Source organism: Pelodiscus sinensis, chromosome 2 (assembly GCF_052426305.1).
Source record: "Pelodiscus sinensis isolate ZL-2025 chromosome 2, ASM5242630v1, whole genome shotgun sequence".
NCBI lineage: Eukaryota > Metazoa > Chordata > Testudines > Trionychidae > Pelodiscus > Pelodiscus sinensis.
Genome location: NC_143053.1, coordinates 24,040,568 through 24,184,746, shown reverse-complemented (window position 1 = coordinate 24,184,746; position 144,179 = coordinate 24,040,568). Strand labels below are relative to the sequence as shown.

Sequence of the window (144,179 nt, the reverse complement as noted above, 5' to 3'; positions counted from 1 at the left end):
AGATGTTTAGCCCCTTTCCCAGTCATCAACTGCCTTAAACAAGTATCCTGTTCAGATGTGACCCTGCACAAGAGCAATGTCATTGTTGATTTAGCTTCTTGTTCATGTTACTATGTTTGATAGGTATTTTTATGATCTGAAGACTAGATATTTTCTCTAGAGACACTAACCAAAAATAAAGGACGAAAAAGGAGACTCCCCAAAAAGAAAGTTGAAACAAAAAACAGGACTATGTAGCACTTTAAAGACTAACAAGATGGTTTATTAGGTGATGAGCTTTCGTGGGCCAGACCCACTTCCTCAGATCAAATAGTGGAAGAAAATTGGCACAACCATATATACCAAAGGATACAATTAAAAAAATGAACAGGACAAATCAAATTTCAGAACAGAAGGGAGATGGGGGGGGGAGGTAAATGTCTGTGAGCTAATGATATTAGAGGTGATATTTGGGGAAGCTATCTTTGTAATGGGTAAGATAATTAATGACTTTGTTTAGCCCGAGGTGTAAAGTGTTGAATTTAAGTATGAATGACAGTTCGGAGGATTCTCTTTCAAGTCTGGTGTGAAAAGGTCTTTGTTTGTGTGCATATATGGAACATAATGCCAGACAGCTGGGTCCTCTCTCACCAGCAGCACCAAGAGCATTAAGGTTTTGGTGAGCTAGATAGTTTCTCCTGGCACACAAACTGCAGCCCTACCTCTGCCATGTATTCCCTACGTTCCCCCCATGCCCAGATTTCTCTCAGCCTGTAGTGAATACAAAACCTAGTGGGGTGACAGCCCTGTAGCTATTACAACGCACCCTCTTGTGCCAACACCTCTCCCCCACCCCATCTCAGTGCGGATTGCAACAGGGAAGGGAGATAATTCCTTGGGGAAGGAAGAACGCTGAGCAGGAGCAGCAATGAGGGGGCGGGGGGACTAACTTCTCTCGGGGAGACAGAGTCTTATCAGGAGATGAGAGACAGCAGATAACCTGGAGCGCCTGGGAAATCGCTGGGATCATGGCAGCCAGCAGCGAGTGGTCAAACTGCTCCAACACCACCACGCTCCCCCGTAGGTATGCAGGTATGTGGCTGAGCGGCTCACACACAGAGCAGCTCGACCCCCCGCCCCCAGGAGGCAAAGGAGCCTCCCGGCAGCACGGAGACCAGCTGGCACCACTCGTCACAGCCTCCTGAGCGGTTGGGGCTGGGACACTCTCCAGGCAGAGCCGGGGGACAGACCTCGCTCCATACTGGTGGAGCAGGGCCCCCGGCTCTGAGTATTTCTGGAGCACGGGCACCATGAGCCCATACAACTCGCCGCCTATGGTGACGTGCCCCTCTTAGACAGCTGGTCCGGCTGTGGAGGACAAAAGGGAAAAGTCATCAGTCATGCATGCTCACACTTTCCCTTCTCAGCAGTCAGTGCCTGTCCTAGGGTCAGGGGATGCTCATGTGCTCTCAGCAAGGAGTGGTGTGGCCTGGCCAGCAGCCACAGCCTCCCTGGAGCCCAGAAGGTGTGCAGGCCACCATCCTGCCCCCCCCCCCGAATACACACCTCATGGCCAAGCAGCACAGACGAGTGTCAGGCCACAGTTGGGATTCCCACAGGTTGCTGAGAGGCCTGGAGCTGCATAGGTGTCCCAGGGTCCCCAACCCATGCCTGCACCTGGCATCGCTGTCTGCAGGAGCAGGTGGTGCCTCGCACCCATGTGGGTGCGGGGGTAGGATGGCCCTCCCTGTGGTCAACCATGTGTGGGCCCCCCACAGGCTGTGGTCAGCATGACGTCACAGCACTGCACCATCCACTTTGCTCCCGCCTCCCCTGCCCTGGGTGTTTGGACCCTCACAGCACTCACCTGATGTTCCCTCCCCGGTGTCCAAAGTTGCCTGGGAGGCCTCCTGTGTCTGGGTGTCCAGCTCCAGGGTGGGGGTCACTGTGCTCCTGCTCTCCTCCTCCTCCTCATCTTGGAGCTGCTGGCCCTCAGGGATGTCATCCTGGCGCTGCAGCCGCTGCTGCACAGGGGTCTCCATCCCAGATTCCATTACCCTTCTCTGGAGACAGGGTTCTCCTCCCCCCAGGATCCAGTCTAGGTCCTCATAATGTGCACAATAGCGGGCTGCTTCCCCAGAGCAGGAACTTGCACTGCTAACTTGTGTGTGTATTTCATGCACATTTCAATGTGTGGCACTCATTCTGAGAATACGCATACAGACACCAAATTCCAGCCTGGGTTATAACTTATTTGGAACATGAGTAGATTCAGTGCTAAGGCTAATGCTATTAATTCCTCACTTTTACAAGACAAAGGCAGGTATGATGTAAGTTTCTCCTGCTCTAGTCCTGCTATTACAGCCTGTTGCTGATTTTTAGCATCTCCTGGGTTCTTCCAGCCCTAGGGTTCATTTGAAGTAGAAATTGCTACACATACCAACTGCTTGGGTAGCTTTGTGGTGTTAATAAATGAAGACTAGAGTGGGGACCACTGAGTTCATTTCTACAGCAGTTTGAACTCCTCACTCCAGAGATGCAAAGTTCAGTCCATTAAATTAGTGTGATTCCAGGCCCTAACATGCTCCTGCCGCAGCTCCTTGACCTTTGCTCTGACTTGGTCTAGTGTGCGGGAGTGGTGGGCTTTCTTTGCAAGGCCATCAGCTCTTCAGGCATAAATGTCATCATTTGTCCTCCTGGACTGCAGGGCCTGCAGAGACTCCTCCTCGTACCAGAGCTCCAAGAGGGCTTTGATCTCTGGCCCAGACCATGAGGGTGCCTGGCATTTGGTGCCCCTGGCTTGGTGTGGGGATGTGTCCCTGGAAGGGGCAGGGGGGTCTCGGGGGGCTTGTGCCTGGGACATGGCTCTGAATGGTCCTACCAGCAAGAGCCGAGCAGTCAGGGTCCTGCTTGGAGTTGGCTTGCTGCCACAATGCTACTCCTGGTGCCTGTGCCTTTAAAAGATGGCTACAGGCAGAAACAATAGAGGTGAAAGGTCTGGCAAGGAGTGTCCACCAGGGCTTCTTCCTGGAGGCCTTTATTTTCTAAAAAAAAATTTCCCCGCGTTCACGCATACCTTTTTTTGACAGATCTTTATCGAAAATAGTGTTATTCCTCATAAAACAAGGTTTACTGCCATCGACAAAGCCACCGCATTCTTTTGATTTACTGTTGACAGAACGCGGCAGCAGTCTAGACGCAAGTAAAGATTTTTCGAAAAAAGGCCACTTTTTTCGAAAAATCCCTGTAGTCTAGACACACCCTAAGAGAGGTCAAGAACAGGAGACTGGACAGATTTTCCCCCGGCACACAAAGAAACTGATGGTCAGAAACTGTATTTGGATCTCTTGAGCCACAAAGACCATCTTTCCTCTCTTATCTTCTATCTTTTCATCCTTTTTTCCTTCCAAACGATTCCAGCTCCAAGAGGAAGTAAACGAATATTCTTTCCATATATAGCACCATAGAAGGATCAGGTGCTTTAAAGACAAACCAGACCACAAGATCCTTGGCTCAGAGAGTTTACAGTCTCAATCTCAAAGAAAACAATGATGGAGGACGATGTGCCAGAGGCAACAAAGAACAAAGAGGAAAGGAGAACTGCCCTTGGGAGTACTAGCCATGGGATAGCAGTATCACATTTTCCGCATTTTCCGCATGGTTTGAGGTACACAAACTGTAATTTTAATGATTTTCACCTCTCATCCACAAGTGGTCTCTGCAGGACCAGATTCAGAAAGCGGCTTGGGGGGGCTGCAACCCAGGGTCCTGGTCTAAGGGAGACCCTGCAAAAAGCTCTCCAGACAGCCCAAAATGCAATTTTTTTGTGGGGCCCTTTTACCTCAAGGCCCTGAGCTGCAGCCACCAAAGACCTGTGCATTACCAGGCCCTGCCTGGCTGAGGAGGGAGGGGAGGCTTCCCTGTGCTGCTGTTCCTCCTCTCCCAACCAGTCCTGCACCTGGGCTGCACTTTCACTGCAAGCTCTGGGAAGCTCTGTTCCAATACCGGTACTACTCTACAGTGCTTGCAGGAGAGCTCAGGACAGGGTGGGCTATGTGGAGTCACCTGTTTTCCCCACACACATACCAAAGGGGAATTGCCCTGGGGAAACACCCTGTACCCCAATGCCTTGCCCCAGCCCTGAGCTCCCTACTGCATCCTAACTCCCTCCCAGATGAGACCTTTTACCCTAGCCCTGAGCCCCCTCCCACAACCTAGTTCTCTTCCAGACCTCACACCCCATCCCAACCTCCAGCTCTGATCTCCCTCCCACACTCCAAACCCTTTGACCCTAGCCTGGGGCCCCCTCCTGCAATCCAAACCCATCATCTCCAGTCCCCCGAGCCCACACAGACACTCAGAGGCCTCACATCCTCTCACATCCATTCTCCTGCCTCATCCCACAGCTTTCTTCCACACTCTGAACCCCTCAGTTTGCTCCCACCCCAGAACCTAGGTGCTCTCTCAGATTCTCATAGCTCCCAGAAGAGTCAGTCCAGCCTGGGGGGGAAGAAGGGCACATGTAACTACACAGCACGGACTAGTTAACAGCAAGCTGCATTCCGATTGTGAGGTGAAGCTACATGTGGCAGTGAAAGGCTCTGGCAATGGAAAAGCTGCAGATAGCTTTGCTTGGGCACACAGCAAGGGCGGACTGGCCCGGCGAGACACCAGGAATTTCCCGGTGGGCCGTCCTCCGAAGGGCCGTCCGGAGGCTGCTGGAGGAGGAGGGGGATTGTGATGGGATACCGCAGTCCCACACTTTAAATTCCCTGGCGCCACACGCTGACCATGTACAGGGCACAGTGGGGCTGAGGGAGCGCATGCGCGGCATGCTCAAACGCCGCGCAACTGGTGAGAGGGGAGACGCCCGGGTGTGACATGACTTCACGGCCCGGAATGTTAAAAGCGCTCAGCCCAGAGTTGCACCTCATGGCCTAGCTCAAGGCCCAGATCCCCAGAAGCAGCTGGGGCCCAATTCACAGACTCCAGCCCCGCAAACTGGAAAGCAGAAGGTAGATGGGGAGGGGGGGAAATAGGAGAAAGGGGTGGGAGAGGAAGGGGCTTGTGCTGAGGGGAAGGGGGCAGGTCAGGAGAAGAAAGAGGAAGGCACCAAGGGACAGGGTGGAGGAGAGACAAATGCCAGGGGGCCAAGTGGAGACAATGAGGAAAAGGGCAGGAGGGGAAGTGTCAGTGGGAGGGAGGACAGGGTGATGCTGGGAGAGGAGAGGGTAAGGGCATTGGGGGCTGGAGGGGGAGGTGATGGGATAAGGCTTGAAAGAAGGGGTGGGCATGACGAAGGCGAGGATGGAGCCAGTCATGTGTGAGGGCACAGGGGCATGAAGGTGGTGAGGGGGTGGGCATCAGGGAAAAAGAGGGCAAACAGGACAGGGGCAGTGAGGGAAGAGGGAGGCACCAGGATGGTGCAGGAGTAAGGGAAGGTGCAGGTGCCAGAGGATTCTGGGGGTGAAGCAGAAGGGCAGACATCTGCAGGGGAGGGACCAGCGCCAGAGGAGAGAGGCAGGGCAGGTGTGTAGAGGGAGGTTTTAGGAGAGGGTATGAGGAGGGGTAGCTCACATGATCAGAGTGGAGCTACTGGTGGGGTGGGCACAGGGGGGATAGAAGGGCTAGTGGAGGGGGGCAGGTCGCAGGACGACTAAGGACAGTGAGAAGAGCAGGAGTCAGGACAGCAGAGGAGGGTGAGGAGTGGGCGGACAGCAGGCACCAAGGGAGCTGATGGAGCAAGGGGAGAAGACATGGCAGCAGAGGGAAAAGGTAGAGGTTTATAAGATATTTATTAGTAACTTGGGCGCCACAGTGGCACTTCCAAACAAGCCACATGAACTCAGTACTCGTGCACAACACAAAATTCATTCTGCTCATGGGAGGAAAGTCTTAGAGGGAACAATTCCCGCAGCCTTTCTGCCCCTGAGTTAATGTCACACACATTGGGTTAATGCAACTGCAGGATAGTTGCATGAGGGGGGTTTGGTGGAGGCCAAACTAATCCCTATTGGTTGGAGGATGGTGGGAAAAGCCCTTAGAGGGGTCACATGACACCTTTTACTTCTGGTCATGTGTCCATCTTGCCCCGAGAGTGTTACTGCCAGAGGCCTGGCTAATGGGAGTCAGGGAGTGTGGTTAATGGGGGTCAAAAATAATTTTTAAGAAAATTATTTGATGTGAAAAAGTGAGCCGTTCTCAACCCATTTCCCAGGCCTATTTTGATTGCCAGTTCACCCCTGACACATAGAGAGTCTTGAAAGGTCTATAACCTAAGGTTCTGGTGTGTCTTTACTCTGCTCACCTAAGCAGTCTTTGCACTGCTTTTTATACACATGCTGGGGGGGGGGGGGGGATTCAGTGAATGTACTCTATCTGCAGCCCTAACTGTAGGCATAGCCTAAGAATCTGTCTTAGACTAAGCCATTATAACATTTGTGGCCAAAGCATCTAAATGAGAGTGTGAGGATAGGGATTGTATTCAACTTTGATCCCGATGCATTCTAAGTTTCTGTCCCCCATCTGTAAAAGGAGATTATCATATTTCCCCGCCTTAAAGGGAGACGTTTAGGCTAATTAACTTGTCAATCACTTTGCAGTCTTCAGCTCCAAAATGTTATAGAGGGGCAAAGTAGTATTATTAACCTCCATAGTACTATTTACCTGATTAACATATTTGAATATAAAGATGTTTTCACTGTTTACCACTAGATGGAGCCAATTGAATATGTATCAGAAAAGAATATTAAAACTTCTTTGACTTTTTGTGAAACACAAGTCTGAGCCTCATACATAAGGAGGTTGGTATAGCCCGTGCTCATGAGTTTAGTAGGAAATATAAACCTTTTCACTGCTTTTCATTCTTATGGATGTCCCATTCTCCAGAGAGATTTTTGTCAAGTCCTAGTGCACATTGTGTAGCTTTATAATAAACTCTAAAATCTGGGAGGAAAAGGAGATCAGATATTTGAAACCATGCACCAGCTTCTATAGCTGTACAGCTTGTGGAATGACAAAAACAGTCTATCCTGCATATAAATCAAATGGCAAATGCACCTCCCTACTTACCTAAAAACTAGCTTAAAGAGTAAAATACTGCTACATATTGTTTGCTTGTGTTGTATATTGAATCCAAAATGTATACATGCAGTCAAAACCAGAGCTATCCTCGCTAAAACTGTGTGCTATTCCAGAATAAAAAACTTCATTTCCCAAACTGGTTACAATGATCAAGTGACAACGTACCTGTTGGACATAATTTACAAAGCCCAACAATGTAAAAGCAAAGACTATCCTAACTGCCTACACAACTCAGTTGGAGCCTGCACAGGCCAGGAAGACAAAGGCTAATCTGTCTATGCCACACCCTGCTTTCGCTGGCGTATAGCATGCATGCTCAGGTAGCTCCTCTCCCCTGCACGAGGTTAAGTAGTAGTATAGACAGTGAGGCATGGCCTGGCTAGTAGAGTACAGACACACCTAGGGGTGTGGATAGTACCCGAGAATGTACCCTTCACAGCTGTTTACTTGCCCAAGCTGTGCCTCCCCATCTGCACTGTGACTGTGTAGTGTCACACTGCCTTGCAGCTGCTGCAGGAAAAGACTCTCAAAGAAGGGGGGGCTCAGCAGGGAGGCAGCTGGGGAAGATTCTGCCAGCTTCCCCCTGCTCGTCTTTCCCTGCCAGAGGGAGAGACTCCTGCAGCAGCAGGGCCGGATTTACATCTTATGTGTGCCTAGGCCCAACATCTTCAGCCCCCTGCTGCATTCCCCCATATAGCTGACCTTCATGTTTTCCATTAAAAAGGAAATAAAAAGAAATATAAACACAGCTTAATCAAATACACAAGTCCCACATGCAAAACACCAGAAACCTTCCATCGAGCCTGGTTTCCCAGCCTGAGGTGGGTGCAGCCCACCTGTCCCAGGTAAAGACCGAGGTGGGGATGGTGCATTTCACTACAGCAAGCGGTTCTTCCGTCCCTCCTACAGTTCAGCATGGCAACTGGTCTCAAGCTCCTCCAGTGCAAGAGAAAGGGGCACCAGCCACTCCCCTTCCTCTCCCACCCCAGTATAAGGTAGAGGCAGTGAAGTCACTGAGGTTAGGAAAGGGCTGGGATACCCCTACCACCTTCAGCAGCCTCCCCACCTCACCGTAGCTTGCAGCACCCTCAGTCAGGCTGACACAGACACTCACCCTGCTCCATCCCCACAAGTTGGGTGGCCACCAACCCATGTCAGGATCCCAGCCACATGCAAGTTATGTATTAACTTTAGCACACTTGTAACATTTAGGTGCCCTAGAACACCAGCGCCCCTAGGCACATGTCTTCTATGCCAGACTGGAAATCTGGCCCTGGGAAAATGGGAATGACTCTGACAGGGTGAGAGTGGCAGGAAAGTCTGAGCCTTCCCTCACCTCATGAAAGTTTCAGCAATGTGGACCCATGGAAGCTTTCCTTGTTGCCTTCCCCTTGCCAGAGCCATTCATTGATACACATAGTTACTGTAGATGCTGTCTACTTTTCAGTGCAATATGTAGCTACCTGTACCCTACACGTGTACAGTGTTAGACACAGTCAAAGGGTGGGAAGGGAAACAAAGATACAGAATGTTGAATAACTTGCCAAAGGTCACAGGGCAGAGCCAGAACAGAAACTAGATCTCCCATGTCCGGCTCCAGTGCCCTAGCCACTAGGTCGCACCATTTCTCATTCTGCATCTTACTGGCATTTAGATTCGTGTTTGATTACTTCAGTGACAACTTCAGCACCTGGAACTTTAGCAAGCACCAGAGCAGTTAAGGTACAAATTATCAAGTCAACTGAAACTAGGTTTTGGGAAGCCATACTTAGGGACACATATAAACCAGACTATTCCCTTCTGTATGACAAAAACCTGCCAAACACTGTCATTCAATAGCAAGACCACATAACAGGCCACCTTTGAAAGCCCTAATGAATAACTTCTAAAGGGCCCTTTATAAGAATAATCTTAAACAGCCACAAGATACTAGCCAAGAGCTTAATAAAATACACAAGCCCCACATACAAAAAAAAAAAAAAGGGAAAAAGAAAAAACAAACAGAAACCAGGAGCAGCTCCAACCATAACAAGATGGGCCTTGTAAAAGGGAATTTACAGCAAAGCTCTCAATAACATGCCTATGGGAGGCCAAAGGTCTGCTCCCACCCCAGCTTACAGAGCACATAGAAACCAAATTAAGCTGTGGTTATCTGATACATCCAGAGAGATCCATTTAGTCCCAAGTCAGCGCACACTGACTGGGAGTCAGAAAGTCTGAGCTCTGTACCAAGCCTTGCCACAGACTTGATCACTCAGTCGTTCTTTGCCTCAGTTTCCCCTTTGTAATGAGAAAACCACAGCATCATCTTAACTCACAGCACTGCTGCATAACTTAAATGCTGTACCTGTTTGTAAAATACTCTTGCTAAAATAGGGTGGATGGCACCAGAGAAGTGAAAAGCAATAGGCTTAGCTAGATTTTTCCATAACTTTGTTTTCTTGTTTGATGGGGCTTCTTGAAAATGAATGACTTTCCAGAAAAGTGCCACTCAGGGGTTTGTGAATTACATTACTGCAAATTGCAATGCAATATGCATGGGAAACAGTGTATGAGAAGATGCCTGATGTTTGTGTTTTCTGCTTAGTACTCTGTGAGCCATGCGTTGTTACAGCAGCAACTGGAGGCACAAGGAAAGGGCAGCCCAGCTGGCACCAGAAATCATGGCAATGGGGAACTGGAGCAACTATATAAACTTTGTAATTGGTTACAACGGTAGCTTACATAAGAACGGCCATACAGTGTAAGGTCTATCTAACCCAGTATCCTGTCTTCCCACAGTGGCCAGTGCCAGGTGCCCCAGAGGGAATGACAGAACAGATATCATCAAGTGATCCACATCCCATCGCCCATTCCCAGCTTCTAGCAAACAGAGGCCAAGGTCACCAACCCTGCTTAGCTTGGATAACAGCCATTGATAGACCTATCCCCCATGAACTTCTCTAGTTATTTTTTGAACCCTGTTATAGTCATGATCTTCCCAACCTTCTCTGGCACAAAGTTTCACAGGCTGACTGTGTGTTGTATGAAGAATTGACAAAAAAACAACACCACTTCTTAAATGTGCCAAGAAGGAACACATTCCTGACACCTAGCAATACAAATAACACATTTATATACATAGCAGAGTCTTCTCTCAGTCAACAGCTTTCTCTGGCTCCAAAGAATTTGGGCTCTAGGGTAGTGCCCAGAATGACAATGTAGTACCAACAGGTTTCCATATCACAGCACTCAATCCTGGGAGGCATGAGAGAGGTTAAATATATCAAGTGTAAATATTTTAAGTGATCTCACTGTACAGATATTTTTAGGGGACTCCCTTGACATTCAATGAGAATAACATCCCCTCCCTTATTTTAGTGCATGATAGGTCTGTATTATTGACCAAGTGACTCAAGACTTTGGATGTGCCAGAAAACCAAGAATAGCAAATGAACAGACGTTCTTACAAAGATGTTATATTGAGCTAACCATCCAAGTACAGAGCAGCCCGTTCCACCCTGGAGCTTTTCATGTGGGTTTGTGGTTCCAGCTTGTGATTGTCTTGCTCATGCCTCCCATACAGTATATTTTCCTTCAACACATCTTGAGACTTGTTTACCTATGAGCTTTGTGCCATGGCCAGTAATGACAATTAAGACATAATTATATATCACAGTGAGGAACCATTAGTAAAATACTCTGTTGATGGTTAATAAAATACATTAATTCTCTGATAAAATAAGATCTTTGGGCTTCTTCTTTTTTCCAGATACTTTAGCTAGTTATGGCTCTGAGCTTCTCCAAAGTTCAGGGCTGTTGTGGATCCACGGTGTTCACTCAGGTCCATTTCTCCTGCTACCACAAAGAAGTTAGAACAGTGGGACCCAGAGAGCTTTATCCACAAATAACTTAATTGAATAGTGTCCTATTCACGTCTTTTATATCTCTTGGGAGAGCCTTCATTTCTCAGATTACACTTTCAAATCCATCCAGCTATTAAATATCATAGGGTATGTCTACACTACAAAGTTAATTCGAACTAACAGCCATTAGTTCGAATTAACTTTCATAGGCGCTACACAGGCAAACCGCTAGTTCGAACTTAATTCGAACTAGGTAAACCTCATTCTACGAGGAGTAATGCCTAGTTCGAATTAAGTAGTTCGAATTAAGGGCTGTGTAGCCACTTAATTCGAACTAGTGGGAGGCTAGTCCTTCCCAGCTTGCCCTGGTGGCCACTCTGGGCACCACCAGGGAAACTCGTCTGCCCCCCTCCCGGCCCAGGAGCCCTTAAAGGGGCACGGGCTGGCTACGGTGCCCGTGCCAGGTGCAAGCCTGCCAGCACCCAGCCAGCAGACCCTGCACCTGGCACGGAATGAGCCAGCCACCCGCTGCCACCCAGCCTTCCGCCTCTTCCCGGGACCAGGCTGGCAGCTCCCAGGAGACTGCCCGGGGCCGCAAGGCTGAAACCTTTCTGTTTCAGAAGGTTGAAAAAGCTACCAGAGGAGAAGCTGTTCTGGATTTGGTTTTAACAAATAGGGAGGAACTAGTTGAGAACTTGAAAGTGGAAGACAGTATAGGGGACAGTGATCATTAAATAATAGAGTTCATGATCTTAAGGAAAGGTAGAAGGGAGATCAGCACAATTGAGGTAATGGATTTCAGGAAGGCAGATTTTGATAAGCTCAGAGAACTTGTAGGTAAGGTCCCATGGGAAGCAAGACTGAAGGGAAAAACAACTGAGGAGAGTTGGAAGTATTTCAAAGGGACGTTGTTAAGGGCCCAAAAGCAAACAATTCCGCTGTGTAGGAAAGACAGAAAATATGGCAAAAGACCAGCTTGGCTTAACAAGGAGATCTTGCATGATCTCAAAATAAAAAAGGAGTCATATAAAAAATGGAAACTAGGACAAATAACAAAGGATGAATTTAGGCAAGCAACACGGGAATGCAGGGGCAAGATTAGAAAGGCAAAGGCACAAAATGAGATCAAACTAGCTACAGGCATAAAGGGAAACAAGAAGACCTTTTATAAATACATTAAAAGCAAGAGGAAGACCAAGGACAGGGTAGGCCCACTGCTTAGTGAGGAGGGAGAAGCAGTAACAGGAAACTTGGAAATGGCGGAGATGCTCAATGACTTCTTTGTTTCGGTCTTCACCGAGAAGTCTGGAGGTGTGCCTAACGTAGTGAATACAAGCAGAGAGAGGGTAAGTTTAGAAGATAGGATACACAAAGAACAAGTTAAAAATCACGTAGGAAAGTTAGATGTCAGCAAGTCACCAGGTCCTGATGAAATGCATCCCAGGATACTCAAGGAGCTGATAGAGGAGGTATCTGAGCCTTTAGCTATGATTTTTGAAAAATCATGGCAGACAGGGGAGATTCCAGAAGACTGGAAAAGGGCAAATATTGTGCCCATCTATAAAAAGGGGAATAAGAACAACCCAGGAAACTACAGACCGGTCAGTTTAACGTCTGTCCCAGGGAAGATAATGGAGCAGGTAATTAAGGAAATCATATGCAAACACTTGGAAGGTAATAAAGTGATAGGGAATAGCCAGCATGGGTTTGTGAAGAACAAGTCATGCCAAACTAATCTGATAGCTTTCTTTGATAAGATAACGAGCCTTGTGGATAAGGGAGAAGCGGTGGATGTCATATACCTAGACTTTAGTAAGGCATTTGATACGGTCTCGCATGATATTCTTATTGATAAACTAGGCAAATATAACTTAGATAGGGCCACGATAAGGTGGGTGTATAATTGGCTGGATAACCATAGTCAGAGAGTTGTTGTTAACGGTTCTAAATCCTGCTGGAAAGGGATAACAAGTGGAGTTCCTCAAGGGTCTGTTTTGGGACCCGTACTGTTTAATATCTTCATCAATGATGTAAATATTGGGATAGAGAGTACGCTTATTAAGTTTGCAGATGATACCAAACTGGGTGGGGTTGCAACTTCTTTGGAGGATAGGGACATAATTAAAAATGACCTTAGCAAGTTAGAGAAATGGTCAGAGGTAAACAGGATGAGGTTTAATAAAGAGAAATGCAAAGTGCTCCACTTAGGAAGGAACAATCAGTTCCATACATACAAGATGGGAAGCGACTGTCTAGGAAGGAGCATGGCGGAAAGGGATCTAGGGGTCATAGTGGACCACAAGTTGAATATGTGTCAACAGTGTGACGCTGTTGCAAAAAAGCAAATATGATTCTAGGTTGTATCAACAGGTGTGTTGTAAGCAAAACTCGTGAAGTCATTCTGCCGCTCTACTCTGCACTAGTTAGGCCTCAGCTGGAGTACTGTGTCCAGTTCTGGGCGCCACATTTCAAGAAAGATGTGGAGAAATTGGAAAGGGTACAGAGAAGAGCGACAAGAATGATTAAAGGTTTAGAGAACATGACCTATGAAGCCAGGCTTCATGAACTGGGCTTGTTTAGTTTGGAAAAAAGAAGATTAAGGGGGGACATGATAGCGGTTTTCAAATATCTAAAAGGGTGTCACAAGGAGGAAGGCGAAAATTTGTTCCTCTTGGTTTCTGAGGACAGGACAAGGAGTAATGGGCTTAAAGTGCAGCAGGGGAGGTTTAGATTGGACATTAGGAAAAAATTCCTAACTGTCAGGGTGGTCAAATATTGGAATAAATTGCCAAGGGAGGTGGTGGAATCTCCCTCTCTGGAGATATTTAAGAACAGGTTAGATAGACATCTGTCAGGGATGGTGTAGACGGAGCTTGGTCCTGCCTTGAGGGCGGGGGGGCTGGACTCGATGACCTCTTGAGGTCCCTTCCAGTCCTATTATTCTATTAGTCTATGATTCTATGAAGAGGCAGGTGCCCGCCTGGTCTAGTGTGGAGATCGTGGACCTCATCCAGGTGTGGGGGGAAGCCTCCAACGTCCACGACCTCCGCACTAGGCACAGGAAAGTGGCCGACTAGGGCAGGATAGCTGCCAGCCTGGCCACCCAGGAACAGGTTGGCATGAAAATCAAGGTGGTCGAGTGAGACCCCGACCCTGAGCCCTGAGCTTAGAACATAAAAACATAAGAATGGCCGTACTGGGTGAGACCAAAGGTCCATCTAGCCCAGTAGCCTGTCTGCCAACAGCGGCCAACACTAGGTACCCTGGAGGGAATGGACCGAAGACAATGACCAAGCCATTTGTCTCGTGCCATCCATCTCCAGCCTGCCACAAACAGAGGCCAGGGACACCATTTCTACCCCCTGGCTAATACCACTCCACGGACCCAACCTCCATGACTTGATCTAACTTCTCTTTAAACTCTGTTCTAGTTCTAGCCTTCACAGCCTCCTGCAGCAAGGAGTTCCACAGGTTAACTATTTTCTTTGTGAAGAACGACTTTCTGTTATTAGTTTGAAGCCTGCTACCCATTCATTTCATTGGTGTCCTCTAGTCCTTCTATTATCTGAACTAATGAAGAACTTTTATTTATTCACCCTCTCCACACCACTCATGCTTTTATAGACCTCTATCATATCCCCCCTCAGTCTCCTCTTTTCTAAGCTGAAAAGTCCCAGTCTCTTTAGCCTCTCTTCATATGGGAAGTGTTCCAAACCTCTGATCATTTTAGTTGCCCTTTTCGGAACTCTTTCCAAAGCCAAAATATCTTTTCTGGGGTGAGGAGATCACATCTGTACACAGTACTGAAGATATGGTGTACCATAGTTTGATACTTCCCCTTCTCCTTGTTCCCCTGGCTTCCCCCTTCTAGCTCCCTCCTCCCAGGTTTCCCCCTCCCCTCTCCCACCCTCTCTCTTCCCCTCTCCCACCTCCTTTTCCCAGTATCCCCAGAGGTTAATCCCTCCCATCCCCAGTTTTGTTAAATAAAGAGAGTTTCTATTTTTGAACACACATGTCCTTTATTTTGTACATCAGGAAGGGGGGCTAGGGAGGGGTAAGTGGAAGGAGGTGAGGGAGGAATGGGGTACGAGCCTCCGATGGGGAGGACTGGGGTGGCTCTGCGGGCTCCTCGGGGTGGAATCTCTCCTGCAGCCCCCTGTTTGACCCCCTCCTCCCCTGATGGCAGCCTGTGGCAAGTGCAGCCGGGCTGATGGCCGAGTGCTGTGATGTGCCAAGTGTGGGCATTCAAGGCACTTCAAGCCAGGACTGCTTTGCTGTCCCTCATCGAGTTAGACAAGCGAGCTGGGAACCCCTGAGAACTGTCTGTCTGGGGTGGGGGTCGGGTCCCTTTAAGCACAGCCCTCGGCTAGCCTGAGACAGCAGCTCCACGCTCTAAGTCCTAATCTGATGCCCTGCTGGCACTGCTTCCGGCCATCCTTAACCTCGGTTCAGGATCCACTCAATGTGGACATGCTAGTTCGAATTAGCAAAATGCTAATTCGAACTAGTTTTTAGGTCTAGCTGCACTAGTTTGAATTAGCTTAGTTCGAATTAACTAATTCGAATTAAGTTAGTTTGAATTAGTGCTGTAGTGTAGACATACCCATAGTCTTTTTAAGCCTGCTGTAATACAATGTGCAGCCCACGCATCCGCTTAATATGCAACAATTCCATTACCCAATTCAAAAATCTGACAGGCAATTAAATGCAGGCAATAAATAAATTAGTTAAATTTTAGTTTTTGTGGTATTGAAAATGTATTTGAAAATGTATTTGGTTATATTTAATTATATCTTTAATATTGATGTATGAATGTGCTTGGTGGGGTGGTGCACAGGGCATACAGTAGTCATATGGTGCTTTTGATTAAAGGTGGTTGCAAAAATGACTCCTGAGTCAGTGAATACCATTGGGTTAAGCAATAAAGATATTTATATGAAATTTAATGCTTTGATGCTTCCTAAGTTGGGCTTAGGAGTGCTTTTCTTTAATTCTTGTCCTTTAGGAAGTGATAGCTCTGTTACCAACATGGACACAAAACAATGTAGTGACTTGTCCCAGGGTTATGTACTGAATCAGTGGCAAAGCTAGAAAGAGAGTTTGCAAGTCCTTTTTTCTAAGTCCTTTTCTCTACACACCAAGCTCTACTCTTTTTACGATCACTGCAGTGCAAAGGACACTCTCTCACACATGCCTACATGGAAGAGGGAAGGAGCAAGAAAAAGGCAACAGAAAAATATCTGGAAAAAAGATTACAGAACAGAAGTCACTATACATCACTTATTAAATGTTATTTGTTAAAGACCGACTACAGTATTTGCCCCAAGTCAAGCACATGGAGAGAAATTCATTCCTTACACAACTCTAACAGAGTCAATAAATTGAGTTCTTTGAGGGATGATCTTGGCCCACTAAATTAAATTCATTTTTATGTGATTGTAGCAGAATCTTGCATTATTATGCTCTCTTTCTGTCCTTTTTTGAATATTACAACATTTCCAAAGGACACCAGAAAGCAAGAAGAGCTCTAACGAATATTGACAAGAGACGGAGGAGTCATAGAGGTTTATTTTTACACTCACTAATCTTCCTTGAATTATGTAAATTTCCTTGACTTACACAAACACTCTGAAAAGCAAACGTTTTCTATCCTCAGTGAACTATTGATGTTAACACTTGTCTTTGCCCATAATATGTGACATGCTGCCCTCTTACCATTGCTGCCCTCTGTGACATGCTGCCCTCTTACCATTAGTACAGAAGTTCATTCTCCATACTGGAGAAAGGAATTTAAATAAATGTGACTGTGCAGAAACACATAAAAAGGCTGCACTTTTCTAAGGTGAGGAAATGAACAAAATTATACATTGCACTGGAAAATTTAGCATTTTCACTTTAGGACTATAACAGAGTACACCCCCTACTACCCTATAGACTATTATAATTACTTTTGTGCAAGGTATGCTTTATAAGGTATCATTTGAAAATTCATAATTTGCTGGTCAGTATTGTCCTGATAAAATATGTATGGAAACATTGTATGTGACATTATAAGATTTCCTGACATGGTGTTATTAACATATGTTTCAAACCCAAAAGCCCGGCTTGAGCAGAAGTTGGCAAACAAGTCTGTATTAAATAAATGTGTGCTTGCCCAGCAAACCTCTCGTGGCAGCCAGGTGCTGCACCCAAGCAGGAGTTCCAACCAGCAGCTGGCTCCTTCAGCGGAGAGGGAAAAGATGGGGTGCTACTTGGACCTTGGCCAACTGCCCAGTCATTCAGAGGCAGCCCAGCTTAGGGAGGGAGAGCTGCCAGGCAGCCAGACAGTGCCCCAGGCTCTCACAGCATGGAGAGCCAGGGGCCCAAGCAGTGGCCACCAGTTTCCTACCCGCCAGCTGCTGGCAGGAGGTGATGGTTTTCAAACAATGAGGTGCATTTTCCCCTCTGTGCTAACTGGAAAGCAGGTATGGGGGGTATATGACGCCCGCATGCTCCCCCATGCATCTCTTGCCCCAGGCACTAATATAACTGCTTACAGATCTGAACATAAAACTCTCCCCCTCACTGGTTTTCGCTTCCCATTAATTTATTTCTGAAGTTCTGACAATCCTTCATTTGCTTTCAACTCAGACGGGTGCTAGGAAGCCCACTGGGAATGAGACAAAGCTCAGTTTACATGTAAAGAAACAGAAGGCTAAACATCCCCCATCTGACAGAACCTCCATCTTTCACCCACATTGGTAACCAGACCTTGATACTGACCTTCTAAACATGTTTTCAGTATAAGTACATAATACGTTTCACACTGATTCCGATGCCCGGTATGACATCGGCTTTCATTTGAGACCTCACATGGCATTCTGTGGTGAACTAGAATGTATATGTTAAAGCCAAGAGAGTTCTGGAACCCTTCTGCACCCCCGTTGCCAGTGAGCATTAAAAGGTTCTTAGGTCACACAGTCTCAGGATAAGTGTGGCCTTATTGTTGGAGGAACTGAGTGCCCAGTATTCAGTGGAAGCTACGAGTTCCTTGGCTCTTCAGCATCTCAGAAAAAAATTAGGCTTCTTTTACTTGGGTGCTTCGGTATAGCAATTTACTTTTTTGTCTTTCACTGTGGCTTTGCAGAGTGCAGAGAGTCTGTAGCCATCCTCTCTCTCCCCAACAGAGTAGCACATTCAACCTAGCATTCATATTATTAAATCCTTTTAGAATTTGTGTATATATTTTTGGAGCTGTCAGGCAATTAAAAATTAATCATGCTTGGAGTTTCTTCTGCTGAAATATGGATAACTGAAATGTGAATATAAACTGATTTTACCAGAGAACTGATTCTTACACAATTTTCTGCATTTAATTGCCCACAAGAGATTAAAAAAATGGGCTTTCACTGCTAGTAGCAATAGTTCCCGAATGCATCTTTCTTAACTCATCTACTGGCAACTTCTGGAGAAGAGGAAGTAGAAGGGGTCAGAATATGCAAACATTTTAAAAAAATATTTATGTGAAAAATAAATATTCCTTCCTCCCTATCATGATATTTCAAATGTTTTCATCCTCTCTCCTCAGAAGTGCCTCAATTCCACTCTCTCTTTCCAGGGATGGGACCCCACATGCTTCCCTCCATATATTTTTGAGGAAAAAATCGATTTGGGACAATCAAAAAATTATTTTCAATACATTTCAAATGTTTAATTTGGACTTCACCTTTTTTATTTTATAATTTATAATATCATCTGTATATAAGATTCCAAGATTGTCATGGTCTCCTTGTCACTCTGAAACCTATAAAGTCTCTTGAATCAGGATAAAGCAATGGAAACATCTATAAGCATGTTTGAGAGTTCTTTTTGGTTAGAACAACATCAGATTCAGTCACCACTGTGTTTTAAGGTCTATTACTGTCCAATTTTTAAGTTCAGCCATTTTTTCACTTTATGAATGATGTTCGGCTGGTATGCAGCTACAGTCAGACGTGTACCAAGGGTAGTTTAATTTTTGTCAAGGTCCACATTTCTTGGTCAAAGTCACTCAATCAAAGTCCAGATTCCAGAGAAAATACCAGTTGTACCTCCCTAAACCAACTCTCTGGTTCAGCAACATCTGTGGTCTGGCAGGATCACAAATGTTGCTTGGCCACAGAACCCAGGGATAGAGAGGTCTGGTGGCAAGTCTGGAAGTGCAGTATGGGGGCCCATGGTAGGAGGGGTTTGATGGGGTAGTGGGGAGCTCCAACCCTGACCCCAGTGGCAGCAGGTCTGGCAGTGCAGTGAGAAGCTTTGGGCCTGGCCCCAGCAGCAGTGGGGAGTTTTGGCCCCAGCCACACAGCAGGAAGCCCCGGCCCCAGCTTTGGTGGTACAGCGGAGAGCTCCAGCCCCTGGGGAGCCCCATCTGGGCTGGAAGCGGAGAAGCTGGTTCCAGAGCCCAGCAGCAGTACAGCCAGGGCCAGAACCAGAGCCTGGGGGCAGCAAAGTCAGGCACAGGCCAGAAGCAGTCGGAAGTAGGGAGGAGTGAGGAGCTGGGAAGACAATGACAAGGACCTCCCCTGGTCTGGCAAATCCCCTTATTTGGGACCGGTCAGGTACCAAGGATGCTGGACCAGGGAGGTCCAACCTGTAATAAAAAATAATAATGATAAATAAAAAGATTTTGGAGTCTGTTCAAAAGCATCTAGCAGTCCAGATTTGATGTGTGATCAACCTCTTGACTACTCCCTGATCTATATGAGAGGTTCTCAGCCTGGTGGACACCCCCCTTAGGGCAGCAGAGAATGTGTTCTGGGGCCTGAGAAGATTTAGAGGGAAAATTTTACTGTGCACATTCAGAGCTGGGTAGCTATAGAGTGGCAGCTGCTGGCCAGGTGCCCAGCTCTGAAAGCAGCACCAGAGTCAACAGCAATGGAGAAGTAAAGGTTGTATGTTATGGTATTGACACGCTGACTTCATGCTGCTGCTGCTGCTGGTGACGCTGCCTTCAGAGCTGAAGGCAGCGTTGGTTGCTGGCCGGGCGGCTGGTGGGTGTAGTGGAGGGGATTGTAAGTGTTACAACACATACAAGAGATGTGAGTGATCAAGTAAGTATGTGAAACACTGATTTATACCATGCCATGTTCTAGATCATTGTGATATAAGAGGTGATGCATACAATGACTATCATGCCTCTACAACTAATTTCCCTCATACAACCAAGGAAATTGTTGCGTGCAGACTGCCCGGATGGTGGTTTATTTGGCATGGTGCTAGTATAAAATACAAATCAGAATGCATGATCATGTCAAAATGTTTGTTTCAATTTTTGTAAGAATTAACATATGTCCAAGGAATGTTTTTATTTTGATTAAATGGTATTTTCTAAGGGACATATTGTTCTGTTGGAAAAATTTAGACCAGCTCCAATGTTTTGTATTACACACAGCAGCATTTGAAGACAACCAAAAACTTCACAAATTGTATACTCACAGCTCATGGGGCCCAGGGGGAGAGACCTCTCCTGAAGCCCCAGTCCAGCCCCAGCATGGACCTGCCATGGCTGTGGGAGAGGCATCCCTCCTCTGGCTCCCACCCCGCCTGCACCAGACCTGCTGTGGGGGAAGAGGGAAGAGGCACTACTGCTCCCTCAGCTCAGGTGCTGCTGCAGCTCAGGAGAGCTGGGGTGGGAGTCATCTCTTCATGCAGTAACCACAGGGCAGCCTGCATCCCAAACACATCATTCCCAGCCGCACTTCAAAGCTGTCTCCCCACATATCATCCCTCAGTCCCCCAGTGTTCATCATTATAGAAGTGATGTAGCACAACATTCATTCTGCATGTGGGTGGAGTGGGGTGGAAAAATATTAGAGGGAACACTGAGCATAACAGAAATAGTGGTCTTCAGAGATAAGGGTGGAAACCTAGGTAAGACATGGCATAGGAAACCGATAGGGAAACATTTTGGCCAAAAGCATTGGGGCAAATGTTTATTATACTCAGGGCCGCCCCGAAGGGAGGCATGAGGTTTAAGGCAACCCTTCTCCCCAGTGCTCCAAGCCCAGGGTAACACCCCACGCACAAGGCTCCACCCCACCCTTGCTCCACTCCTTCCTAAGCCCCACCCCATCCCACTCCCTCCCTTGAGAGCACACAGGATTATGGGGGCCTGTTCTCTAATTTTTATTTTTATTACCTTATTTATCTTGCATACATATTAATCTATAATCTCTCTCTGTGTCACACACACACACACTGCTCCCAGTCTTCTGCTAACTGTGATTTCAGAGAGTTTTATTTATTAGAGCAGCTTCAATATGTTTTGGATAAATTATTTTAATAAATATAGATTAGGGCTAGCCACACAGGATGAAAATTTTGGGGTGTAACTTTTTTGTTTGACTAACTAGGATTTCTTTTTTTGCTGTGTTTTGTTTGTTTGCTTTTGTTTTGTTATTTTGTTTCAGTCACCAAACCTGAATGGTCCAGCCATAAATGAAGTTGAAGATTTCATGCTTTACTGTTTGGGTATTTTACCATACAGAGATAATATACAAATAGTTACAAAAATTTTACACTAACATTCTAAATCTCATCTGAATCTTAGGCTGAGACCAAGTACAGAAAATTTCGTCTCCAAAGCAGAATTTACCCACAAAGTTGTGAGTCAAAACAAGAGATAAAAAAGGCCAGCAGGCAACTGTTACTACAATAAACTCTACTATACAATAATGTTTATAAAATCCAAATTCAGCATTGCAATGTAGGACAAATGGCTTTAGTAGTAATGCTACTGTGGACACTGTGGACATTTTACACTAGCAGACAAACTTTCACCATACAATAGAAAAAAAAATCTAAACCTCAGGGATTACTAATGATTGGTAAACAAAGGACAGCTAGTATTTCTTTGTAAGAACAAACAGCAATGCTTGAGATTTGTTGTGTCAACTCAAGAACTGATATTGATCAATTACTTCCTAGAGGAGGACAGTGCAAAATTACACACACCATTCAATTTAGATTAATAGAATCTTATGAAAAACAAACAAACAAACAAAAACCTCATGATGTTTTAAAAGGCTCTTTTATCCATTTGCTGGTTGTAAAGAGACTTACCTGATCTGACTACTTTGGTGATTCAGCAAAGTATCTCTACATCTCACAAAATCCTTGAGGTTGATAATTGATGTATTTCAAACTATAATTGTTGTGTGTGAGAAATTATAAATATCTTTAGCTTAAGTAGGTCTATTCTTAGATCTATAGACTGCACACAAATGTTCAAGGACAGTTAAGTTTGAAGTCACAGTAGCAATTTGTTTATTACCTAGAGGGGACCAGACGACAATCAAAATTTCAAATCAGTGTAACATTTGAAATGACCTGTAACAAAAGTAGTTTCACTAATTTTCTTCAAACTCCACAGAAACATGTTTCTTGGCTTTCATAATAAATGAAGCAAACTTCAAGCCATTCTGAAAATACATGGCTTGTTCTGACCACTGCTCCACAATATCAAGCATCCCTTATCAAATACTAAAATTCTCTATTTTATCAGAATGGGAAGATACTATTTATGAAAAGCCCTGTAGCTGACAGACTGAGAAATGCTGATGTTCAACTGGGGACTAATCATTCCATGTTTATTCTCTATTTTTCAGATCCACTCACAACTCCATAATTATTACGTATTACATTTCCTTCTGTACATTTTTCTTTTTCTTTTCTACTTTCAGTAAATATGAGGTTTTACCACCAGACCACCTGACAATTAGAAAAGAACAAAAGCAAATCACAGAGCATATTAAAAGCCCAAACTAATAATGCAATTACTTTTCCAACATTCAGAAAATAGGTATAGAAATGCAAAAGACAAATAATATATGTATATTTTGTAGCTGTCAGAAATAAAACCTATTTATAAAGATCAAAGGTTGTTTTCAACAGTATCTCACCATTTCTGGAAAATCAATCATATTATTTTTAGTACAGGTTAGCAACTGTGAGCAATGATTGAATTATTTGCCAAGAACATGGTTAGACAGAGAGACTTGGAAAACTGGAAACTCTGATTTCTTTCCAGAGGAAAAGTATATCATAGCCACAGCTGGCATTACTACATAGAGGGCCTTGGGCTTCTAATACATTGGAGAAACAGCACATGTTTTAATGTAGAGTAGCCTATTATTATCAGGTTAACAGGAATTATTCCTTAACAGAGATTATCCAGGTCTATCTGAGTTTTCAACACACTGAGCTGCCTCTGAAATCCTGAAATAAATGAGAAAATATTTATATACAGCTGGTAAAGCACAGTGCATACACATTTTAAGGCTACCTGCCTAATAACAATTAACATCTCTGAACTGGTGAAACTTTTTGGTGAACAGCACCATCATAATGTATTTTTGGTCAACTCAAATTTATTCTCAGATTTGACACAAACTTACTGAAAAGTTTCCACAAAATCCTTTCTGGGCAGGAGGAGAGCGGCAGATAGGGGGTCGAAGGAGTGGAAGGGACAAAATTAGGTGTCATTCACAAACCACCCACTAGAGGAAGTGGTGTTGCCACCACTGCCCGCCTGCCTGATGCACAACAGGAGCTGAACTTCAATTTCCCACACTGTATTTCAAATACCTGCTGTACATCAGGTAGAGAAAGAGGCTGGGGAATTGAACTCAGATGTCTCGCATCAATCGGCGTGTCCTACTCACTGGACTATGGAACATTCTATCTGAATTTTCTCAATCTCTTCTGTAGAAACTGATCCACTTTTATATCAAAGCCTTGAGAGAGAAAGCAAAAAAGAACATGAGAGGCATATCTGGTCATACTAGCGATTCATCTAGGCCAGTGTCCAGTCTTTCAACAGTGGCCGGTGCCAGATGCCCCAGAGAGAATGATCAGAACAGGTAATCATCAAGTGATCCGTATCTTGTTGCCCATTCCCAGCTGCTAGCAAACAGAAAATAGGGACACCATCCCTACCTAGCCTGACCAATAGCTGTATGATTTCCCTTTAGAGAAACAATGTAAACTCTTCCCACCAAATCGTGTGCATCTAGGTATCTGATAATTCTGATCTTTACAATAATTTCAGCTAGTTTGCCCACTACTGAAGTCAGGCTTACCAGCACGTAATTGCTAGAATCGCCTTTAGAGCCCTTTAAAAATTGGTGTTACATCAGCTATCATCCAGGTTACAAACTACAGTTGGTAATTCTGCAATTTCATATTTGAATTCCTTCAGAAATCTTGGGTGCATATTATCTGTCCCTGGTGACACATTACTATTTAGCTTATCATTTTTTCCCAGAACTTACTCTGCCACCTAAAATCTGGGATGTTCCTTAGATTCATCATATAAAATGAACGGCTCAAGTTTGGGAATCTCCCCAACACTGGTGATTAATGCATTTCATTGGCACAGAAGTGATTCTCATCCATGCATGTGCTCCAATGTCTGTTTAATTATTTATCTGCAGTGTAACCTGGAAATTACATTGATGGATTTACTAGATATAGACAGATTAGATAATCAGGACGAATCCATGACTTGCCAGTTTGGGGACCAATCCTGTTGTTCCTTCCAGGGCCATCCCAAGGTGGGCACAGGGTTGAGGGCAACCCCTGCCCACCACAGGCTCCCCCCTCCCCCATCTCTTCCCTAAGCCCCAACCTTGCTCCGCCCTCACCCCGCTCCCTTGCTCCCTCCCCCCGCTCAGGGATTATGGATGACCTAGCACAGGGTGGCAGGAGTGGTGCCCCCCCCCTGCACTCACCGTGGGTATGGGAACCAGAGCAGCCTGGAAGCCTGTTCTACTCCACCCTGCCTCACCACTCTCCCCGACCGCTGCACCCCACTTCTCTGCAGCGGTGAGAAGCAAAGAACGCTGGGGCTGGGGTGCTCTGCTTCCCACTCCTGCTGAGAAGCCAAGTGCTGTGGTCTGGGAGAGGGTGGTAGGGTGATGAGTGTGGGGGGGGGGGTTCCCCAACTGCTGCCCCGCATCAAGCCCCTGGCCCCAGGTGTTGTATATTGGGTTGTAGATATAGATCTTGTTGTTATGGTAACTGAGTAGGTCACTGGGGTCAGCCCAGCTAGTCTGGGCTTGTTCTAGTGAGTTCTGTGCTATGCAATAAAATGGACACTTGAACCTACTCCAGCTCTCTGGGGTCAGCCCAGACTAGCTGGGCTGACCCCAGTGACCTACTCAGTTACCATAACAACAAGATCTATATCTACAACCCAATATACAACACCAGGTAATCAGTTGGGGCAGCCTGGGTGGGGCCCCCAAAAGCATAGGGCCTGGAGTGGCTGCCCAGAACCATCCTATGGATGGGACCGTTCTGGTTCCCTCAATTCTGTGGTTTCTGAATTGCTTGTCAATGCTTCTCTACAGAGCAAAGGACAAGAGCAATTCCTAGCAGAGGATCAGGGTTTGAGGAACAGTGTAAAACAAGAGTGGAAGGAAAGCCAAGAGTATAGTCCTTTCAGAAAAGAAATATTGCTGTTCACATTAGTGCCTACCTAGATATGCACAGAAGAAAAGATTTTTCTTTTAAAGGTCCCCTATTCTAACTCCTTCTACTAAGTACTGTACAGGCTCTTATTCAAGTTCTTTTGCTTCTCCAAGAACACCTCTTGGAAAATTGAGGAAAACAAGAACTGATATTTTAAAAAGATGAAAAGCAAGCAGAAAAATAGATGTTGGTACAAAAGGGGTTGGTTAGGTTGGAGCCAGATATTTTAATTGGGACCAACTGGATGAAAATGAGCAAGGGAAAAATGTGGGTGCACATCAGGAAAAAAATCCTGACAATGAAAGTTTTTAGCATATGGAATGAGACTGCCAATGGAAGTGGTGAGAAGCCCATCACTTGTTTCCTTTAAAACTAAGAACATATTGTAGCAAATGTTAGCTAAGGAAGGGACAAGATGACCTAATTAGTAATTTTCCCTCAATTTCTGAGTAATTTCAGACTATAAAATAGACTGAAACTGTATGATGCCAAACCCACTTCTCTTTCCTGTGTTTTGTTGGAGTCTTCCAGAATAATAGCTTATATTCTAAATGTATAAGCATGCTTATGCAAAAAATATAACCTTATAGAATCATAAAATCATTGAATACTAGAAATGGAAAGGACCTCTAGAGATCATCAAGACCAGTCCCCTGCCCTCACAGCAGGACCAAGCACCATCTAAAGCGTCCCTGATAGATGTCTATCAAACCTGCTTTAAATATCTCCAGTGACGGAGATTCCACAACCTCTCTAGGCAACTTATTCCAGTGTTTAACCACCCTGATAGTTAGGAAGTTTTTCCTAATGTCCAACCTAAACTTGCCTTACTGCAATTTAAGCCAATTGCTTCTTGTCCTATCATCTGAAGCCAAGGATAATTTTTCTCCCTCCCCTTGTAATACCCTTTTAAATACGTGAGAACCACTATCATGTCCCCTCTCAGTCTTCTCTTTTCTAAACTAAACAAGCCCAATTCTTTCAATCTTCCCTCATAGGTCATGTTTTCTAGACCTTTAGTCATTTTGTTGCTCTTCTTTGCACCTACTCCAATTTCTTCACATCTTTCTTGAAATGTGGTGTCCAGAACTCCAACTAAGGTCTAATCAGTGCAGAGTAGAGTGGAAGAATGACTTCTAGTGTCTTGCTTACAACAATCCTGTTAAAGCATCCCAGAATCATGTTTGCTTTTTTTCCAACAGTGTTTCACTGTTAACTCATATTTAGCGTATGGTTCGCTATGACCCCTAGATCTCTTTTTGCACTACTCCTTCCTAGACAACTGTTTCCCATTCTGTACATGTGAATCTGATTGTTCCTGTGGAGTACTTTGCATTTGACCTTATTAAACTTCATACTATTTACCTCAGACCATTTCTCCAGTTTCTCCAGATCATTTTGAATTATGAGCAGGGCTCAACAAATGCACTCGCCCGTTCGCCTGTGGCAAGTAGATTTTTCCAGCTGGCGAGTGCAGGGGCAGGGCGGGATGCTAGGACGCCAAATTAAAAAACATAGCAAGAGACCTAAAAAAGAATCACCGTGGCTTAACCACCATGTAAAAGAAGCAGTGAGGGACAAAAAGGTATCTTTTAAGAAGTAGAAGTCCAATCCTAGTGAGATAAATAGAAAAGAACATAAACACTGTCAAATCAAGTGTAAACAGGTAATAAGAAAAGCAAAAAAAGATTTTGAGGAACAGCTAGCCAAAAACTCAAAAAGAAATAACAAAATGTTTTTTAAGTACATTAGAAGCAGGAAGCCTGCTAAAAAACCTGTGGGTCCCCTAGATGATCGAGCTATAAAAGGAGCAATCAAGGACAATAAAGCCATTGCGGAGAAACTAAATGATTTCGTTGCTTCAGTCTTCACGGCTGAGGACGTTGGGGAGATTCCTGAATCTGCACCGTCCTTTGTGGGTGATCAATCTGAGGAACTGTCCGGATTGAAGTGTCATTAGAGGAGGTTTTGGAACAAATAGAAAAACTTAATGTTAACAATCTCCGGGACTGGATGGCATTCATCCAAGGGTTCTAACAGAACTCAAATGGGAAATTGCTGAGCTATTATCTGTGGTTTGTAACCTATCCTTTAAATCGGCTTCCGTACCTAATGACTGGAAGGTAGCCAACGTGACATCAATATTTAAAAAGGGCTCTAGAGGCGATCCTGGCAATTACAGACCGGTAAGTCTAACTTCAGTACCGGACAAATTAGTCGAAACAATAGTAAAGAATAAAATTGTGAAGCATGTAGAAGAACATAATTTGTTGGACAAAAGTCAACATGGTTTCTGTAAAGGGAAATCCTGTCTTACTAATCTGTTAGGGTATGTCTACACTACCCTCCTAGTTCGAACTAGGAGGGTAATGTATGCATACCGCACTTGCTAATGAAGCCCGGGATTTGAATTTCCCGGGCTTCATTAGCATAAGCGGGGAGCCGCCATTTTTAAATCCCCGCTGCTTCGAACCCCGTGTAGCACGGCTACACGGGGCTCGAACTAGGTAGTTCGGACTAGGGTGCCTATTCCGAACTACCGGTACACCTCGTTTCATGAGGAGTAACGGTAGTTCGGAATAGGACCCTAGTCCGAACTACCTAGTTTGAGCCCTGTGTAGCCGCGCTACACGGGGTTCGAAGCAGCGGGGATTTAAAAATGGCGGCTCCCCGCTTATGCTAATGAAGCCCGGGAAATTCAAATCCCGGGCTTCATTAGCAAGTGCGGTATGCATACATTACCCCGCTAGTTCGAACTAGCGGGGTAGTGTAGACATACCCTCCGAGTTCTTTGAAGGGGTTAACAAATATGCGGACAAGGGGGATCCAGTAGATATAGTATACTTGGATTTTCAGAAAGCCTTTGACAAGGTCCCTCACCAAAGGCTCTTGTGTAAATTACATGGCCATGGGATAAGAGGGAAGGTCCTTTCTTGGATTGAGAACTGGTTAAAAGACAGGAAACAAAGGGTAGGAATAAATGGTAAATTTTCAGATTGGAGACGGTAACTAGTGGTGTACCCCAAGGGTCAGTCCTGGGACCAATCCTTTTCAACTTATTCATAAATGATCTGGAGAAAGGGGTAAGCAGTGAGGTAGTAAAGTTTGCAGATGATACCAAACTGTTTAGGATAGTCAAGACAGAAGCAGACTGTGAGGGACTCCAAGAAGATCTCACCAAACTGAGTGATTGGGGAACAAAATGGCAAATGAAATTTAATGTGGATAAGTGTAAAGTAATGCACATCGGGAAAAATAACCCCAACTGTACGTACAGTATGATGGGGGCTAATTTGGCTACGACAAATCAGGAAAGAGATCTTGGAGTTATCGTGGACAGTTCTCTGAAAACTTCCACACAGAGTGCAGCGTCGGTCAAAAAGGCAAACAGGATGCTAGGAATTATTAGGAAAGGGATAGAAAATAAGACCCAGAATATCTTACTGCCCCTGTATAAAACTATGGTACGCCCACATCTTGAATACTGTGTACAGATGTGGTTTCCTCACCTCAAAAAAGATATTTTGGCCTTGGAAAGGGTTCAGAAAAGGGCAACTAAAATGATTAGGGGTTTGGAACGGGTCCCATATGAGGAGAGGTTAAAGCGACTGGGACTTTTCAGTTTAGAAAAGAGGAGACTGAGGGGGGATATGATTGAGGTCTATAAAATCATGAGTGGTGTGGAGAGGGCTGATAAAGAAAAGTTATTTATTAGTTCCCATAATAGAAGAACTAGCGGACACCAAATGAAATTAATGGGTAGCAGGTTTAAAACTAATAAAAGTTCTTCACACAGCGTGTAGTCAACCTGTGGAACTCCTTGCCAGAGGAGGCTGTGAAGGCTAGGACTATAATAGAGTTTAAAGAGAAACTAGATAATTTCATGGAGGTTAGGTCCATAAAAGGCTATTAGCCAGGGGATAAAATGGTGTCCTTGGCCTCTGTTTGTCAGAGGCTGGAGAGGGATGGCAGGAGACAAATCGCTTGATCATTGTCTTTGGTCCACCCTCTCTGGGGCACCTGGTGTTGGCCACTGTCGGTAGACAGGATACTGGGCTAGATGGACCTTTGGTCTGACCCAGTATGGCCGTTCTTATGTTCTTATGGCATGAGCTGTCCCCGCTGATTTTAAAGGGCTGCAGCAGCTCGGCTCTGGCCGCGTGTCCCTGGGAGCTGGCTGTGGCGTGTGGCACAGCCAGGACCCGCCCCGCTGGCTCCAGTTTTGCCACAGCCCCAGCCCCCCTTTGTCTTCGCGCTGCCCGTTCCCCACACCTCCCCTGCACCCCAGACCTACTTCTCTCCCTCTTCCCTTTTTTGTCTGGAGAGTAGGGTTTTCCATAATTTGTCGACCCCTGATTATGACCCTATCCTCCAAAGCACTCGCAACCCCTCCCAGTTTGGTATCATCTGCAAACTTAATAAACATACTCTCCACTGCATGATCTAAATCGTTGATGAAGATATTGAAAAAAACCAGTCCCAAAACAGATTCCTGCAGAAGCCCACTTGTTATACCCGTCCACCATGATTGTGAACCATTAATAACTACTCTCTGAGAACTATTATCCAGTCAGTTATGCACCTTATAGTAGCCACATTTATAGTAGGTTGTATTTGCCTAGTTTATTGATGAAAGGTCATGTGAGACCATATCAAATGCTTTACTAAAGTCTAGGTATACCTTGTCTACAGCTGTTATGAATAAGAAACAGGTCATATCTTTTATTTTGCATCATTTGTTTTCTTGACCACTGTTAAGTCATCAAAATGCTCTGAATCTGTTTGAAGAAAAGTATCTTTTACCTTTCATTGAACAGGTGTATTGCAATGGCAGTGCACTTGTTTCTGGTGGTAGCAGCAGTGGTATCTTGATGGTCAAATTTTCGAACAGATTAAGTTAGGTGCCTAAATCCATATTTAGAAGTATTTAAATACATGCTTAAGTGTAAATACATGCTCATGTCCCATCTAAATCAGTAGCACTGTAAAGTTAAGCATATGCTTAAAAGCTTTGTTGACAAGGGAGAGGACTGTTGAACTGGGGCCTACGTGGCCAGATTTTCAGAGTTGCTAAGTAACAAACAAACTGAAGTTCATTGAAGCCAGGGGGAGCTACCGATGTTCAGCAACTCTGGCAAGATGTCTACCTTTAAGCACCCAACTTTTAAAGATATGACTTTAGTGTTGACAAGGTGTTGGGTTTTTTCCCCACTGTTGTGTTGTCTAGACCTCCACTGAGCATAGTTAGGCTGTATGTAGACTACAGGCTTCTTGCGCAAGAAGATTTTTTTAGGAAGCTGAAAAAACTTCTTGCCAAAGAGCGCGTCCGCATTGCAAAAGCATGTCGAAAAAGCAATGCACTTTTTCAAAAGATAGTGTCCAACATGCCCAGACGCTCTCTCACTTGTAAGCTGTGATTACTGTGGACGGAGTGGCCACTAGGGCACCTGTGCTTTTTCTTCTTCCCTCTTCTTTCAAAAAAACTCTCTCTTCCTCATCCACACATGCCTTTTTGTGAAATAGCTCTTTCACAAAAAGGCATTCTTCATTGTAGAATGAGGATTACCAATAACACAAAAACCCCTCTGTTCTTTCGATTTACTTGTGAAAGAATGTAATTGCAGTGTGAACGTTCCTTAAGTTTTGTTGGAAAAATGGCTATTTTTCCGACAAAACTCTGTAGTATAAGAAAGGTAGGTGACACAATGGTAAGAAAAGTAGATGCATCCTTAGGGAAGGATTTACATGAAGTATTTGGGGATGGAGTGGCTGCTAGATGGATGTGAGGTTTTGTATTCGTTTCATTTTTTGCTGTGGGTTTTGTTTTGTTTTTTGGTGCCCATTTTATTTGCAGGTGTGTTTTTAATAGACTGGGAAATACCAGCTACTATATACCTTTCTTTACACCTAGAATTACGGCTAGCATGCGCTGAGCATAAAACAGGGACTTATTCCTAAATCCAAATGCATAAAATTAATACAGGAATAAATAGCCCCTATTCTTTTCCAGGAATAAATTTGCAAAGTTTTCTTTATGTGATTTAAATCTATTTGCAACTGTTTTCAGGGAGAAATTCACCCCAGGGCCTGTGCAAGACCTATCTGAATCCTTCCTGATCACCACCTAAGGAACAAACAAGGCACTGCCACTCCTATTTAACCTGCACTGCTCTTTGCAAGACTTCAAAGTGGTACCTAGCACTTGTGCTCACCCTCTGCATAGCAAACTTTGATATTGTGGTAGCATCTCAAGATCACTGCCAAGTTCAAACCCATTGTGCTAAGTGCTGTATAACTGTATACTATTTTAGCAGGATCACACATCATCAAGGAGTCAAAGGGTGCTGTCAAAAGTTAAATGGGCAGGAATTTAACTCCAGCCAGCTCCATGAAAAGAAAACCGCATTGAGTGAGGGGGAAAGTTGCAGATATGGTGAATGATTGCTAGAGAATTCGCAGATCACAAGATCAAAAGGGGGAAAACAAAAAGGAGAAAATCAGACGAGGTGATTTTTTTTCTGGGCTGACTGACCTCTCCTTAATTAATAGTATAATGGTAGATTTAAAACTAGATTAAAACTCCAGTTTTGCTGTTCTTGTGCACTCAAATAAATCTCCCACTAACTTCAGTCAGGTTAGGTTTTCTGTAGGCATTAGGCTATATGCATAACCAGGGATAACAGCTTTAGAATTCAGAGGGGTAGCCAAAATGTGTTAGCTATAGGAATGCTTAATAATTGTTTTGACCACAGGAGGGCTCCCATGCTTCAAGAATGCACCTGTAAACTCACTGAAAACAGGGAGAATAATTCATGGCAAAGGAAGGACTAGGGCAATAGAGTTGAAACAAAGTACATGCCTTATTCAGGCTGAAATCTCATGCATCCAAGAAGTTATTTAAATTTGGAAACGTTATATATACACGGCTTTTCTTCTTCAGCAAAACACTGAGAAGGAAATGAATAAATGTTTCCCTGTAACTTTTGTTTTTATAAAGTCTCCATAAAAACAACACCTACTGAAATATACGTTCTGCAGAGGGGTCACCACAGCTTCTTGACAAGTGCCTTCCACAGAGTTGTATAGGCCTTTTGTTATCCCATTCACCGGGGTGAATTTTAGAGGTCCAACTCAGTGCTCCCATTGTAGTCTATGGAAAGTCTTCCCCCAGCCTCAACAGACGATGCAGTGTGCACCAATTTCAGAAGTTAGTGGAAGGCTGGCTTCCCCTATCAGTTCTATGCCTGTATAGACATAAATGCTCATGCTCTTTTTCTTACTTGGCTTCAAGTCACCAGAGACTCAATGTATTCTATTGAGGAGTTATGTTAAATCTGTATTTACTCAAGAGTTTGTATTAATGTACTAACAGGTCAAAGCTGGCACTGAGAATTTCCAGTTCATACTATAGATCATTGACCTAATAGACCTGATTACTTTAAGTGGTTCCACACAGATGCCACCAACACAGAGTAGATTTAAATGTTACACATTCTTATGAAATTTTTCATTTACATAAACTGGTCCCGTACTTATGGGGCAGAAATCAAAACTGGCATCTTTTTTAAAATGTCTTTTAATAAATGGTAATTTACAAAAAGTAATTTGTTGGAAGCACCAAAACTAAATTAGAGTTCATGAGTAATTCCCCCAAGGGTAAAACTCTAGCTTCAGATTTAGTATTGCACAGTATCATTCTAAAACAAGCCAAACAGATGACTTCTAAATTTTAAGAAGGTCTTAAAGCCACAAGGTATAGGGGACCCCTGAAACTTCATTTTTGGTAATATTCCTTTCTTATTCCTTTGTGGCTATTTCTATGTTGATCTATCAGTGATTAACACCCCCGCCCCCCAAAAAAATCCCTGAGAGTTAGTTTAGTATTATCCTCCCCATTTCTACAGATGGGGAAATAAAGGCACAGAACTGTTTATATGACAAGTGCAAGATCACCTAGGAAGACAGAGTTAGAAAAGAATCAATATCTTAATTGTAAGGCTATAGTTCTGAGAGGTTGCAGGGCATGACTTTTAATGGAAATGGAGAATTCCATCTAAGACGGATCAATATAGGCAGTTATTCACTGTTGGGAGTTTTATGCTAATGTACTTTACAAAGTGTTTGGGGAAGCCAAGGGTGTGAAAGACCACCCAGACTAAAATTGTAAAGTTTAATTATAACTGAGCCACTGAGATACAACTGAGACACTGCAGTTAAAGCCATAACTAGCTGTAATATGTCCAGCGTTGACTCTATATTTCCTGACTCCCTGCCCTCTTACGTTGAAACATCTTCCAAAATTTCATATGTAGTCCTCTAGCCAGAAGAGAGGGCTTTTTTGGTGTGGGAAGTCTGAAGTTAACAAGATCAGATGTCAAAGGTTTGACAAAGAAGATCTCTGTCGCTGTACCATCGTGTCTCAGCGAGGACTTGGTTTAAAGTAGACAGAGGTCTATGCCAAGAATTTGGTTTGGATGATATTAAGTTGGCCACAGTTACATCTATTATATTGTACTGGTTTAGAGAGGATAATTGTACAAGTGTTTATTCTAGGACTCTGAATCCTTGACTTCTCCATCAGAGCTTATATTCTCAGGGCCAAATTCTGCTCTCTCTCACATCAGCATCACATGGGAATAACTCCATGGCCTTCACTAGAGTTATGCCTGACATCACAGCAAGGGGTAGTAGGACCAAGCCCCTAAACAGTGAAGCCTGTTAACCCTTTAGCTGTTGGTTTTAAAAATGAGAAGTATAGGTTACTATCATGTCTAGTTAGAGTACAAAAATACTCGTCATCTAAAAAGATATGGACTTTTCACATAAATCATTGGCTGCCCAAGCTCCCAGCTCATATTTCTGCTGCTGACACAAACCCCATCTTTCCCTGACATCTTACAATGAGCTAAAGTCCAGTCTACTTCCTCCCCCTGCATAGAGATATTTAAAAGCCCTGTGCTGTATACATGGCTCTATTCCTCCTCACAACAGGTTTGATTGCCCTTTACCTCATTGACACCATGAGAAAGAGCCAGGCATCCACACAGACACGGGGTGTATTTTGCATGGTCACTGGTTGTTGAAAGTGAGAAGCTCTAGCAACTCTACTACTAATATTGATCTGAGTTCTTTGCCTACTAAGCTCCCTATGGGGAAACAAGCAAGACAAATCACAGCGACCTACCTCTGGCTTTTGACCAGCAGATTCAGAAAATAATACTAATAATATGCTTCCAAATAACCACGGCTGTCAATCAGAGTTAATGCCTGTGGTTAAGTGAAAGGAAAATTAATGCAGTAATTTTAATGTGTTAATCGTGTGCCTCTGGGTGGGGAGGGAGAAACCAGCTGAAGCTTTGAGCAGGGAGAGTGACTGACACCTAGAACTTTGAGCCCAGTATCCAGAGAGACTCCAGCCCCAACCAGGAGCCACCTGTCCCAAGCGTCTATTTGAAAATACAGAAAACTTCTACATTTTTAAAATAAATGGTATTTATTAGTGCAATTAAAACTGTAATTAACTGTTATCTTACCATTAATGTTTTTTTTTCCAATTGCTTGACATGTCCTAAAAGTAACTATTCTCTCTGCCTGCATGTACATTGTGAACACTACATTATGCAAAAGGGAAACTTTAAAGAGACTGTTCTTTTTGCCCTGAGATTCAGTAAAATGTTTACATAGTTTACATCTCACTGGTTAAAACTTCTGATTCGTAAATGCATAAATGCAAGGAAACAAGTGATTTTGTTTACTGCAGCAATGCTGAAAGTCAACATACATTTTCTGTAAATGTTAGCTTGTACTCTGTAGTGATGGACTGTTTGCAGTAACCTTGGGAATACTGTTCTTATCTTGTATTTACACAACAAGTGCAAAGAAGAAACTAGATTAGGTTTTTTCCAGTGTTTAAAATACCTTTTCTCCTGTCTTGAATAGGAGATGAACTTTAAACACACCAGACACATATGATCCACTTTGAAGCTGCCCAGTTAATAGATCATCATCCATTTGCTGGAAGCTTCACTCTCACAATATATACTTTTCTTATCAGCACATATTCCCTATATCAGAATGGGTCCATTAGCTGCATGGCATTCCACCTAGGGCCAGACCAACATAAAATCCATTGACTGGGGCTGGAGGCTATACATGGACAAAGTTTGCATCTGAAGATACCCAGACGACCCCCCCCCCCGCCCAACCCACCAGAAAATCTTGGCACCCAGATTGCAGTCTGGAGAGAGCATTGGCAGGGAGCCAGGATTGCCAGTAACACTTTGATTTGTTGTTTGGTTGGATTGGATACAAGCCCCACTGAGGTGCAATCCAGCACTAATTTGCTGTACCCAATGTACGAGGCTTTTGCCTCTGGAATTTTGGTTTTAAATTTGATTTAAGTCACATGAGGAATATACTTTCCACTATCAACTTTCCACTTTATTGAATTACTAGAGCATTTACCCAGCACTGCTCTGCTCCTTAGCTGAAATAATTTGTTTTTCTTTAGGGTGGGGCTTGGGATGAGGGGTTCAGCATGCAGGCTGCCCTGGGGAGAGAGGACAACCACAGCCCTTTCTCACTGCAGCAGCAATTAGGCCAGGTAAGAAGTGCCTGCCCATGGCTGCTGCAGCTCCAACAGGCACGGCAAGGGGAGCAGTGCATGCCCCCCTTGCTGGGGGACACACAGGAACACACAGAGACAAACTCCCTAAAATATATAGTAGACAATTGTTCCTTTCTCCAGCCCTGCCACGCCAATGAGAATATAGTTGTCCCAATCCCCATCTCTGGTCTCTTGCTGTTCCCCCAGGGTCATTATACAGTGTAAGTGTGCCTGCTAGCAGACGCCTTTCTTACCATTTTATAAGCAACAATCCCATTTCAGACACATTCCACTGTCCTGGCACAACCAAACCCTGACCTTGCTTTAAGTTATGAGAAGAGGAAGCTGCATTCCAACATTTGGTGGCCCTACCTCTTCTCATTTAGAAGGAGTTCTTGAACAGACAGACTCAGACAGATGGGACAGACACACACACACTCTCAAATATATAGTAGAATGCATACATGTTTCACCCTGGGCAACTCTGTCTTGCAGAGATTTAGGATTGTGATGATCTGCACATGAGAACAAGAGAGTGGTATTCTAGCCCAGTGTTTCTCAACCTTTTTTTTTTAATATATAAAGTACCCCTTTAAAAATTATAAGTACCCCCAGTACCTTTCAGACACAAAACATTGTTCTACCATTGCAACACATTTGTTTAAACAACTTAATCATAGCTGGGCGGGTGATGTAATTTTTGGGTGTAAAAAGTACAAAAATAAAAAAGCATTATAAAACAAAACAAAAATTCAGTTTTCTTCAAATTTCAGTTGTGTTGATGTACCCCCTACCCCCCTCCCAGACTCCTCTCGAGTACCCCTAAGGGTACTCAAACCACTGGTTGAGAAACACTGCTCTAGCCTCCCACATAGAACTATTCCCTGCCCACTGCTGATGTGGTGACTACATAGCCTTGAATAAATGACCACCTCTTTGCGTCTCCATTTCCACATCCACAACACAGACAATAGGAATGGTGTGAACATTAGTTTGTGACTGTAACAGCAGCACAAGATCTCTAGATGAAATATGCTGTTGTAAGAGAAAAAAGTTACTAGCTTCTTGTAGATCAGAGGTACTTCAGCAGATCTGCAATACCTGCCACAGATTACTTCTATCAGGAGCATTTTGATTCTCTAGTCAGCCCAACATTTAGAAGAATGTGCAGCGGCTCAGTTATCTAGGGAAGGGTATATAGATAGAGCCTATGCACAGTTCTTAAAGGATTTTTTCCTATTCAGTCTTGGAGTTGTGAGTAATATATTCAGGTCCAAGAAAGCATCCTCCAAAAAGAACGGTTCATCTGAGTAGTTTAAGGTGGTGAATACAAAGCAAATATAAAATTTTACTGTTTAAAGTGTTGTAGTACAGGTGCACAGGAACATATCAAATCCAGCTGTTCTACAAGATCACTCATGGGTCAAGCCTCTCTCCCCTTCCTTACATTATGCATCCTGCCAACTCCTGGATTCAAGATTCTGTGCTTATCCTGAAATAGCTGATGACTGCAAGATATGGAGTTGTACTTTTTGAAGGATTTTTACATGTCAGGAGCTACATTCCATCTAAAGATGTGCTGACCCCTTAGGGGCTTGTTCTGTAACCTTGTTGTAAACCATACAACAAGGTTGATCTTGCCAACACGTTCATGGGCATGCACCCATTACATCAGTGGTTTTCAAACTATGGGTCACAACCCAGTACTGGGTCATGGAATGTCAGGCACTGGATCTTGTTGCTGCAGTGGATCAGGTGACCAGCGGGGATGCTAAGGCAGGCTACCTGCCTGTCCTGGCACTGCAAACAGCTCTGCACCCCAGAAGCTGCCAGCAGCTGTCCTGGCTCCTAGATAGAGGCAGAGGGGAGAGTGCACACAGGGCTCCATGCACTGCTTCTGCCCTGAGCACTAGCTCCACACTCCCACTGGCTGGGAGTCTGCAGCTGGCTGCTTCTGGAACACAGCATGGTCTGTGGTGCCAGAAGAGGCAGAAATCCTGCTGCACTGCTGTCTGGAGTCACTCAAGGTAAGCCCTTCCTGCCCTAGCCCGAACACCCCCAAAGCTGGAGCCCTCTCCTACATCCCATCATAGAGCCCGTGCTCCAGTCAAATTATGTTGGCCACAGCATCAACAATTTTCTTCTACAGGGACATGAGACTAGAAGTTTGAAAACCACTGCATTATATGGCATGAGGGCTAATGCCAACATTTCAGTAAGCCCTTCGTCTCACAGGGGAGCACTTTAGGAGCACTAAAACTGTCCCATTACTGAACTATAGCCAGCACTGAGGTTAAGTCCAGGACCTGTTTAGCAGTCTCCCAAAACATGCTGACTGAAAATTTCACAGGTGGAGGGCGAAATCAGAATATGTCATTTAAACAAGGTAAAATATTTTGCACTAACTATCATTTTGATGTGTACAATGAGTCCAACTGAAATGAGTCAAAATATTAATCAAAGCAAAACATTAGTCAAAGCAACAGGTTTTGATCACCCCAAAGTGAAATCTCAGGATTTTCATTTTGCAGGAATTTTTGCCTCTGGCATGGAAAAAGATAAGAGAATTTTCTGTAGAACTAAAATTCCTATTCCTGACCAGCTCTGCCATCTAAGGAGGGTTTTTCCTGATAGCTGAAAAACAATGTAATATGCAAGATAGCTACAGTTTTCACCACCTTACAATTCCTCAAGGTCTGGATGGCCTCCAACTGCATTCACAGGAATATCCAGTAATGCTACTTGTGATAACACAATGTTCTGCATAGCATAATGAATTCTAACACTAAGTACCACCACACAGGACATTTCCTGCCCCTCTAAGGCAAATTCAGTATTCATTCCCCTGATAGTGACCATTCTGTATTCTCAGAACTTGGAAAGTAACACCTTCACATATGTGGTGGAAAGTGCAGAGTAAGAAACACATGGCATTTTATGACATCACAGAGGGGTAACGGTGTAAGTCTGTATCTGCAAAACCAATGGAGTGCTGTCACACCTGAAAGACTAACAGATTTATTTGAACATAAGCTTTGATAGGCAAAGACCCACTATGTCTTGCATCTAACAAAGTGGGTCTTTGTCTATGAGAGCTTATGCCCAAATACATCTGTTAGACTTTAAGGGGTCACTTATTGTTTTTAAGGTATTTTATGTATGTTTTCAAAATGGCCTAAAGAGAGTGAAATGTAGGAGGTGTAAGTATCCTTCCCGGCTGTTGACACAATGGAAGCTAAAGCATTGTATACTCTGATATATTATGAATTAAATTTCACATTTCTCTACACACTGATCTTTAAGCCACCATTGTTCAAAGAAATTAAAACACAAGAGCAGGGATCCAGACAATCATTTCTGTAACTAGTGCCCCCAAAATAATTTTTTTAGAGATCTAATACTCCAGGGTTACATTGCAATTAGTTTTTCATTTGAAGGAAATGTAAAGAGATTACATCAAGGGCTGGCAACCTGCCACCCCCCGGTTTGCCTGGATCCGGTCCCCAAGGTTTGGGGATCCCAAACTAGTGCTGGAGTACACAATATCTAGCCTACTGATTTTTCTGTGGTTTAGTGACCAACCCAAAAAAGGTTTCCCACTCCTGGATTACATCATTAAAAATTGGCCTGAATATGTGCACAGTATTGGTGGTCTTAGATTAAGTTTGTATGAGTTCACATTAGATAAGAGTTATGATCAATTTTAAGGAAATCTTAACTGGAAACTGTTTTCATTCTAAAGGATTTGTAGGATATGTAAGAAATTTAAGTTTGTGGTGGCAGAAAGCCCTGCTTGGAATCTACAGAAAAATAAAATACTTTCAGTGTTCCAGAAAACCACGAGACAACTTTTATGTTGCAAACAAAGCGACGTGCCATTATTTTGTTACAATGATACAGGTTGAACCTCTCAAATTCGGGACTCTCTGGTCCGGCAACATCCATGGTCCAGCAGGACCACAAATGTTGCTGGACCATAAAGCCTGGGCTGGCCAGATTTAGAAACATAGCTGGGCTAGCAGCAAGGAGTGCCGCCCCAACTGGAGCTGGCTCTGTAGGAAACACAGCATCAGTCAGGGCTGGCACAGTGCAGGAACGCAGTCGGGGATGTGGCTGGTGGTGGGGAGTTCAGCCTTGGCTGGGGCTGGAGTTAGCTGGACATGCAGCCTGGACCGGTGCTGTGGCAGGGGGGCATAACCCTGACTAGGAGCTGGCGCGTGAGGAATGCAGCCCTGGGTAGACCCAGCATGGTGTGGGATAGAAGGCAGTCACAAGGAGTGCAGCCCCACCCAGAAGCAGAGGCTACAGCTGGGTAGGGAGCCTTGACCTCCCCTTGTCTAGCAAACTCCATTGTTCAGGACTAGGATTTCCTGACAAGGAAGGTCTGACCTGTAGTTTATCATCTGAAAGTCCTTCCTATTAAATGTTAATATTGTGTTAATTGATAAAATTAAGCTGACTTTAGCATCTGTAATGTATAGAATACCAAGACCTGGTAGCTGGATTACTCAAAAGTACTGAAAGTATTCTCTTCAGAAAATCAATGGCGATAGTAACCGCGGGTTGTTTGGTTTCAGTTTAACTCCACTCTTGCATGTAAAGGTGCCGATTGCTACAATGAGGTCATAAAAACCTGACACTCCAACTCTCTCAAAACTGGCTCCAGTCAGAAGACTTATTCCCTCACCCAAAGCCATTCGTCCACCTTCATTCTAAAACGGGTGGGCAATTTTAGAAGAGGGGCCACTTCAAAAATTATTGAAGTGGCCCCGAGCCACCCCAGAAGGGGTGGGGCCTTGAGAGTAAGGGGGGCCAGGACACTTCCCATGCTCCCCTGCCCACAGACCCTGATTGGCTTGGGGGCATGGGGAGCGTATGAAGTGTTTGCCCCACACACACTCCCCCGCCCCATCCTCCCTAGTGCCTAGAGAACTGCCAGCTGGGGGCGGGGGGAGTAGCAGGGTGTCTGAAGGTTGGATCAACCCACCTGGTGGGCCAGGTCTGGCCTGGAGAGACTCTCTTGCCCACCCTTGTTCTAAAACATGCTCCTGCCTTACCCCAATACACACACACACACATATTTATGGATGAGCACGCAAAATATGGAAAACCTCCACAGAGCCTGAAGGGCCACACTATCCTGAAGATCAGTGGTCTAAGAATGGCAATATGGGTTTCAGTTTGCATTGTTTACTACTAATCTCCAGAGCAATTTTACTCAATCTACTCCCTTGTATTTGAGTTGAACACCAACCGCTACCCACACCAGTTAAGCCCGGGTTTGCAGTTCTAATGGGATTCGTTGCCTCATGTTCCAGACCCATAGCAGAAGCTGTGCAAATCAAATTACACAACTTTGTTTTAGTATTGCACCCCCAATGACACCTGGGCAAATTCCGTAAGTCCAGGGGTTTACACAGGCATTATGAACGCACAATCTGCAGACTATGCAGTTGCACTGGTAATGCCAAAAGAGATTTTAAGGATTAAATTAGGCAGTCACTTGGGATTAATTAGGAGAGGGGAAGTATCCAGCTTGTCCAAGCCCTAAGAGAGTTTGGGGGTACTGGTCAATTAGAACAAATCTACTTGCAAACTAAACAAATTAGCTCTGGCAGTCAGAGGCACATCACCACTAAGGACCCCCAAGCAGCCATTTTCAAAGCCCATTGTTCAAACCAAAGCCACATTATAAACACACACAGTTTGAGGCACTATGCCGTTGCATGCACACAAAGTTGGAATGGTTACATTCCTTGTATAGCAAAAGTAAAATGACTCCCAAACACCCTTCCCCCCAAAAAATATATGGGAAAATTCTGCCCTCCATGATAATGTGTTGGCTGTTATCACCCAGAGTGGCTCCTTTTCTCATCCTCCCTCTCTCTGTATTGAAAGGGCATGGCCAGAGAGCCCCAAAATACAGCATGTATATGGTGATCTTGTCTGTTGGGGGAAAGAGATTGATGATACCACTTAGGCTCCTCTCCTGACCCAACACTGAAATGCTAACTGGCCAATAATGGCTGGCTGGCTTACTGCATATTATGTCCTGCACACTTAAAATCAGAAGGGGGCCCTAGATAGGGGTGGGCTATAATTTTTGATGGGAGACCACTTTAAGAATTTGGTAAGGGGTTAAGGGCTGCACTCTTCCAGGATATCCATGGAGCAGGTGCAGGGTCTGGGATGGAGGCTGGGTGAAGAAGGGAGCTTGGAGTAGGGGACTGGAGTGAAGGAGGTGGTGTGGTGTGGAGTCAGGAAGGGAGTTTGGGTGAAGGAAGGGTTTGTTACCTGCACAAGGGATTGGAGTGCAGGAGGGGGTGCAGAGTCAGGAAGCGGGTGTACGGTCTGGGAGGGGGCTGAGACATAGGGTGGGGTTGCAGGAAGTGGGTAGGGGTTTGGGTTGTGACCTAGAGTAGGAGAGGGCTGAGACCCAAGGCAGGGCTTGGGGCTCCGGATCTGTGAAGGGTATGGGGGCAGGGCTTGGAGTGCAGAGTTTGGGTTGTGACCTGGGGTGGGGCAGGAACAGGAGGAAGGGCAGAGGATTGGGGAAAGGCACAGGTGGTGTGCCAGGTTCAGGCTTTGGCTGGGAGGCACTTACCTTAGGCAGCTCCTGGCCAGCCACCGAGCAGGACCTTCAGGCAGGTACCCTGCCTGCTGCACCCTGCATGTCACTCAAAGCGGCCGCCTGCAAGGACCACGTGTTTTCTGCATGCTACATGCCTAGGGGAGGTGGCCCTCCATTCACTGCCTGCATTGCAAGCACAGCTCAGACAACTCCCATTGGCTAGAAAATGGCTAATGAGAGCTGTGATATTGTACCGGGGGCAATGGCATCATGTACAGCTCCCCCATCCACCGGGGCGAGCAGCAGACTGTGAGCACATGGCCCCCGGGGTATGGCAGCTGCCTGAAGCATCCACTGGGCCACAGGACAGTGGTAGGCCATATGTGATACTTTGACAGCTAGATCCGGCCCCACAGGCTGTATTTTGCCCACTTCTGCCCTGGATTCAGAGTAACTTCAGACATCAGAACCACACTTGCAAGCCTGACAAATTGGCGCCAGCATTAAGCCTGAAGCACTCAGCTTCCAGGTAACTCAACTATCCTCTGAAAGGAAAGCAAAGTAAGACATTAAAAAACTGAATGTGTGGTTTATTATATTTAAGATTCATTTTTGTCTATAGGGTTTAAATATGTCTGTCACATAGTTAACAGTAAATTAATGTAATTTTACATGTTCAGTATTTTGATACACAGTACAGGACTACAAACATGGCAAAGGAGCACTGGAAAAATTAATATTTCCTCAATGCAAGTATCGATTCTGCAGCACCACTTAAAACTGACTAGGGATGCAAGCTGCAGTATTGTAAGCACACTAAAACCCCAAACTTATATTAAACATTAGAGAAACAAAACAACTGTCATAAAGGCTTAATATTTAAGATTTGATACAGGATTAAAATACTAATATTTTTAATATCCTGGTTTCAAATTAATAAATATAAAAACAATATAAAAATATACACCAGTTGATAAAAGGATGCGCTGAGTAAAATTAGAAAGTTAAATTTCACTTTCAAATGTATGCAGATATGTCTTTAGGGAGAGAATTTCTGTGTAACTTCGGCTGGTCTTTCGGAAGAAGTCCAAGCTCGTAAGCTGTTCAATGTCACGCACTCGGGCAGTGTGCATCTTCAGGAGATCTTCAACCCATCTGGATTCTTCCTCTGCACTCTGAAATGAATACAACTGGATTTAATTTTCATGCAGAATCTGACCTCTTTTTGAAAGTGTGTTCCACCTTTCCTAATTAGCTAGCTCCATCACACACAACATATTCACATGCTCTTCTATTCAAAGTCAATTACTGGTAAATGAAAGATGGGGGGAGGTATAGTTTTGGGTCAGATCTTAATTTTAGGATTTTGATTCAAACATGGCCAAAATATTTTTTATAAGAATTGAAGTTACCTGAGAATGAATAGTTGTAGATCTCTTGGTGAGAAAAGACAGGGGCACTACTAGGAAATCTGTTGTTCACTCAATATTTGTCATTTTGTAACAATTGCATGAAAGCAGCTTGCAGTTTTGGCATTATATTGTCTAACTAAGGTCTAGCCCTAGTTAGGCTTTGAACCTTTATCACAAACTTAAGCCCCAGCGTCATTCTGACATGACCAGCACATCCTTGCCTCATCTAGTTAAAAATGCCACTGTACTCTTTTAATCTTCCACAAATCCTCACTAAGAAAAATAGTGACATCCAGCATCATATGCCACCCTTCCACATAACTAGCCCAACTTGTCCAAGAACGGTCATACTGGGTCAAGACCAATGGTGCATCTAACTCAGTATACTATCTTCCAAAGGTGGTCAATACCAGATGCTTCAGAGGGAACATACACAAAAGATAATCACTGCTAGTTGCCCATTCTCAGCTTCTGTCAAAATTAAGGTTAGGGACACCATCCCCGTTCTTCCTGGTTAATAGCCATTGATGGACCTATTCTCCATGAACTAATCTAATTCTTGTTTGAATCCTGTTATAATCATGGACTTCACAGTATCCTCTGGCAAGGAGTGCCAAAGGTTGACTGTGTACTGTGTCACTTTTGTTTGTCTGAAACCCGCTACCTATTAATTTCATGTGGTGATCCTACTTCTTTATGGGAAGTGATACATAATACTTATTTACTTTCTCCGGTCATGATTTTATAGATATCTATTATGTATTCCCTTAGGCCAGTGGTTTCCAAACTTTTCGAGCATCTGAATTCCTTTTCAATCTGTTAAAATTTTACAGACTCTCCAAGGGGAGTGGTGGGAAGCAGCAGCCAGCATGTCCCGAGCTCCCACCCCATCCTTCCCCTGCCCATCCACAGAGGATACGGCAAGAGGGCTCTTGTGGACAAAGGCAGCTCCTGCCCCTGGCACTCCACCCTTTGCTGGGCACGGAGCCCTGGAGGAAGGGGGGAGGGGAGTAAGGATTGAGCCCACCACGGGACTGGGAGGAGGGAAGACTGGAGCGTAAATGGCAGTGCAGCTGGCAGTGGGAGGATGGATGGATGGTGCCCCCTGGGGTATCAAGATTGCATCCCGAGAGTGGGAGGCAGTGTGCATGTAGTCAGGCATGAATGGCAAGCCCTGGGCGAGAATTGCCTGGTGGAAGGTCCTAGTTCTGTGGTGGGCCTGATTCTTACTTTTCTTTTCCTTTCCTAAACTTTCTGCAGACCCCCTACAGTACCATCACAGACCACCAGGGGTCCGTGGACCACAAGTTGGGAACCCCTGCCTCCCCCTATGCACTTGGTTGCTGCTGCTCTGCTTCCCCTGTCAGGAAGCGAGGGCCGACACACGCACCACCTGCATTGATTTCTCCTCTACCCCTCTCCTGGGCAGCTAGGAGTGAGAAGTATGCAGCACGCTGAGCAATTTCCCCTCATTCCCTGACAGTCAAGGGACACAGAGCAGCAGCAAGCTAGTATGTGCAGCTGCAGTGACACCCCTCCCCATGGTGCCCTTGCTCCCCTACACTCACCCATATACACCCAGCCCTCTGCCCTGAGCCCCCCATGCCCTCAGCTCGCTGCCCTGACTCCTGCACCCCCCGCGAGCCTCTCCTCACCCCCAATCCTGACTACTGAACACTCCCAGCCTCCTGACCAGAGCTCCTCCTCACCCAAGCTCCTGTCATGACTCCTGCTACCCCCTGCCACATACATAACTCTGCCCTGAGCACCCGCCCTCCCCCTGCTCCAAGGACTCCCCCCCCCCCCCCCGGGGGGGTTCCATGCAACAGTACCTGTAAGAAACTTAACTGTTTAAGAACCTTTGAAGAGGGACCTTATATAATCTCCCCGGGGGGAAAAAGAGCTAGACATGGAGGGTAGGGATAGGGTCCAAAGCGACCTAGATAAATCGGAGGATTGGGCCAAAGAAATCGGATGGTGTTCAGCAAGCACAAGAGCAGAGTCCTGCACTGTGGATGGAAGACTCATGTGCTGCTACAGGCTGGGGACCGACTTGCTAGGCAGCAATTGTGCAGAAAAGGATCTGGGGATTACATAGATGAGAAGCTGGATATGAGTTAACAATGTGCGCCCTTGTTGTCAAAAAGGCTAACGGCATATTGGGCTGCATTAGTAGGAGCATAGCCAGCAGATCCAAGGAAGCAATTATTCCTCCCAGCACTGGTAAGGCCACATCTGGAGGATTGTGCCCAGTTTCTCCCCGCTCCGCCCCAGAAAAGATGTGGGCAAATTAGAGAGAGTCCAGTGGAGGGCAAGAAAAACGATCAGGGGGTTGGGACACGTGACTTATGAAGAGAGATGGTGGGAACTGGGCTTATTTAGTCAACAGAAGAGAAAAGTGAGAGGATCGAGTGAGAAGCCGTCAATTGCCTGAAAAGAGGGAGAGGGTTCCCAAAGAAGATGGAGCTAGGCCATGAGAGGCAGAGGAAGGCAGTGACGTCCCAAACTGCCAGCCCTGCTCTGCCCACATTGCATCCTCAGCCTCCACCCCCTGCATCTCCCCCAGGGCTGTCTGGGATTCAGCCCTGCCAAAGCCAGGGCTGCATGCTGCCCATCCACCCTCTCCCCCATGCTGAGGTGTGGAAGGTTGGGGGCAGTCACCTGCTGGGGAGGAGTGACTTTGACCTACAGTGGGGGGAGCACTTGGCAGGGCAGAGCTGAGGGTGGCCATAAGCAAAGCAGTTTTCAGTGGTGGCAAATGACAGAACAAGGAGAAATGGTTTCATGTTGCAGCATGGGAGGTCTAGGTTGGATATTAGGAAATACTATTTCACTGGGGGGGCGTGAAGCACTAGAATGGGTTATCTAGGGACAGTGTTTTTTTTGTAAGAAAAAATGGTGCTGGTACTCTGGGGGGGGGGGGGGGGGGGGGATTTGCGGCCCCTTTAAGAGCTGCCCAGCTTCCGCCCCTTTAAATTATGCAGAGAAAACAGGTGCCGGTACACTGTCCCAGGGTGTACCATCACAAAAAAGCACTGCCTAGGGAGGTGCTGGAATCTCCATCCTTAGAGGTTTTTAAAGTCCCAGTTTGACAAAGCCCTGGCTGGGACAATTTAGTTGGGGTTGGTCCTGCTTTGAGCAAAATCAATCTTCTATGATTGTATGACCAAAAAATATCAGATACACAAGAGGCCAGGTTTGTGGGTGGGTCATGACAGCCAGTAAGTGAGAGGGGTGAAGCAATGAATAAGTTACAAAGCAGGGTTCTAAAGTACATCTCTAGGACTCCATGCCAGTCTGTTTTGATTTGCTATTTTTTTCAAAGACAAAACTATTTCACTTTTAGCTCTGTGCGCCCATAGAAAACTAGACTAAAATCTAGATAAATTTGTCTGTAAGACAAATCTAGATAAAGTACAAAACAAAAAGAAAAAAACGCCCTACTTATTTTACAAGAACTCAGTGAATCCAGCATGGCAATACACAAAAACAGGAAATTCCCTGCTTGGCAGTTTGCTCAAGTCTGGAGATCAACTATAGAATTCTACAGTATCAACTTTGATGCTATAGAATACTATAACTGGAAGGCACCTCAAGAGATCATCAAGTCCAGTTGCATGCTCTCATGGCAGGACCAAGAACAATCTACATCATCCTTGATAGAGGTCTGTCGAACCTGCTCTTAAATATCTCCAGTGATGAAGATTCCACAACCTCCTTAGGCAATTAATTCCAGTAATTAACCACCCTGACAAAGTTTTTCCTAATGTCCAACCTAAACTCCCTTACTGCAATTTAAACCCCATTGCTTCTTGTCCTATCAGAGGCCAAGAACAATTTTCTCCCCTCCTCCCTCTGACACCCTTTTAAATACCAGAAAACTGCTATTGTGTCCCCTCTCATCTTCTCCTTCCCCAACTAAACAAGCCCAATTCCTTCAGCCTTCCCTCATAGCTTATGTTCCCTAGACCTTTAATCATTTTTGTTGCTCTTCTCTGGACTTTCTTCAATTTCTCCACATCTTTCTTGAAACATGGTGCCCAGAACTGGACACAATACTCCAACTGAGGCCTAATCAGTGCAGAGCAGAAGAATGACTTCTCATGAGTTGCTCACAACACTCCTATTAATGCATCCCAGAATCAAGTTTGCTTTTTTTGCAACCGTGTCACACTGTTGACTCATATTTAGCTTGTGGTCCACTGTGACTCCGAGATCTCATTCTGCAGTACTCCTTCCTAGACAGTCACTTCCCCATTCTGTATGTGTGAAACTGACTGTTCCTTCCTAAGTGGAGTACTTTGCATTTGTCCTATTAAACTTCATAGTATTTACCTCAGACCATTTCTCCAGTTTGTCCAGATCATTTTGAATTATGACCTTACCCTCCAAAGCACTTGCAACCCCTCCCAGTTTGGTATCAATTGCAAATTTAATAAGTGTACTCTCTATTGCATCATCTAAATCGTTGATGAAGATATTGAACAGAGCCAGCCCCAAAACAGACCCCTGTGGAACCCCGCTTGTTATGCCCCTCCAGTATGACTGAACTGTTAATAACTACTCTCTGAGAAAGGTTACCCAGCCAGTTATGCACCCCCTTATAGTAGTCCCATCTAGGTTGTATTTGCCTAGATTATTGATAAGAAGGTCATGCGAGATCATATCAAACGCCTTACTAAAGTCTAGGTATACCAGTCCACCACTTCTCCTTTATCCACAAGTTTTGTTATCCTATTAAACAAAGCTATCAGATTGGTTTGATAGGATTTGTTCTTTACAAATCCATGCTGGCTGTTCCCTATCACCTTATTTTCTTCAAGATGTTTGCAAATGAATTCCTTAATTACCTACTCCATTATCTTTCCTGACACAGAAGTTAAACTGACTGGTCTGTAGTTTCCTGAGTTGTTCTCATTTCCCTTTTTATAGATGGGCACTGTGTGTGACCCTTTCCAGTCTTCTGAAATCTCTCTACTATGCAAATGTGTAACAAATTTACTCGTGAAAAGTTAATCTGCCTTCTTAGTTTTTAAATGTTCAGTCTTCTAAACTGGAAGTCATACTCTGTATTCTAAATTAAAGGGACAAAGCTCAAACAGAAACATTGTTAGATTATGAAGCTCAATTTTTAGACCATTGGGAAGACCTAAAATATGCTAGTAATTCTAGAAAAGGATAGTGACGTAGCATATCACAGGACTGCGTTAGGATCTATTCTAAGTTCTTTTATAGACCATCTGTGTGAACCTGAAAAAGTCAATTAACTGCTCTGCACCTCAGTTTCTGCATTGACAAAATGGGGATACAACAACTGTATTGCACATGGCTGCTGTGAGGTTTAATTCATAAAATTTGTGTAGGTCATCTTTCAGTTCCGACTAGAACACAAGAACACAGAGAGATAAAGGCCGGGGAGGAAGTAAGCTGGGAAAAGAGACCATTTTTTTAAAATCTCAGAAATTTTTTTTGGAGAGGTTAAGGATATTACTTCTTTTACCCTACACTGTTCACCCATACCTATAGAATGGGAAGTTGGACACGGCCAACTGTCATTTGAATCAGATGGAATACCATGGTTCAAGGACACATCTGATACAGTGATCAGGATGAACACCCTTTTGCCGAATTACATTTTCTCTAAATAATTCAGTTAAAAAAAAGTAGAATGGTTCTTTATTAACTTCCTTGACAAAGCAGTGAATATTAGCAGAAAGGCTAAGGCCTACAGTACACATGAAACAAGATGTGTGTGCCAAAGAAGGAGTGGGTACAGGAATAAATCAGAGCAGAGGTGTAGGAAGCAGTGAAACTAGAAGAGCGTAGAAGCTGGAGCTTGACTCACGGTAAAGGTGCTTGATAGATAAGGAGGACAGTGTTCTAAGCATATTGTGGGTGGAGTTGGAAAAATTACTCCTACTTGGTACCTGGAACAGGAGCTCTGGCTTTGTGTATCAATACTAAATGCACCATAAATATTTTGACTTGGGAAACAAAGCAGCCTATAGAGAAGAACCCACGTGGAAAAATTTCTAACACAGAATGTAGTATTCCACTGCTTTGTTCTGTGCACTGGCTCTCCTGGTGTTTGGACCATGTTTAAACATTCAGATGTTAACATCTAAAAGCCTTATACAGACTGGGTCCACTGTATTTTCCAGGTTACTGCAACTATAAACAGTTGTACCTCTGATCTAAGAGAGAAAAAGTCTTTTGGCCCCAGGAAAACTCAGGAACAGGTAGAGCATCTCTTTGCTGCTGTTGTGTTTAAGTAATAACTATGTTGTATGAGGAGTCACCTGGAACACCATGGCAGGCAGACATTATAAGGATGTAAAGCTGAATTTCACAACAGCCCCTTCACAAAAACATCTGATTGTCAGCCTTTATATTGAACTTGTCTAGCTGTGCAGCTCCAAGATGACTTCATTAAAAGTTCTGCCATATGTTATGACCCTATAAGTTATTTACTGTGCTGCCAAATCATTGCATCTACATATCACATCTAGCCATTTTCACGTGTAACACAAAATATATTTTTAAAGATAGCAGTCCCAAGTTCTTTTCCAGTTTTGCCATCAATTCATTACAAGCAAGACATTTTGGTTTAAATTTTTGTTAAGTGTTCAATAATATTTGTTTAAAAGCTAGAGTGAATCACTAATTTTACTCATAGCCATGGCCAGACAAACTAGTTATGGAAACTAATATAGCAGGGCCTATTTGAACTTACATTGCAGCTCTCTTCATTGTCAGGACGGTGGGGAAATATGTATGAAAGAACAGAGAGTGGTCCATCACATTTATCAGCAGGCTGAGTGAAATCTAAACAGCTAGTTATGATACTGTAGTAATGAGTTGGAACTGGAACTGAACTGCCTTCCACGTACCTAGGTAGAAAATGCAACACAAACATTTAGCAAAAACTGATAAGTGTACTCCTAGATAAGACATTCCTGTGAAATGCTATTTGTACGGAGTGTTGTCAAAGTACTCATTTCCATCTTCACAGACAGGTGTCCTCTTAGGTTAGAATGTGAGTAAATGAAGGTACAGAAGTCACAAACGGCACGTCTACACTAGGAAATTATTTCAAAATAGCTAAATTCAAAATAACTCCCGAAATAACTGTTTTGAAATAAACTTATTCCTTGAGGAAAGCAGGAGTACAGATTTCAAAATAACCAGCCCATTATTTCAAAATAACAGGCTTGGTAGTGTGGACACTCTGCTTATTATTTCAAAATAAAGGGGACTATTTCAAAATAATTCCCTAGTATAGACCAGGGCTAAGAGGCTCCAATTTCTGCATAGTCTGATTACATTTGAAACATCCTACAATTAATTCTTGTTACCCACTGATCCTATTTACAGGGCTTCAATACAGACCAGAAACCAAGCAAAGAGCACAATTAATCAATATTGGGGTCCAGATTCTGGACTCTTCAGGAAGGAGAATTACTTTAATACCTAAGAAATCTTCAAGTGAGCACAGCAGCTCTACCTTAATGTCAGGCTCTGCAATGAGGGATAAGGCTGGAATGCCTTCACCCTCCGGTTGTTCCTGGACCCCACCAGAATTGTCCAATCAGTCACTGATATTATTCATAGATTGTATTGTCAGAAGGTGTCCATATAGACCTCTCTGTTGCAGTGGCATTGACAGGGCCTGATAAAAGTTTCACCTCTGCCATTCAAACCTATTATTTCTGGATACCTGCTAACTAAGGAAAGCAGATATTGCCGCAGTTGCACAAGCATCACAAGATTTTCTTTGAAACCATGAGAGCTACAAACATGCTTTTTAAAAATGAATATTGGGATTCTAATGTAATAACATGACTCCAGGAGCTGGGGCTTCAACAAGGGCCTATCATGGCTGTCCCTTACTTTCTCTTTGCTCCTACATAACAGTCCATAGAATTTCACTCAATTCCCATATGAATTCCAGTGGCATCTGACTGAACTAGATGGAAGCAGCCATCCTTCTACACAAGACTTTAAAAAACTGATTACAAAGGGAGACAACTGAACTGGAATTCATTTGTGAATTAAACAGTATCCATTTAGGATTGGATAAAGATCTGCACTGAAAAGACCATTTCCCTTCTCTGGATATTCAGATCTCCAAACCGAATGCTGTGAATGACCCAGTTCCACACTGCCTTCATTAGCTTCATTAACATAAGCAACTTCTCCCTTATATATATACACATACATACATACACACTCCTGCTTCTGTAACTTCCATTCCAGTTCATCCGATGAAGAGGGTTTTGCCTACAAAAGCTTATGCCCTAATAAATCTATTTGTTTCTAAGGAGCCACAGAAACAACCCACCCCTCTCTTTTTTTTTGGGGGGGGGGGGGGGGGAAGATTTATGTATTTAACTCAATAACCCTATTGTCCTTAGCATTGCATTGCAAGCAGAATTTGCTCCACTCTTACAAAGTAAAAGGTATAATAAATTATAGTAGTTACTGATGTTCCCTGAAACATAAATCAAAGTTGCCATCTTAGGAAGGATGAATGAACACTCCCTCTCAGAATATAAACACCACAAGGTAGGGAATTCTCTGATAATGGGTAGTTCCATTGCTGTTATCTGGAACAGAGTGAATTACTTTTTAATCCACACCCATAAAAGTATTTAGTCCTGAGAATCTTCCTTTTAGCAAGATATGCAAGAATCAAGAAACGTATCCTTACCAGATCGCACTAACCAGCAAATTTATTGCCTTCAAGGAACCCGATTCTTAGTTTTAACAAGTTAGCACTTTGTACCTTAAGCTCAAATAGCAACTGGGAAATGCTGTCTTGCTAGATAGTCAGTAAGAACAGTTAATGCATTTAAATATAAACTCTTACTGTTTTATCTTTTCTGGTGTGTCATGTAAACCATCGTAGTCATAATCAAAGATGGGTCCACTTATGACATTTACACCATTCCGTTCAGTTGCATACCTCTTCACCAAAACCCTTTGAAAATAATTCCATACCTCTGTGCAAAGAAACAAGATTAACTTCAGTGAGCAAACAATGCTTACGAGTTTCTAGATGCGCTTTTCTTGCAAGGATAAAAAAGCCAGATAGTTGTCATTCATATCATGCATGCAGCTATCAAAGGCATTATTGTAGAAGCACAGAATCGCAAGACTGGAAGGGACCTTGAGAGGTCATATAGTCAAGTCCCCTGCACTCATGCAGGACTAAATATTATTTAGACCAGGTATAGCAACCGATAAACCGTGAGCCAAATCTGAACCATCAAATGCTTTTGAATGGACCCCAAAATCTTTTTATTTACTTATCAATTATTGTTAGAGTTTTTAATTATTTTCTCTGAAGTCTGGATCTTGACTATACCTTGACCAAGAAATTTAGACTTTGACCATCCTTGCTTCAATTTAAGCCCACTGCTTCTCTCAGTTCTCAAAGACTGAGAATAATTTCCCCCCATCCTCCTTATAACTACTTTTTATGTACTTCAAACTTTATGTCCCCTCTCATTCTCTCCCCCCCCCCCCCCCCCCCAGAATACACAAATCCAGTCCTTTCAATCTGCCCTCACAGATCATGTTTGAGACCTTTCATCACTTTTGCCTTTCTTCTCTGGACTTCAAAGTAGGCAATCAGTAATGATTTTCCAATGCATGGTCACTTTTACTATGTTATTAATAACCAATTGTAACTGATAAAATAATATTCGGTCAGTCATTTTGCTGAGAGAGAGTGACAGACAGAGACAATGAATTCATGCTACTATGGTTCTTTTGGGTAATGCTGATCAGTAATTTAGCTCCTGAACCATTGCTCTAGAGGAAGTTTGTTAGATTTCTTTGTGCTGTATTCATTTTTTTTCTGATGAGCGATAAATGAAACGCACAGTGCCATTCTAAGGCTGGCATTGTAATAGACCTTATACAGACAGCTTGCTGTTCCTTCCCTAGCAGTAGAACTGAGTATTCACACACAGGCTTTCAATGTCGTTGGCTATTTGCAAGCATTCCAGTTGTGTTTTTAGTATCTATTTGCATCAATGCTATTCCCCTCCCCCTCAAACAGCACAACGTTTCAGTGATGCTGTCATTAGAGATTATAAGTTTTGTTATGCAATTAAAGAAGGTCCTATCTAAAAGAGCATGAAAGGCACATTATTTTCAGGTAAGTTTCCTCATATATCAATTGTTTTAATTTCTGTAACTGCAATGACTTAGTTATACTGAGACCTATTACGGAAGACCAGTGTCTTCTGAAGGATGTAGACAGATTGTCATACCAGACAAGATATCAACATTCTTCTTCCCTTAATCTAAGTATCTTCACTTATAAAAGATGGAACAGAGATCTAAATATATTAAAAAGGTAAAAGAAAGGAACTAATAGGAATTGTACCTAACCAAAGCCCATTGTAATGTTTTAAATTAATGAGCTGTTCACTCATACGGCCTCTATTTTCCCTTACTATTAATTTTTAAATCTCTTTACAGGGACCTTCTCCCTCTGTACAGAACGTGCATACTTCAGATAGTAATCATGATTTCTGCAGTATCAACTTTTCCATTGGAGAAACCTGTCAGTTGTTAGGGATGTCAATATCAACTTACGATTTAAAAAAATTATACCACAATACAAGCAATTTATGGTTGTTTGGTCCTATGATTATATTCCTGGAAACAGCATTTTAAGAAATCATGATTTCAGAGTAGGTAATCAGTCCACTGCTTGGTCAGGTAACTGTCATTCTGTCACCTTTGTCAAAGTGCCTTAAGTATATCACTACTTGCTAATACCCTCCCCTCCGGTTTGAAAAGGATCTCAGAATTTTGAGGTTTAGCCAAACTCCTTGGTCTAGAATTTGGGTAGGAAATCTCACAAGAGTTGTTTCCTGAGCCTCTTCCAAGACTTTCTGCTGTCAGCCAAGCCAGAAATGCCACCAGAAGAGCCTAAAAGTTTGCTACAATCCACCAAAACTAGAAAGCAAAAAAAATAAAGCAAAGATGTATTTGTTTAGATGCATTTAGTGCCATCTGTGATGAATCAATTTGGTACAACTATATTCCTGTACAAGGTATTAACAGAGGCCAGCTGAAATTTACCCACTAAACCTCTATATCAGCTCATTCTACAGTTCAGTAGTAACGTAATTTTTGAAAGATATCCATACCAGTTCGTTAAGCAGTGCGCAGAATCAGCTGTAAATGCACAAGCATACTTACTTTTGAAGGCAGGATACATAGGAATGATATTTGTTATTAGAAAGGCGTCATATTTAGCTTCCGCAGAGGAACTTAATTCTGAAAGTCATAGAATAAGACGTGTTAATGTGACAGTTCCTAGGGATAATTTCAGAGATTCAAGGAAAATAAATTAACTAAACAACTGCAGGTAGTAATCAAAAGAAAGATGACCTTCTAAATGAGACTCTGAATTCTATAATGAGATGACTGAATTAAGTTAAACAATTTTTTGGTATTTTGCATGACATAGGTCCTAGTTGCAAACTTCCACCAGCTAAATTTATTTCTATTTTTCTCATTCTCAGGAGGTGTGATCACTGTGGTGTGTGTGGGGGGTGGGAGGGCTCACACTTCCAAGACAGAGAAGTAGCCGTGTTAGTTTTAAAAAGCAGTGTGTACTTTATGCAATTAACAGCAGTGGGAAGATCATTTCTTGATTTTTTTTTTTTTCTGAACAGTTTCTATTCTGTCTTGGAAGTTAAAAAACAATGAATGGTCCTGTAGCATCTTAGAGTTTTTGTGGGCACAACCCATTTTTTTAGATGGTTGTGTCCACAAAAGCTCATGATACTGTCTACATTTTTTGTTAGTCTCTAAGATGCTGCAGGACCATTGATTGATTGATTGATTTGTTTTTAATTTTTTTTTTTCGGTTAGACTATTTCAACCCTTTCTTTAATAAATCAAAGAGGAAGAAGTCATCCCACCAGGCTGCAACTGTCTGCTCAGGCATTAATTCTGACTAGCATATACACCTGTCCTCGCAGAGACTGAAGCAATGGTAAGCAAGTCAACATGCGTGAGAAAATCCTGATCTCTCTTTACAGACAGGCAGAAATATAGTCTCGTTAAGTTTCCAGACTAAACAATTTTGTCTGTGACAAAAAAATTCAGATAGTAGCTGTGTTTCTCTAACATTCTGAATTGAAGATTTTTGGCCAGATGTTCAACTGGTGTATATTGGTGTAGGTGCATTGAATGCAAGAAGAAGAATATCAAATTTTTCCAGCTCAGGCTCAACCCCCCTCCTTCATCGTTACTGCATACACAATACATGCCAGATTTCAAATGAGTCGAACAGTATTTGATCTGATCATCTCATTTCATATCCAGTGATTTTAAGTCCAGAAAGGAACACTGATCTTTGGCCTTGGTTTGGCATGAGGTCAGTTTATAGAATTTTAGACTATCTTATAAGTGTTCTTAGAACAATCAGAGTAAATTAATTAATTGTATCTTAATTCCAGTCAAGTTTTGTCAAGTTTCCAATTTAACTTCTAACTACTAGGATCTTGTCTCATCTTTGTTAGACAAGAGCCCTTTATTTTCAGACATCTTCTTCCCTCATATGTACCCTGGACTGATCAAATCACCATCTTTTTAATAATAAACAGATCTGTTTAACTAGCTGAATGGATATTTGAGTTACCGAACTTTTCAAAAGCAGGGACCCAACTAAAATTTATACAGTGGTCAAAAATCATGTGCACTTAAAACTGAATTACATTTAACTGTTTCATTGGCTTATTACAGTCTCTCCAGAAGAAAAAACTAGTAATGGTACGGCTATCAAATATCTCTTCAGTGACACTGAAAAGCTCTCAACTCCTCCAGATATGGTGCCTTTTTCACATAAAAAAAAATTTCCTAGCAAATGAGATAAAAAAATCTCTAGGAATAAAAAGTAACAGCATGCAGAGTATCTCCTTTATATTCTACACACGTTCTATTTAAACTTACGAGGTGGAAAAAGGAATCCATAAGTCATTTGTTTATCTGCTCTATAGGCTGAGCAGCTCTGACTGTTTCCTGGAGAAATACGCAGATCTGGCCTCACACAGTTAGACAGATGCTCGGGGACACCAGTTACCTCTGCCTGCATTGAAAGGCACACATGAAACCAGCTGTCAATATCATTCCCAACAAAAGTCAATAACAAGAGCATGAGACTTGTTTAGATCTACCATTAGTGAAGAATGTTATTTGAAGCATAATCATTTCTAATAGCCATCAGGTAAGATGGAAGATCCTCTTTACTATAAAATATATCCATCAACCACTATAGTAAAAAAAACTGTTCCATGACACGGAGATAGTCTACTTCAGCAATCTAGGGACAGGAATTTCCACTGGAAACAACTTGATAAAACTAGCTGATTATAATGCAGAGGAACAAATCCTGGGTGAAGCCGCATACACAGTCCTTGAGCCTCGAAATTCCACTTTTTTATGCAGAGTGCTCTCTATAATGGAAATCTACGTGATTCAAAGCAGGAAAATCCCTGTAGGAAAGGGAATTTTAAGACTCCTGGAATACAGCTACCAGTGATATTATATGACATTTTTCAAAAGCAAAGCTGAAATGGACCTGTTTTGAAATAGTGTACGATGTCCAGAGGGGCATCAGGAAAGTTTCACTGTAGCCACTTTCAAAGTCTTGGTGATGTAAGATATTGTACTTTGTACGATAAAGTACTGCAGGACGTCCATACAGAAGATGTTTCTCTAGAAATCGGAGGAAGCTACATTAACTTATATGAAGACACACTGCCAGAATCAATTTATCCAAAACATGTTCCTTTAACAGGCAAATCCCCTGTGTTGCATCCAGCCTAAATAACTGAGCTGACTACTATAGAAACAGGTTAGGCTTAAAAGGATGAAAAAGAGAAATTCTTCTCATCCCATCCTTCCCCCGGACACAAAGTGTCAGTGGAACTGCTCAGATTCAGAATAGCCTTGAGAGGTTTGGGGGGGGGGGGGCATGAGTCAGCAGAGGAACTACCAATCTGCAGCTCTATCCTGGTTTGGATGCTAGACTCCCTGCATACAGAACCATGCCCCTCAAGATAGCATTGGTGAAACTTGACAAAAATGTCCATTTAAATCAGCATCTAGGAGACCAGGGAGTCTATTTCTTTTTTGGAAACACACACGTCAGTGTTTCTTGAAAAAGTGATTTTTGGGGACGAGGAGGGGCAGATTTCCAGTTTGTGAGATAAGAAAAAAATTTGTTCTGATTAAGAATGAAACCAAATTATGAAATGTCAACATGTCCTGCAATCCAGAAATCCTTAGTTTTGGCCAGCTCTCTTAGAGTAAGTAAGTATGATTCAAATGTTCCATGTTGAGTTAACAAATATAGACAATTTACAGTAGCCAATTTCTAAAGACTTATACAAGAACAAATTTATTTATAGTATGCTAATGAAAATTGACAAAATGTTGAGAAGTTACAAAAAAAGAAATATCACAGTTTCAGGAGGTCAGCTAGTATTGTGGCTCTTGTAGATTGTTCCCATTATTTAATGGGTACGGAAGGAAGTATTCCTTCAAACCAATAGCACAAATTAGTTTAAACCAAAACTGTAGAAGTATGCCTATCATGCACTACTGATAGACTCCACTGTGGGGGAGAGGGGAGAACATAGTTAAATTTTTTCATGTGGACATTGGTTTAGTGACAGGCATAGCAGCAGAACTGAAGATAGTTTAAAATGCCAGGCTTAAATTTTATTTAGTGCCTTATGTTTTATAATCACCCATAGAAAAGCAATTAAACTTGCAAAAGGCAAGGAACAATTTTTATCTATTAAGAATGACCTGCACCAATTGTCTGTATTATTAGAATTAGGGAAAGGAAAAGATTTATCAAAAGTGTAAATAAAGTCACCATAAATGCCTGACTGGAGATAACTCAGGATCCATTCCAAAAAACCTACAAAATTTGATAGACTAGAAGTTTATGAAGGTTGGTCCATCTCAAGCTAACACACACGGCTAATGGAATTTAGCAAGATACTAGAAGGAACTTGCACATTTATATTGGTAAGAATATCCCTGTGTTAAACATTTACATGTGTGAATAGTCCCATGGGATCCTTATATAGGTAAATATTAAATAAAGTCAGGGTTTGTGTTAGCAAACTTGGTATAGAGTGGGGTTGCAATGGCAAAGAATAGCTACAGCCTCCTTCCCAAAGGACTAGAACAGTCCAAAGGTTGGGTGTGACCAAGGGTACATTGGTTTAGTACATCCCAGTGGCAGCTTCTATTGAATGGTTCACACAGAGTCGTCAGCAGAAGTTAAAGCTGCCTTGTCAGGGTGGAAATTGTAAGGAAAAATAATCAAAAGTGGGCAGCAGGCTAGGTGATTTGCACAACCCTAGAGAGTCTAGCCCACAGACTTATATCTTACATGTGCTATTTGATAGAGTTGTAAGAAAAGTTGATTTGCTGTCCAATATAGTCATTAAATAACAATACCAATATAAAGAAAACATTCATATTATTTAGTTTGAATGCTGATTTAAATTTAGTAAACCATCACTGAAAATTAAGAAAATAAATGTTTTATTCACCACCATGTTCCTTACCTTCTGTTCCTTTGATATGAAAGCGCTTATTGAGCTCATCCAACTTGTTCTTTATAAAAAATTTTAAAAAGTGAAAAAAGATTAGCAGCTGAACCATCGGAGTGAGCCTTCTCTGACTTCCCATTTTCACTATTTCTTTAACAAAGTAATACTGGCCCTAACAGCCTGATTGAGAAGGACACATTACACTAAACATTCCAGGTATGATAGGCCCTTCACAGCACCCAGGATCAAAAGAATACTGAAATGCTAGATCCTTCTCTTAAAGTGAGAGCATGCAATATATCCCCAACGTCGAAGACAATTATCTGTATTGACATTAGTATGAATAAATCCTTGGGTCTACCTTGTCATCGCAGGTACAGCCCAAATCATATTCAGAGGCAGAAAATGCAGCTACAGGATAGAGCGGCCGTGCAATTTCATCAGGCAGGGTTGGTTTATATGCACTGTTCCTCAGCAAGTGATTTAAACTTCCATGGGTTCCGTTATTAGGAGCGGGCTTTAATCCAAGCAGATCTGACAAGACATCAGACATAGAAGTAGGCTTCTAAAACTGTAAAGGTACTGCACTATATACATCAATAGACAGCCCCCATTTCCTACATGGCTAGAAACAAGACAACAATTACTTTGCACCTCATAAAGTAGAGAGATTTTTAATGTAACCAAAGAATAATGCGAAGCCTTTATTCACAACATGGAAGCCTGCTGGGCAAATAGGCAGGGTTGGTATTTTTCATAATAGGAACAGTAAGGTTTATTACTATAGCTTGATGGAGAAACTGCTCATAATATTCAATGCTTCTATTACAGTCTCAGAGGGGTTGCTGTGTTTTCTGCAAAAACAATGAGGAGTCCTTTGGCAATCTATTACTTTCTAAGGTGCCAGAGGACTCCTCATTTTTGTTACAGTAACCCCATGGACACATTTACATGGTGGTGAGGGGGAGGGGAAATATGACACCTGCAGCTGTGAATCTCAGAGTTCAAGGAAACTGACTCAGGCTCACAGGGTCCACGCTAAAGGGCTTGGGACACTCAGACACCGAGACCTGGGGAGGAGGGCAAAGTCAGAACCCAAGTGGGAAAAATCTACATTGCAATATTTAGCCCCATCATGAAGCCTTGGAAACCAAGTCAATTGACCTGAACTCTAACACTTGCTGCCAGTGGTTGGGATGGAAGGGATTTGCAGAGCAGATGTATCCCTAGTGGTTCCAATAAGAATCAACGGCTTAAAGGGCAAACCTGCAGCATGCTTAGTTAAAACCTGATGGTGCGATCAACCTGAAAATACTAAAAGTCAAACTGATACACAACTTTCAACATCCCCATAAACTTTGTTGGCATCTTTTATCCAGGAATTCCTGGGACTGTACAAACATTAATTAAGTCACACCATTGGCACAGAGGAAAATGGTGTCACACATTTGAAGAAGAGGGAACAGAGATAAGGAGCTGTTAAATTATTTGCACAAAGGCACCTGTGCTAATGGCAGTTCTGTTCCAGTGTGATCTCTAGAAGGCTTCATATCTGAAAGGAAGCTCAGTCTAGCTAAAACTAGACACAACATTTTTTTAAAAATCATCTTAGTTCTATTTCCAACTCAGCTATTGACTTCAGAGACCTCAAAACCAGTTACTTAAGGGAGATGCATTAGCCTCCCCAGCTATAAATGGGAATGATCAAATACTAACCACACAGTTATGAATTAATATCAGCAGCTTCTCTGGAAATCCCCAGATGGAAAGATGTATTGTAAAATTAAAAACAAGATCATAAAAATGATATCACGCATTGCATATTTAGCTTCTCTACTTCATTGCTGCAGCAAGAGGTCTGAAAATAAAATACCACCAACAGGAAGCGCAACAGTGGTAAAATAATGGCCTAGCTGCCATGTGTGGGATGCAGGGCAGAAGCTCTCTCTGGAGACAAGTCTTGCTCCCATGGAAAACAGACATACTAGACTCCGTATTTGATATCTGAGGAGCTGCCAGCAGCAACATAATGTGAATGTACTTTACTGGCCAATTGTTGGAGTAAAACAAACACAGGCCTCTGAGCATTCTGTCCTTCCAGCCAAAGAGCAAGCAATACTGTAGTGCAGTACTGGGGGAGAAGGTGGTGACCCTGAGCATAAGCCTACAACAACCTCTGAAAGCTTTGTTGGTAAAAGGAATATATTTTTAGAAACAGAGTAGCTTACCACACATAATGTTGTAAAGTTCAATATTTTCAAATGGAGGTACTTTGGTCTTGTGCTTAAATGTGGGCCCATAGCCTATAAAGACAGTCTTCAAAGAAGAGAGACACACATGGGAAGAGAGGTTTGTTTTAACTCTTAAAAAAGGGTCCAAGACTAAAAATTTCTCCCCTTATACACCTCCTCCTCCTCCCCCCTCCCCCCGCTCCTCCTTACATTACCCTCCCAAAAAGGTTAGTTTGCTGCATATACCTGCATACTATTGATCTTGTTGTCATATCCGTGATCTCCATGGAAGAAGCATTTTCCTGATAGTTTCTTATAAACATCCATGGATTTCCTACATTGAAATGTAAAAGCATAAGTAGTACTGCTGAACTGATAATGCAGTTTCAGAAGATTAAAATTCAGGCTGCCATTTTCAAAAGGAGTTTCAGTAAATTAGGGCCTAACTGCCTCTGACTGGATTTTGGCACCTAAATTCTACAGGGTTTGAAAATCCCAGCCTTCATTCACAAAAAGAATCAAGTAATCTCACGCTGACACAGCAGCTTTGTCCAAAACAATCCCAGAGCAGTTCACTAACTACTATCACCAGCCAAGTGGAACCAGACAGTTCTATTAATGCATTAACAGTTTGAACAAGAAATAAGTACAGTACCCAAATGAAAATCTAGGGGGATGTTTGGTCCTCTTTGGAAAACTGTCAACATAAAATGTTTTAATTTTGAAATTTATTAAAATGTTAAATGGGCGTTCATGTCTCCTTCCCAATGATGCTCACTCAGCACTGAATATATTCGACCAAGGAAGTGACTTTTTTTTTTTTGACTGACAGCCATTGGGCCTTCCCACTGCTCCCAAAGACTTAACGGTGAATTTTGCTCAGTATTAGTAATAGGCTGTATTGTGCCATCAGTTCTTAACAGAATTACCTCCTGCCAACACCTCCTGTGTTATCTTAACAGAATTACCTCCTGCCAACACCTCCTGTGTTATTTAGACACAGGGTCTCTGCTTCAATGGATGGTATAATAAAACTTAATACTGTGCCACTATTTAAATTTGCAACATCCTCTCTTTGAGAGGTACTTGAAAAGAAATCAATGCATATGGGATAACCAGCAACATCTATTACTAGCTTTGGATAACTTGCCATTCCCAGGTGTGACGAAGTGGGAACTTTTGTAGTGTTTTACATGAATAGTTTGTGTATGCCTCTGCTTTCCTGGGTGCTGCATGTTTAAAAAGGTGATGAAAGAGGGTTTGTTGTTGAAGACGACCAAGTGTGACTCTCCTTGCAGCCACCACCAGGACAACTGCATGGAGACGGGGGACCCTTTGACCCACAACCTGGTGACCAAGAGGCCAACCCCAGTTTGGCTGCCAGCTGGTTCTGGCCAGTAGGAAGAGAATGGCCTGAGAGGACCCTGCTGACCTGACCAACCAGTTCCAGCCAAAGGGAAACAAAGGACAGAGGAAAGAGGGCCCCAGCGACCTATTTACCCAGGATGGTAGAGAGAATAGGGGAGGAGATGTTCGGGCTGATGATACTGGATGCTGAGCTGGAAGGAGAGGGCTTCTGGACCAGGGAGGGAGAACAGCCAAGGCTTACTTAGACACAGTAGAGACTTTATTGAGGGAGGACTGTTCTGAGGGCCGAGGCTATGTCTACACTACAGGGTTTCTGCACAAAAACCGGTGGAGCGTCCATACCTCAAGTACGTTTTTGCACAAGAAAAAAAAAAATCAACAGAACAAAGGGCTTTTGCCAATAGAGTTATTCCTCTCCCCATGAGGAATAACTCCATTTTGTACTACAGCTCTTGCGCAAAAAGGCAGGTGTGGAAGCTCCAGAGGGGGTTTTGCGCAAGAAACCCCTATTGGAAAAAGCATAGGTGCTCTGATGGCCATCAGAGCTTTCTTGCACAAGAGTGTCCATGCAGTGTGGATGCTCTCTTGCACAAAAGCACATTGCTTTTGCGATGCACTTTGAGGTCTGAATGCGCTTTTGCGCAAGAACTCTTGCGCAAAAGGCTTCTTGCTCAAAAACTCTGCAGTGTAGACAAAGCCTGAGAGTTCCCATGCTGGGTTCAGATCCTCAATCAACCATTCTGTTTTACGTTGGTGGTGAGTCACTCAACTTAGACAATAGGGTTTCCCATTATTTCCTCTGGAAGTGCAGGCCCTGGGGAGCCCCATGTCAAGAGACAAACACACATACATGCACACAGGCTCAGAGGAGGTGCAGTTTTAAGATGTGGAGGGGACTTAACCCGCAGGAGAGAGTGAACCTCCAAGAAGGATTGTCACAGTGAAGAGGATTCCTCCAAGGGACTATACCGGGCCAAGAGTGGCCTAGGAGTCTGACACACCAGGTAAGAGCCCTTTCACGAGGCATAAAGGATCTGCCAACGAAGGGTTCTGGGATCGGCAGATCCCCGTCTAGACTGCCGCACTGTGCCCACAAACAGCTGATCAGCACAGCGCAGTGGCCATTTTGATGTAAATGAAGCGGCGATTATTTAAATCGCCACTTCATTTCCCTTTGCCAAGTAAGCTCATCTACATGGCTCCGTCAACGGAGCCGTGTAGTCTAGACACACCCTTAGAGATTTGGCTTTTGTCCTTAAAACTGAAAGTGCAAAGTAATCAGACCTATAACTAGAACTGAAATAGTGTTGAATCTTGTAACTTGAGTTAGTTACATTAATGAATGGTCCTTATAGACTAACACGGCTACCCCTCTGAGACTTAGGGTATGTCTACACTTGCCCCCTACTTCGAAGCATACCGAAGTTGCCAATCAAGCCCGGGATTTAAATATCCCATGCTTGATTTGCATGTTCCCGGTTGGTCGCCATTTTAGAAATTCACTAGCCCGGAATAACTGCTCGCGTCTACACGCGGCAGTGAAACGGGAGTCCGATTTAAAGCCCTAACTCAAATTAACTGGTATTCGTCCTGTACTGAGGTTTACCAGCTAATTCGAATTAGGGGTTTTAAATCAGACTACCATTTCACTGTCGCGTGTAGACGTGGGCAGTTACTCTGGGCTAGTGAATTTCTAAAATGGCGACCAGCTAGGAACATGCAAATCAAGCATGGGATATTTAAATCCCGGGCTTGATTTGCAACTTCGGTAGGTTTCATTTGCCTCCCTACTTCAAAGTAAGGGGCAAGTGTAGACATACCCTCAGCTACATTAATAGTGGAGGTGGATGCACTCATTGAAAGGCAGAGCAGCAACTGATGAGGAAAAAAGGAAGTTTGATCGGAGATGGATGGGGGAAAAAACTTGAGTAAAATATTCCTATTACCTCTCTTCCCCATTCTTGTACTTAGAGCTGCTTGGGATTCTTCCAACTATTGTGGGGCAGGGGGGAGAAGAGTCATCAGTAAATGATGATTTGTCTAAACTGTTTGTAGGAACACACTAGTTTTGACAGATAACGTTTCAGAGGTCAAAACCAGAGAGACATATTGACCCAGAATAGCCAAAAGCAACTGATATATAGGAGATCCAGGTTCAAACCCTTAGTCTGAATCATGGAAAATCTGGAAGAGAGATCATTGGTTCATCCTGATGTGAAATAGGAAAATTTCTGAAGTCAAAGTTTTGCAGAACTAGAAAACTGCTTCCTGTCTAGCTCTCCATCAACAGAAAGTATTAAAATGGCAGTCCTGAAACTAGAAAGTCATACTTTGAAATCTGAGAACCATCACCAGAAACTGTAGCAGACTAGTTACCATGCCTACTGAAGTTGCGTTCAGTCTGGGAAAACAATTGGGATTTCCCATTCACTGCTTTTAGCAGAGATCATTCCATACATACAGGAAACTAAGCATAAGTATCCAAGACATTTACTAGACAAGGTGGTATCCTGGGATGACATAGCTACAATTATACTGCAAAGTAAAGACACTTGTGATACATTGTGTTTGACCGGCAGTAACACACTCAAAAGAGAACTATCATTTCTAAAAGGCCATTCCAAGAGGTGCAAAGAATATGAATCTGTCTTGTTCTCTACCAAAAAATACACTGATTCAGTTTGATGAGAAAAGAACTAACTATACCCGATTTAATACATTTTATCAACAGATCAAAGGAACAAATTGACATTTTAAACACAAAAGGATGTTGACAATAAGAAAAGATTCCTTCTTTTCTAAAGTGCAAAGTAATGGTATAAAATTGCCTGCCTCTCTAAACAGGATTAATTTTTTCCCCTGGCTAATTGCTAACGAATTTTCAACACTGCCTATAACTAAGCTAGAGAAGTCAAGAAGAGACCAAACAAAAACATTCCTCACAGTTTACCTTGCCACATGCCATCTTCTGTCCACCAATAAGTGAATATCCTCAATTCTTCTGTTGTAAGCATAGTGCAAGCGCTTGGGAAGGTGCTGTTTCAAATAAGGTTTAAAGTGCTGGTCTGGCTTTTTACACTGAAACACAATTGTAAAAAGCTATATTATTTGAAGGCATCATCAACACAAGATCTCCTTGATTTCAGCAGTTCAAGGTTACTTAAAGCAGATCTAGTTCCCACACCTTACACCAAAATCTACAAGACCTTTAGAATATTTGTATCTGTGCACCATTTATACAAGAATTCCCTAAGGACTAGTGGCTTTTGAATTATGTTCTATAAGCATCTTTGTTCTCACTATAATGTTCTCTCATGCCACCACATTTTCCACAGTGATACACAAGTGGGTTCATACCTGAATAAAGCTGAATTTCATAAGATTTCTGAATACTAAATAGATAGCCTTTCCAAAAATATATTTCAAGCTGTTTGGCTTCTACACTTGATAAAACAAGGTTTTGACTGAGGGATATCGAATGGATTTTTTCTGCATCTTCCAAGTTCTACGAAAATGTTTACTCATAAAAAGGTTACTTTCCATTTCTGAAGGAAGGAATAAATCGGCTCAATTGAGGGACTCAAGACCATCAGGGAGATTCTGGCTGTGTACTACCCTAAAGGGTTGTAAAAGCTACTAAAGCAGCAAACAGCGGAACTCATGACAAACATTAGTCCCTACTCATGAAGGGCCCTATTTACCACTATCATCAGCTTAATGGTGGTTTTGCTTGACTGAACACAAGTACAGATTACTGAATAAAGCCCCAAATTAACATGTAAATGACCAATATATTATATGTGACAGTGCTGAATACTTACTGTGAGGTTGGCAACAATTACTTTAGGATCATCTGTTAAAAGAGACATGAAGACAAAACAGTCATCTGTTTATTGGAGTCGTAAAGGTAAGCACTCTTTTTAAAAGGAGCCTGGACTTCTGAAAGCTATCCTATCTTAGATGATGTGCAACATATTTTGCAAATACAATGCTCCTTTAATGTGTTTTTCCTTAATTACCCAATTTTTTGGTAGTAGCATTGAGCAGTGTTTTACACTTTGGACCTTACAATAAAAATTTTAAACAAGTGTTTTGACAATCATATATATAAGCTGACAATAAGTCACCTGAGAATTTGCAAAAAGTTTTCTATAAAGATGTTAAAGTACAAGAATAAGCAACCTTATTTACAAGCAATAATTAATAAGAAAACTGATTCTTTTGGCATAGTTAGCATCACACACAACTAAATAAGTGACAAAACAAAATTAACTTAAAAACCACACTAGGAAAGCTTTGGGACTTTACTTCAGGCAAGTTGTACTATCACTTGGACAACCCACATTAAACTCTCAGTCTCATTTCCTCCAGGGCCAGCAAAAAGTATTTCTCAGGACCTGTGTTGGAAGTAAATGAATTACCTTGTCTCCCACCCATATTATTTTGGCTACTAGAGGCAGGGTATTGATTGGCTTTGAAATGAGTCTTATTCAAGCTCAGATATAATCCATAGGTACATCTATTTATTTCAAAAAGGCAAGAATGAAAGTAGTGGCAAGGCATGAAATAGAGTATGGAGAAAGTAGTTAAATAATTTGCCATTTAAAGTGCAAAATCTCTGTTCTAAGTCCAGGGAATGTGCCTATTTGTTTTATGTTTGACTTGCTCATTTATAACCAATTACAAACATTCAGGGAGAAGGGAGAAAGAGACCCATAGAAAAGATGAATGGCTTAGAAGTGGGTGAACCCCCTCCTCCCCCTCAAAAAAAACCCAGAGGCATTATGCCAGGAACTAGCAATGAGGGGACTGATCATGTCTTTGGATATTCTCAACATGCCCCATTCAGAAGAAAATAACTTGTTCAACATCAGGGGAATTGAAAGAATGATTTTTCCCCTGCTATTTGACTCCTCTTTGCATATCAAATTAAAATACGGTTCATCTAATTATCTGTAGATCTTTAATATGCTAGTGTCTAATTCTGATCCTGCTCCTACTGAAAACTGCAGCAAAATTCACTGGCGTTAATGAAAGGACAATGGATGCTTTTAAGGGGAAAAAAAACCTCTCAGCAGAAGTGTTGCAGAAATATTCCCTCATGTAGCAGATAATAGGTTTGAGAATATCTTTAAAAAAGATAACTGGAATCTTGCCAGTAGTTTTGATAGAATCTACAAACAAAGAATTTAGACTTTATAGTAGATCAGCAAAATCAAAATATTGTTCATATTTGAGTGTACTTTGAAATACTTTCAGCCTATGAATGAACAAATTCATTTTTATGCTCTAAAAAACTAAAGATACACATTGGTGAAACAGTGGAATTTGAAAACAGATCTCTACCCATGTCCCTAAGGCTAACATCAGAATACATTTGTTCATAGTTGAACCTTTAATCTGGTCTTTGTACAGCCAGATACATCGTCAAGCAAATTGTACTCAGAATGTTATAAAAGTGGTGTCATGTAGGGCTAACCTTGAATGCTAAGGAACTTCTCAAAGGCATGTTGCAAAGAAATCTGGTATGTTAAAAAAAAATCTATCATTGAACCCTATTTGCTCAAATTCACACTTAACAGTTTACTCTTGCTTTAACTGTGCATGACTGCAAAATACCTAACACTTTTTGGCTACAAGAATGGGGAAAGTAGTGGATTCATAATTAATATTACCATTCAACAGTCCCTAATCAATAGACAATATTTAATTAAAAACCATTCTCAATTCTGCAAGGTGAAGAACTCCTTCTCGTCTCTCAGTCATTGATAATGGCACAAGTTGTCTGGATATGCTCTACTTTACCAGGGTTTGAGTTGCAGAATCTTGGCCTCGCTAGAGTATGGTGCTTGTTTAATCAACTTACATTTCAGATTATTATTAGATCGGGGGCGAATGCGTCCTAAAGATCCAGGCACCAATACGATATCTTCTACATTAGTCAGATAGTTACTCAAAAATTCAGTTCTTTCGCAAGTGGTATCTTCCATTCCTGTACATGGGAAATAAAAAGACCCCTTTAATAGAGAATTACATATTGAAACAATAATATCTTGAAACAAGCTTATTTTCCTAAGATACTGGCATCAATCACTATCTTCAGAGCAACCATTCAAAAACAAATTTTTCTTCTTGCTATACTCATCCTATTCCTCTCTTCCTAGCAGGTAAGCTATCCTCAAGCTTAAAGACAACACTGTTATGAATTAGTCATCAAGAGCAGCCACTGGAATTATTCCACTAGCCAAGGAACCATCAGACACACAGACACCTTTGTTTGCAGCTTTCACTAACATTAAGTTCTTATAATGTTTTCTTAATGTCACTACTGATAATCACCAACATCAGATATTGCTTACGGACCAAATTATGGCTGGTGCTTACACCATTGTGACCAAAGAAATGCCGGCATCAGAGCAGCAATCCCAGTCTCTATCTCCAGGGAGCGTACACTAGTTATACATCAAGCTTTAACTGACACAAGAACTAGGAGTCACCAAATGAAAAGAACAGGCAGCCAATTTAAAACAAACCAGAAAAAAAGGTATTTCTTCACACAATTCACAGTCAACCTGTGGAACTCATTGCCACAGGATGTTGTGAAGGCCAAGACTATAACAGGATTCAAAAGAGAACTAGCTAAGTTAATGGATCATAGGTCCATCAATGGCTATGAGCCAGGATAGGAAGGGATGATGTCCCTAGCCTTTTTGCCAGAAGCTGGCAACAGCAATGGATCAGCTGAGGATTACCCATTCTGTTTATTCTCTCTGGGGCACCTGGCATTAGCCATTGTCAGAAGACAGGACATTGGACTAGATGGACTTTGGTATGGCCCAGAATAGCCATTATGTTCTTAATGAAGATCAACCCCTAGTTTCAGAGTTATTTTAAAAATATAATTTAAACAGAAGACAGTTTGGTGGTCTATTCTAAACCAACTTTAGACATGCTAAACAAAGAGTTACCATCTGAGTGTTGTTTTTTGGCCTATGAAAAATGTATTGGAGGTCTCAATCTAATTATTAGTGAGTAGAGCACAAAAGCCAGTAGAGACAGAGCGAGTACATTTGGAAAACTCTCTCTACAACCCCAGCAGCCATTTCTTCAACATCTGGGAGGACACAACTGGTAGAGAAACCAATAGGACTGTGCTCTATCTGTTAGGTGGACAGAAAGTGAACTTTACTGCCCAGGCCAGTTAAACTAGCATTTCATTCACACACACACACACACACACCCCTTCTGAATAGCATAGTATCCCATAGCAAATATTGACTCATTTAGCATACTGTTACTGTAATTAGAGACCTTTAGTAACCCCACTGAAATGCTATGCTGAGGACAGTTCTGCTTAAAAACACACCCAAACTTGATCTCTGTTTTCCTTCTCTCTCATGCTTTTTTCACTTGAGTGTTTCGGTCTTTTCTTTACTTTACTGTGAATTCTTATTGTGAAGTTTTCCCCCCCAGTTACAAATGACAGAGACCTTGCAAGTAACAGATTTCCTTTTCTGGTTATTCTGCTCATTTTTGTCACTTATTTCCATCCTAATATCTCTTGGGGTCATTTCTCCTTCCTTCAGAACCCTTCAAAACGAGGCCCAGTCCCTCATAACTAATCCAACTTTGTTCCTCTATATCTGACCAGCTGTCCTAATCGCCATGGAAACTTACTGTCCCATACTGCAGCAAGGGAGGTTTAGGTTGGACATTAGGAAAAAGTTCCTAACTGTCAGGGTGGTCAAACACTGGAATAAATTGCCCAGGGAGGTTGTGGAATCTCCATCTCTGGAGATATTTAAGAGTAGGTTAGATAAATGTCTATCAGGGATGGTCTAGACAGTACTTGGTCCTGCCATGAGAGCAGGGGACTGGACTCGACCTCTCAAGGTCCCTTCCAGTCCTAGTATTCTATGATTCTATGATAATTCTATTCCTACTTTCATTAAAAATGTGATGAAGTTTTACACCATTTTTCTCCTAGTTAACCTACTTTTAAAAAAGGGAGAAGGGGAATGAGTACATACTGTAGCTAGGATTACCAACCTCCTGTTTTCACCAGGAATCTCCTGGAATCAGGCTTGGTCTCCCAGAGGTTACAACAACTAATTTGGGAGATTTGCAACTGCTAAAAGTCCAGTGATGCAGTGGGATTAAGGCAGGCTCCTTGCTGTTCTAGTCCCACACTGCTCCAGGAAGAGGCCAGCACATTCCTGCTACTCCTCGGGAGGAGATCACTGCATGCTGCCCCTACCCCGCGCATCAACTGCAGCTTCCATTGGCTGGGAATGGGGAACTATGGCCAATGGAAGCTGAGGGGGCAGTGTCTGCAGGGAGAGGCAGTGCACCTCCCCCAAGTGCTGCAGGGATATGCTAGTCACTTCTGGGAGCAGTGGGGTGTAGGGCAGGCAAATGGAGTACACCTCAACCTTCTGCCCCAGCCTCCTTCCACATCCAAACTCCCTCCTAGAGCCTGCACCCCCTTCCTTCACCAATCTCAGCCCAGAGTCCCTTCCTACACTCCAAAACCATCAACACCAGCCCAGAGCCCACACCCCATCCTGCAACCCAGTACCCTGTCCAGGCCCAGTGAAAGTGAGGGAGCAGGGTGGGGCTTTGGGGGAAAGGGTGTGGCAAGGGTGTTTGGGTTTCTGTGATTAGACAATTGGTAACCCTATCTGTAGCCTTTTACACTTGCTAGGCAACATGTGGGTTTGTATGTATATTACCCTCAAAAAATCAACAGACTGAATTCTAAATGAAGCTACAAATATTTAAACCTAAGTAGTTAAAATAAGGAGTTCCTTCACAAGGTAATTAGCAGGCAAATTAAATGTTGGGCTTGCATTGTCATTGTCCTGTGAATCAGCATTTGCACTTTTACAAAAAAGTTAAAATAGAACATTCTTTTAGGCTCTGATCCAGTAAAACGCTTATTAGGTGTATAACTTTAAACAAAGTGATGCTTTAGATATTGTTCAAGCATCGGTTTCTCTCCATATTTACATACTAATAGAGGACAAAGTAAGAGTTTTTACCATGGTCTCCAACAAAGATAACATTGACACATCGATGGAGTTTCAGTTGCTTCAGTCCATCCATTAATTGTCCTACAATCTTGTCAATCTCTCTTAGGGGATTTATCATCTATACAAAGTTTGCAAAAAGAAAGGAAATTAATCACCATTGTAATGCTCTCTCAATGTACTACTATTGGAGCTTCTGCTGCAAAATTCCAGTAGGTTAACATTCCAGATCAAAAGGCAGATCCTTGGCTGAGTAGTTATTACCCTGAGCTAAAGGTAATCTCTTCTAGGAGCTTGGTTTGATTTTCTTGAGGGAAAGATACAAAAGGTCTTCTATTGGCAATATTGTTGGATGACTGCAAGTGATCTTACTTCTACCCCTCCCACAGACCCCCTTAAATACATGGTAAGCACAAAGTCAAAGCTACCATATTAGAAAAATGCATATGATTTGGGGGTAAGGAAAAATGGGGAGAAGGGAGAACAGATTTAAATGCTGATCTTCACATGGCTTCTCAGTTTTTCCAACCAACAACAACATAAGTCAAAGAAACATAGCTTCAATCTCAGTGTTCATATGAAAATCCCAAGCCACTCTGAAAAGTGTTCCAAGAGGTATATGGTATGAGAATAGCTTCCCCTCAGTCTTCTGTTATAAGCAGTAGGAAGAAAAAAAGGCAGCTCTGTTGCCAAGGTTGCCACTGAAGAAGTGGGTTGTGCCCATGAAAGCTCATGATACCATCTACATGTCTTGTTAGTCTTTAAAAGTGCTACCAGATTGGTGTGGTGGTGTTTTTTTGTTTTTGTTTTTTTTAGTTTTTCCTGTTATACACTAATTCAGCTACTCCTCTGAAGGTTTCTAGTGACAGTTCGGCAAGCTTTTGAAAAAGAATGCCCAGACCGAAAAATACACATTTTTATTTTATTTTATAAAAAGGCAAAATGATGACAGCATGTCTGCAAGTTACAATTTTGAGCAGGAACAGAAGCAAAAGCACCTTTTATTAGACAATAAACACTTTAAATTTCTGTACATTTTAGATAAAGGACAATTTAAAAAGGGAGAAAGGGAGAGATAGCTAGACCAACATTTGTATTTATCACACTATACTGAATTTCTCTTATCTGCATATTTAAATGGATCGGTTAAAAAATAGTGAAAAACTCAATTTTCCTGTTGGAAAATAGTATTGTGTCAAACTCGAGTAAGAAAGGAAGATTTCAACAAATTTGCCACTGGAAAAAGTCTAAGCAATGCTTCCACCTTACAAATGTCAACCTGACCCAAATCTGAACCTTTTGCGAGCTCTTCTTCTGCCTCAACTGCCACCCACTTTGTAGAGTTGTAGATGCTAAAAATAATCAAGATGCAAGACAGAAAATTACAATGCATCTGAGGCACTGTGGGGACTCTGCCCCCAAGGAGAAATCCTGTGCATCACCTGAGATAGAATCTCACTTGGGAAGGAGTGGGGAGGGAGCAGAAAGAACACAGAACTACGATTCCCATGAGACACTGCAGTAACTCAGGCAGAGGGAAAAGCTTCTGAAATTCAGTGTTTGTATTCAGAAAAATATTTCAGTCAAAAATGATGAAACATTCTAAACCAACATTCACTATTTTGACTTTTTGTCCCAAATTTGGACAAAAGCCAATGGTTAAAGTATCAGGTTTTCTCCAAGGAATGAAAACCCATTTTTCAGTCAGCTATAATTGTACCTCATGAACCACAGAAGGAAATGTAATTCTTTTCATTCAGCCACTAAATTGTAACTACAGTTAGGAAAGCTGGGAACAGCAAATCATCCAGGATTCCACATTAATGTTTTCTTCTGGAAGAGGTTTCTCCTGTTATGGAGCAATAGTATTTCCATATGTGATAAGAAACCACAAATCCCAGTACTTTTCTAAGATCGTATATTCACCAAATTGTAGCAGGAGACTTGCAAAGATGTGTTTGATACCATGAAAACCAGTAGGGGAAATTCTGTTATTGAAAAACAAAACAAAAAAACCTCACAACACCACACCACAAAACATCCCACACCATTTCACACAACCTCAGGAAACCTCAATTTAATTCCTTCACCTGCGTTCTCACCAGGTTCTCATTTAAAAGTCCTTTATTCATTTCTGAAACTCTGACTAAGGTCTGTTCTGAATGCCATGAATACATTTATTTGACAATATTCTGTATGGATATGGGGCTGCCCTGAGAACATATTCTTGCCCAGATGTAACCTTCAAGGAGTTATCAGTGAAAGAATAGGAGTCTTATGTGTCCGGTTTGCTCATATCATATGCTGAGCTCCAATACCTCAAATCTTTGTAAAGCTATGTGGAAGGTTATATTTTCCAAGAGCAATGTGCATATCTGAGATGCCACCAAATAACCACCCCAGAACAATTGAAATTATTGTAAGAGGATCAGATATGAAACTGAGAAGTGCAGACTCATGTTGCTAAGTAGGTTTAGCAAGAGTTCCATGAAGAACTATTGTAGCCTGATGCTATATGGCATTTTTCTTTAATTCCCCTAGGCATTAGTCTTATGATGCATCCTATGATGGGGAATGGTCACAGAAGACCCCTGTGGCATAATCAGCACACCAGGGGACAGTCCCACGTGGTCTTCTATGTTCGCACCCTGTCACACTGTTCCCAATGAGCTTAAACCACTTCTGGCTCTAACGAGTTAATTTTCACTGGATATGGTTAACGAACTTCAGCTTCTTCTAGCACAGATTTTGAAGGTTTTGTGAGAAATCCACAACTGGTTTTGTATGGAGATTTATAAGAATAAAAAAAGCTTTTGGATGAAAGGTTCATTCAAAGAAGAAAAGGAGAGGGGAGGGGGGAAAGTACAAGTGCTCCCACTATTAGGCCAGCTAGAACATATTTTATGTCAAAAAGAGTAGGACCTTGAATTGGCATACTATTCTGAAAGGGGAACTCCTGTGCAGTCTGTTCAAGGGGACATCAGTCACATAAGCAGATAATCAGCCTTCCTTTTGTGCAGACTATCAACACTCAAGATAAAGTGAAATTGCAGTTTCTTACACTTGGTGAACTATTCCCCTCTCAATTCTAGGATGAAGTTCAGAATGCCTGATTATTTTCAAAAATATGTTTGTTTTAAAGTCAGGAATTGAAAGCGACTGTGAAGAATTCCTATTGCTCCTTCCTGAAAACACAGCAAGTGTCAAGATTTCTGCTTGAATCCTACAGGAGATATTTTTAGGACACTTATTTTTAGGCCCCATGAACTGAGTTACCATTAGTTTAACATCCCTGAATGGAAGGGATGCTGAAGTGAGCCACAGTTCCTCCCAAGTGGTCAATTAGCAGCTGGTGGTAAGACTGTGTAAGCAGTAACTTTGACCTTTTTAAAGACAGCAACTTAAGTACAGATTGAATCTCTTTGATCTGGCATCCTCAGGGCCTGAGTGGTCCCAAAGGAGGGAGTTTGCTGGACATGGGGAGGTCAGGCCTTGGGCTCTTTCGAGGCTCCCCTCCTGGCCACCAGCCCAGTAAGTGTGCTGCCCTCAGCCACTGTCGGGGCATCACTCCCAGCTGTTGCCCCACTCCAGCCTGTGGGGCTCCTTGCCTTCCGCCAGCAGCAGCTTTGCTCCTCCGGCCACAGCGTCTTCCTGCCCCTGGCCAGCGACAGCTCTGTGCTCCCAGCCAGCAGAGGCTTCCCTCTCCCCAGCCGGTGGTGGCTCCAAGTCCCCAGCTAGAGGGACTTCTCTGCCCCAGGCCGGCAACAGACTCATGCCTCTAACCAGCAGGGGCTCTGCACCCCTTCCAGCAGAGCTCCACTTTCAGTTGGCAGGGCTTCCCACCCAGGCATGTTCTGGCTGCTGGCTGGGTTTCCTGCCCCCAGGCCACTGTCTCTCCACGGTGCTTGCCAGCTGATCTCCCAGCCCTCTGTGGATGGGGCTCTTTGGTCCTTCCAGACCACAAATGTTGCCAGACCAGGGAGTCCCAGACCACAGAGGTTCAACCTGTACCATCATAAAGCACTAGTGGATGACACTGAATCATGGATTCAAAATTCATGGTTTGCATGCCCTTTTCCTCCCACTCCCCTCAAAAAAGTCTCAAGATTTTCAGCCAATGAGATATTTTTCTCTGTGCCATGTGATTTTTGAGCCTTCGGGTTACACTCAGGACACTCGGGTCACATTTTCAAGTTTTCTCCAGAGCCATGAAGTTTTTTTTGTTTTTTTAAACTCAGCTCTTTTGCTTCCCCCCTCCCTCCACATAATCACTTAATACTAGTAAATGGGGCTTAAAGAAAGGACACCCAATATCGTGAGACACATGATAAAATCTTAAGGGTTGGTGATGCTAATAAAATCTTCCCAGAGATTTGTTTCATGCTCCCTTTGTTTGATGGATTTTTAAAAAGTCCTAAAGAGATTTTTTTCTCCCCTAGGGTGAACAGAGTCTGAAATAAGACCACCACATTTCCCAAAAGACTCAATATACCCTGGCTCCTTTGCCAGCCAAGACCTTTCAGTACAGTTACAGGAATTCTGTTTCAGAATTCCCAAACTGAAGTATGGAAGGGAGTCCAAGTTGCAAAAATTAAGCTACATAAGAGCCTCAAATTGACACTTCTGTTGCAAAGTTTTGGAACACATAGACAAAACTTACTTTGTTCCGACGGGATTCCGTAGAATACTGATCCACTCTATGAACTTTTCTTCTTTTCTTTGAAGGTGCAACTCGTCTTTTCTGTCTCCTCTTAGGAGTAAGCTTTCTCTTAGGTCTCTTAGGCGGAGTAAGAGGTGAGCCATAACTACTCTCCTGTACTGACGGAGAGAGATGTCTGGACTCAGAGAAATCCTGACTCAGCTAGCATCAGATACTACAGTGACCTGTGATCGCATTGAGGAGCATGAAGATCAGCACTTCTTCAATAATATTGAAGTTGGTAAAGGGACAATTTAGAGGTCTCTCTCTACAGAGGAACTTACTAAATTGTACTTGAAAGTGGGAGAGCAGTTACTCAAGCAACTAACAGGAGAGCAAATGAAATTGGTATTTCAGAAGGTGGATCGGGCCAATTTTTATGAATAGGTACATAGCGTTGTATTTTTCTTCAAGTGTCATTCCATTCACCAAACATACAGATAAATGCACAAAACATGTACAAGTATTAGATTCACATTTCTGATTTTTTTTTCAAATTCTTGGGGGGGGGAGGGGTCTTAATGAAACATGGAATATTTGACTTGCTCGTTACCAGTTCAGCTGGAATCAACGGGGTAGCTGCCAGCCAGCGCACAGTGACAATCTTGGAGAAGATTGCAGGGTTGAACCAATATGGAGACTGCACTTTTTAAATAATTTGTCAAGGGGAGTAAGAGAAAATTGCATTGCTGTTGACAGTCCTGTTCTAGTTGTTTAGATCAATTGAAGACATTGGTCTTCATGGCTGTCATGCCTTTTGTGAGCAAAACATTATCTATTATAATAAATCATTCTAAGTGGTTTATTCTTTGTGTGTGTATGCTACAAAAGAAGAGACTGGAATAACCGATTGTTCCTTTTTCCAACAAGCCCCACACTTTAAAGATACACAGGGATGCAGAGCATAGCTCTCAGTTTTGGCATGTTCTACACTTGCGAGAAGCTAAGCACTAACACCTTCCATCAATTTTCATGGGAGTTGTGGGTTCTCAGCACCACTTAGGACCATGTGTGAACACCTACAGGGAAATAATACAGCTAAGTTATCAGGTAAGGGGAAATGGAACGTGCTAAATGGGCTTGAGGAAAGTCAGTGATTTATGATATTTTGCTTCTATCTACTTATCCAGTTTCTCTGTTGTTCAGTCAGAGAGCTATATGAATGGAGGGGAAAGAAAAAAAACAAAAAAGTGTTACCATCTGCCATGCTGTTTCATTGCTTCCAAGGCAAGCAGCTGGAAAGGAGATTCTAGTCCACTCTCATTCGTCTCTCTCCAGAAAGGCATTTTAATAAAGCAGCACCAGAGTTTTCTTTTTAAAATGTTTCAAGCTTTGTGCAGTCCTGATGAGAGGAGCAGCAGGGAAAGGAAGGATTCTCATTTTACACTGTCCCTGAATAAACTCAGCCAGAGCTTGACAGTGCCAGAAAGACACTGGTCAGTGCAAGGAACCTAGGTATTTTGAACACTTAGAAGAGCCGTCTCAAGACAGCATGTTAGAGGAGCAGCAGGAACAGAGTTTAGGCATGACAGATTGATTTATTTAGAGCACTTACAGTAGTATGTATTTCAAAAGTATATAAAATATAGATTTTTTTTTTCTTTCAAAGTTAAGTAGGAAGAAAAGCTACGTTCTTGTTAACCAGCCAAACCTTAGCCTCATTGAAAAGAATCAGAATAGGATTATTTCTTTTTTGGGGGTAAGGAGCCCTTGGGGAAGGGGATGATCAAATCAATCCCCCCTTTCTAGGCCTAACAAAGGGTGAGAACTAGCCAGCCAAAGCTCTGCCTCTCGAGCCAGAAGGACAACCTATCAATGTCACTGCAAAAGCACAGAAGAGAGAAGGAAGAACAGAATTGCAGAAATAATCAAGGGCAGGTACAAATTTTAAATTTCTCATCAATACACTCTGAAAATAAAGTGAAGCTTTATTTCCTAATTCAAAGGATCAGTTTCTGAAGATGTCATTAAAAAAAATTATATTTCTAGAGTAATGAACTTCACTTTCACTGAAACACCTACTAAAGCATGCTGCACGATATTATAGTCAACATATTGGGAAAAAATCCTGATTCCACTGGCTTCACCAGAACCATAATTTCACCCATAAATTTTGAGCTCTTCTACTTCTTTTTACTCCTAAACTTTAACGTACTGTGAATTCAATTTATAGGCTGTCGAGCACTTCCTGAAAGGTTTAAGTGTCAAATGAAGTCACTGGAAGTTGAAAATGATCAGCACCAGGTAGGATCAAGCCTTAAAAAAAACTCCATTATTTCATAGCTATTTTGTTAGTAAGTTACAGTAAACATCCACTCTGCATTGCAAAATGTACACTATATTTTCCCCCCCTCTCCCCTTCCAGAGAAGTCAGCTGAACAGCTGCTCCTCAACTTAGTATGGGGCAAGAAGAGTTCAATAAGGAGATTTTAAACTTAAAACCCACACATCTTAAATACACAATTTTCAAGAGCTTGTTTCCAAGATCTGGTGTGTTGCTGAATTGCTGCAAAGGAAAAACTGGCCAGAACCATTCCAAGTATCTAAGTGCTGCCAGTTCTGTACAAAGAAGAACGATTTCATGCAGAGGTCAAGATCCCATTACTAAGGAAGCAGCTTAGAGGGGTCCCACTAAGGGCTTCCTTCTCAGCTGATTTACAAGAAGTTCATAGCTCTCAGAACTTGCTTTTTAAAAAAAACCCATCAAGATAAACACAATACTTCCTAGCTCCTCTCTCCTGAAATCATTCCCCTCACAAATTTTAAACAGCTGTGTGTTTTTAAATCCACATTTACAAAATCATGTCTTATAAATGTAAATCTGGGGACTGTAATACATTCATTTATTAAACAGCCTGCTCTCAATTCAGTGAAAGTCAGTTTCCCTACTCTTGTGTTCAAAACAAATGGTGTGAAGCTATTTAACTTTAAAAAGTTATAAACTATTAAAAGAACATATTCAGTTTCATCTTTAAATTTCACTTTACCTTACTGAAAAAAAAACACAATGAGAAAATGTATGTTCTACAGGAACATGTATGTTCTACACTCTAAAGATAAATGTACTGTTTTCTTTTAGATTTACACACAAGATTTGTCAGTCCTAGAATTGAATGTAATTACATCATTTGCTATAGTTAGAGGTGCTATAAAGTATCAATAGCAGGTCACAGGTATAAGAACCAAGCTTGAATTATTTCAGAAACTAAGACTTCATCCTAATATTTCAAGTAGAACAGCTTCTTCTATTGCCATTAATGCCAACAATGAGAAGACACCAGTAGACAGTCAAACAGAATTCTTCCCTTTTAGCAAATATTTTGGCTTATAGATTTTAGACAGCAAGTTATTTGGACCAGAGAGTTTTTATTCTGCTTGGCACATCACTGATTACATTGCTGATGCAGAGTAATTTATTAATAGTGTCTCATAGTTAGTTGCATATATTTTGCTTATGAGTTTGTATCCAAACTATTGCAACAGAGATATTGCCTTCCTCTAAAGGCATGTTTGAAATTAGTGAAGGGAACACCAAGAAAACTTTTTTCTGGAATTAAGACATGTTTATGGAAAATTACTTAATGAATAAAGAAGAAAAGGTTGACATGTTGAAATGGAACCCTGGACATTCAAAAGTTTTCTAAAGAATACAGGATTATGGATATTCTTGAGAAATGCAGTAATTTGGTATTTAACCGGTGCAAGTTATATGAGACTGAACACCTGTCATACTCCTGAGCCCACACCAGTGGACAAAATCTAGGGGTACTTTAAGTATTTCTGGGGAACAATGAGTTTTAAAGCTGAGCGATGAGTTTTAAAGCTCCTTTACTCATGCCATTAAGACTTCTGTGTCCCTTCCTCAGGGAACAGCACTAGCAGGGCTAACCAAACTGCTTGTTCATAGACCAAATATCAAGATGTATAGTTTTCCAAACTTTAGAATAGAGTATTATCCAGTCTTCTTCAGATTGTCAACTTTGGAAAAAAAATATCCTCCTTCCCTGTCCTGTAAGAAAACATACCAGAGAAACAAAGATCCTTTTCTGCCTCTCTCAAACATGGTATTTTTAAAGAAAGGTAAATGGATTAAGGAGCGTTAAGTTGTGCTGTTATATCAGCTATTTTCACATCTGAAACCTTTGCCAGACAAATACCTATATCCATAATGTGAACTTAATACTTTTCACTATTCATACTACACAGGTATTTGCTTCTAAAACAGATGGCCAGTTCTTAGAAGTTCAATGAGCCTTGGTCACAAGTTCTTGTTTGTTTTAACCAATTGCCTTCCCTTTCTGACAGACAGAACGAACACTAAGAGATAAGAAAGCCATTTCTGCACATAAGCAAATATTCCATAGATGGCATGGCTGATCCTTGAGATGTACAAAAATTTTATACAGGAAAAAATATACTAACCTCGGAGCCGAAAGGGCCATATCTGTGACCAGCAGCATCTGGTTGTTCAGAGTAGAAAGCATAAACATAAGGCCTGAAAGAAAGATTTTGTTCAGAATAGTCTGCTTTCAGTCACAACAGAAGAAGAAATTGCAAGGTCATGTTAATGTCAGCCTTTCAAGTATTGTTTGCTTTATAGGGAAAAAATGGCTCAATTAGAGGTTTCCCAAAGTAAGATGAATGAAGTTCTGGAGCAACTAGTCACTTTGAATCTAGATATCAGAACGCATGCAGGTGAGAAACAGGGCACAATTTAAGAAAGCTCTCTCTCCCTGAGCCTGTCTACTTATGCAGCTTTTAGTAATGCTGCTGTTTTGTTACAGCCATGCTGCTAAAAGGTGTGCAGTGTAGTCCCTATTTGTCAGCTCTCCCGCTGACAAAAGACTTCCACCCCAACAAGCAGCATTAGCTTTGTCAGCAGAAGAATGATCTTACTGACAAAGCTCTGTTCACATCCACATTTGTCACTTGCAAAACTTTTGCCTTTCAGTTTTGTCCTTCAGTTGCCAGTATAGATGTAGCTTTAGTTCAGTAAGAAAGAGAGATCACAATACTGATTCACATGGGCTATGAAGCCTTCAGCATGTGAGAACTTGTGTAATAAAAGAACACAATTAAGATGTTTGACATTTTCCCAAGCCTCAGGGTGCAGCTTCTGCATTTACCACTGCCTAGAAGTTTATTAAGTCACATTAGACTAAGTAGCATAAGCCAGCCAACATTAATCCATGGAATTAAATGTTCCCTAATAATCAAAGGACATTCACATCAGAGATTCGGTGAAGAGGATTGAAACATTGCTGGTTAAAAGCTAAGAGCTACAAAGCATAGTAATACTGAATGCTGGCAAGAATAATTTTTAACAAGAATAAATATTTTAATCTATTTCTACAGCGCCAGCTACTTTTAAAGAGAAGGTAAGTTGGAAGTTTACAACATTAATTAATGCCACGTTAATTACCTTTCTTCATCTGGTAGAGTTAGCCACTGCAGTATTGTTAATATTCTGCGTTCATGGGGAATGACGCTAGATCACAAAAGAGAAATTGGTTCAGTTATTGGTGTGTCCAGAAAAGATACTTATTAGGCGTACCATAAGCTCCATCCAATACTATGATCAGGACCTATCATGGAAAAGTCCCCCTACCTCCCTGCCCCACAGCAAGGCAGTGCCCTAGAAGTTTGAAGGCTTATCTCTGGACTAAGCCTCTGGGCCGTATTGCTCCTGATAGAGGGGACTTATCTCGGGACTAGGCCGAGGGACGGTACTGTCTATTAGAAGGGAAATACCTCGGGATAAAGACTAAGTCGTACTGTCTCTAGTAGAGAGGACTTCTCTCTGGACTAGGCCTCAGGGCCGTATTGCCTCTAACCGAGGGGAGCTTTCTCCCCCCCACCCTTGGGTACGAGGCCATGGAGTTGCATAGTCGTTAAACTCGCATATGGATGCAGACCGCCCCGCTGGGTTAGCACCGAGTGTGGGGAATGGGTACGGCCTTGGGAGAAGGCCAAGCCATGCCCTTAACTGATCTAAACTCAAGGGGTAGCCCGGGATAAGGCAGCCCCCTCCCGACCACTCCCCTCAACAACTGGTTACCCAGTAAACATCTGCGTCTGTGGATCTGTGACAGCTATGGAAAAGTCTCCGATAGACGTTACCCCCACCGTGCACCTTTCCTAATCAGCATGAGTTCTAACTTGCTGGCTTAAGAGCAACAGGACTTCACTTATATTCCTTATCTGCTAGGAAAATGCACTACAGCTTGAACCTCCCTAGTCTGGCACCTTCAGGGCCTGACTGTTCCAGAACCAAGGAATTTGCCAGAACACAGGAGGTCAATGCCTGCCCCTCCACTCCTAATCACTGGACCCCAGGGTGCACTAGGCCCCTCCCCTTCCTAGGGGCACCAGGCTCTGCTCCCCAGTGATACCAGGGCTTCTCCTCCGCCAGTCACCCAGGGCTCTACTGCTGTCCCCAAGGTGTCAGGGCTCTGAGGGTATGTCTGCACTACCCCGCTAGTGCGAACTAGCGGGGTAATGTATGCATACCGAACGTGCAAATGAAGCCCGGGATTTGAATTTCCTGGGCTTTATTTGCATAAGCCGGCCGGCGCCATTTTTAAATGCCGGCTTGTTGAACCCCGTGCCGCGCGGCTACATGCGGCACGGGCTAGATAGTTCGGACTAGCAAGCCATTCTGAACTATCTGTACACCTCGTTCCAGATAGTTGCTAGTCCGAATGGCTTGCTAGTCCGAACTATCTAGCCCGTGCCGCGTGTAGCCGCGCGGCACGGGGTTCGAACAAGCCGGCATTTAAAAATGGCGCCGGCCGGCTTATGCAAATAAAGCCCGGGAAATTCAAATCCCGGGCTTCATTTGCACGTTCAGTATGCATACATTACCCCGCTAGTTCGCACTAGCGGGGTAGTGTAGACATACCCTCATTCTCACTGCTTGGCTCTTCTTCGGTCCCTACCACCAGGGGGGCCAACAGCTTCCACAGGTGCCTGTGCTAGGCATGGAGGGCAGCCCTGTGCCCCCAGAAGGGGAGGGGCTCAGGGCAGCCAGCCCTCAGCAGCACTCCCCCCATCTCTCCCCCAAGTCCTCAGAACCACAGGGTGCCCTGACAACAATTTAACAGGCCCAAGGCTCTGGCCACAGCCTCAGAAGCAGCAGAGGCAGCTGATAGCCACAGGCCCCTTTAAATTGCTGGGTCCTCTTCTCCTGCCCCTCCCTCATCAATGGGCTTGCCGGCAACACTCTTGAGCTCATTTCAATCCCTCTTGTGTCTGTCAGTCCAAGGTGACAGCTGTCCATCCTTCCCCAAATGTCAACTCTATCTGCTGCCTATTGCTCTCAGACCTCTGGCCTCTGCTCAGCTTCTCTGATGGGAAAAACCTGCTCCTGCTGCTTCTTGATTGTTGATTACTAGGTGTCAATGTGCTATCCACAGGGGTTTCCATGGTCTTCCCAGATTTTTCCATTAACATCAGTTGGCCTCTGCCAATCCTTCAATGAACCCTTAAGTCCACCCCAGACTGCTAAGCATCACACACATAGCCCCAAGAGAAGATTTAACCTATTAGTCCACAGTGAGTAACTGTGCAAAGTATAGTAGGACTAGTGTTAATGTCCCACACTTGATAAGTCACCTTCTTCTGTGTTCGATATTGATACACACACAAACCTGCCTCTGTAATTTCCACTCTAATGCATCTGATAATGTTGGTTTAACCCACAAAAGCTTATGCCCTAATAAATCTATTTGTCTCCTAGGTGCCAGAGGACTCCTCATTGGTTTCATAGATACATATTAACATGGCTACCCCTCAGACTTTCCCCCTTGATCTAGCTATGGGAAAGTGGAGTCCCTGAAGCAATGGAAAAAAACCACACAATAGGTGTGGCATACATAACTATAGACTCTTGGCTGGGCCACTGGAGCTCCTGTGGTCTAGACATGGCCTGAGACTAAGCTGCCAGGTCAACATTCAGCTAAATGGATTTACAACATAATCACACTTATTTTCAACCCAGGAGCCCTCCACAAAGAGGTCTTCAAACTATAGACCAAGGCAAATGTCACACTGTAATAAATTTAACCAAGTTACAAAGAAACCTCAGTGGGGAAGCAGGGGAGGGTGGAAGGGGGTAAAAATAAAAAGCTCTCTGACTGGAAAGCTATTGAATGCTTAGAGCCAGGAAAACTAATGAACATTTACTTACACCAAATTAAGTCTGAATTATTTGCTACAGGTCTCCAGAAGTAAAGGTCACTTACACAGACCAGAAGAATGTCCCAGCTTTCACCCCTTGCTTGGTAGCAGTAATCCATATCTAATGAGGAAAATATAAAAGGATTATCATAGTGCTCAAGTCCTGCTTTTAGAAAGGAAAATCAAAGCAAACTTTTTCAAAACATGTTTTTCTGTCAAACATGAAAGTACAGCATAGCCTTTAGAATTCCTTCTCTAATTTGAGGCTTTATAATAGGGATATAAGCAACTAATTGACTATCCAATAAGCATATGCTTATTGGATAGTCGACTACTGACTCAACTAGTTGCTTCCTCCCAAATTGCTGCCCCTCTCAGCCTGCGGCTCTTAATACATTTAAAAGGCAGACCTGCAGTGGGGTTAGGTCCCGGTTCTGGGAGCTAACCCTGCTATAGCTCTGCAGTTTCCCTACCTTATCAACTAATCGACTAGTCAATGGAAATTCCATTGACTAGTCGATTAGCTGATTAAACACCATTTAACATCCCTACTTTGTAAGACATGCCGTTCTGTACAGATTTGGGGAAGTGAATTATTGTTTAGTCAGCCATGCGGAGATATGCAATGAATGGTCCCAAGATATGAGAGAGAGGGTATAAGTAACATTTTATTGGAGCAATTTCTGTTGGTGAGAAAAAAAGCTTTTTAGGTTATAGATCTCTTCTTCAGCTCTGGGAATTATGAAGAGCTCTGCTTAAACTCAAAAGCTTTTCTCACCAACGGAAGTTGATCCAATAATTGATACTACTTCACTCAACTTGTGAAGCCACATGGAGGGCCACTATGTTTTCCTTCCATTTTGCCTTACATCAGCACTATTACCCTTTAGTAGGAAATAATGTAGCTGTGAGGCCTACAGGAGGCATTTCTAACCATCTTGGCCTCTTTCTGATCAAAACTGGGAATACCAATTTAGCAAACAACTGTCAAAAATGTGTTGCTAAAATTAGAAGAAAAGCTTAGAAGATCCTCATCAAAAAAAAGAAAAGAAAAAATACATATTTTGGCTGAACAAGAAGTAATTTCCTATGGCTACATTCTAGAAAACAACTTCCTTAACGCCAAACCTACTGTGTTAGTATATGTTCATCATACATTACCCAAGCAGACACTTACAGGTGGTTGCCTCAGTATGAATTATTCCACAGCCATATCCTGAATTTTCTGCATACCTCGTACATTATTCTTCTTCATGTTAATAGCACGTAATTTAATTAAGATTTTATATACGAGGCTACAATTAATCATTTAATCTATCTACAATTGGCTTTTAGGCTAAATTAAAGCAGACAACAAAAACAAGGCTGACATCCTATCCCTCACTCCATAATAGTCAGAGATGACAACAAAGCATAAAGTTTATATTTGAACATGCTCTCTGACTGGGTTCATGTCATAACCTTAAAGTTATATAGACCTCAAAGTTTCTGTACTGTACCTAAACTGTAATATGTTACACTATCCTCTCTGGCTAGCATGTTTGTTCAGGTCAGTTATCCCAAAGTTTGCTGTATTTGGTTTTGCAGGGTCAGCACCATTTGTGAGTTTAAGTCATTTATTTACTATACGTAAATGCATCAGCTACAACTTCTAGTGGAAGCTCTACAAGGTACATGCATGTTACATAATATAATATCACATCACACCACACCACACCAATCCTATTTTACAAGCTAGAATAGGTCTACGTTATCAAAGTACTGTACATTATCAAAGGGGAGAGAAACATTTCAAACATTAACTCGTGTCTCCTAACAGTATGTCACAAGAATTAGAGTATGTTTCATTTCTCCAGTGCAGAAAAGTCTGTTGAATTAAGCATCCAAAGTTTCAGCTCTAGTGCAAAAGCCATGCAGCTGAGAAGACAGATGTAAGTTGAAACTCTCCCATCTGGGACTCTCTGGATCACAGATTTTGCTAGACCAGAGAGCCCTGGCCCCAGGAGTTGTGACTGGGAGTGGAGCTAGTCTGGTCCATGGCAGCCTGCAAGGCCACTGACCTGGGGTAGATAGCCCTAGGAGCAGCTGCTGTGCACATGTGGGAAAGTGCAGGGAACCTGGGAGCAGCTGCTGCCAGGCATGGAGGGGCAGGGAACCCCCAGGAGCAACTGCTGCAGTGTGCACAGGGCCAGGGTGGGGAACCCCCAGGAGCAGCAGCCACCACCACACACACTGGGCCAGAGAAACCCCGGGAGCACCTGCCACCACTAAGGGCTGGGGGCAGGGAGTAGAGCCCCAAAGGGCAGCAGAGCTGGGCAGGTGAGCCAGAGAAGATCAGGCATCTGGGTTCTCCTGGGGCAGAAGCCAGGAGAGGAGCCCTGGGACATCCTGGACACTTGACCTCCCCTGGTCCAGCAAATTCCCTTGTTCAGTACCACGCTGATCCCAAGGGTGCCAGAGCAGGGAGGTTCAACCTGCACTATTTTGCATGTTTACAATGGCTTATATATTAATGGCTTTAAACACCCATGAATTATAGTATTACTCTATTCTTTTTATTAGTAGATAGACTCACAAAGAGGCTAAGAGACTTGTTCAACATTACACAGTATAGCAAAGGCAGTGCACAGAAACAGAACATCGAGTTCTCAGATCTCCCTGTCTCCTGGTTTAACCACTAGACAAGACTGGCCTGTGTGTATGTACATTACTATAAGGAGAATCAGTTGGCAACGTTGCTGGATTAGATTGTGAAAGCCAACAAAATGCAACTTCTTTCTACCTTTAATCTTTTGTGGAAAAGTAAGTTCCAAATCCCTTCATAAAGCTTGCCCAGTATTTGTTACATTATCAAAGAATGAGCAAACGCACATCCTAGGCCAAGGCCAACACAGAGTAAATGCACTGCATTCTGGCTCTTGTGGGAGCACTGTACAAACATTTCTTCTGCAAGCTGGCCAAGGAGGGAAATTCTGGTCAAAGCAGAGGTACTGTATATACCATCTGTGGTTGAAGAGAGGTAATGTGCGGATAGAAAATCCCTTTCTTGTTAAGAAATTGATGGGTGTGGAGGAGATTGCAGTAACTTCCAGGGTTTCTGAGGTAAATAAATATGTTCAAATTTGGTACAAGTACAGAAAAATTAAAACCAGAGTGGATTCAGAAGTAATAGTTCTTAAAAAAGGTGCCCTACCAGGCACCTGTTAATCTGACTGAGATAATTATGTGACAGAGTAGTTTAGCACAATTGCCCTCCAGTATCCTCAGACTTTTTGGTGTCAGAAAGCTATTAATTCCTAATTGACTGAGACAGCTCAGACAAACAGGGTGGAGTCACAGATTCAAAGCCAAAAAAAGAGTTGCTGATGGATATCCATTTTCCCCCCATTGGCAAAAGCAATTGACAATCCTTCTACAACAGATGCATCCAGCCTTTCTTTCTGCAGAAATCCATCTCTTCTCCATTTATCTCACTATCTGATCAATATTGTTCATAGGTTGGTTGTCAGAGACTACTTGAGTAAACTATGAAGCACCTTATTCCCTCAGGGAATATTCCTGCTGCCACCATGCTCTCTGTCCCTGTTAGTCTCAGCTTGATCCTTTAATTTAAGAGTAAAAATAAAATTTCAGAAAAAAACAGCCAGAGACAAGATAGGGGACAAATCCAGGCTAATGACCAGAAATGCTACAGAAGAGACTATGAAGAATACTGAAGTTTTTATATAGTCATGATTTAAAAATTAGTGGACACAAAGCTGGAAAAGTGCAATGCCTTTTCCTGGAAGAAAGCAGGGCCAACTGATTCATTGCAGGGCAAGTGGCATTTTCCCATTTGAATTTACTCCTGAAAAACAGGAAGTAAAATTTTCTACAAATCAGATTTGGCACTAAATTGAGTATTTTCAACTTCATAAAGAAGATTAGTGCTTTACACTGAAAATAAAGCTTTTAAGTTTTTAAATCATCCAGAAGACTATCCTCTCCCAAGAGAGGCTCCAAAACAATGGCAAATTTCTGTGGGACACTCATTTGCTCGTTATACTAGATGACATGAGATGTTAAAACAGAGAAGGGCAAGCATCACAAAACAGTTTAAGTTCCTCTTTTGAGGACACTGGCCAGATACTCATTATGCCTCTGTGGGTATCAGTCAGCAGTAAGACAGATTTTATTTGCACACTAATGGTACCGTGGGTCACCTTTTTAATAAATAATAATAGATTCTTGTTTTTGGTACTCTTGAGAACTAGGTTGCTGAATTCACATGATCAGGAGTTAAATGCTACTAACTGAGCCCTGAAGTCTTTACAAAAACTAGCAATTTTTTCCCCACATGCCCTGAAGTTTTTTTCTGATAAAGACTCACTTGGAAATAAAATACAAGTTACCAGTCAAATGCCAATGATTTCACAGAGTGATCTGGGTATATTCCCATAAGATGCTGATCACTGAAATGAACTTTTTAATTATTACATAATTATCCAAAGGCTGCATTGAATCAATTCTTTACCCTACCCTTCCCTCAGGATAGGCTATGGTAGACAATAGGGTATTTTTGAAAAAAAAAACATTTTTTTTTAAAAACACACAATTCAAGTCACCCTGCCCCATATTGCTATACTTGAAAACCCCCATGAAGTTAGCACTAATATATACACCTAGCTTTTCTTTCCTTTATCTTATTCCTAATTTCATTCCATCACATAGAACAATTCAGCTTTCTCCTTGAGTTTTACATCCACTTGATATTTAGGAGGAAGCAACAGGCTGTATCTGGGTCAGAGCAGGATTAAGCAACAGAATACTTTTTACTTGTGTAGAGTTTGTATATTATCTTTCTCCATAACACCTTTCATCACTTGTATTTGCCAATAGCTCTCACTATCAATACTCATTGCCCTTTCTCTAGAATTTTCAGCCACTTTTTATTGCCAGGGACTGTATTCAGGAACACAGGTGTGTAACTCACTGGTCTATCCCTCTTAACACACATTTACAGTGCTAACCCAATCTACAGCACTTAAGTGATTTTCACATTCAAACACTGTATGAAGCCAGTCTTCTACATCCATTTTGGAATAAAAAAAGTGGTGGCAAATATTTAGATTAAATTCAGTAAGAATTTAATAATTGATTTGAGATCCCTTTGAAAACTACAGCCTTATAGCTGAGGAACATTGCCTACTGACCAAGATGAATGTCCATAGCTAGTTTAAAATTCAAGATCAGATTTTTTTTTTTAAATGAGTGAGAGTATCTTGTTCAATTGGAGCATGAATTCAGGGAAGTTTTATAACTAGTGTTATATAGACAGTCAGAGAAGGTAGATAACCATAATAGTCTCTCTGGTCTTTAAAAAAAAAAAAAAAAGCCTCTGAAAGCTGTCTCATGTTACAAATCTTCAGTGTTACTTTGTTCTTTTGTTATTACTTTTAAAAGGTGGGGGTGGCAGGTTCCCGGTCATGCTCACAGGCTAGAGGAAAGGTGGGCAATCATTTTTGTAGAGAGGGCCACTTCACCAATTTTGGTAGTGGTTCTTGGGCTGGCTCTGCCCCCAGAAGGGATGGGGCATCAGGTGAAAGGGGTAAGGCATAGGCAGAAGAGGCAGTTACCTCTAGGCACTGCAGGTTGGGGGGAGGGGGGAGTGGAAATGTCATGCACACTCCCACGGGATGGGGAAGCATGCACATCTCTCTCAGACCCCCCTCCCCCACCCCCCACCTCCATGCCAGAGGCACACAGAGCCCAGTGGGAACCACCAGCCATTTCAAACAGCTGGTGGTTCCCTCTGGTGCTGCGCACCCCTGGTGGACCCAAGAGACTTCGTGCGCACTCTTGCCCCCAATTGACCTACGGGCAGGGGAGTGTGCAAAATCTCTCCCCCACTCCTGCCTGCCAGGGATGTGGTGCCTAGAGGGAACCACCAGCTGTTCTGAACAGCCTGTGGTTCCCTCTAAGTGCCGCAAGCTCATGGCAAGGGGAGAAGACTTTGTGCGCTTCCCACTCACAAGCCCCGATTGGCCTGGAGATGCAGCATGGTGGGCCGCAGGCTGGATCAAACGGCTTGGTGGGCTGGCTATCTTGTTCTCCCTGGGCAAGAGACCTCTGTAGAAAAGTGTGAGAGCAGAGCCAATCTGAACAAAAAAGTCAATTTAAAGCAAAGCAAGAATAATTTGTATCTCTGCCTTAAGAAGCAGCCTATTTTTTCTCTCTCTCTCTCTCTCACACACGCACACACTCTGGGGTTTTGTGTATCATCATTCTGAATGCTAACAAATAAAAGTAGCACCCTGTTGCAACTTTCCAGCAAGAGTATTTATGTTCTATCTAATTCTGTGTGGGAAGGTTTATAACAGAACTGAAACTTGACAAACTCATAATGTACAAATTAAAGGGAAACACTATAGAATCATAGAACTATATGACAAGAAAGGACATCAAGAGATCTTCTAGTCCAGTGATACTCAGACATCAGTGGTTCAGGAAGTGAAATTAGTGATCAGCATTATCCAAGGGAACCATAGTAGTGAGGACTATATATATATAATTTCACTAATTTATAAATAAATAAATAAATAAATAAATGCATCATATATATGAGTCCTCACTCATTTTTATATATATGAGAGACAGACAAAGACACAAATATTCTCACAGAGAAAGGACTGGCCAAGTATTATTTTATCAACTAAAATTGGTTAACATAGTACCCTGATTGGTTAATAATTAAATCACAGTGTTTTAATATCATATGCTGCAAAGAGCCACAAGGGAAACATTAAGAAACACTTGTGGCTGATAAATCTCAACCGGAGTATCACTGTTCTCCTATTCTACTCCCTTCCACTGAGGCAGGATTACCCATACCGAGACACATGGCACACACTGAAAGTATATTGAATTGAGTTTAACTGCTGCCTAAAAACAAGATTTCTACTTATATCTAGTCCATACTTATCACAAAGAACTATGTTGCATTATCGATTATTTTACTATTCTGAAAAGCCAACTCAAATGTTACATTCAAGTGACAGAAGCTGAGCCAGATGTCAGGAGATTAGGTTTAAATTGTTCACAGATGTATTTTTTTTGCTACTATTATTGGCTGTATTTCAAAGCACAGGAGAAAAGAAAGTCTGAAACTTACTGGTTGACCTCCCCACCATCTGTGATTGAATTTCTCTCGCCCTCGAAGGCTGAAGCTGGCATCAAACACAGGGTCATACATGGAGTTGCCAACAATTCCATGTGATTCAGGATAGAGTCCCTTTGTGCAGAAGTAGATTAATTAGTGAACCTTTGGTGTACATAAAAAGCAGTTCAGCACAGTTATCCACAAATACCACTAATGTCTTTTCCATTCTTAAACAGGGTATGCCTATAACTGCACCCAAACTCAAGATGTCAGTTTTAAGATAAAACATAATATTTAGTACTTGATATTTGTTAAAGCAGCATGAAGTAAGTTACACATCTAGATCTTGCCTAAAGCATAAATAATTTAGCATTTAGCTACTTCAAAGTTTCTTCACACTAGATAAAATGCATTTTTGCCATTTAAGTATCAAAATAAGCAATATAAAATTATTTTAACGTAGTACTTTCAGTTCATCTTCATAAAATATTCTGATGACAACAAGCAAGCCTTTGGTGGCAATAATAATATAATTATACCTTGTTTTATCTGAGAGATGAGCAAGTATTATTCCTAGCATAAAAAAGAAGGAACTGAGGTAGGTCAGCTAACTGACTTGCATCCAAAGCCACGGTGGGAATTCATGCCAAAATTGTTGTTAGCAAACATGAGTTCCTGGTTCATGACCCATGCACTCATGTCAAGGGTTAATACGTGGGCCAGATAATAAACGGGTATAAAACTGCATGGTTCCACAGACTTCATTTCAATTGGGATGGGGGGAAAAGGGGGAGAAAAACATTTTTTTATATATATCAACTGAGGGTCTGTTTTTGTGCTTGTAGTGACAAAACAAGAGTATGAATCACTTCATTACAGGAGCAGGCAAGAAGAAAAAAGCAGCAGGCTGTAATAATGCTTTGCATTTATGATGCCTACTTTATCAACAAGTCTCAAAGGACTTTGATGCTTTCTACCCTCCATTTGAAAAAAAAACTAATACAAAAAGTAATTGAGAGCTTTAACTAGTTTTTTACTAAAAACTTCTTCCCTCACAATTTCCAAGTTTGCAGTGATGTACAAGTCCCTTTAATTATATTCAAGAAATCTCCTTCAAAGACTTACTGTAGCCAAGGTGTACAAGTTAGGAAATGTTTTTGTAGGGTATACAGGTCTCATATAAGGAGAATGTGTTCCACAAGACCCTGAAAATACAATAAGAAATACAAGTGTTAAAAGTGGGACCATCATACACTGAATGCAGAAAGATAGGAAAACTTTTGCTGAATTAACAAATACCAAGAAACGTTTCTGAACCGATTTAAACAAACACAACTCTACTGCTTAAGCACAGAGGTCAACAATGCTAAAGCACATGTATTAATAGACACACAGGGCCTAAAATAAGAGAATACTATCCCTAGTACAAAAAGATGGAGAAATCATTTGGATATAGAGATATAAAACTAGGTATATTTAAAAGAAAAAAAGTGCTTCCCTTTTAATTAATCCTTCAGATAATTTTCACTGCAAGTTTGTTTGTTAGCAATAAAGTAACTCCAGAAAAATCCATGCTCATTTCAGGTGACAAGACACACTTTCTGAATATTATTATTACTATAATTCCAGAGTCACAGGCATATTTTTCACAGGAATTCCCATTAGCTTACATGCAGTTGCTGCTACAAATGTTGAAATTCTAGTTGGGATTGTTTAGGGGGGGGGGGGCGAAACAGACAGCCCCCCCCCCCCCCCAAACAAAAACACAAACAAAAAAGAACACACCACAGAAAACTACACAGTTCTGGGAGGCTTTCCCAAAAACAATGGACTCCTGCCATGCTTACATTATTGTTCTGCACTGCTCCAGCCTGTGTCTTTTAGGCCTAATATCTGCACAGTGATGGGACTTTTGCCATTTGGACTTCATTAGGAATAAAAATAGGACCATAGATTGTTAGACTTTGGGGCCAGAAAGCCAGCTGTGTTTGAGGCAGCAATTCTACTGCACAGCACCTTGTTGGTTTATGGCGCTATACAAACAATGAAAACAATATGAGAGCAAGAGATTGCCCCGTTCTAATAAAACAGATTTACTTACTTAGTTTTTCAATGTTGGGCATGACCTTACTCCCTTTCTTCATGTACGATGCACGGAAACCGTCCACAGAGAAGATGATCAAAGGAGGGTGAACAAAACTGAAACAAAGGCAATGTTAACACATCAAAAGTTTATGAGTTTCATATGTTCTTGTAGTTAGACTAATGAGAGTTTAAAACTACAAACAAAAGCCCCTAAATTTTAGAGTGTTAGTTGATCAATATACTTAGGTAATATTTATATTTCAGTAATGCCCAGAAACCCAAATCAGGATCATAGGCCTATTGTGCTGGACCATACAAAGACAGAGTCCCTGTCCAGAAGAGCTTACAATCTAAGAAAGTAAGTGACACACAAAAGGTTGGTTAAGAAGAATACAATCAAAAACATACATTTTTATACACACAATTACAAATCATAATAAAAAAACACATACCACTAGCTCAAATATGCTGTTTTTGTAAAGAGCAAGGCACAAGACATTTAATGTCCACAAACTATGTGAGATATATCTCCTTTAACACAATGAAGAAGAGTACTCATTTTGTTATTCTTTCACAGAACAAAGAACCAAATAGCTACTCGAGTTACTTCTTCATCCTGATTGGGTTTGTATCCCAACCCACATGCAGAGGCAAGAAAAGCAATTTCTTCAAAGGTGGGAGCTCAGTATTAGGTATCCATAGTAAACCAACTCATTCCTAGGTATATAAAGTCTTAAGCACCCACCGCTTCCACTTAAGTCAATAGGAGCTGTGGATGCTCAGTATTTCTATGAAAAAATACCCTTATTTAAATATTTAAATTAGGCCTTCTCTACATTGGCACGTTCGTTTTGTCACCAAAAACTGCTTTTTGGCAACAATGAGAGCATTTGTACTACAATGGGACTTTTGTCGGGAAAAACACCCAGTTTTGATTTAAAAAAAAAACTTCCAGTCCTGTAAGAGGCTTTTGCCTTTTCCACTCCCTTTATTGTCAACAAAGAACTAGCGTGGCTTCCGCCAGTATCCCACAATGCCTGCCCAGATGGCTGTGTGCAGTGTTTTGTGATCTTTGCTGCCCTGCAGGCATGCACCCCTCCCCTTTCAAAGGTCCTAGAAGCATCTGACAGCTGAGAGAGCTGCTCTGTTAGGGGAACAAACAAAAAAGAGCAAATAATTGGAATGCTACCATTCTGTCCTGCTAGAAACACAGCTGCAAGCAGACTCATGCTGCAGGGGAAGGCTGGAAAGACTGCTATGCTGCTTTGCCATTCCTCAGCACAGGAGAGCTCACAGAGCTACTCATGATGCCACTTCCAGCAGCTGAGAATTCTGTAGGAAAACTCTGAGAAAATCCCAAGAAGCATAGGGATCATCTCTACTTTCCCACAACACTACACTGCGGGATGCTTACCTCCCTTGCTTTGCTCTATCCACCAACGAAAGGCAACAAAATCAATTTGACCAGTTTTCACTTTTACGTATCAACAGCACTTTTGTCACCAGACCCTCCCAATGTAGATATAGCCTTAGATTTAAGCCTCGAGTCATCAAATTATGTAAGTGATAGAAATGTAGCCGTGTTAGTCTGGGGTAGCTGAAGCAAAATGCAGGACAATGTAGCACTTTAAAGACTAACAAGATGGTTTATTAGATGATGAGCTTTCGTGGGCCAGACCCACTTCCTCAGCCCACGAAAGCTCATCATCTAATAAACCATCTTGTTAGTCTTTAAAGTGCTACATTGTCCTGCATTTTGCTTCAAATTATGTAAGCACATGCTTAATTTTCAACATATGAAAAATCCAGGGGTGAAAGAACAATGAGGCAGGGGACCACAAGTGCACTCGTCACCCGTTTTTAAGTACCTTCCACCACTCCTTAAAAAGAAAGTCCCATTTGAGTACAGTGAAATTACACAACTGCTTAACTTTATTCACATGCTTAAAAATCTTGCTGTATCATGGCCTAAATCAGTTAAGTTTCAGAATCTAACCATAGACGTGGGAACTAGAGCAGTGCTGCTGGTTTTACACAGGGCCCGGTGCCCTGGGTCACACCTGCCAGCCCCAGTCTCGGCTTCCTCATCCCTTTCAATGAAAATAGAAATAACGTTTTATATTTGCACGTATACCAGTACATAGGCAAGGATGTCACTAAAAACAAGTAATTATTTAGAATTTAGAGGCCCCTCCTACTCTGAGACCCTACACCAGGGGTCCGCAACCTCTGGCTCACTAGGGAGCCAGATATGGCTCTTTTGGAGCCCCAGCTCCACCCCACCCCCCTATTTGTTCCCCCCACAGCAGGGAGCCAGCGCTAGTACTACAGCCTCGCGGCCCCCAACAAGATTGGAATGTCAGCAGCAGCTTCCTGTGGGGAGGGGGGAGAAAGCCCAGAGCCTCCCCACCAGACCTGGCGTGCAGGGAACAAGTGAAGCCAAACATGGCTCGGCGTGCTGGTGTTTTCCTTCCCTCAACTGGGGACCGGCCTCACAGGACACACTTCCTGCAGGCCTCCCCCTCTGCTCCCTATTCACTGGATTGGGAGCAGTGGAAGGCTGTGTTACATGGTGCTGCCACGTGGCGTGAAAGCAAGTAAGTGACCCCCTACTTCTCCATGGCCAGATCCAGCACCCCCATACCTCTCCCTCACCCCCGCAGAGACTGAGCACCCCTACTCCTCCACCAAGACCCAGAACCCTCAGCCCCCTCCTGCCCACTTCCCCCAGCCAGACACCCTACTCCCACCCTGCTCCTGCACTCTTACCTCCCATCCAAACCTCGCATCCTCACCCCCTCCTGCACCACAGCTTCCACCCAGATCCTGCACCCCATCCCTATGCCTATCCCATTCATTAGCAGCCCTGTCCTGCACACTTAACCCCTTATTTTTGGCCCCATCCCAGATCCTAACGCTGGAATCTCAGAAGAGTATATCTGACCTGAGGCCTTGAACCTCAGTCCTTCCTGTCCCTCTCCCCCCCTCTAGGACTGGAGTACCAGGGGGGAGAGATGTTTAATTTGGGGAGTTTGTGGAGGGTTTGCTTCTTACTTGAGTGGTCCCCAATTGATTATTCTGAAGATCAGTGGCCCTCAACTCAAAAAGGTTCCCCACTCCTACCATAAATAAAGAATGTTGAAACCTTTTGTATTGGACATAATAAAATGAAGCTTTGATTTAAAAATGTGGCCATCTGGCCACAGCGTCATAACACTCTTTCACACACACACACACACAAACACACACACACACACACACACACACACACCAACCCTGAGCCCAACATTGATCTGAACCTCCTGTCCTGAGTCCCTCATGCCCCCACATCCCCACCCCTGCCATAAGATTGACAGAAGACAGCCTAAATGCATACAGGAAGCTCAATTTGACCAGTTATAATATAAACTTTGAAAAGATGCAGCAGCAGAAGTACCACTAAATAAAGTCTGAGAGAACTAATAATAGCATAAATGAAACCTTGTAATGTCAATTATCAATAATACTAAGTTGTATATTTTCAGTCATGCAAATGGGCATTCTTATATGGCTCTTTGGTGACCACTTGTCCTGAATTTTGATATAGTTTGACTCTTTGGTTTGAAAAGGTTGTCAACCCCTGCCCTAAACTGTAGCTTGCTTAGCTTATGCATAAATCCAGCACTGCTTTCAGCACAGCCACTACAAAAAGCATTCCAGTGCCTCTGAATCTAAATTTGCTTTTAAATACTGTAGAAGACAGGGACCTTTGGATGCAATGTGAAAGTGGCCTGAAGGCTGCTCACATCAGGTCTGATCCAATGCTTATTCAAGTCAAAGGAAAGACTTCCACTAAATTACCTGGGCATTGGTTCAGGTGCATGCACAGGTTAAGTGAAGTGGGCAAGTTTATCAGTCTGTGGCCAATGGCTATGATTTAGTCAGCTCTTCTAACAAAGGTCTTCTGCACAACTTCAAAATAAAATGTACTTACCCAGCTGGGCATTCAGGAGATTTTATCTCTTCACAGTCATCATCCGCCCAGTGAGTCTCTCCTACATGCAAAGGAACATCATCATTTTCTAGGACAACTGTCATTACAGCTACAAATTGTACCAGACTGCCAAAAAACCCGCTCACACAACACACAGCAGATCACACTGTCATACTTCGTGAGCAACATGTTTTTCTTGCCATTGGTCTCCTAGGCAATGTGTGGATTACATGCCAACATTCAACTAGAACATCTAGTAGTACAAATTAGCCCCATTTAAAGCAGGACTTAAAATATGAGTAAAAGGATTTCCCCTTGATCCCATGTGCCAGGTTTCATATGGTTTGAACTTTTGAAAGTATAGAGCACAAAAGCAGCAGCTAGTATGAAAGCATAACAACAAATAGTTGGTTCCATAGCCTAGATGGAACTAACCATCTTTTAGACACTGTATGAACATAGTATTAAATAGGGTAGTCAATTATTTCTACTTTTTTTGCTATTGTTTCCACTGCATGCTCAGAGAGCTAGGATACCCTTTGTACTTTCACAGGACAAAAGAAAGTCAGATTAGACACTGTTGCTTGCTTTACGACATTGTGATATTAAAAGGAAGTGTACGTCTCAATTAAAATAAACAGATGAGTAGAATATACTTTTGACTAGCAGCCATCCCAATTGGCTGTGAAAAGGAAGAGCAAGAGAGACAGAGGAACTCAAAAAGAATGAGATCTTGACATAGGCAAGAGAAGTGTTTGAGAGGAAGAATTAGAGTCACATTTAATATTAAAAGTAAGTTTGTAACCAATAATATGGAGATGCTGTTCTTATGCAAATGTCACCATGATGCCAGGGTCACAGAGATCTTTTGTTATTGATTGGTTAAATGAGGACTATGTACATTAAAACAAGGAACTACTTCTTCTGTCTTATATTTCTAAAGAAAGGAACCTCAAAAGGCAGGAACTGGGAACTAATCTAGCACCGAACCACAATTAATTTGCCAGGGTTTCTTCAGAGTTGGGAAAAATGCAATCTGCTAAAATTTGCAGAAGAATGCATAGTTAATTTTCCTTCCCCACTGCATAACTGGATATGAGGAAGCAGAGCCTGTACTTGATTACACTAGTGAGTATCCGGTTCTCCTCACCTTCTACACTTAAGCAACTGCTTAGCAGAAAGAAAGTGGGAAAGAAAATGAAGATTCCAAAGTAAAATTGAAAGTGAGTAGTTGGGCAGGATCACCATCCACCGAGACTGCTCTCTGGGTAAGCCTTATTCAACCATGCAGACGCATATAGAAGCAAAGCCAGATGGGCAGAAGATCCGCTCAGAAAAAGGAGGTGCACCTATACAAGGCAGGACCTGTTCCAAAAGGATCAAGATTACTAGGGACATGAAGCCTTTTTGATGCACTCACTGCCAGCATTCTCTGTACGCTGAGTGCTTGGGCAGCCGCCCAGGAATGATCCAGGTGCAACCCAGCTGGTTGCAGCGAGCCCACAGCTGCCCACAGTAGACAGCATGGGTTTCTATTAGTGATGCCCATCTGCACATGGCTCAGTGCACATAGTAAAATTTATACTGCATGTGGATGGAAAAAGTTAGAAGGAACATTGCTCATAACCCACTGCCATAATGATTACTGAAGATAAATCTGTTTGCTGTAAGTAAAGAGAACACAAAAAGACCATTTAATTAGACCCGTACCCACTCAATGTAACTATATGTTCCTATCACCCTTCCCTTGTCCTCCCACCATTTATGTGTTGCATCACTTAGGGTGACCAGATGCCCATTTTTAAAGGGACAGTCCTGTATTGATGCCCTCCTGCATCTCAACCAGTTACATTACTTGTTTTATCTTGTCATATATCAAAAATGTAAGTTCTTCAGGATAGAGACTCTGATGGTTTGGGTTTGGTTTTAAACGGAAAACCCAGCAGAGCTAAACCTTGGTCCTTACTGAGACCAGTAGTCACTGGTGTATTCGCTGCAATAGGATTGAGCGCATCTAAACTATTTTTGTTTTACAACACACTGCAAAGGTGTTTTAGAGTCCATCTCAGTAAGCAGAATACTTTCCTTCTTTACTTGGCCTGTCAGTATCACTTCCAACTGACACAAAGTGTTCCCACCATCACCACATCCAAAATGCATTGCTTCCACAGAGCTGACAGCACCTCTGAGCCTGGGCAACAAAAAAGTAGGCCTGCCCCACCCCCAAACCAAAGAACAGTAAATGAAATGTATATAGTATGGAGGAGGAGCAGGATGGAAGCTTGTTCATAAAACATACTTAATGTTACCTACAGGGCTGACCTCTATCCTTTCAGGATAGATAAAAGTGACAGAAATGTGTACCTTTGCATACAACTTGATAATTAGTACAACAGTCTCCTTTGGTCAAGCAGTCTTCAGAACAATGACAGGCATTCTCTTCATTCCTTGCCTCTCCACAGCGATCTTTGGTACATTCCCAGCCTCGAGCTACAATTTTCACACAGTAAGTGAAAACATTAAAGATGGGAAAATAGGATCTTTTAAAAAAATGGTCCACAGATGGACATCCCAGTAGAGTTAGCCCAACCATTATAATCAGCTTTGGAAGTCTGTTATCTGCACAGTGTTTTTAAGAGCTTTGAAATTGATAGGTTGATTAACAAAAGAGGATATAGAAAGCCCTACAAATCCATGCATATCCACTTTATATCCATGGGTATCTGCATCAAGGGATGCGTATGCACATACCGTAATTTAGCGAATATACCCCGCACCCAAATATACCCCGCGTTTTTTTCTATTGGAGTAAAAAAAAAAAAAAAAAAATCTTGTATACTCCGCATATGAATATAACCCATGGGATACACAAGACTTTTCTGTGCTGGGGGTATATTTGCTGGGGGTTTATTTACGGTGCGGGGGGGATTAGCCACTCACTGCCCCAGGTTCCAGTGCAGCCGCCAGCTTCTGGGCGGGGGAGCGCACATCGCACAGGTTCCTCTACAGGAGCAGGAAGGGGCAGGGGGAGCAGGACCCACCAGCCTCCAGACAGGGGAGTGGTCACAGCCCGGTTCCTGTGCAGCTGCAGGAAGGGGCAGGGGGATGAGCGCTCCTCTGCTCCTTCCTGCAGCTGCCCAGGAACCAGGGAGTAAGTGCTCCCCCGCCCGGAAGCTGGCAGCTGCATATCATCTGCTTATTTTGGGGGATGTGGATAGGGTTGCCAGATGGTTGAAATAAAAATACCGAAAACCTCCACACACACACCCAAAAAAACACCAGGAAAAAATTCTGTTGGGGGGGGGGGGGAGCATTGCTTCCCCTAGGTCTTTTGGCCGGCAGCCATTTTGTGCCAGCAGCCTTGGGGAACCAGGTAAGCATGGGGGCTAGGGTCGGGGGGCTGGGAGCTGGGGGAGGCCTGGGGGAATGGGGAGAGGCTGAGCTCTGAGTATTTGTAGGGTTGCCAGGTGCCTAGCATTTTCACCTCCTGGCCAGGGAAAAACCTCAGAAAATGCCAGACTTCTCAGGTGTCCGGCATTCTCTGAATTTTACCGGACAGGAGGCGAAAATAGACTGTCCGGGTCAACACCGGACACCTGGCAACCCTAGATGTGGATGCCAATTTTATATCTAGAACCCTGCAAATTAAGTGAGCTTTGCACATTCCAATCCTGAAGAGGCCATTCACACAATTGATAGTAGTGAAGGCCTTCCTAGGGCTGAACAGATTTCTGTACTAGGGCCTGCAAATAGGTCCTCAGGAGGCAAGTTTATGACTGTCCGTACATTGCCTGTGCTGTAGGAGAAACCAGCCATTTTACACAGCATGAAGGGGCCAAAGCAAGGCTCAAGACTGGCAACACTATTTTGTTTGGATGTATTCCTGGAGATAGCATATCATATAAATGTTAATCTTTAATTCCTGAAGATACCAGGCCAAACGTGGAGAGTTGGCAACCCTAGATGAAGATCTCTCTCCATTCCTTCTCATTATTCTAGTGGTTTTGGGTGGGAAATATGTTTATATACAGGCCTCCAAAGAATAGTTCTGAGAGAGAGGGTGTTAAGTAGCTATCTATAGATATATTTAATGACTGAGATGTGCCTGATCCTCCATGTCATTGAGAAATCTTGCAAATTTCAATCTGCTGAAAGCATTCAGCAACTTGCAGCTCTAGGATTTGTCCAAGGTCTACATCTACTTTCTGTCTCTCAGAACTATGCTCACTTTTCTAGAGCACACCAACTCACGCTTTCCTGGATACCACGCAGGTGAAATTATATGGTTACTTACTGAAATCTAGGTAGGTTGGAATGTTCAGACTTGGCTCAGAGCTGTATGGACATGTCATTTTCATATAAATGACAAACTGGAGAGGAGGATTAGAAATAATGTGTGCTGAAAATTTGGGATATTCCTTATTCCATTTGGCCCACTACTCTTCTCTTTGGAGGCTTTGATTCTTCACCAAAGTCTAAAGTAGCAAAAAGGATTTCAAAGGCAGAAAGACAAGGTACCTATGTCAACCTAACCACTGTGCCAGTCCAGCTACTTGTTTTTTGGTGCAATGAATAATTAAAATATATACACAGCATTCTGGTAAACACAACTCTAGCTTTCTGCTCTGCCTTGAGGAAGGGTAATTCCAGAAAGGTGTTAATAGAGAGCCAGCCTCTGTAAAAATTTCCACACCTGTGTAATAAGTTTAAAAAGAAAAAGTGCTGTGTTTTCCACCTCCTAGTGTCCAATTAAATGAACTTCAATGGGTCCACCAATGGATTGTGTGCCCCATGACTTCTGGAAATTGGTATCTGAATTAAGAGCAACCAGCTCACTCCTTCCCTGGCAATTCTCTCCTTTGAGAGGATCTGCACAACATTTGTGCATCAGTTAAGCCCTAGCGCCTTCAGCGGGATTTAACCACCGCATTAGCCTGGGTGGACAGGCATGAAATGTACGAGAATGAACATTAATTCCATAAGTATTCACCATTATTTGGGAGCAAGGAAACATCTCGTTACCAGTTATTTCCTGTTCTAATTAGACGAGAAAACTTTAGTATCTCAGTGCATGGGACTGTTCATGTTTTTAAGTGGGGCACTGCAGTAATAATCTACTTTTTAGGTGGAATCGAATGTAAATAGAGGTTCAGGATGCTTCACTGAAACCAAGGCAGAGGCAAAGGAAAGCTAGTAATTGGGGAAGACGCGTTAATTTGTTTACCAGTCCTTGTGAGGAAGCAATTGCAAGTATCTTGCATGAGACAGGCGGAACGTTTTGGTGGATGGGACAAGTACAGTTGTCATTACACCACAGCCAGACAAACACGGTGAACACATTCAGGGAGAGTACAGTTGTTATCTTACCTGTTTTTAAACATAGTTCATCAAAGTCAAAACAGCAACTGTTGTAGCTCTTGCACAAGTTGTCACAACGGCAGCCCGGGGGCTCAGCCTCTTGAAGTTCAAAGCATCTGCTTTTGCAGGACCCAGAAGTACTGACCCAGGGGGAATCTGACAGGACTGCATGGAATAAGAAACAGGGAAATATCCGTCAGGCCATCAATGGTTGGCGAGTGATTGCTCAAACTACTGCTACTCTGATTAATGAAACTTCAGCTGCCTTATTTACAGGGGATGAAGGGAAAAGAAAAGAAGCACCCTGAGTGTTGGTAGAAGCAAAATCCTAATTAACTCAAATTAAAAAGGTTCCTTTTGGGGGCTGAGGAGTAAGCAGCACGCTGTGTTAATGTCCTGTCAAAGAACTGCATCTGGCTTTGAGTCCATATCAAGCAATCATTAGCAGAAATACATTGACGTCTCAGAGGCCCAGTTATGGGACCTTCAAATATTTCCCAAAAGCAGACCATTGCAGCTAGAAACTGAATGACATTTTCATGCTCAACTGGGCAGTTAGCATGGAAAGGAACTGCAATTAGTCTACCTGACAGTCAGCAGGATTGTGTTTACTGTACTATAAGGTGGCAAATCAACACTGCAGAGAAAAGAAACTATGTGAAATTCAACAAATTGTGTTAGTGCCCAATAAAGTGTGGAAATCCTTTTTTGGTGAACTTCTATAGAATCTATAGAATCAAAAACCTGTCAACAATATCAATAGTGATAGAAATGTAGCCGTGTTAGTCTGGTATAGCTGAAACAAAATACAGGACTATGTAGCACTTTAAAGACTAACAAGATGGTTTATTAGATGATGAGCTTTCTTGGGCCAGACCCACTTCCTCAGATCAAATAGTGGAAGAAAATAGCCACAACCATATATACCAAAGGATACAATTAAAAAAATGAACACATATGAAAAGGACAAATCACATTTCAGAACAGAGGAGGGATGCGGGGGGAGGGGGAAAGGAAGGTAAATGCCTGTGAGTTAATGATATTAGAGGTGGGGAAGGGGAGATGTCTGTGAGTTAATGGTATTAAAGGTGATAATTGGGGAAGCTATCTTTGTAATGGGTAAGGTAGTTGGGGTCTTTGTTCAGCCCCCTGCAGAGAGTGTCGAATTTTAGCATGAATGCCAGTTCAGAGGATTCCCTTTCAAGTGCAGATTTGAATGTCTTCTGAAGTAGGATGCATGTGATTGTGTCCTTTCTGGTTGAAATGGCAAGAAACTGTTTTTTCTTTGTGATCCTGTCTAATGTCTGTTTTGTGGGCATTGTCTGTTTTGTGGGCAATCAATGCCCACAAAACAGACATTAGACAGGATCACAAAGAAAAAACAGTTTCTTGCCATTTCAACCAGAAAGGACACAGTCTCAATGACCTAATCAACATATCACTGATTCAGAAACTGTAAACCATTCATCCTGAGCCCATTAAGAGCATCTCCCGTCTCACACCAAAACATATTATGGAGAGTTTGTTTGGGACTCCATAGTTAAGGCTGTTTTATGAAATTTGCTAAAACTGGGGCATATATTCAAGTTTTTCTTCCTAAGTAGGTCTTTTCAGCATGAAATGTCACAGTACCTTTTGAAACTTTTGTTGAATTTTATAAATTGGAAATGTTTTGAAACAGGTTTGGGGCTGAAGTTCTCAGCAGCAGACAAACTATTTCTTGTTGAAATAGTTACATAAAATGAGTAGGGAAATAAATCTTACATAGATCTAATTTAACAGGTACTTTTGGAAAATATTTTGGAATATGAGCCATTTTCTGCTGCCGATCTATGCTGAAAGTTTATGCCTTGGCAGATGGGGGACGGGGAGACTCATCTTCCTACAAACACAAAGAACTCATCATTCCCAACACTTAGTTATGGGAGCATATTATAGGGAGGATAGAAGGTAAATTATTAGGTTTCAAATGAGTTTCTTGGTAAATACAATGCAGAGAGTGAAAGATCATGGGATATAGCAGTTTAAAGTATGCGCACATAGCTGGAGCAAAAAGTAACATTAGATGTCTTAATATACTTTCCTTGCTATTGTCAAGTGTGTGTAGTAACGTGTGTGTGTGTGTGTGTGTGTGTAACCCCATACACCTAATGTGGTTCACTGTCCCATGTAATGGCACTTGGACCAATTATAGTGAGAGATAAGAACAACAGAGCTCTACAACCTAAGCTGGGAACCAGCTGGCTTTATAGCACAAGCTGTAGAGGCTCCTACATGAAGGTCCCAGGTTCAAATCCACCCACTAGCAGTTACATGTGCACACATGTTTAATACTCTAAGTAAAAGCATCCAGTTGGTCCCTTGAGGTAGGAACTCCTTTCAAATTCCTTTGATGAACCCATTAAATCAGTATCTTGGTCATTTAAAATACCATAGGGATAAAACTTTGTACACATGTTGCCAGCACAGATATACGAGTTCTTCCTTCAGTTACTCCTCAGCAGTGGCCAGAACCAAATAAAATTCTGTTTTACATTTTTCTCTTCTTTCCATAATCCCTAGCACAAAACCAGATGAATTTTTAAAACTGTAGTTTTACCAAGAGTTTACTGAGTGTGACTAATTACTTCTGGTGTCCTGAAAAAAATGAAAATTTTGAATTAGTCCCTATTTTTTCAGTTTTAAACAACATGGGAGCTTCTGAATTGTTCCAATCAAAGCCACAAACAATATCTTAAAGCCTTATAATTTCACAGAAGGCACTGATATGCAGAAAATAAGTGAATCCCAGTTAATCATGGTATCCTATTTTCCTCGTGTGTGCCCAATCTGCAGAAGTGCCAAGCACCAACTTCTCTCACTGACGTCAACAAGGGTTGTGGTGGCTGCCCTGGGCTTAAGAAAAACAATCAGATCCATCTGTTGTAAAGCAGATTGTGTATGTCAGCCCAAGTTTCCTATACTGACTGGACTCTGAAACCTTTTGAAGTTGCAAGGCCATTTAAAAAGTGTCATAACTGCACTAATCCTTTATTCCAGCATGACAGCTACACTTCAGAAGGGAACCAACTTCCAAATTCAAATTTATATCAACTTTGCACAGAATTGCCTCTCTCTCTCACTGAAAACACTCCAACTTTATGGGAGGGCTGCTGTAAAATTTCACACACACAGACTCATTTCGATGAATATTAACGGCCTGATTTTCTGAAAAGACCAACACTCATTTAGGTACTTGAGCAACTTTGACACAGTGACAGATTTTCAGAAATGGTCTACTGCTAACAGTCTGATTATTCTTAATGGAAACTGATGGACTCAACCTCTCGATTTGTTCTCTTACATGTTCTCTTATGTTTAAGGCCGAGCCCCCGATAGGGAAAGTTGCTAGTATGAAAATCAAGGATGTTATTTCAGAATGTTTTATAATATTACCATTTTCCTATTCATTCTAGTGGAACTAATTTACTTTCAATGGGATCTTTGCATAGTGGGAAGAGTACTCCATGATGCTGTTGAAAACCACACACCGCTATGTATTTACAAAGGAAAATGTGGTGACTCTTACTACATGCTATAGAAAGGCTTATCTTCACTATCCACTGGATCAGTGTTGTGACAAGCAGTGATTGATCCATCAGGGGTCATTTTATAGTGTCTAGTATAGATGCAATAACCGACTGCCTAACACTCTCCCATCAACTCTGGTATTGCACCAAGACAAGAAGAGTAAGTGTAATCGCCATACCTACTGGGTGTGGTTCATTGTTCCATGTAGTGGCATTTAGACCACTTTAAGCAAGAAAGAATGAGTTTCCTTTAGCGAAGAGCCATCTGGCTTTTAGCTCAAGCAGTAGATACTCCTGCACGCAGCTCCAGAACTCCTAGGTTTGGTTCCACCTGTCAGCGTTATATAAGCAGAGTCAATGGGAGAGCATCAAGTGTCAACTTACTGCTGCAAAGACACTACAGTAAGCAGACCTAAGTGCATCAACTTCAGCTATGTTATTCACATAGCTGAAGTTGCAGGACTTAGTTTGAGTGTGCATAGTAGTACAGACTGTTCGGTGGAGTTCTATGGAGATCAATTTTGGGATAGTTCTGTTCAATGTCTTCCATCAATGATATAGTGGCATAGAGAGTACGCTTTTTGTGCTATAAGCACAACTTCATCCTCCATATGGCCGTCCAGGCGGGCTGGAAGTTCCAGAGGCAGTGAGCTGTGGCCTGGCTCCACCTGGTCAATGTCTTCGGGTCCATTCCCCACCATCACATCTTTGACAACCTTGGAGAGTTTTGGATTCCAGAAACTTTCCTCCAGATGCTCTGGAACAACTACCACCACCATCCACTCCATAAACGGAGAGACGGATGCCATCCCCATCCGCTGTGGCATGAAGCAGGGCTGCTCTCTCTGCTCCATCACATTCAACCTGACCATGGAACCGCTCCCTCCATCTCCCATGGCCCAGCCACTTTTGTGCTGCATGGTGAGAGAATCAACATCCCGGCCTACATGGATGAACTGGTCCTGATCTCCAACAACTTGGAGAGCCTCCGGCAGATGCACATCACCAGCTGAGCCAGTGAGCAATTGGGCCTCCACTATAATACAAGGAAGTATGCCTCCCACCACTTCAATATCAGGGACCTGGTCTGGGCCACCTGGTTCCAGATCCATCAAGAGCCTCTGGTCTCTCTTGAGTATGGTCAATTTTACTAGTACTTGGGCAAGCTCATGCTAGTTCACATCTGACAGACTCCTGAGAACATTATCATGGAAATCCTGTGCGACAGAACCTGCGCTGAAGACTCCCTTCCCACTCTCTGGCAAAAGATCAAAGTGCTGAACACATTCCTGATCCCCCGCGTCTCCTTCATCCTCAGGGGCTTGGCCGTGGCCCAAGGTTCTCCTGAAGAAGGCAGATGGTGCCATTTGGCAGCAAGCGATGAAATAGCTCTACTTACCTCAAAGAGCCAGCACAGACATTATCTGTATTTCCCCACAGACAGTGCCGCACCAAACGTACTTTGGATGGGCCAAGGCAAGGTGTTTGAGATGACCAGCAAGTACAATGCTGAGCAACTTCACCCATTTCACCAACTGGCAGTTCGCCCGCCAGGCCAGGTCAACTGCATGCCCCTCAACAAAGCCACGGGGATCAAGACAAGCAGCGCAGGAATTGCAGCTTCACCAACAAAACGCTGTCCCACACTCTGTGTGGCTGTCAGACCCACCTGGCAGAGATGCCACAATGCCACCCAGGACTGGTTGATCAAAGCCATCCTGCTGACCCTTGGGAGCATTGCCGTCATCCCCAGAATGGACAACCTGACATCATCATGACCAATAAGGAGCAGAAGGTGGTCATCATGGTGGACGTCACTGTGCCCTTTGAGAATCGGACCTCTGTCTTCCATGAGGCCCAAATTTGGATGACTGAAAAAATATACCCTCCTGGCAGGCACCCTGCTTCCTTGGTGCTATGAAGTTCAGATCCACACCATGCTTGGGGGAGTCCTGGGCACTTGGGATCCCTACAACAAGCCAGTACTGAGAGCATCCAGCGTTGGTCAGCACTTTGCCTGGCTTATAAGGCAGCTGATACTGTCCAATGCTATCCAGTGGTCCCAGAAACATTTACAAGTAGCAAGTCACAGGCTACTGGCACTACCAGGATGAGTGACAGATGGCGGATGAGAGACAGAGAAATCGCCTGCTTCCTTCCCTGAAAGTTTATCTTTCCGGAGAAGACCCACAAGCCACCCACAGACCAAGGGACTCACTCCACCCATGCGCCTATGCACTTTATCGCCACATATTGGCACTCTGTCCCCTTCATGAGTGGCATCCCCAAGAACATGGACACTTGAAAAACTCAACCACCTTGATCTGGGACAATGCTAGTTACATCTACTATGTGTCTCATTAACTGTATAAACTACTATTTTTATTTCCTCATAGCCCAAGCTTGACCCCAGATGTACAAAAGTGCCTTTCTTTTTACCTTGTAAACTTTATTTGAAACATTAACTTCAATAAAACATTTTCTATGATTCTCTAAGCAACTGTCTCAGCAGTGTTTAAAGTAGTCTCTCAGTGGCTTAACGTTAGCTTTGTGTTATCTTCTAAATAGATCACTGAGCTATCTATCTTTTCTTATTTTTCAGGACAACTATCGCATATGCCTCAACTATGCACGTGACAAACTGTAGAACATAATGTACCATAGCTTGATATAACATCTGACTAAACATACTGGTTATACCCGTGGCTGAGGTACCGTAAGACACACCACATCACCAAGAGGATTCATTTTTAACTCCTGTAGCCACTGGATATCAAGACTGTTCAGTTCTTTGCTTCAGATGACCTCGCCTTGGAGGCTGAGCCATAACTTGCAGGTCACGCATCCAGCTGTGGTCAGAATACTGGTGTGTGCAAAATTGTTTGAATACACACTGTCAGCTTTAAAGAAATTGCAAACAGCTAAGTAGCAGGTTTGAGTTGTCAAATGTGCCTGCACGGACCATGAAGGTAGGAAATTCTGTTGAAAATTCCTAGGTTGGCAGGAGCTTCCAAACCATCAAATCTGGATCCTGCTTGAGATAGAGGATTGTGGCGGTCTTTGAACTTCAGGTTTTCCCCTTTTAGTACCAGAGTTGCTTAATTATTATTTTTTTTAACTTCAGTCTTTGCCATTTACACTCAAACTACTGTTGTTGTTTAAGGAACACTTTGGTGAAGTGGTATACCACAGACTAAGAAAGAAATCCTATTTGAGGCATATTGCCTTTTATTCTTTAGTAGGGGGCTGCACGCCCTGCTCGCTATGCTGTCCAACCCCCCTCTCTCTGGGGGTAGGTGTCTGGCCAGGGGAAGGGAGCTAGAGGTGCAGGGTGTCAGCTTGGGGGGGGGGGGGTATGAGTGAGCAGAGTGGAGGTGCAAGGTCTCGGCAGAAGGGTTGAGTGAGCAGGGTGGCGTGCAGGGTCTCGGTAGGGTGGTGTGAAAGGGGGCTGGAGGTGATGGGATCTCAGCGGAGGGGGTGAGTGATCGGGTGGGGGTGCAGGGTCTCAGCAGGGCAATGAATAAGGGGTCTACTGGTGCAGGGTCTCAGCTTGGTGTGTGGGGGCCACTTACTTACATTTGCATGGCTCTCAGCACCGTATCTCAGGCACTACCTACTGCTTCTTTTTAAAATCTAATTTGTTTTGCATTAATTACTTGTATTAACTACGATTAAATGAGAAACTTAATTTTATGCCATTCTATAAGTTAAGAGTTTGCCCTCACTTGCAGTGCTGGCTATGTTCACTTTTGGTCACCCTACCTCCAAAAAGATGCAGCAGATATGGACAGATTTGCAATTCAGGCAGTGAAAACGATTAGAGACCCAGTTAGGTTGTGTGCAAGAAGAGACTGAACAGAATGGGACAGCATCGTGTTGCCAGCAGACAGCCCCCTGGGGTATGCCAACGCTACACGTACCAATGAATTAGCAGGCACACATTGGGGGCAGTGGAGGGGACCCGGTGCAGCCGGAGAATGGGGGGGTTGTCAGGCTCAGATAGCAGAGACCACCTGGTGGAGCCCAGGGGTGTGCAGGAGCGGGTTCAGCTGGCAGAGGGGACCCAGCACCAGCATCTCCTCCCCAGTGGTACAGCCCCCCGGGCATGAAGCAGGAGCCAGAGCAGCCCATATCTGGAGGGGACTACACCCAAGATGGCCACAGCAAATGGCTGAGGACTGAGATGGAGGCGGGCGGCAGCACGTGGATGCTGATGACATCATTCCATCGTTCCACAGGAAATGTCTTTTTAATGTATATAGAGAGAGATAAAGAATTACGCCAGCATTACCAAGCAGTATGTTATATCCACCTACAAAGGTGCTATATCAGATCAGTCTGTTTGATTACATGGATTGACTTACATGGTCAAAATGCAGTCTATTTGCAATACTGTGTATAGACTGCATTTTGACCATGTAAGCCAATCCATCCTTCCATCTGTGACAACTACTTAGGCGTATTTGCATCGCACTTAGAAGAGACACTGCATGGCAAGAATTAAGCAATGGCTAGTTAGTATATTAAAAATAAAAAGTTGTTTGGAGCAACAGTGTCACTGCATATACTATATTTTGCAACGTGTCATTGAAATTGAAAGATTTCAGCAAGAGACCATTTAAAACAAATTGTAATTTTTCTGACTTAAGTCTAGCACATGTCGTATGCTTAAAAATACAGATGTGATTAGAATCCAGGCTCCCACATTCACAGATCTAGGAAACAGACTTAAGCACAACAGGTTGGTTATATTATCAGGATGGGAGCTAACTTCATGTGGCCCAAGAGGATATTATACTAAGACTATACATTCTAAAGCTACTTATCAACAGGTACTCTATCCAAACTTAATAGATCAAGTTAAGAAGTGGGAGCCTCAGTTATTGATATCCCATGCTTTGGGAGACTTAGGTCCTTAGGTGTTATTTTAATTCAGCTAGCTGTTGTGTACAAATACCGATAGCTTATTAGATATTAAAAAGTTCAGTTTAAAATCATTTAGATGAATTATTCAGCACTTACATAGTAATGACAAAGTAGTATCAGAATTAAAGTTAGGATAATTTGGAATCATTATGAAGTACTAGAATGACGGAATGCCGAAGTGCTATAAAACACACCTGTTCAGACAAGATACCATTCCTGTATAGCAATGAATGGTGACAGCGTTTTATCATCTTAGTTTTTCCAAAAGCACTGCCAGTCTTGGAAGATTAGCATCTACACTGGCACTTTATAGCACTGTAACTTTTTGGATCAAGAGTATGAAAAAGCACCCTCTTCTTCCTCCCACCACAGCAGCAAGTCAGTGCTGTAAAGCACCAGTGGGAACCAGGCTAATCCCTTGCAGAGCTCTCGCCCAGTAGTATTGCAGTGGCCACACATTCCATTTACAGCGCTGCCGCAGCTGCGCTTTAAACTATCAAGTGCAGACATCAAGGTTCATGTCACTATGCAAGCCTAAACTCAGTGGAGTTGAAAGAGAACCTGCAGTCATCTTTTACCTTGGCATTTCACTGTGTTGGGTTTCTAAGAAGGCTGTTTCCATATGCAGTTTCCATTAGTATTAATGGGAGTCGTATGTGATTGGTAATTTCAAGACTCAGACAGCCTCCTTTGATCAGAGTATGTGTTACCAGTTAAAAAAAGACTACTTTTGTGCAGAGTAGTTCCCCCTCACAGAGGGCAACTGAGTTCTTCCATTTATTACATTTGTTCTATTATCTAAGATTTTACATCCTGGTTCTATTATAAATTAATTTTGATATATTGGAAGTAACTTGTCTGGCACTAAAAAAAGAGAAGAAAACTTCACTTGCTGCCTCTTATTGCTGTATTACAGACAATTGGCTGTCCTTGTGTTGCTCAAACAAAATCAAATGACAGTCTGCATGTGGAAACCATGAAACAGAGGTCTTACTATTACTGCCAAATACTGTATATCAGGCATACTACCTTCCTTAACATCTGTGAAGAGACATGCTAAGAGGAAACTAATAGGAGCAACTTATGCCTTAGTAGCAAGTAGGTGTTTTTTTTAAAACCAGAAAAAAAATCCAGAACTGATTTCCTTTTTGGTTACCTAAATGTCCTTAGTCAGCCACATGGATCAATGTGTTGAGCAGACACCAGTTCCGGGAAAGGTGAGGGGGAAACGAACAAACGTATTACTGGGAACACAACTTACTCAAGTCCCTGTAAACAAGCAATCTCTTTATGAAAGTTCTCACACTATCATTACAGTTGGGTATTGTAAATGAAACCCTTTCATTTCAGTTATATTAACCAAGTCAAAGTCAATTACCACAAGCTTCCTTTTTCATGCCAAAGGAGGGAACAGAGACATAAGTCAAGACTACTTTTTTCCAAAAAGACTCCCTTTCCATTTTACATGTTTTTCCACTTGGTACATGCCCAAGGAGACAAAATCCTATGTTTACCAACAAAATATAAACAAGCATCTCTGTTGTGGCATGTCCTTTCTCTTCTCCACTCAGAAGAGAAAGATCTGAAGCTGAAGTAAAAATACATGACTGACAGCACATCTTCATCATGAAGTTTTCGACATTAACACCTGCTGATCATACCCTTCCCTTTTCCATTTAGCAGTTTGCTGTTCAGAAATCAGCATTAGTAGATACAGAAATCTAAGAAGCTGTTCTCAGTGACTCTAGATTTGAAATGACCCTGACCAAACAAGTACTGCACAAACTGCTTCTCTGCCTAGTTGAATGAAAACTGCACTTGAAAATTACCTGATGGAGTTAGGAAATAAAATAAAAGTAAGTGAATCTATTCATAGGCTCAATGAACAAAAAGTCAGGCACCATGTACAACAATCAACTGTAATATCAGACTAAGTCAGCTCTAAAATAAGCCTAATTCTCCATAGTCACATGCACACAGAACAAAAGTTTAAGTAAACAGGTAACCTATAGGTGAGTCCCAAAGGTCAGTAGATTCAGGGTCAACATATTCTTCACTATATCCCACAACTGAAAGAAACAGTAAACTAGTATTTCAGAGTGGGGGTGTTTTCTAACTATGATATATAACATCGAGTTAGTGAGATGTACAGTTTGTCATTTACAGTACCTGAGATGGGAACCTCATCCCAGTCTTCAGATCTTCTAAATCGATTTGCTGTAAATCCGACACAGACGTTAACTCCAAAGGCAAAAGCAAATAAGGATATTACCTGAAATGTAAGAAAACAAAATGAACAAAGTAAAACAAGAATCCCAATTTAAGAGTACTCTGATTAAAAAGAAAAAGAAGGACTGGCTATATTATTTGAGTTCCCAGTCACTACAGCTCCTATTTCTGAGGCAGTAAACGAGAGTCACAATTTTAGAGTAATCAAAACCAGAAAGGGGCTTGTGAATAAAACATCTGATTGAAAAGCTGAAATGTTTCTTTTTGTAATAACTCCCCCCCCCCGGAGACACTGGTTACTCCTTTCAAAACCAGCAAGTTCTTTTCCCTTTCCTTTCCTACCTGGGGTAACTGGAAACAGCTTTTCTTAGCCATACTAGAGAATTCTTGAAAAGCCTTCACAGTGTGGCTCTCTTTATATTGACTGCAGCGCTCTGCTTGCTCCGTGAGTTCAGTCTACTAGCTACAACTAATCCCACCTGGTGAAGTTGACAGGCTCATTTGATTTGTCCAGGGGTGATTTCATCATGGTTCACTCACAAATCGCAGCTCTGACTCCAAGAAGCTTCAGGCATCATCCTTCTCTCGTCCCCTCCCCCACAAAATGCACACACGCGCTTTTATGTGGTTTCTTCCTCTGCCCAGGCAGGGTTTTCTCATGTTGCTGTGGCCAATACCAATTCATGGTCATTTTATTCAACTCACAAATGCAACAGGGGTAAAAGAGAAAGGAAATGGGTTTTCATCTTGCTAGAACTGGGGGGGGGGAATCTCTTAGGCGAGAGGATGAAAATGTTTGTTGCCATCTTCAAACATGAAAAAAAAACTTGCAAGAGAATTTCAGCGCAGTTAACTTTTTAGTTAATAAAAAAATTCGCACACAATAGCGCCGCTGATTTTGTGAAGGAGCCTTGCGGTTTTTTGTTTTTTTTTTTACTGCTTTGATACACTCGGGCGCTAGTCTCACACTTGGGAACTGCGCCTAAAGTTTCCCAGCGATTCCCCTGGTAGAATCCGCCGCACTTGTAACGAAATCTGATAGGGCTCCTTTTCCAACCTTACCCAACGCAGGGTAACTATTCATGTGTGTAACGGCTCGCAACTCCATCCGAGCATGCCGATAACCCAACAGAACTGAAACAACGTGACGTTCCCGCCTCCCCTTCCTTATTCCCTTAAAAAAAAAGCCACAAGACTCAGACTTCAGCAGCTCGCTGCAAAGCAGACTATAGCGCTGGCTAGAATTCGGGTTCACGCTGGTGATTAAATAGTGTTTGCAAAGGCACATTATTTACCTAGTTACCTCACCGCTTTTTTAAATTTGCTGAAAGCGTCTTTCACTGAACTGTTTACCAACAACGACACTGAGAGGGCCAGGGTAAAGGTATGTCAATCTAAGCACGGACTTCCCGAGCTTCCAGGAGACTCAGCTCCTGGGCAGGGCTTGCCCGAAGGAGTCGAGAAAAAAAACCCTTTTTCTATACATAACAGCCCGTTTATACACAGCCTGCTTCCATTAGAAGCCGCTCTCCCTTGGTAGCCTCACCTTCCTAGGCAGGACTATCTCCCACCCTGGCTTCCTAACCGCTCTTCCACACCAGCCGCCCTCCAGCAGACAGAGAGCGGTCTCCCGGCACAGCTGGGTCTGCACCGCGCCAGCCCCACGGGTGTAATCACGTGGAGTCGCCCCCGCGGCTTCTCAATGGGATTATGCAGGCGATTGGGAGGGAGGGACACGCCCCCTTTACTCCGCAGGCTGCGCTCTACCAGCCGGAGCATGCCCGCCACATGCTTACAAGAGGGTCTATACAGGTGAAGAGTTGATCCCGTGTTTTGCTCTGCTCCAGTTTGGTTGGTGTGGAAATGGCAGTGGCGGGTTGGGTTACAGACCGCGCTGCAGCTGAAGGCCCCTTCTCCACCCAGCCTTGCACAACTGCTTGCCAACGTTTCCACAAGGGGCTCCCACAAAAAAAAAAAATGTGCCGGTAACCTGCCAATAACCCCCTGTGAGGGAAAGTTGGATCATAGGCGCTCAGGGGAAGGGACGCTGATGAATATTCACGGTTATTCTCCCCCTTGAGACAAAAAGGCTTTCTCATCACCAGGCAGGGAGGCATCATCTCTTGGCAAAGAAACTGGTATGAATCTGCACTTGGGTAGAGATGTTTCTCTTTTGTTCCTGAAAATATACACAGAGGCGGTGTCTAGACAGGCAAGTTTTTCTGCAAAAGCAGTTGCTTTTGCGGAAAAACTTGCCAGCTGTCTACACTGGCCGCTTGATTTTGCGCAAAAGCACTGATGTTCTACTGTCCGAAATCAGTGCTTCTTGCACAAATGCTTTGATATTCCTGTTTAGGCAAAAGCCCTTTTCCGGAAATGCTTTTGCGCAAAAGGGCCAGTGTAGACAGCTGAAAACTGTTTTGTGCAAAAAAGCCCCAATGGCGAAAATGGCGATCATGGTTTTCTTGCGCAAAACCACGTCTAGATTGGCACGGACGCTTTTCCGCAAAAAGTGCTTTTGTGGAAAAGCGTACGTGCCAATCTAGACGCTCTTTTCCACAAATGCTTTTAACAGAAAAACTTTTCCATTAAAAGCATTTGCGGAAAATCATGCCAGTCTAGACGTAGCCAGAGGCTACGTCTACACTGGCGGGTTGTTGCGCCAGAAGTATGCAAATGAGGCTAAGCGTGGAATATCGCTGAGCCTCATTTGCATACCTAATGAGCCGCCATTTTGCGGAAGACCCTCTTGCGCTAGAAGGAGCTGTCTACACCGCCCCTTCTTGAGCAAGAAAAACACTCTTGCGCAATGCTGCGACGCTGATTATTTTCAGGAATAACGGCATTGCTCAAGAGGGTTTTTCTTGCAGAAGAAGGAGCAGTGTAGACAGCTCCTTCTAGCTCAAGAGCCTCTTCTGCAAAAATGGTGGCTCATTAGGTATGCAAATGAGGCTCGGCGATATTCCACGCTTAGCCTCATTTTCATACTTCTGGCGCAACAACTCGCCAGTGTAGACATAGCCAGACTGGCTACATCTACACTGCAGGTTTTTTGCGCAAGAACAACTGTTCTTGTGCAAAAACTTGTAGAGTGGCTACACTGCATGCGTGTTCTTGCACAAGTAAATTTATAGTAAAGCATCAGATAAGATGGCTTCTTGCACAAGAGTTATTCCTCTCCCCACTAGGAATAAGCCCTCTTGTGCAAGAGCTCTTGCTCCAGAAGGCAGTGTGGATGGGCAACAGGGGTTTCTTGCACAAGAAACCCCTATGGCTAAAATGGCAATCAGAGCTTTCTTGCTCAAGAGAGTGTCCACACTGCCATGGATGCTCTTGTGCAAAAGCACATGGCAATGTGGATGCACTCTTGTGTAAGACTTTTTGCCCAAGAACTCTTGCACAAAACAGTTCTTGCGCAAGAAGCCTGCAGTGTAGAGGTAGCCTAAGTGATGGAGATAACAAGGCTGGGTGTTCCTGATGAGTAATTGGAAATGAGAATGAGTGAGGGTGATGTCTTAAAAACGTATTAAGGTCTCTTTAAAAAATACAACAATGCTCTACCACTCTATGCAAGCTCTTTGGAGATATTTTCTGAGCACCACGGATATTAAAAGGCATCTCTGACTGGTCTGATTAAGCAACTAAATTGGGCCACTAGAAATCACCTCGGCTACGTCTACACTGGCCCCTTTTTCGAAAGGGGCATGCTAATTTTAAACTTCAGAATAGGGAAATCCGCGGGAGATTTAAATATCCCCCGCGGGATTTAAATAAAGATGTCCGCCGCTTTTTTTCAAAGTAGGAATAAGAGTTCCTCCGGAATAGGGCTTTATTCCAGAGGATCGGGCCAGTCTAGACGCTTTTTTCCGGCTTTTCCCCAAGCCGGAAAAAAGCGGCGGACATCTTTATTTAAATCCCACGGGGGATATTTAAATCCCCCACGGATTTCCCTATTCCAAAGTTTAAAATTAGCATGCCCCTTTCGAAAAAGGGGCCAGTGTAGACGTAGCCCTCCAGTTAGTAGCCCTATTTTAACAGGCAGCTCCTAAGAGCATATGAACACTAATAGGTTTAGGTATCTGTTGCATTCATTCATTTTCTTTGTTGATGGCAAAACATAGTTCCTGGCATAGCTACATAAAATACAATAGCTGAAGCCAGTACTCATGTATGTGTATTTACAGATTCTAACTTTACAGTATCTTCCTAACCTGCTGCACTTAATTTCAGAGTCTGTGTCCATGATTAAAGGAAGAAAAACAGCCACTCTCCCATTATTTACCACAGAGCATACCTTTTCAGAGGTGCTACCCTTGTAAACCTATAGAACACGAGTGGGGACCCTTTTCTGGGTCAGGGGCCACTGATTCACAGAAAAATCTGTGGAGGGGTGCACGCAAAGTGAGAAGCGGGGAGGGGGGGAAACACTGTGGCTCCCAACTGAGGAGAAAGACACTCCCCATATTCACCTCTCACACCAGGGTCTGGGGGCCCCAGCCTAGTAGATTTTGTGTGCTACATCCCCCAGGGGAGCAGCCAGAGGGCTGAAGCACCAAAATGAGCTCCCCAATGCTGTAGGGACCATGAGCCTCAGGAGCCAGATCCAGACAAACAGAGGGCTGCATTAGGCCACTGGGCCTGACGTTCCGTACCCCTGCTATAGAATTTACCATCTTTAGCGCCTTTTTTCAGTGTGACCTTGGCACAGATTTGTCAAAGTGAACCATACAAAAACACTTGGCATTTTTTAAGCCCTGTAAGTTCATCATCTATGAACATATCTTGCAGGGTAATAATGGCAATGCCTCATCAGAATTAGAAGAGAAAGACAACGTCATCATCACAGAGCAACTTTGTAACAGATGCTGCAAGTCAAAGTAAAGAAAGTCCTTGGTGCAGTGGCCAGGAGATGAGAATAAGACTGAGGATTCCTGAATTCTATTACAATCTCTTCCATTGACTCACTGGATGAGTCACATTCAGTTTTTCAGAACTGGTTTTTAACTGTGGGTAACCAAGTTAAAGTCACCTTTGGCCTGATTTTCAAAGGTGCTGAGCATTTTCAACTCCCATTAACTTCTGCTGAAGTTGTAAATGCTCAATTATTCTGAAAATCAGCTCCAATGTGTATGAACACTGGAAGCCCAGAAAACAGAAGTATCAAACATCAGTGACCATATTTTTAAATATTAAATTTTTTTGGTCAAGTTTAAAACTTTGTGTCTAATGGGCAAAGCCTGAATGGGCATAGCTCCATTGAATTCAGTGATGCTGCAGAGATTTACCTAGATGAGGATCTGAATTTAAATTTTCTAGTGAATAGTGTGAGTATAATGATATTTACCACCTCTCCTTGTGTCCTTTAAGATCTAGAGGTGATGAACTGTGTTTCCTGTAAGCAGTGCACTTGTGTGACTGCTCAGGAGAGATTCAAATGCCACGCTGCTGATTAGCAGAGCTCCCCAAAGCCATTTTTATTTTTTCTACTGATGGTGCATGTTCACACATGCCTTAGTGCACATAAAATTTATTCCACGTATGGATGAAAAAAAATCCACACACAGATGAAAAAGATTAGAGGGAACATTGGTGATGAGTGCTCTACAAGTGCTAATTTTATCATTTATTATATTTCTTGTCTGATATTTGCTATATGTTTTCTAGTACCGCTGGTCTGATCACAAGTTCATACTGACAATCACTTATTCTGTAAGGAAGATTCTGCCTGAAAGCATCCCAAGTTAACACAGGAGGAATTCATTAACATGAACAAAACTACTAATCCTTACTTAAGCAGAACCTCACTGCAGGGGTTTTCAGCAATTAACTGTCATTTTACTGAGAACAGCAGAATGGCTCCACCAATCCAAAAATGCATATTTTATTATTTAAAGAAATAAAAAAACATAAGTAATGTATGAGTAAGTTAGTGTGTGTGACCAACATTATGTAATGGAAAGAAAAATACAGTGCAGAGGTCCAATGCAAGTCCCACAAATAAAATGAAATACACTTTAAATGACTTGCATAAGAATCCACAGGAATTAATATTGCATCCATAAGCTACTTTTATTGTGTATTTGAAGCTGAAATATAAGGTGAGATGTAGATGAATAAGCAAAAAGAGAAATTTCAAGAATTTAGGATCTTTAAGCACACAAGTAACTTTATTTATTATACTCTAGTCTCATTGAATTCTACTCATATGAGTAAAGTTACTCATATGCTTAAGTATTTTCAGGATTGGGCCCTTAGGTTTAACATACAGTCACGTTACTCTTCCTGTAAGCAAGCCAACAGATTGGCAGAAATTGGCTGGTATGAGAAAAAGCAAAGGCAGAAGGTGGATGTGACAAGGCAAAGTAGTGAATGGTGTGGAAGTATCAAGTACTAGATAGCTAGGAGAGAAAGAGTATGTCTACATTGCAATGCTATTTCGGGATATTGGAGTATCCTGAAATAGCTATCCCGTGTCTTCACAGTAAACCCTTTATTTTGGGCTCATTATTCCAATGTCCTTGTAAACCTCATTCTATGTGGAATAAGGGAATAAGGATGTTTTTCGGAATAGCACTTTATTTCTAAACTAAAATGACAAAATAAGCTATTTCAAAATAACGTTGAAGTAAGATACGCAAATTGCGTAGCTCAAATTTAGTACCTTATGTCAAGTTACGGTGCAGTGTAGATGCACCTAAAGAGTATAAAAGAGAGATAAAAACTGAGGTCAGAGTACAGGATTCATGAGGGATTTTGGCTTTAGTCTGCAGAGAACAGTAGGTAATACACCAGGATCCGTGGTGCAGCTTGTTTTCATACCTGCATACGGTTCAAGGAATTTACAAAGGGAAGCTATGTTCTGACCTAACAAGTAGCACAGGAATAGCATATAAGAGCAGTTTCAGGTTGTGAATAGGGAGTTTACACCTTTTCAGCTCATAAGGATAATACTGTAAAATATAAATACAACTAACTGTATAATCAGTATGACCTATGCACTTGATAGACCAGTGTAAAATGTTACAGAATGCCAACAACTTCAGCTAGTAAGCAAAACTATGAATACATTTGAAAAAAATACTAACTAATCCTTATAAGAACAAAAGCAATTCAAGACACTAAAGTTTTTATTGATATGTTAATAATATGGGCTGGGCCGAGACAAAGGGAAGACATTAGTGAACATTAGGAATGTAATGTCAAATCCCAGGGTTTGGAAATGATATGATAAATTAGGGTACGTCTACACTACAGCGCTAGTTCGAACTAACTTAGTTCGAATTAGTTAATTCGAACTAAGCTAGTTCGAACTAACGCATCTAGAACTAAAAACTAGTTCGAACTAGCGTTTTGCTAGTTCGAACTAGTAAGTCCACATTGAGAGGACTCTGAACAGGGCTTAAGGTGGCCGGAAGCAGTGCCGGCAGGGCATAAAAGGAGGACTTAGAGCATGGAGATGCTGTCTCAGGCTAGCCGAGGGCTGCGCTTAAAGGGTCCCGACCCCTACCCCGGACACACAGTTCTAAGGGGTGCCCCGCTTGCAAAGAATTTCTGGCTTGGAGTGCCCTGAGTGCCCACACTGGGTACATCACACCACTCGGCCATCAGCCCGGCTGCACTTGCCGCAGGCTGCCATCTGGGGAGAGGGAGTAATTGGGGGGCTGCAGGAGAGCTTCCACCCCCAGAAGCCCGCAGAGCCAGCCCAGTCCTCCCCATCGGGGGCTCGTACCCCATTCCTCCCTCACCTCCTTCCACTTACCCTTCCCTAGCCCCCCTTCTTATTGATGTACAAAATAAAGATAACGTTTCTTCCAACATTGACTCTGTCTTTATTGAAAAAAACTGGGGGAGACTGGGAAAAGGAGGTGGGAGAGGGGAAGAGAAAGGCTGGGAGAGGGGAGGGCAACTAACATGATCAGGGGTTGGGAACAGGTCCCAGATGAAGAAAGGCTACAGAGACTGGGACTGTTCAGCTTAGAAAAGAGGAGACGGAGGGGGGACAGGATAGAGGTCTCTAAAAGCAGGGGTTGGGTGGAGAGGGTGCATTCAGAAAAGTTCTTCCTGAGTTCCCATAAAGAAGGACTAGAGGACACCAAAGGAAAGGAATGGGTAGCAGGCTTGAAACTAGTAAGAGAAAGTTGTTGTCCTTGACAAAGCAAATAGTTAACCTGTGGAACTCCTTGCTGCAGGAGGCTGTGAAGGCTACAACTAGAACAGAGTTTAAAGGGAAGTGAGATCAAGTCATGGAGGTTGGGTCCATGGAGTCCTATTAGCCAGAGGGTAGGAGTGGTGTCCCTGCCCAAAGTTTGTGGAAGGCTGGAGAGGGATGGCACGAGACAAATGGCTTGGTCATTGTCTTCGGTCCATCCCCTCCAGGGTCCCTAGGGTTGGCCGCTGTTGGCAGACAGGCTACTGGGCTAGATGGACCTTTGGTCTGACCCAGGACGGCCATTGTAAGCTCAGGGCTCAGTGTCGGGGGTCTCAGTGGACCCCCTTGATTTTCATGCACACCTGGTCCTGGGTGGCCAGGCTGGCAGCTCTCCTGCCCTAGACGGCCACTTTCCTGTGCCTAGTGCGGAGATCGTGGACGAGGTCCACGATGTCCGCACTAGCCCAGGAAGGTGCCCGCCTCTTGCGGTCCAGGGCAAGCTCCCGGGAGCCGCCAGCCTGGTCCCGGCAAGAGGGGGTGGGCTGGGGGGCATCGGGTGGGTGGCTCTGTGCCGTGCCAGGTGCAGGGTCTGCTAGCTGGGTGCTGGCAGGCTTGCACCTGGCACGGGCACCGTAGCCAGCCCGTGCCCCTTTAAGGGGTCCGGGGCCGGGAGGGGGGCATAGAGTTTCCCTGGTGTTGGCCAGAGTGGCCACCAGGGAAACCTGGGGAGGGCTAGCCTCCCACTAGTTCGAACTAAAGGGCTACACAGCCCTTAGTTCGAACTAGCTAGTTCGAACTAGGCGTTAGTCCTCGTAAAATGAGGTTTACCTAGTTCGAACTAAGCGCTCCGCTAGTTCGATTCAAATTCGAACTAGCGGAGCGCTAGTGTAGCACCTATTAAAGTTAGTTCGAACTAACGTCCGTTAGTTCGAACTAACTTTGTAGTGTAGACATACCCTTAGATATCTCTGTGGTTATCTTTTTCTGTTACATATAACTTCTTGTAAAAATTACATGCATTTCATGCTACATGCATTCCAATACACAGGAACAATGCGACTTATGAACACGTTGTGTTCCAAAACTTCTTTTGTAAGTCAGTTTGAAACTCAGAACACGTTTTCCCATAGAAACAGTGCTATAAATGGTGATTAGGTTCCCAGGCTAGCCTACAAAAGCCCATTTATTCCATAATGTAGCTGAATACTTTGAATTTGCAATGACAAATAGTAGAAATTGCTTTTTATTTAACAGTGAATGCTGGTGCTTGAGGAAAGGCATCCTTAGAGGAGGATGAGGAAGTAGGTGGAGATTCTGAAGGAGATCCCTGGGCATCCTCCGGACACCCTGTCCCTGCAAGCTCTGCATCAGCCCCTATAGCCAGCCCCATCCCCCAGCTGTCTTGTCCCTCCCACCCTCAGGCTCAGTGATGGCTCCATCAGCCCCCAGCCCTGACCCCCCACCGGCTGCATCCAGTCCCCGTTCACCAGGAAGTGGCAAGCAGCACAAATGTGGGCTGGAGGACTCCAGAGGAACAGGGGTCGTCCATACAGGCAGAAGCTGAAGAGAAAAGGAAACTGAAAAAACCCTTTGAAGTGCCACTTCTCTCCAGCTGCCCTCTGCTCCTCCAGCCAGCACTCAGCCACTTGCCAGATCCCCTGAGGCTGCAGATGAGTTTTTTTTGTATGTGTGGATGTTTGTAACTCAGGGACTGCCTGTACTGGACTCATCACCAGAGCATCTACACTTCAGTAATGTGTTAAGCAACATGACTAACATCTATCAGGAAGTTTGTTCTCCCTTCCATCCCACACATTGGGGAGGTAAGAGTTGAGCTCTGTTCCTTTGCTAGCCTGGACAAGGGTCATAGCACTATGCCAGGAAGGCATTTCAGCTCAACTAATGGCAAACATTTATCAGCCAGAAATACGTGTGTATTATACACCCCCCTTCCTAAACAATTGAGACAATAAATAAAATAATAATAATAATAAATAATAATAATAAATACAATCCTCAACAAGCTATGCATCTAAATGAAAGTTGTGCAGTGATTAAATGTCCCTTTCTTTATACTTGATATGAATAATGAATGATATCCAGGCTCCACCAAAGTCAATGGCAAAATCATCATAGATTTGATCCAACATGTTTCTTATGTAGGCAGTAAAAAGGACTATAATATTTCCTTGCTTTTAACTGTTTGGGGTTATGCATACCATAGATAAGCATCTTGCTTGCCACTTAGCAACCTTAATGATTGTTTGCTTTTTAAAAATTGCCAAAGGAATTAACTGCTTGAGCATACACTCTTGATGACATAAATGCCATTATACATAGTATTAGTAGCTGTCACATAGGTGTAACTCAGAAAGTCATGTATCAGAGGGGTAGCCAGGGGTGGCTCTAGACTAGCTGCCAGCTACTGGCACCCTAGGTGAACCATGCAATTGGTGTCCCCACCTCCAAACCCCTCAATGATATTGCACCACCATTTGGCACCCCATTTAACTTGGCGCCCTAGGCAACCACCTAGTTCATCTATATGGACGGGTCACCCCTGGGGGTAGCCGTGTTAGTCTGGATCTGCAAAAGTGACAAGGAGTCCTGTGGCACCTTACAGACTAACAAATGTATTGGAGCATAAGCTTTCGTGGGCAAAGACCCACTTCGTCAGATGCATCTGACAAAGTGGGTCTTTGCCCATGAAAGCTTATGACCTAATACATCTGTTAGTCTATAAGGTACCACAGGACTCCTTGTCAGACAGTCATGTGTGTAGAAAAAGCCAAAAACGGGGCCTCTTGTTTTCATGCACCCTGTGGTAAGGAACAATGTTGCTGGTTGTACACGTCCTCTATGGTTTTTACACAGAGCTGTCTCCTCATTGGAGGCACAACTTTGGTTACCCCCAAGTAATTGTTTTCCCCACCCTCTGGCCACAATTCCAACATTCCATTTGGTTCTCTCAAGGTATGGCTACACTGATTTGAACAGACTTTCTGTATTTCAGAGTGAAAATCTTGGATCCTCATTATTACAAAAGCATGTATGAAATGCCTTAAAATTAGCAATAGCTCTAATGCACCATCATTTAATTGCTGGTCTGAACTTTATGAATGATAATCTTAGCTCTATCAAGACAAAAACAGAGCAGATAAAAAGTAAGACACAGCAAGGCCAACAGCACCATTCTGGTTTTCAAAAGCCTGTTCAGCTCTTCTTGCCATGGGGAATCTAACAAACTGAGTCCCCAAGCTCACAGAGTAGTCTACTGCCTCAGCAAACGAAGCTGTTGATGAGCTTTTCTGTTTTTCCTAACTTCCCCCAACCCATGTGAGAGACCATCCAATTGAATGTAGTGCATTTTATATTGGTGCTGGGTGTAAAATAGCCAGTATAAGCGTAGGACATGTTTAAAGGGCACCTGGTAGATTCCTTCACAAACATGATGGCATTAAAAATTGGAGCTTGGAATGTGCACTTCATCCTGAGTGTGTGCTGGTGGCGGGCGATATTTCCATTTTTGGAGGGGCAGAATTTGGATCTAGGGTGCTCCAGGAAACAAAGGCTGTTTTAGGAGTGACATTCAGATGGATTGAAGGAGAAACTGTCTTTTTGGTCCTCAGGGCCTGATCCTTATGGTGTACGAGGGATAATTGTTTATACTAATATGGAATCAGTACAGAGTATGCTAGAACTGCAGCCATGAATGGGTTTATGAGTCAGCTGCTGTTGTTTGGATGTGAGGTGGTATTGTTTCATCATCAATGGCTCACAAGGTCAGAAGCTAAGGAAAGCTCTTATTATAGAGGTCGCACCTTTTTCATTGATGTCTCAACAATTGCAAGCTGTAGAGCTTTCCAACCACTGCTTGGTCCAAGCTGAAATTAGGGAGTACAGAACAGTGACCTTTTGCTATGTGTACTGGAAACAAAATACTTACTTATTTAATAATGCAGTGGCAGTAAGAAAGTTTAAAGGCATCTTCATGGAGTTAGAAAGAGTTCAGGAGCTTTGTACATCCCAGATAGATGGGAACTGATAAAGGAGAGCCCAGTGATCTCTCCGCATTCCTTTTCAAGGCATCTGTATGCATCTGATTACAAGCATTGCATAACCATTTAAGAGATTGCTAAGCATTGCATATTCATTTAAGAGATCTCCATAGTTGACTGCAAACTGGGGGAATGCAAAGAAATAAGGGTCTCAGAGGAGGTATGGAAGGAAATGGTTCTGCACTTAAGAAGAAACCTAGAATCTATCAAACTCACAAAGACTTTAGGACAAAAGGTGGGGACCCCTCTTCTGGTATATTTGCAGGATGTAAGGAAAAGAGACTGCAGCTGGACATAGAGGGGCTAGTCAGGCCCATTGATGGGGTGTGGGAGAGTGGCAAAGGGGGCTGTTGTCCCAGGGCTCAGCAATACAAAAGGGCCTGGAGCCCTAGGGCCTTTATGTGCTCCAGGTAGCTCTGAGGGCTGGATGAGGCAAGGTGTGGCGCACTCCATGCAGCACTGAGTCCTTCAGGTGGGATGGGGGGAGGGGGGAGACACAGCGCTCTCTGGGCAGTGCTGAGGACGGCTTAGCTTCAGCTCACCCCTTCTGCCCAAGGCCCTATCCCTTCTGGGGGGGCGTGGAGCAAGGCTTCCTCTCCCCAGGGCCTAGCCAGGCTGTCAGCCCTGCTGGGGTGATGGAATCCTAGCAATGGGCAGGCTCACAGGATCCCTGCTGGAATGGTGAGGCTAGCTCAAGAATGTTACAGAGAGTGCTCCTGGGGACAAAGCCGGCAGCAGCCGTTTTTGGATAGTATCGGGTTATCCAACACTGGCAGATGAGGAACCGGACAGCTGAATTGTATCAAAGGATGATGGATCCCCTTTCTGTGGGGCACAGTGAGAGCTTCCTTTTAGACAGGCCTTTTGTTGTGGTCGGGTTTTATTTTAAAATTCTAGTTCTTTATATAAAAAGGGGGATGAGGAAGAGAGTAGGAATTAGCAGGCGATTGCCTTTTGAACACAGATCACAACATTTTGGCTTCCATTCTAGCCAAGAGATTGGGAAAACTAGTAGGGAAATTATTGCACCCCAGTCCCCTAACACAGTTGAAAGTCGCAGAGTGCCAAACACCGTGTGTCCTTTGCGGGAAGTATTTGGACTTGGGGAGACTGGCTGGGTTATGTTTTACCCTTGGCTCAGGCCAAAGTTTTTGATAGGACTCACCATTATTAAGGCAGATTCATTCTATCTCAGTGCAATGTTCCTCCACAGTTTGTTACCTGGCTGCAGCTCTTCTATGTTCATCCATGAGGCATCCCTTTAGTAAATGGGGGAGAGGCTATATAGATACAGTCTGGGTTAAGACAAGCCTGTCCCTTGATTCCAATGCTATGGTGTTTTTCTTCGGACCCTTCATTGTGGACACAATATGGGAACACCAGACCCTGGGTGATGAGGGAGGGGGGAATTTGGCCTCAGGCAAAAGGGCTCCGGGCTCTAGCAATGATTTAAAGGACACAGGGCTCCAGCCACCACCGCTACCAGGGTACAGATCCATCTGCTAGTTTTCAGGACTAAGTCTGTGTTGGGAAGGGTTGGATGGTTTCTTTTTGTGTCTGTGACTTGTTCTGATGGTGGTTGTCACTTTTGACTCGGGAGGTTTGGTGCAGGTGGGGGTCTGGAGTGCAGGCTCTGGGAGGTAATGTGGGTGCAGGCTTTGGGAGGAAGCTTGGGGGTAGGATGGGGCAAAACTCTGAATCAGGACCCTGGGAATTTTGCTTGCATGGAGACTGCAGACTCACGTCATTAATGTCTTGTAAATATAGCCTGAAAGAGAAGGAACTCTCCTATGAGATGGTCACGATCCTGAAGAATACAGGACTGGTGACAAATACAAAATCTTCTCTGCATTGGGTAGTAGTCCCAATTTCAGCCACCAGTGTAAATGCAAGCCCCTAGTGCACAGAAGGAAAGCTGTGATTTGCACTCAATGACCTGTAAGAGCAAGTGACATCAAAAGGAACTGAAGTGATACTTAACCCAACCATACAAATCTCATTTAGTACATATCTGTTATCATCGAAGTTGTTAACCAGCAATGAAACCAGTTTGGTCCTGGATGAAGAAAAGCATAGGTTGCCATCTGATTTTTTTAACCCACCATGTTTACATTAGGGTTGAATCAAGAGATGTATCTGTACGATACAGAAAAGTTTGAGCTCTCTCCTTTGTTTTGATGGGGCTGAGATAGGTCCCTGCCCTCTAGCAGAAAACGTAGGCCTTCCCCTTCCCCTCAGGACAGCATTCAAGACTGGAGGAGAAGCCAGATAGCCACATATTTGTTAAAATATCAGAAAGTCTCAGCCAGATATCCATCAAGCTCTGAAGCTTTGTCTTTAACCTCTCTCTCCTCCATTCCTCCGCCCACCCACCTCCTTTATATTTGCAGTTGCTGCTCAGATTTCTTGTGTTTATTCTTTGCTTGCTATGCTTCCCATATCTCATTCTTGAATACACTGTGTCAAATCCTCACACACAGGTCCTGCTGTTTTGCATAGATTAGGCAACACAAAGCAGCCATTAAGCTGTTCAAGTGGGAAAACTAGGGTTTCCCTTTTTTATAGCAACTTTCATGAAGGAGGCACAGCAAGAGCTAAACCACCTGCTCCTAACCCCTTGGCTTTAGGAGTGTATTGGGAGAAAGACAGGGTGTGGTGTAAATGCAACTAGGGTTGGCAATAATTTTTAATGGGGGGCCACACCAAGATTTTGGCAAATGATCAAGGGCATCATTTCTACCGAGGGAGCTTGGGGTCTGGGACAGAGGTTGGGTGCAGAAGGGAACTTGGGAAAGGCGACTGGGTTGCTGGAGGGGGTTTGCAGTCTGAGAGGGAGTTTGGGTGAAGGAGGAGGTTGTGATCTGGGGTAGGGGAATGGAGTGCAGGGTCAGAGGGGATGTATGGGTGCCAGAGAGAATTCTGGCCTGAGGGAGGGGCTCTAAGAGGGGGTTCAGGGTCTAGGAGGGAGTTGTGACCTGGGGGAAAGGTCTACAGAAGGTTTGGGTGGTGGCCTGGGGCAGGTAGTTGCGGGGGGAGAGAGGGTGAGGGTACCAGCGGCAGGGTCTGGCTGAGAGGCACTTAACTAAGTGGCTCCTAGTAAGTAATCCTGCAAGAACCTGAATGCTGCAGTCGCAAGCTGCTCCACGTGACTCTTGAGATACGCAACTTCAGCTACGTTAATTGCATAGCTGAAGTCAAAGTTTTGGCGCTATCCACAATGCAAGAAGTCAAAGGTAGCATGTATTTCCTTTGACTTTCCTTACTCCTCGTGGAAACAGGACTACCGGCATTGACCCAAGTGCCCCTCTCAGTTTAATTAGTGTGTCTTCGCTAGACCTGCTCATTCAAATCCTGGAAGATCAACAGCAGCAGCTTTGATCTTCTCTGTAGTGTAGACATACCCTCAGGGGCCACATCAGTGAGTGTTTTGGGGGGAGGTGAGTTTGTTTTTTGAGGGGCCTGTTGGGTTTTGGGGTTTTTTTTGTTCTCACTTGTGTGCCACCCCCAACAGATTTTTCTGTGGGTCAGTCATTCCTGAATTTCCCCAACCCTGTATTATAGCTTTCAATATTAGGCAAAAGTTTTTTAGTTTCCCTAATCAGTAGTTTTTCTTATATTGTGCTTTTATCTTTAATGGGTTACCATTTTACTATATCTTACTGGTGAATTGATATTACATACACTAGAAACTTACTGGCCTTGATTTTCTTATAGATTTTTTATTTTTTGAATCATTGGGTTAAATTTTTTGGTGTTTATGTTGTCAGAAACCAAGTGCTTTATGCAAATTACTCCTTTCACTTCCAACTGGAACACAATAGATATTTCTTAAATCTCTTATGCAGCTCTATGACTTTAAGATGTCCATAACACAGTACCAGAATTGTTCAATTATCCATCCATTTCCCAGTATCTTTTCACTGGGAGAGGGCAATACCAAGATGTAAAAGTGGGAAGGGCAGAACTTTACCAATTTTTTATGAACTTAGCTAGTCACTGCCAGAGAGCAAAAGACTTAATGTGAAGTAATCGAATATGAAATGATCATAAACAGTGAAGATTTACCAAAAGCTAGTACAATGGTATTTAAAGTATTTAATTCTTTGTTATTTCTTGCTTTCTTTTCTTAGGTACCCACTGAAGTAAATGACAAGATTCCAATTCATTTTAAGGTGCAGGATCAGGACTTGAATGTAACCTAATATCTTTTCTGATTTTTTATATTCAATTTCATTTTGAAGTAGCTGCCAGCAATAAAACATAGCAGGCAAATTCACTCAAAATAGGTGCAAGCAGGACTGCCCCAATCCATGTTGAGAGGGAGTACAGAGACGGTCACTGACAATGAGTAAATATAGGAAAACTATCATATAAAGAGAAACTGGGATCATTTATCTCATAAAGACAACAAATAAGAAGGGATATGATGGTTTGTAAAAAAAAAAAAAAATGAATGGCATAGGTAAGGCCCATCAGAAATTCCTCTACACGCCCCCTCAGTATGTAAGCAAGAAGCAGTGAAATGTAATTGTTTAGTGTGAAATTCAAACATGAAAAAAAGACATACTTTTCCACAAAACATAACTGAGTTTGTGGCAGTGAGTTCCACAGGCTCTCAGATACCAACAGTTGACAAGGATTCAAAAAAGATTAGACATTTATATGGATAAGAATACCTAGTTAAAATAAATATTAATAAGAATACCTAGTTGGAACAACAAGCTTTTAAATATAAACAAGGATTTTCCAAAGGATATATAAACCCTTATGCTTCAGGCCCTTGGGGAATTCTGCAATTGTTGCATTTGAAGCCACAGTAAAATTGCTGAATTCCCCCAGGACTGCTAAACCAACATGTAACTGTTGTTGATAGAGAAGAAATTTTCTTTTGAGGCAGATCTTCTCGATAATTGCCTAATGTAGGATTTTTTTGACTTTGCGTTGAAGCATGAGATACCAGCAACTGTCCATGACTGGTTACCGGATCACTGCTCTGATAACTCAAATGTTCCTGAAATGTAACTCAGATATTTGTCAGCCACTGAATTAACTCATGTTTAGGTAGCTGGCTTTATCCTTTTCTCTGCAGCTACATCCCTGGAGAAATCTCCTACACTTTGCAAGTCAGAAACTCTACTCTAGTGCTGGCAGGTTCTACAATGTAAACCTAGAGGCGGAATTGGCCTTCGGTTTGCTAGGTGTTTGGGTTAACCAAAGACTGGGAAGGTTTATAAAAGGGAAATAGCATAAGAAAGGTTTGATTTAATCGCATTCCTGTCCAAATTTCAAACCAGAGAGGCAGTAGCTGAACCTGTAGCTGCCTGAGCCTCAGCTACAAATTCTTACTATTGGTTTGGAGGAAAATAATCTGTCAGAAGGTGTTAACGCATTCTTAGTGACAGCACAAATGGGAGGGGACAACTGGGTAATAAACACAGGAATGGGAGGAGAAGAAACCACTGTATAACTGTGAATACACAATAATTTCCTTCTCCCTGGAAAATCTGATAATATAGGCTTTTAAAATACAGCTGGGAAGATTACTGTCTTGGGGGGAGGCAGAGCTATTTCAGCAGCTGGCTGATACTGTGGAATCCACTTCCAAATGACTAGAATCACTGCAAATCTCACCATGGCCTGGTTGAAACTTAAAACCAGTTTCTTTTGCCCACAGAAGCAAACCAAACCTCAATGCGTCATGAAAATGAACAAAACCCAGCCTGACTAGGACTACCGGGGAATGGAGAGGAAGCCAGAACTCCTTTATTGTGGTTATTTCTTGGACTTGCTGATATTACAGTGAGGAGCATGTTATAAAGGTGCACTGGAGAAAAATATATTTGCAGTTACACGTGGCATTTCCATACTGCTTCTGAAGTTAGCTATTCCTTTGCATATAGAATTTTGTATATCATTTCCTTCCTATAGGTGCTTTATTAAACTGCCACAGGACTTGGGGAACGGCAAAAGAATCATTATTTAACTAATACTTTTAGGGCAACACATTACGGGTCATATGCACTCCTGTGCAGAGAGCCAGTGCAAGATTTACACAGCACATACGTTCTCAAAATAGAGCTGAATGAGACTTAAGTGCTGAACTCCACAGGATTTGTTCTGACCTTCTATATTAGGCTGAATTTCACCTTTAGTGGACATTTTAATCTTAACCAATTTCCTATTGCAAATGCCTTTTAAAAAGAAACAAATCATTCAGTGCAGTCAGCAACCTGCAAATGAAGTAGGTAAGAAAAGTCAAATAAAATAATGCTGTGAAATTAAGTTAGGAAATAGTTTAACTGCAACAGTATTTCTGCATGTACAACTCTTGGCAGTCGTCTTGCTGAACATGACATCCATTCTATGTCCTTGCATGTGGTTCTTGGCCTCCCTGCTTAGGCTGCCCCCAGTTGATGCTGTGACATGAGCTACATACTCAAATGTCACTAAAGAGCAAACAACCATCACCCACCAGAGCTGGAGGCAGACCAATGTCCTGGGGGTGAAAAAGCTCTGTATCCTATTTAAAAGTGGCCACGCTTTGACCCTTAAATTAATAATGTTTGCATATTAAGCAAATATCCAGTAATACCACGTATGACTACAAAGTTAAGCATAGCAAAAATAAGTTGCAATGATTGCTTCAAATTGTGATTCAGGCATTAAATAACAGGCCCATCTCTAAATAGAAGACTTCACTTGATAATAGATTGAACCTCTCTATTCCAGAACTCTCTAGTCTGGAAACCTCCATTGTCCAGAACTCTCTGGTCTGGAAACCTCCATTGTCCAGAACTCTCTGGTCTGGAAACCTCCATTGTCCAGAATGATTTTAGTACACTTTTCATGGATGTGGCCAAGTTTCCCATGGTCCCATAAAGTTTGTTTACAGTCACCAGTCCTAGCTTTCAGTGTTTGTGCTGTTATTTAGCTCTAATTTATCCCTAAATGTCCTCTAACAGCCCAGTAAGCAATGGAAGTGATGGAAGTGCTAGACAATATTAACCTCCCATAGTCTGGAAAATTCTCTGGTTCAGAAGCTGTCAGGTCCAGAGAGTGCCGGACTAAAGAGTTAAAGAGTTTCAACCTGTACAAGCGATACTAATTTTATTTATTTATTTTTGGTACCCTTGGTGAGCCTGTACCATCCTGCCAACATTTCATCATTCAATAGTTCTTAGAATTTTTCAGTACCACACTATAAATACCTAGATAGAAAAGTAATATCCCAATGATTCATTGCTATGAACAGAGGGGGGGGGGGGAGGGAGGGAGACAAGCTAGAGGAGAAAGCAAGAGAAAAATCTATGTTGTATGAAACATAAAATGTTAACGCAGCACACACTCAGCGGTCAATATTTCCAAATGTGAATCTGTTTCAGCATTCTTGATTAATGAACCACAAAATCTAAGCACAATTCCAAGTCATTTTTCAGTCATTTTAAAGAGATTAGCCATTCACCAAGCAGTGTGGATTGTTGTATGTTGAACTGTGTCAGCACTAATTCAGTCCAATGCCAGGTTTTTTTCTGATTGCACCAAAGCTCAGAGAAGGGAAATGAAAGAACAAAAGGGGGAGAAAAAACCCATAACATCCTCTTGAAACAGTACTCACTGTTTTCTCATAGAAAAACAAGTTCACACAATGTTTGGACAACAAAATGTGCTCTGTTGCTTGTTTGTTTTTTAAATCCTGTATCACAGTGTACAACTGAACTATATTTCAAGTTGTGAAGAAGTGCAACAGGAAATAATAAAAACTAGAAAAAGAAACACTAGAGAGCAAAAATACATGTGTTTTATGTTGGTGAGGCTCTGGACTTCATTTACAAGTAAAAAACACTAGTATGCCTGTTTTAAATTAATCTTTGCCTGGCATTGCAAAATGGTGGGTGGAATGAAGATTCTAGTATTTCCAGGATTTAAATGTATGTTAAGGAACTCTGATCACTTCTAAATTCTCAGATCTGTTTACTGTTTAAAGATAATAAATATATTGATTTTAGTGGCAGTTTGTTTCTCCAAGTTCCTTTTTGGTTTTCAACCATATAAGATTTTCAGAAACAAACTGCTCTTTAATTTTCATTATTGCTAGCTGCGATGCAAAGAAAACATTCTTATATCATTCAGACTTTGCAGAGAACAATTATTCAATTGTTTCCCAAGAAACCCCTTTGAAACAGACAACAGCAAGCTCTTTCTTAGTTAAAATGATACATTTGCTTTGCCACTCCATGCTCAGTCATCTTCACATCTCTTTCCAACCAGCACACTGTCCCAAGAGCTCTCTCTCTTTTATGGCTATCTGTGGCTTTCTCCTCCAACCCTGGTGTTTTGTCGGATTCTCCTTCACACACACTCACAACTCGATTAAAACAGTAGTCAGCCTCTGGCATTTGTATTCAGCCTCAATGAAACCCCTGCCTCACACAGAACTCAGCTCCTGAACAGCCTTATATGTGGCCTGTGTTTTAGGTAATGGTTCTGATTGCTTCAGTTATTTTTTCCCTCTAAAAGGCACTTAGCTGCTTCTTACATATATTCTGAATGGACAATTAGCATGCTCACTGCTTCATTGAGGTTTTATCTCACCATAGGTATAACCAGTCCTTTTTTTGTGATGGTACTGTCCAGAGCTCCACAACTTTTCCCCTGGAGTACAGACATTTTTTTTTAACAAAAAAAGCATTGGATATAACCCACACTTCCACTCTGCCCATTGTCTTAATGGAATAAAAAATGGGTGATGCTGTTGGCAGATAAGAGGACCCTTCCTGACCTACATCATCAAATCTAGTCACAGGCAACCTGGATCACTCAGCCCATTCATAACCCCATCAAGCACTATATTAACACCAGTTCAGTTGTTTGCCCCCATTGCACCTCTTGGAAGGTTGTTCTACATCCCCACTCCTCTGATCATTGGAAATCTCCTAATTTCTAGCCTAAATTTATTCATGGCCAGTTTATACACATTTGTTCTGATTCTAGCATTGTCCTTTACAGTAGAATCATAGAATACTAGGATTGGAAGGGACCTCGAGAGGTCATCGAGTCCAGTCCCCTGCCCTCATGGCAGGACCAAGTAAATACAGTAGACTTCCGATAATCCGGAACCTATGGGACCTAGGTGGTGCCGGATTATCAGATATGCCAGACTATCAGGAGGTACATAAACTGATTATATATATACTGTATACATTATATGCTATATATAAAGGCTACATCTACACTGGCCCCTTCTTCGGAAGGGGCATGCTAATTTTGAACTTGGGAATAGGGAAATCCGTGGGGGATTTAAATATCCCCCGCGTGATTTAAATAAACATGGCCGCCACTTTTTTTCCGGCTTGGGGAAAAGCCGGAAAAAAGCGTCTAGACTGGCGCGATCCTCTGGAATAAAGCCCTTTTCCGGAGGATCTCTTATTCCTACTTTGAAGTAGCGCCAGTCTAGACGCTTTTTTCCAGCTTTTCCCCAAGCCAGAAAAAAAGCAGCGGCAATGTTTATTTAAATCCCGCGGGGGATAGTTAAATCCCCCGCGGATTTTCCTATTCCCAAGTTCAAAATTAGCATGCCCCTTCCGAAGAAGGGGCCAGTGTAGACGTAGCCAAAGTGTTCTTAACCCTTTTTATTGTACATAGTGTATACAGTATACTGTAATGTTTTAGTTTTTTTAAGCCTTTTTTACCCTTTTTGCTCAGTTCAGCTGCGGCTGCTGTTACTTTGTGGCTCATTTTTTGCTGAAGCTCACTCACTAGGCTCTTGCCATTTTGATGCTGGACTATTGGATGCCGGACTATTGGAGTTTTACTGTAGTTCTTCTACCTCCCTCATGCTTACCTGCCACGTGTGTTCATAGAGACTAGTCATGTCCCCTCTGAACCTTCATTTTGCTAGACTAAACAAGCCATTTAGTCTGTTTAGTAAGATAACTCCATTCTCCAGATCATCTTAGATGGCCTTCTCTACCTTTGTTCCAATTTATATACACCTTTCTGAGACCTGGGTGACCGGAACTGGACACAGACTTCTAGATGGGTTTTTACTAAGGCCTTGTGCAATGGCATTATTATTTCACTGTCTGGAAATATTACTGGAAATACCTCACTTGATAAATTCTAGGTTCACATTTGTCTTTACAGCCACTTCCTGTGATCAACTAATTCACTCAGGCCTTTTCTCCTCTTTTATCATTTCAAACATGATGGGCTCCATTTTATAGCAAAAATACTTACTGTTAGTCCCAAGGGGCAGGATTGAACTTTCATTTCATACTATGGCTAATATGACCCATCCCAAACAAAAAGAAAAATATAATTTTCAAATGACAAATGATACAAGCCTAACCATTTATATCATGTTTTTCTCTCAGGACAAAACCCAGATGATACCTATGCACACCCCCTCACTGGTTTATTTTCTCCATATCTCATCTTTAAATTTCAAGCTTTCCTTCTGCAACCAGAAAGCTGATGTTTCTATAAGGATGCTACGTTCCAAGGTGGCTGCATTTGTCACATGATTTACCAATCACACACTACTCTCATGGGAGTTCCTCTCTTTGGCTGTGTCCAGACTCAGGAGTTTTTTCGGGAAAAATAGCCTTTTTCCGAAAAAACTTCACCTGCGTCTAGACCGCAGCCGCGTTCTTTCGAAATTAAATCGAAAGAATGCGGCTTTTCTTTCGACGGTGGTAAACCTAATTCCACAAGGAAGAACGCCTTCTTTCGAAAGTGCTCTTTCGAAAGAAGGCGTTCTTGAAAGCAAACAGGCTTTTTAGAAAGAGAGCATCCAGACTCACTGGGTGCTTTCTTTCGAAAAAGCGGCTTGCTTTTTCGAAATTCCGCGTGCAGTCTAGACGTTCTCTTTCGAAAGAGCCTCTTTCGAAAGAGGCTTGCAGTCTAGACATAGCCTTTGGGAAACCTTTAGCTGGTCTGCAGCTCCATATCCAGAGTTCCAGGGGATGAACCAGAAACACTTGAACTTCTGCAAAGTATAGAAAGCATGGGATAGTAATCTCTTCCTGGGCCAAGTTTCTCTCAGGTAATTCTGAAGTTTCTCCAGAAAGCATAATCTCTTCCTTTAGCCTTCTTAGGATGATAGTTCCTTTTAAGCTGTCACCAAGGCCATCTGGACTAGGTCTTGTCCATAGACCTCCTCTGCTTGTCCATAGGGCCTCTTCTGTGACTGAAATCACAAACTGCAATTTTTCTAAACATCTGTTAATTTGCTCTTCTGAGGAGTTATGAATCTAAAAAGCCATAGCAGTGATGCATGGTCTATCCTTACTGCAAGCTATATTCCATGCAAATAGTTATGAAAATGTCCCCCAGATTTAATCACTGAAAAAGTTTCTTTCAGGTGATGAGATTTCTGAAGTTTCTCTCAGTTGATTCCTCTCCAGAAAGCATTTTCTACATATAAGAAGCCACCTTCAGCTTAAGTCCCTTGTGTCAACACTGCCCCAAAACTATTAATACAACTATCTACATCCAATATCAAAAAAGGTTTTTAAATGTGTGTAGACTGAGACAGGACAGTCACAAGAGTCTTCTTCAACTGTGAAAATGCTAAATCATGCTCTGCTGTCCTCTGAAATGGTTTCCCTCTTTCACCCAACCTATCCAGTGGTCTTGAAATATCGCAAATCCACAAATAAACTTTATATAACAGTTCTGCACATCTGTTGAGTGTCTGGGGCATTGGCTAGTTCTTCACAGCCTCAATTTTCTGTTTGCCAGGGGAAAATCCCCCTCATTTATTGTGTCTCCGCAGTAGATTATCTCTTTTAGAAACAACTCCTATTTCTCTAGAGTCAGTTCCAAGTTAGCAGCATTAAACTTATCATAGATCAGTTGTAAATATGACAATTCCTGTTCAAAGGTTTTAGCATTGACGAGAACATTATCTAGACATAACAAACAGGCTGAAAGTGGCACGCTGTGTAGTATCCTCTCCATTAGTTTGGAGCCAAATTCAGGCCCTACTTTATTTTATTTAATTTATTTATTTTTAGGTTGCATGGACACAAAAATAAATTCACCTTGAAAGAATACTGAGAACATGGGCCTATGTTCAGATAAGCACAGGCACATAGTCTGCCTTTTGGAATATTAGTCCTGCTATGAAAAGGAGTGATCTGAATGTGATGCTAGGAGACCAGGTTAGTATGTGTTTGAATAGGCAGCCAAACCTGTTGCTCTTATTAAGAGCCACAGCGTTCAAGAACGACGCTACAATAGCTATATATATATTATAGTCATTCGAATTTAGCTGGCATCTAGGAAGACCCTTTGGAAACCTGGTCATTGCACTGACTTTTAAACTCTCACATTGTCAGCTTTGAGTTACAAAAGCCGCATCCTCTGATATGGAGCAAGTTTTACTAGTCTAAATATTAGTACATCAGTGGCATATTTGTCAATATGTTTCTTAGCATCCAATACAATGTTGGCCACCCTCATTTGGATGAAATTGTTCTCTGATATAAGGCACTTCTACTCTCAATACAGAAACTCCTATGGCTTTCTAGATACAGTTCAGTGCCACAGACTGTGAGCTCAGTCATGCTATTTCTGACCTTCATCTACTATCTGTGGCTCTTCTCTTCCATACACCCAGTCCGCCATCCCAAGCTCTGTACCTCCTCACTTCCCCTCACACACACAATCCAGGCAATTGGGTGAGGAAAACATTGCAGTCTTTACTTTACCACAAAGTTCTTATACCATAAACAGTGAGGGAAGGGAAACATTTGTGAAAGTTAGAAAATAACCTTGGCAGCATTCTGCTAACAGTCATTTGAATAAAGACAGCAAGCTCTTTCTTTGCAACAGAAAGATATAGCTGTATTTAACTTTCCCTAGTTTTTTTTAAGCAGAGATATTTCTTGAAATGCTCCACCCCAGAAAACTCAGCTCAGTTTGTCTATCAGTGAGTTAATGGCAAAGGCCAGTGCCACCACCCAGTTTAATTACTCGCTGATTGCTAAATGAAAAGGTGTTTGTGTAGATGATTAGCAATCAGCTATCAGAAAGAATAGCATTATTTTGCAAGCCAGTGTTTTATTTTGCAAAATTACCTCAACCAAAAATGCCACATTCAAACCAGGACTATGGATAATACAAAGGAGGGGCTGTTTTGATCTTATCTTATCATCCCATTTGTAGAACAAGTGGTGCACAAAGAAATTTAACAACTACTTAAGGTTTTATCACTCTGGGGTAGGAAATTCACACATTTCCCCAGGAAAAGCTTAGGTAAATGAATCTTTCATGGAAACATCATTTAGACAGTTTGGTTTAGAGAGATTCATTATTGTGACAATTTTCTTCCACTATTTGATCTGAGGAAGTGGGTCTGGCCCACGAAAGCTCATCGCCTAATAAACCATCTTGTTAGTCTTTAAAGAGCTACATAGTCCTGTATTTTGTTTCAGCTATGCCAGACTAACACAGCTACATTTCTAACACCATTATTTATACAAATTCAAAACTTAACAGCTATCTAATCAAAAGCAAAAAAATTTCTGTTTAACTCATAATTGCTTTATTCCCATGATATTGACATTTTAAGGGAAAGTGCATTTAAAACACAAGCCACTTTAATAGTGCTTGGACTCCATGCCATGTTTAATAATGATACAAACTACAAATATAGGAAAGGGAAATTATACTAGTCAGGATAGGACTACTTCTGCTACATGATAGGATTCGTATAAGCTAATTACTTTTTCTGCATTAAATTATACTTTCTATTATGTTTCAATCTAAGGCATTTTATCACAATATCAAAGTGTAATATCTAAAACACTTTACACTTGTCAGAGCAAAGTCTCTGCTTTCTTAAGTTAACAATAAATTGTGTAGTGCTTCTATCTAGCCTCACTTTACTTGTAAATGTATTAATACAATCCTATATTTAAGATACTGTTATAATACTTGGAAAGAAAGAAAAACTATTCCTACCGTACCAATTTGTATTTCTTATCCATGAGTTATCAGGAGCCTGGATCACTTTTCTTAGTCACTGTAAGAGCTCTTCTCTTTTCCTCACAGTGAGAGTGAATTGGAAGAGATGCAGTGACCCTGGCTTGTTTTGTTTGTCCACTGTATCCTTGCTTTGAGATTGATCCAATGCAGATGAAGTCAGGGTGCCAGCTGTCCTTGGAGGACAATGGCTCAATTGGAAGAGCCCTTTAGAACAAAGGAGCTGCTTCCAGGATTGATTTTACATGCACACATGTGACCTTTGCCTCAAATGACTCTATGGAAAGTGTCAACCCACTACAGATCAGCTTTTAAATGAATCACTGGGATGTGCATGAGTAAGTCCTTTGACCACATACACATTCAAGAGAGGTCACTCTGTGTAGAGATAGCAATGTGATGCAAAGTTTTTTCTAATCATTTCACAGAATTAAGTAATGGATCTAATAGTTTCTGGTCCTTTTGAGGAGCCTTGGGCATATTCTTCAAACTTGGGTGCTTAAAGTCTGGCACTTAAATTCATATTTAGGTACTTAACTAAGGGGCTCTGATTTTCAGAAACTCTGAACATTTTCAGCTCCCACTCACATCATTGGGAACAGCACTTTGCTAAGGTGCAAAAAATATAGTTTTAGGTACCCAATTGTATGCATCTAGATTTCAAAATTATGTTCTTTGGTGGGGAGGGGAGGCTTTATTGTACAATATTTATACTAATTCCTGTTCTGCAAATGCATTTTTAAACATTCATTTTATGCAGCTATTCTTTTAACTAGATTTCATAATATTAAGATTAATCAGGAATTGGACAAATCCACATTTTTCCTGTTTATGGAAGATCAGTGGGTAAATAGTTTGTGAGCATATTATTAAAGACTGTGTTATAATGCATATGAACAAAGAGGGGATAAATAAAAGATGCACAGGCAATCTTAATTCTGGCATTTCTAAACTTCTGAAGGATTGACTTTGCAATCTTACTAATGTTCTTTTAATATCTATATGCGTTAAAAGAACTATTATTACTATTTAATTAGTTTTATATATTTAATAATAATGTTCTTTTAATATACATATAAAACCAAAAAAATGTTTTTGTATTTGAAAATTGTTCTGCAGTATCTACAACCTAAATATTTCAGCATGACAATAATTAATGAGAACCAGCAAATGAAGCAGAGGAGAAATAAAATTAGAACACTTCCCAATCACAGTACATAAGTGCTTTTCGGCCACACAAGTCAAAGTGCTTTACAAAGGTGGACAAAATAAACCTGTTTTAAAGATGGAGGAAAATGAGGTACACAGAAGCCAGCCAGCAAGTCAATTTCAGAGCCAGGAACATAACTCAGGAGTTTAAACTCAGAAAATGTGTGCTATCTGAAATTATTCCCTTTTTCAAATTGAAAGAAATGCAAAAAATAAACAATCAAGACAGGCCTGAAAAGTAAATTAGACTTTTAAATATTTGCTTTAATAATATCATTCTTATTAACCAAGAACTTTGTGGTATTATAAAGTACACTTACTGTGTGGCAGTGTCCTCAATAAGCTTGAGCCAAACCCTAGTGCAATGATTCCCAACCTTTTTCCCATGGAGGAACCCCTAAAATAATTGTTCATATCCCAAGGAACCCCTACGTATGAAAATGTTCGCTTGGCCAGAAAAAGTTGACAGCGGGGAGCGCAATTCAATTACTGCTAAATTATTATCAAGAAAATTTATTTGTAAAGAGCTGTTATAGCTATCTAATCTATCTATCTATCTATCTATATGTCAGCTTACATTGTAAGAAATTTTTTATTTATTTATTTATTCCATGATTTCTCGTGGAATCCCTGACGACGGTCTGTGGAACCCCAGGGTTCCGTGGAACCCTGGTTGGGAAACACTGCCCTAGTGAAATCAATGGAAAACCTGATTATACATCCCGAAATAAATATCCTGCGTCTACACAGGCCGCCCATTATTTCGAAATAATGGACGTGCTGTTTCGCCATTAACCTAATTGCACAAGGGATATGGGTTGGCTCGAAATAGCGTGTTATATCAACATTTAGTTCTGTGTTGATGCGCCAAATTTTAAAATAGCCTATTTTGAAATAGATTTTAAATAAAATATGCAATTTTTTTAACACAGATTGTGTATCTTATTGTGGGTTTAGGGTGCTGTGTGGAGGCTCCCTTAATTATAAAAGTCCTGGACAGTAAGCCTCTGCCCTGCTACTTCTCTTGGCAAATATGGCACTGTGTAAAATAGCTCGCTGTCAGTGCTTTTTCGCTTGGTCCTTTTAGTTAGCCTATATTTGCAATCTCTTAAAATTTCATCATAAGCCTCATAACGATGGCCCTGATAATACAGAATTTAATGGCATGCTAATGGAATTTAAATTAGCTATGCTCAAATGCTTTGCTAAATCCAGAATTACAGCCCCATGTATCTACCTAAATTTTTCCATATCCTGGGTGTTGCACTTGTAGACAGTTGTCATATCCCTCCTCTACTTAGTTACCTTTCACACTAGAGATAATTAACTTTTTAATGATTCCTTGTGTCATATTTGTGCTAGACTGACATGTAAATAGTTCGGTGGATTTTTGTACATATTTTAATGACATAGCACCTTGATCTCATAATTATTTACTTCTGCTCCTTTGAGCAATATTCAATTAATATAAATTCAACCTAGTAGTTTCAACCTATTCTTATTTTATATACGCTAATGCAAAATATTTTATAAAGTAAAAAAACCTAATTCTGCTCTGATTGAGGTAATTTCAAAGTGTATCAATGGGAACAGGGCTACTACATCCCATGTTATTAAATAGGCTTGCAGTAAACACAGTTGAAAGATGTCATGAGAATGTTATAACTTCCTGAGACGTTTTTGAATTGTACAATTTGTGGTTTAAAATGAATGTGACCCCATCAAATTACTTATTTTTAATATTTGAAATGGAAAAAATAATTGTTTTCATTAAGGTAGCTTAGAACATAAGCAGGGGTTTAGTCATTTGTTTATTCTCTGGCTATAAAGGATGTTTTCTTTTTTCCAGTTGGTTGCACAGCTAGTTTTTTGGGGTGTTGGGAGAAAAGTCTTGTAACAGATTACTGAAATTATTTTATATGTGTATTAAACAGTATTAGGCAGGTGATTTATGAAACAGAGGCAATGAAAACCCAAGTACAGATCCCAGAAAACAATGATAGAGCTAAAGATTATAAATTATGGTCTTTATCCTGCAAAAGGATCCATCTCTGCTGAGTCCCATTGAAGTAGACTTGGGACCCTTCAGACATCATATGAGCACTGCATGAATATTATTGGAATCCTAATCACAAATAATAACAACACAATCCCATTGCAAGATTCAGTGCCTAAAGGGTGTGATCCTGTGAGGTACTGAATGATGAGGGCACCTAGCAGGCAAGGGCGTCTTTTTGGAAGGCCAGAAAGGGCTGCAGCCAGGCATACTGGGACACTGCTTGCTCTTTTTCCCATTCCCCTCACTATCAGAGCATGAAGGGAAAGTATGCAGCGGTGAGCAGAGCTGTATATTTTTCCCTCATGCCCTGTAGTGAGCAAAAGGGGAAAAAGAGCAAGCAA

General features: G+C 42.5%; 1 protein-coding gene across 3 annotated transcripts; it reads right to left on the bottom strand.

The window, feature by feature from the left end:
* Positions 1-43,150: 43,150 nt before the first annotated feature.
* ENPP2 (ectonucleotide pyrophosphatase/phosphodiesterase 2) lies at positions 43,151-140,737 on the bottom strand. Of its 3 annotated transcripts, none has more exons than XM_006130772.5 (26): positions 140,555-140,737; positions 114,315-114,417; positions 103,660-103,815; positions 100,657-100,782; positions 98,293-98,353; positions 94,336-94,433; positions 93,360-93,439; positions 92,247-92,366; positions 85,162-85,217; positions 82,341-82,406; positions 81,341-81,413; positions 76,880-77,032; positions 72,232-72,340; positions 69,057-69,182; positions 67,012-67,043; positions 66,141-66,268; positions 62,069-62,156; positions 61,820-61,907; positions 59,953-60,125; positions 59,607-59,655; positions 57,599-57,735; positions 56,971-57,106; positions 55,210-55,287; positions 52,859-52,991; positions 50,723-50,879; positions 43,151-43,752 (listed from the first exon to the last, which is right to left on the bottom strand). In XM_006130772.5, the coding sequence occupies exons 1-26, from the start codon at positions 140,573-140,575 to the stop codon at positions 43,582-43,584; spliced, it is 2,718 nt and encodes a 905-aa protein (XP_006130834.1). In that variant the 5' UTR covers positions 140,576-140,737; the 3' UTR covers positions 43,151-43,581. The 3 variants fall into 3 exon arrangements, with proteins under 3 accessions (XP_006130834.1, XP_006130832.1, XP_006130835.1); XM_006130770.5 differs by lacking the exon at positions 140,555-140,737 and adding an exon at positions 114,717-114,942; XM_006130773.5 differs by lacking the exons at positions 76,880-77,032; positions 140,555-140,737 and adding an exon at positions 114,717-114,936.
* Positions 140,738-144,179: the final 3,442 nt, after the last annotated feature.

Coding starts and splice junctions, on each gene's coding strand:
- ENPP2 (XM_006130770.5), bottom strand. CDS start 114,749: ATGGCTAAGAAAAGCTGTTTCCAGTTACCCCAG. Junction 66,269..67,011: donor TAATTGTTGCCAACCTCACA/GTAAGTATTCAG, acceptor ATTGTGTTTCAG/TGTAAAAAGCCAGACCAGCA. Junction 57,736..59,606: donor TCATATCAAAGGAACAGAAG/GTAAGGAACATG, acceptor TCCGATTTCTAG/AGAAACATCTTCTGTATGGA.